The sequence below is a fragment of the Lepeophtheirus salmonis genome, chromosome 4 (genome assembly GCF_016086655.4).
Source record: "Lepeophtheirus salmonis chromosome 4, UVic_Lsal_1.4, whole genome shotgun sequence".
Classification (NCBI taxonomy): Eukaryota; Metazoa; Arthropoda; class Copepoda; order Siphonostomatoida; family Caligidae; genus Lepeophtheirus; species Lepeophtheirus salmonis.
Window position 1 is genome coordinate 31,959,401 of NC_052134.2, and position 144,179 is coordinate 32,103,579.

At 30.5% G+C, this 144,179-nt stretch overlaps 3 long non-coding RNA genes across 6 annotated transcripts; 1 reads left to right on the forward strand and 2 right to left on the reverse strand.

Moving 5' to 3' along the window:
• Positions 1-41,480: 41,480 nt before the first annotated feature.
• Positions 41,481-90,512, reverse strand: LOC121115716 (uncharacterized). The gene is made up of 5 exons (XR_011779770.1): positions 90,292-90,512; positions 89,941-90,190; positions 89,421-89,696; positions 88,907-89,336; positions 41,481-42,113 (listed from the first exon to the last, which is right to left on the reverse strand). It is a non-coding gene; the product is annotated as an uncharacterized lncRNA (long non-coding RNA).
• Positions 68,142-69,722, forward strand: LOC139905196 (uncharacterized). 2 transcript variants are annotated; one of them, XR_011779772.1, is made up of 3 exons: positions 68,142-68,756; positions 68,809-68,948; positions 69,011-69,722. It is a non-coding gene; the product is annotated as an uncharacterized lncRNA (long non-coding RNA). The 2 variants fall into 2 exon arrangements; XR_011779771.1 differs by having other exon boundaries at positions 68,809-69,722.
• Positions 90,513-90,516: 4 nt separating the features above from the next.
• LOC139905195 (uncharacterized) lies at positions 90,517-91,717 on the reverse strand. 3 transcript variants are annotated; one of them, XR_011779768.1, is made up of 4 exons: positions 91,520-91,717; positions 90,861-91,439; positions 90,688-90,803; positions 90,517-90,633 (listed from the first exon to the last, which is right to left on the reverse strand). It is a non-coding gene; the product is annotated as an uncharacterized lncRNA (long non-coding RNA). The 3 variants fall into 3 exon arrangements; XR_011779769.1 differs by having other exon boundaries at positions 90,517-90,803; positions 90,861-91,121; positions 91,180-91,439; positions 91,520-91,696; XR_011779767.1 differs by having other exon boundaries at positions 90,517-90,803; positions 91,520-91,696.
• Between the last annotated feature and the right edge of the window lie 52,462 nt (positions 91,718-144,179).

The window sequence follows — 144,179 nt, forward strand, 5'->3', positions numbered from 1 at the left end:
TAGTACGTAGGTAGTATATTTATGTAATTTGCCATTAAAATGGTCCTGTTTCGGCTCAAAAAATAATTGATTCAACTCAAATTGGGAGTCAATAACTAATTAATATTGAAAAACCATATTTCGACTGTTAATTTAATTTTACATCAGTTTGGTTTTTTCTGCAGTAATCCAAGGAATACACAGCATTCGACTTATTCAAAAAATAGACATACTTTTTATATATTTTACTTTCTTCCCCATGTTTTTAAATGTGAAAAGCTCGATAATTATAATATATATGTATCAAAAATATCTTATACCCTGCCTCATTGGCCATAAAGTTTTTCCAACATGCCATTTTTGATGATTTTGGGTTGATTTTGGACAAAAAGTATAGATAAAACACACAATAAAATGCAAAAAAAAAACAAAACATTAATAAACAATAATAGGATTTTTTTTTGAATAATACTTTAACATATATTATTATTTTATTAGAAAAAAACTAGGTACGCAGATGACATTACTAGAAATAATCTCGAGGTATTCACTGGAAGAAACCAGGAGCGATTCATCGAGCATGATGGATTAGCAGAAATATATTCTCCCACAAGATGTTTTTATTCAGTGAGGAAATGGAATAGAATGCCGATACTATAAAAGAGCTGGATAAGATGAACACATTCCTTACATTGTTTAATACGCTAATGTGAATGACATCAATATTTGCAGTGGATGCTCCTATCAATGACTTGAGATTTTACCAAAGTATTACCAAGTTTTACCAAATATTGTTCATAACAAATGACAACAAATTAGCAGAGGTCGTCATGAAGAAGCATCATACTCATTATTTGTATTTGACAAAGGAAGTGGTTCTATTTGTGCTATTCAGCATTGTTTTAGATGATGATAAAAAGAGGAATATAGCCCTGAAATTATATTCAAGTAAAGAATCTGAAAGCTTAAGAAAATGCAAATTTATATTAGAGATTATATTCGAAAAGACCATATTATTGTGTTTTTTTTTTGGCTAAAATTGCATCTTATTATTCAACCCTAATGAATATTATTTCAAATTGACTGTAGAAGCCTGTTGAATCATGATCAGGAAATTAAGACTGCATGAAATCATAAAATTATATACAAACTATTTGGGTGGTAAAAGATATTGCAGAAATATATTGACTGACTTTTGGGCAATTTTGTTACTTAGATAATAAAATATATAAAAAGTAATGGGTTTTCCAATAAGAAGTGTTATTTTGATATTAAAAGAAAAATGACAATATTTGAGATAAATAGTAGGATGTTTATTTCAATGTAAAGAGAAATAATAATTCCATTCATAATGGAAAACAATATCAGCAAAAGGGCCACCACAGCTAAATCCTATCATTATTTTATTTCTGTTCAATTGTAAAATTGAAAATCTAGACCTCAACTTTTTTTTTAGTTGGTAATATTGAACGGTTAATGTTATGTGTGTTATTTTTTCATGATATGTATAATGTAGTTCTGTCAAAATATTCATATTTTTGTCCTGGCTTCAGTACTAAAATCAATTTTGGTGTATAAATACTTTTTGACAAAAATATATCATTAAAAAAATGTCATTAAGACCAAATATTTGCATTTACAGGAGTGTTTCCCATGATTTTTGTTTGGCTGGTTAAGAAATTAACGTTGACGTTATAAAATGTAAATTTGTATTTTTGCATTGTTTTATTAAGGACAATTTTTTTAATGCTCATAAATTTTAGGGATTTACGTTTGGAAGAGACCATTTTGCAACTTTACGTAAGAACCGGTTCAAAAATCCATTTAGTGTAGTATTGTTTTAAATGTGCAAGTACCCCAATAGTACCGAACGATAGTACCAGTATACTGGGCATAAGGTAATAAGTAATAACAGGAATGCTTTGTCAATATAATATTGTCAAAACTAATATAATACTATCAAAAGATCACATGCATCATCTGTTTCGTTTTTTCTTTTTTAACTTACAGAGTCGGCCCAAAAAATGGGCATCCACAACCAAGTCTTTAATTTGTACTCAAATTTATCAAATTTGATATCATTAAAAATATCAGATTCCTCCATTTATGGAAATGGTATGTGTAGGGGAACAAAACGTACTCGAGAGATGGATATAGAAATACATTAATAATAGGCAAAAACATATATTAACAAAAATGTAGACAAGGTTTTTGCAAACCTTTTTTCTGGTTGGTTTCTCTCTCCAAATTAACCCGTATAAAAAAGTCAAGTGGGTTAAAGTCTGGTGGGGAAGGGGCTATATATCTTTGGACCAGAATCGAGCCATGTTATTTGTGCATATCTTTTGGCGCATGGCTGACGTGTGATAGGGGGGGGGCACCGCCCTGAATTCACACATAATTACCCTCCAGGTCGTTCGTATTCAGTCATGGCAAGAGGGTATACCTAAGCACCTTATAGTAGGCATCCAGGTAGATTTCCTGTCCAGCCTTGAAAAAGAACGGCCGTATCCTCTTTCCATAAGAAGTACAACGCCGAGGACCGTTGTTTGGACCGAATATTTGATGTGGTAAACCCCTTGAACCTCTCCTTTTGTTTCCAGAAGCCATGGGTCGTTTTGGCGGTTGTGGAGTTGATCAACTTTGAAAATCTCCTTGTCTAAGAAAATTTTCACAATTGACCCATTTGTTTTGGTCCATATGAGGATTTTCTTGCACTTCTCAAGCCTCCTGGGTTTCATATCCTCTATAAGAAGGTTGCGTTGAGTTTTTGTGAAAGAAAATAATCCCATATTGTACTTTTTAGCCCTCTTGATGGTCCTAGGAGCCACAGAGAAGTTGTTGGGGAGGCAGTTCCTTGACTTAGCAGTATCCTCCTTTATATTATTTTCCACACTTAGCATGAACTTTGTATCCCTCTTTAAATTACGCCCTCCAATTCTTAAAATCCTCGAGAGGTCTTCTCTATTTTTTATTTTTTTTTCATTTCGGCCAAATTAAAAACCAGGCTCCTAGAACCTTTAATAATGTCCGAAAATTTCATCAAATCAACTCCAGCATCTAGGAGATATGAGATACACTACCTTTATTATTGTTGCTGGCTCATCATGATGAAATGACCAAATGATTTGCATACTTTTTTTTGTCTTTTTTTTTTTTTTTTTTTTTTTTTGTAACAAGGACGGGAAAAACAGAATATTAACAATTAATCACTAAACCTTTTCATAGTAATGAGAAAATAAATATTAATTACCATTCCACATTTTACTCCCTTACCCTGTATATATTTTTTTTAAATGATGTTTTTTATTAATTTTTTAAATAACTTTTATATGAAGTGGTTGCCTTCTGCGACAATTATTATTTCTAATGTATGTGTAACGAGACATGGTCGGTGGTAGAGCCAGAAACTAACTCTGGAAGACACCTTAACTTCTTAAAACTCAAGAACAAGATCAAAAGTTGCTCGGTGGCCTTCTTGAGGCACTTACGTCAGAGAAGTCTGCAGAAAAATTCAGAATCGATTTGACAGAATCATCAATTCAGAAAACAACCAAGATGTCAAAGGATTGAAAAAGTAATTAAATTTTCAAGATAACAACATATAACTTATGTCATATTTAAAATGAAGTCATTCCATACTTAACATACATATATCAAAATTTAAAGAATGTTCACTTCACCAGCAATTTTCAAATAGTCTCGTTTTTTGTTTCGTCTTTAGATATTTCGTCGAGGATAATATTAGTGTTGTTTTGTAAGAGTAACCATTAACTTAATAAGAAAAATCTTAATCCTTTATCAAAGAGATTAAATTTACTCTCATTTATAAATTATTTAATGAAAAAAATATCACTTTTCATGTCCTTGTTAATGCAAAAATAAATATATATTGATTAAAACAAATTTGAGACATCTTAGATAGTGAAATAAATCCTTTCTCAATTATTTTACATTGAGAATTAAAATTAAATGAACATTGAATCTGAGATATCACATGCATAGTTGTAAATTTGAAAAAGTACAATTCGTATAAATGCGGTCAATTTTCAACAAAAAATTCCCTTTTATATTATTAAATAGATAGTAACTTGCCAAAAATGTTCTGAGAGGCCGCATATTTTACAAATATAGTATTTTAAAACATAATTTAGACATACATGCTACAATAAAATATTTTTTGACTTACATATATAAAATAATTTATAAATCCAGATTAATTAACTAATAAAGTATCATAAAAATTATATTTGGCAAACAACCAATATATTTTAAATAGTTCTCTTGAATACCTTTTTATTATGTAGTAAATTAATGGACCATATCCATAATCCGTGTCAAAAAAATATTTGTAATCCAAAAACAGAGAATCAAAGACTGAGAATATATTTACTTTATATGTAAAGTAAATATACAAGTAATAAATCGCGAGTTACAAGCTTTCAACAATACTCGTTTAGTGAGTAAAGGGTAATACAACGAAATGGGTTGACCTTGTGGACGGATTTCATAAGTAAAACTATCCACTAGTCACTCAAATTATGAATCGTAATCCAAAACACTCATAAATCAAGTCACTCCAGTCTGAATGTACAAAGATATCTTTTGGAGGTTTCCAGTTTAAATAATATGAACTTGGGAAACATTTCTTTTACAAACTCCAGAGTATAATAATACGATTATGTATCTACTTGTAGGCACACATTATCTTAAGGATAGGCAATGACAAATTAAAAAGATTTCATTTTTATTTAGTTTCTTTATGTTTAAATTATAAACTAAAACGATCTACTATGAACTAAAAAATATATAATAAGTAAATTTTTATTGTAAAACCTCCCTGTATAAAGGCTTGTACCCGTTCACCCTTTTCCCGTTCATTCGTTCAATCTTTTATTTTGTAAAAACTTTCCGTTCTAGGTTCATTCGTTCATTTTTTTCCCGTTCAACTGTTATTCATTTAATATTTATCTAATATAAGAAGTACAACTTACAAAAATACACATTAATATATATCTAGTACTTTTTGTTTCGTAATACATAAAATGAGCATCAAGGGCGTAGCAAAACAAATTGATTCGGATTGACCCTGTTCGGTTATATGGTTGATCACAATACCATAAAAATGAAGCTTAAACACAAGAAGCAATAGTAGGGAGAAGTGTAAAACGCTTTTTGTTTATTTTTCAACTGGCTTTGCCTGAGGCCCACAAATGAGTAACTTAATCGAACTAACTCGAAGATAAAGCTATAAGATCGACTAGAATTTTGTACTCAAAGACTCAAACTGCGAATTAGAGCTTAAGACAAATTATTTGAATTTAATACTCCAATAGTAAATCCTCCACGGTTTGCTAGGCCCATTCATCAAGCAGTGTATGATACTGGCCTTAAAAACATATGCCACTCTCTAAGTTTATTAAATAATTATTGTTGGGGAACTTCCCTAATATATAAGACTTTGATTTAATATAGAATTGGAGTGTCAGTAAATTAATTACCTTGGGTTGGAGTTCACGATGAAAATCTAAATGTAAGTGTCAATTATATATAATATCTTCCCCAAAAATAGAGCAAATAAAGTAGGCGTGTTACAAAATATCGATTTAAGGAGAGAAAAAACTTGCATGAGGCGTGTACGGAAGTATAAAAGTGTTTTGGGGATCCCCATATAAATGCTTGATTTTCATTACTTAAATGGGGAAATCAAATTCATGTCATTTATATTTAATGTAGATAAATTCTTAATATTTCACAGAGTCTATTTTTTTTTTCTTTCAATATTCTTTATTTGGTTTATATATTATATAGAACATACAAATATAAATTAACCGAAACAATTGCGTAAAAATTACATAAATAAATATTATAGTTTATACTTAATGCTCCGGGGTAGAATTTCACCTAATAATCTAAAAATCAATATTTAAAAAACATACAAATTAACAGTCATGATAAATATTTGTCAAAAAATTTTAATACCCTTTTTAAGATACTTCTACGATTCCGTGAAGTTGATGGAAGGTACCGGATTTCTTCTCCTGCAAAATTCCATGACTCACATCCTTATTTAGGAATTTTAATTGTGTGAGACACATAGCGGACTGAAGCTGCCAAGATGTTACCTCTCAACTCATCCTCTCCAATAGGCTGATGTTAGTCGGCTCGCGATGATAGTTTTTACAATTTAGAATTGCAAATTCCAGAGTCCTTGTTACCTGAGAAGTTCCACCCTTCTTCTTTGAAATTCCAAAAATAATAAGACCTTTGACATATTTTTCTTCCACATTCGTCAGCCCTTTCAGATTTATGGATACAAAATATTTAAGGATATAGATGGCAGGGCAGTCCACAAACACATGAAGTTTGTTATTATATAGTTTTCCATAGTCCTTGCAGGGTCTAGTATATTTAATACAGTCTGTGGAGATTTGTAAGTGTTCGGTAAACTTTTTATCATCATTTATTTCCCTCAAAGAAGACACTATTTTTCTTTTCCAACCAATAGGGAGTCCCAAACGCTTAATACACTGCTCCCAGAGTCCATTCACAGCTGAATCAAAGTTTAAGGGGACCATCTTGACGTGCCAAGAGCATGGCTTAAATACTCTTTTGCAGAATTAACAAGGGGAAATCTTATTCTGCCATCGTTGAGCAATTCTTCCATTTTTAAATTATGTACTGTTAAAATATCTCGTGTGATAGTGTGTTCTTCTAAAATTGAGGGGTCCTTTATATTTCTAAAAAAGAACTTTTTATTTATATTTTGTCGAATTATATCTATGATTGGGTCATTTCTAAATGCAGGGTTACGCATCCAAATAATTCTCTAAGCAGACCACCAAACTGGAGAGATTAAATATGTAAGTTTTTTGGAAGAATTAGTCGCCATTATAAGCCAAACGTACAGTTCTCGGTTCGTTACACTTATTCTCCATTATACTGCTGGATTTCATAAAATATCCACAAAATATTTGGAGTACATTTTCGGGACATTACGAGATAGTTGGGCTACTCCACTACTACCTGTGTGGGATTTAGGTATTTTCATGGCTTAAATAAAACAAACCATTAACCTATTTTTCTTAGTCATTGTCTTCTAAAATAGCTTTTTCAGCTAGTTTCGGACTTGGTCTAGTCTTATATGCAATTAAAGGTATTACCAAAATATTATAAAACTAAACTCTTATTTTAAGGTTGAATCTTTTCCAAAAAGAAATTCTTTTGTTGACGGAGGTCCAAATTTCTTTCCAGTTATCTTCACGAATACCACTGTTATTCCATTTTTACCCAAAATTTCCACCATTCTTCTAACTTTACAACTTCCGACTTTAAGATCCTCTTCAGTCTTCCAGGAGCCTTAAGGTTAAATAGAGGTCTTATTTTAAATTCACAGCCAATCCAATTTTGTCTTGAAACTTCCAAAAATGATTAAGTAAGACTTTTATTCCGGCAATTAGCTGAGACTCAGAATTGGCCCCTACGTTTAAAGTTACATAATCTACATACAAATTAATAATAAGCTGAGATCCCTCAAAGCTAATCCCAAAGCCTCTGTACTTCTTTGTAAAACCTAAAACGAGTTATTCGATCGAAGCTATAAAAAGAAGTGGAGCCGAGGGGCATTCCTGACGACAGCTCTTTTCTCAGATGATTGACTGGATTTCTAGTCCATCCAATGAGATCGTCGAAACGCCGTTATATAGTAAGGCATGTACAGGTTTAAAAAAATAGAAGACTTTACAGAAGTATATTGCTATTATTGCTACAAACTTCTTCCTACTTTCCACTGTGCCAATTGCAGGAGTCTAAAAAAAATTAACTCTATTAATTTTTTTAATTGCACCATTTGCAGGAAAATAGGTCATCTCAATATAGCCTCAAAATTACAAATGGGGTGTAATGGATCGAAAAGGAGATATAACGGACGAAAAAAATTTATTAATCTAGTATCTTGTAGAGTTTCCATGTAATATGTTTATGAGGCGTACATTAATTTCAACCCAAAATTAGCACCTTCAATCTGTATTACTGCACAATATGAAAGTACTTTATTTTAATTTTTAACCTTTCTTTTTTGCTCAATAATTCTCATTTATTGACTGGAGAGCGTGGGAAGATATAATATGAAATTTGAGTTGATGAATATCTTCCCTTACTCTCCAGACAATTAATGATAGATATTGGAAAAAAAGGAGAGTTTAAAAATGTATGACAAAGTACTTTCATATTGCACAGACAACAAAAAGATTGAAGGTGCTAATGTCTGATTAAAATTTATGTTTTTCGCATAAACAGCTTTGATAAAAACTTCACAAAATACTAGATAAATAAATGCATTCACGTCCATTGAACCTTATATATGATTCATTACACTTTATTTGTGATTTTGAAGGCTATCTTGAGATGACTTACTTTCCCGTGAAGGGTGCAATTAAACGAAGCAACAGATGGGAAAAAAAATCAAATAAAATAAAGTATATTCTATCCACCATCAAAGATAATAAGTATAATTTGACTAATAATCAAGAAAAAAGATGTTGTAATCTTCAGAAAAAATAGTCAAAAAGCTACCACTTTTAGACAATAAGATAATGACCGTCAAAATGAATGCCGATCACATTATTTTCCCCGTTAATCCTTTGTTTTCGTTTGTCGTTCATTTGTTTAAAAAAGGAACGGAAAGTGTGATCGCCGTTCGCTTTTCCGTTCAATCCCCAAGCCTGCCTGTGAACAACATTTTTGGTTGTTTTTCTCCATTTAATGTAAATATAATCAAATCTGAACCCCGTTATAATACTCTTGAAAATGCAACATATAATTGAACATGTAAAAATCTGATTTTGGTCAGTATAAAGCAATTTTTTCAAATATTTGACATTGTGATTAATTTGTTGTCATTACCATTGCTAACTTGCCATTTTCATTCTTCAACCATAATGAAGAAAGAAGATACATTCTAAGACTAACTCGCTAGTCCTCTTCTTCCTTTATTTATCTATTTTCCTTTTTTAATTCGTATTTAAGATACGGTCTCCCTTGTCCGTTAGTACAATAATTCGGTTCATTTATTTGTTGGTGTATTTTCGAATCTACAACCCCTACCTTAAAAAAAACTTTGAGACACGGTGAATCGATCTTGTTTTATAAATAAATCAATTATTAGCAAAAAAAAAAAAAAACCCTCCAGAGCCAAGGAATCTGGTCTGATCAGAATGAAACATTGACCTAAGTACGTAGCTAAGAATTCTGAACAACTTTTATTTGATGTCTAAAGTCTGTAACCGTCTCCGTTTTTGAAGTTTTCATCATTGTTTTTCCAAGCAAGACAAGCGGAAATCCGACACACACATAAATTATTTCAATAATATGTATGGTAAAATTAAAAACGTATGTGTAGGAACTAAAGGCTCACTCGCCTTATTCTTTTACGAAACTACTCAATTAAAAAAATATAAATCTGCTGTGGCCATAATAATATAAAAAATTATGCACAAAAATAATTTTCTATTATTTTATTAAAACATTCAAATCAATTACCTTTACTGAGGTGTTTGTGTGATTTTTTAATACATTTGAGAATATAAAAACAGTGATTTGTGTTATTTTTAGGTAAAAGTTCATCAAATGATATTACAGGAAATCAATTTGAATAAAAAGTCAACCAATCATTACTTGTGTTTTCGCAATCCTTATTTATGACTAAAGACTGCAGTCCCGTTTGGTTCAGTCTTGGTCCAATCCAGTTTAGTCCTGCATATGGTCCTTGATGACGTCACTCAACTTTATTATTTATTTTTTAATATGTTCTAGTACTGAAAGACTGAAGGAACAATAGTTTTAAAGACCAGTCCTCAGACTGGACTGAACCAAATAAGTAAGGACTTGCACATCACTAGTCATTACCTTAATGTACATTAGCGTGGGTCGTTTTGAGGAAGTTTGATGAACATTTTCAAATATTAAAAACGAGGAAAGGTTGTGTATTGGTATAATAATAATTTGTGTTGAATATGAACTCAAGGGTGTGCGTCAGGGATTCTCCAATACATTTTTAAAATGTTTATTTTCTTTTGAATGAATGACTTACCCAATTACTTTATATTAAGGAGAAGATCAGTTTACTCATTTTTGTGAGAATGAATTATTTATTAGGTATTGCAAAACTACTGTTTCGTTCTTGATACATCAGGATCAAAGTAACTCAGTATTAACAGTGAATACAAAATTATTGTGGGATTGATATTTTTTGTTTTTTTTTAAATAGCAACTAAATTCATTCCGTTTGATTATAACATGGGGAAAATAACAGTTATGTTTCTTCTGGAATCAAATTTCAGAACATACTAGTTATTAATGGAAACAATATTTATATAATCCACAAAATACCTATTAAAAAAATTAGAACTAATATAGAGAATTTCAAAAATAAGCTTTATTGCACTAAATTTTGGCATGCCTTCCTAATATTACAAGTTTACAAATAATTGTTTTCTAAAATTCTGATTTTTGACCCCTGAAATCAAAATAATTAGAGTCTAGCAGAATTGTATATTGTTATTTGAAACGAAATTTGTAATTAGTAATAAATTATCATAAAAACCATTGATAATACAAATATAAATATGATATGCATACATGTTATAACATTAAGGAAATAAAAATGAATTTGAGAAGTCTACTAATAGCATTTTATGTTATAGACCATAAAATGTTACTATAAAAAAATTAACCATTTAGTATTATGAGCAAACTCATAATACATGCATTTAATAAACCCAGAAAGCATTCTGATTTATACATCGATCTAAATTTTTTAAGGATTATCCAATAATCCTGAATCATTATCTGTTTTCCAATTAAATTAGAGTCATTTTCTATGCATAATTAATTCATCCATAAAGTGGAAAAAAAACAAAAATCAAGATAGTAACCCTGACAATTTGAAGAATGTGTGAGAGGAGAACCACTTAGCTGTCATTACGTTTTATTAGATCAGCTACACTTTTAAACAGTCGTATATGATGAAACTGATATAAATAATTATCCAATCAAATAATCTAGATCAATATTATTATAAGTATTTTTATTTATTAAAGCTATTTACTTAATACTCGTAGTGATAAAATGGCATTTACTTATTTGTCCATATGTAGGATACACCTAGTAAAAGTGTAAGTAGATCAAAACGTGTAAATTTACAATTTACTCCTCTAACAAGTTGTCCCATGCAACCACAAAAGATGACTTCAGTGAGTCCATATTTGGATGTGAGGTCCTGTTGGTTTCCTTCTCCAAAGTGCCCATATAGAAACGTGGATATGCAATGTGCACCGAGTACATTGGACATGGAATGCTTCTAATTTCGTATTTATTTCAAATATTTCCCTCGTGTTAATATGGATTAAGTAAATACAGTCAAACCTGGGGTCCAACACACACCTTATTTTAGCATGTCACATTACAAAGCAGCCATTTTCCAGCCCACGTAGGAATTTCATCTGAGTGTTTAGGATTTATAAGTGTAAATCCTTGTCTATGGCTGTCTATGGCCTCAGTTCTCACATTTCAAAGAAAAATAATCAAAGAAAAAAAAACGAAAAAAAACTGAAATAACTTTAGTGAAAAACAGTTAATTAAATTCACAAAACCTAGATTATAAATTTCTAAATAAATTTTAAACAAGGTATTATGTTGAAAATTAAAGAATTGCATATTATCTGATATAATGTTTCAATAAAAAAACATATGCTAAGGTTGAAAAAGACCAGCATTTAAAAATATTGTACCTATTTATAAAAAGTAGCTATGCAATTTCAATTTCATATATCCATCAACTATCGAACTTGTATTAAGTGGTCAGGTGATAGAAACTGAAGATGTGATCACTTGGTGCAGGCGACTTCTTAATCCATTACAGGCGATAAATATTTAGGACAGTTAGAAACAATTCGGGAATATATTTCATCTATTTATTACTCAAATATGACAATTATAATATTTAAAAAATACTTTGGAACCTACTAGGACCGGTTAAATAATTAACCTATTGTCAGTATCAGTAGCATATATATGTAAGAAGAGATAAATGACTTGGAGCTATATTTTTTAATAAAATATTGGATTAAATAATGAAGAATTATTTTAAAATGTGAAGAAATTGTTCATTTTGTAATTGAACAAAATTTTAAGAAAAATATCGTAATTAGTACTATAATTGTAAATATTTTTTATAATCATTGAAACAATGTGGATGTTGTCCAGTATGATTTTAAACACCCGAATTTCGCCGTTCCCTTACACATTTGACCTTTGCAACGTCTTAATTAACGCGTATACCTAATAAAGGGGAGTCCATTTTTGCCTCTCAAGCTTTTGGTAAAATGATGAAGATCGGTCAATATGATTGATACATTGAGTCTAGCTTTCATGGGTTGACAGGCTTAAACAGCTGAGTCACTACTGGTCTAATTATCCCTCCATAGACAGCTGTTATTCCATCCAAGAGATCAATTCCTCATATGCTTTTGTTATGTTAGAAACACAATCAGGAAATGTTAGGTTCAAATACTTGTTTTCAACTCTATTCTACCCTTAGTAAATGAAATATCTTTTAAACTATCTCTTAAATTTTCTATAGCACTAAGATATTTCCTATGAAAAAAAAGTTCTTAAAAATAACTATGTTAAGTTTATTGGCGAGAGGTTAATTATTTAGCCACTTAATTTAAAAATGAAATAAAACTGTAAAAAATTGATTCTAAACAACATCAAAGATGCCAAAAATATTTATAATTCAAATTTAATCTGTAGAACAAATACTTCCTTTTTATTTAATGTTTAAGTAAAGTACTCAAGACAACGAATAAACAAAAAAAATTAATTAATGTTATGTTTGGTTTTAAAAATTCATACTTATATATAGTGGTAAATTAATTAAACTATCGCCTATAATGGGTTAATGAAACATTATTCACTCATAGTAAAAAAATCCTCCATAGCACCACAAAACAATACAAACAAAACAAAGAATGCCTATAAATTCATCAAAAGTGAATAAATGAAACTGCAGCCTAAATAATTTCTTCTGCCCATTTATTTTCATGCATCAGCTGAAATAGTTTCTTTACAAATATATTTATTTTCACAACCTATAGATATTGTAACAATAAACTGTGCATTGAAGAAAAAAAGAATTTCTGTTTTATAAGAGTACATATATTTTTCACTATTTCCTTTTTTTATACATAACCTCCAACAAATAACATTTGTTGGAGGAAAACCAGACGCTGAAAGTAAAGTAATTTTCAGTATTTTTATTATCAGTATTTAAATTAATTTCATTCGCAAAGAATACTAATTTGTACTTCTATATAGGTACTAATGTATTCCGGTTATACTGTATTTAATTTTTTTATTCTTTTTTGCTACTTGTAATGTATATTATAGTGAGCACGATTCTGGCAATGAAATACATAGTATGGATGAGCCCATTTAAATTATGTATGAGGATGTGTAAGAATTTCTTGTATAGTTTTGGCTTCACTCTGAGTCCTTCCAAAACTACCAAGAGCCATTTCAAAGAATTTGGTTAAATTTTATATATAGTTGAGATATTTTATTATAATATATTAATTTTAGAATTAAAAATAATATTTATCTATGTCGAAATGAGAAATCAAATAATTAATTATTAATTACTAAATTACCAATCATATCTGGAAATTTAGTCATTAACCTTTCTTCAATTTCAGATGTTTTCAATGTTGAATTTTTGATAATGTTTGGATTATTCTCTATTTGTTTTGTTGACTGTTTGTATATTTGGTTATTGTTTGCAATGGGAATATGTTGTTAAAATAAATACACATTTGGCAATCTCAGGCTAAAATTTGGGAAACTATTTAAATTGGCAATGGGAATTTTTTGGAAAGACTAGTGAAGTGAACTAGTTTTATAATCATTAAACATGCCACATTTGTACTTTCAGTGGGAATCTGCATACTATTAATTTCATATCAAAAATAGTGATCAATCTAATGTAGAGGGATGTGCAGGTAAATTAGGACATTTTCACTTAACAATAACTCCTGAAATTTTGTTCATCTATTGATGGAAAAAGGATTATTCTATGTGTCCGCCGTTGGCGGCGATGACCTTGTCGAGGCGGTTACGGAAGGAGTAACAGGTCAAGACGACTTTTGCGGAATTAAACTTGGCCCAGTACTTCAAGATCAATATCCTGAGGTTGGCCAAACTGTTGTGGGGCCTCAAGTAAACGTACCTTTCTAACTCCCCCTAAAAGGAGTAGTCCATAGGGCTCAAATCGGGAGCGTTAGAGGGCCAAGAAGTTGATGTTTTTCTCTTTGAGCAAGTCGAAAGTCTTCTTGGCCTTATGAGTGGTAGATGAGTCCTGTTGGAAGGTGAACCCGTCGCCCCCATCGTTAGCTTTCATCCATGTGATGATACATTCTGCCTCGCAGTACCTCGCATTACTTGTTAGCGCCAACCCATTTTTTTTTTTTTTTGTTAGAGAAGATTGGCGATATCACTGTCCTGTAGGATCCGATGATCCCCAACGTCATGACTGAGCCCGTTCACTTAGTTGTGTAGACCATGAGGACCTTCTCCTTCTTTTCAGCTAAGAAGTGGTAGTTTAGGTACCAATATTTTTCCTTGCTCTATATTTGTCTGTTTACCAATTTGAAAGAAACTTCTTGCACTCAAACCAAACACCCAACATCACATTTCTTGAAAAAAAAATCCTTTAAAATTAAAAGTTTGTTTAGTTTTAGTGATTTAAAAATGTCCCAATTTACATACACATCCCTGTATATGAATACGGGTTGTTCATACAATATTTATATCATTGTTCGTCAATGATATGACCAAGTATAAGGAGTAGTGTCAAACTATGTACCTCTACCATCAATTGTGTTTCATTTTTTTTTCAAGTAGTAAAAATATCAGTGAATATGTCTCTGTCAAAATTCTGTAAATCAATTGTTTAACAAGATGGATGGGTTGATTAAAAAAATAGATAATGATTATCTATTTATATTCATGCTTTTAAGCAAGGACGTTTATGCATGTAAGCACACAATCAAGCCTATGGACTCTCTTAACATGAACAAATTTTAAAAGAAGTCCATATTCAAATCAACATTAATTTTATGACAAGTTTTTAAATATTTTATGAATAGGTTTTCGAGTAATTATTTTAATTTCAAAAAACAGTTCTACTAAAATTACATCATCTTGGATAAATAAATAAATATACATATCTATTAATTTTGAAATTCTAGTAGAAACCGACTTTTGTTCGATTTGGTAGTAAATGACTTTTTCCTGACCATCGTATCGGACCGATGATTCAATAAAAGCCACAGTCTCAGACTGTAGATTGAAATTTAATCATTTACAAACCGTCCAAAATTTCCCCCTATCTCTATTTTTTCATGTGGTACCACTTTAAACACTTTATATGACGTCATTGTACCTATGATCCAATTTAAAGACATACATGAAAACATCAACGGTTTGTCTATAAAATCGGTCTAGACCAAATTTTAATGAAGACCAATTCTTTTTTTTTTTAGATCGTACTTTTGTAAAGGGTCGAATTACTTTTGCCTAAGAAGGCTCTTAAAAAAGAGTCAAGAGGAATATCAATGTGGAAAAACATTATCTAGAATTCGAAAAAATTAAAACTTTGTAACTTTTTACTGTACTACATATGTTCATCTATTCATCTTTTGTCTCACATCATTGTTAAGGGTGGGATTTTGAAGAAAAAAAAATGAAAAATAGTTATAGACTTATGCCGTCTCGCTCTTTAAAAGTAATATCCCTTATGATTTATATTCTATTTTTGAATAAAGGTTGCGCGAATGTGTCAACATAGTTGATTTCCATAGTTTTTTTTTGTGTTTTTTGTCTCATCATCATATTAATTGTATTGTCTCATCTTACCTTCACTTTTTCACAAAAAAAACTAAAATGATGTCAAATGGATACAAACCCACATCCAACACTACTATACACATTTTTTTATTCCAGTACTATGAAAATTTATTTATTCAAAAAGCATATTTTAGTATGTCAAAAAAATATATATATATAATTGACATCCTTCTGTCATCAAAATATTTTCTTTTCCTTTTATTAAATGAAGAAAGAAAAATACCCTAATTGTAGTTACTTTATCCAATACTCCAATCTAATTAACCTAATATCTCATCTATCAGTAATATTCGTCTTTGTGAGAAGAAAAAAATGTTCAATAAATGTATATACTTAAGTAATAAATACCGAATACTGTGATAAATATATATTTTTTACTCTGGTCAATAATAGTAAAAATATATAGGCCTAAATTGCTTTAGTTATAAGTAATTTTAAAGTTTGACTTTGTGTATTTTGCCCTCCCCTCCTCCCCTGCTTCTTTAAATTAATCACAAACTGATATAGATTTGTCTGGTGTCAAATAGATGTATTTTAGTTTACTGTAGATAGCTCTTCAGTTTCTTTTTTCTTTTTTTCAACAATTAAATGTATCCCATACTGTGGTCTATCAAAATGTATTGATTTCATCATATTTATATAATTGATGGTAGATTTCTTGGGTTAATATATGTTTTTTTTAAATATTACCTGAAAGAATTATCCAAATTAAGGTTCTCAAAACTCAAAGAAAAAATAACTATTTATTTAAGCTCATAAAGTTTGAGAAGGTAATTGAAACTTTTTTTTCTATCTAAATTAAGAAGAATTTTTCTAACATGGGGTCAAAGGGGTGTAAAATAATTACACTTAAATTAATGTATAGACATATAAACAGTATACAGGGCGAACTGTTATTATTTACTCATATAATACAAATTTTGAAAGGTTAAAAGTAATTTTTTGCAATTTTCCTATGAGCAATGTTGTAGAACACATAATTAGCTTACGAACTTTAGAAAAACAATATTCTAGTCGCCCTATGATAACACAGTAAGAGAAGATGATTGAGATTGTAGCGCAAAATTGTCCCAGAAGACCATCGGGTAGAAGACTGGAGCCTCGAGGAATGCATTATAAATCATTTTTTGTTGAAACAAATTATTGAATTTAGTCCTTTTTTTAAATGAAATGACGACCATGTGAGAAATATTTTTCTCCAAATTTAGTTGGCAACGAAGAAACTTTTTCCTTCCCAAGATGTCACTTTTTACAATACTACAGATAACATTACTTTACCATAGACGCATACAATCATATGGTTGCCTTTCACCACTTAGTTTTAGATTTGTTCTATTGAAAACAATACAAAAGAAGCGAAGAAACAAACAATAAATAAACACCAGCCTAAAAGAAAATCCATTCAGACCCTTACTAAAGAGATATGGCGCTCATTTTCTCCTTTATCTTCAATCTCCAACATAACCATTTAAAAGTTTATGTTCTTGCATAAATTTTGAAGATCAATTTTAAGCACATATCGAAGAGGGGCCAAAAATTAAAATTATATTTAATAAACTAAGTGTATTTAGCTACATTACAGTAAAATAATTTATGGATAAATTCAACCTTAAGTTAACTTATTCTATCTAAAATAAAATTAATCACTCTAGTCATAGCAGGTTCTTATAACAGTACGATACATTTTTGATATTCCTATACTTCAACATTAGCCTTTTTTACAGCATGTAAACAATCAAAATATTTAACATGCCGCTACCTCGCTAGCACAAAAATACCCAATGGATTTTGTTGTGAGCTGTAGATTCCCTCCTCTTGCTTGATACTTCATGGCTATTTCATAATTTATTCTTTTTTGTGAATAACAAAGTAATCAGTTATTCTATATTTATGCTCCGTTTCTAATAGGACAGGACTACAATTTCTTCTGGATCCCCGTCGTTTAAATATAATATATATTGGTCATTTATTATTTATATGAATAAATTTTGGCTATCATATACAAATACAAATGTATAACTACTATTTTAGTAAAAATATTACGAAGCAATGTAATAATAAAATATCAAATGAAATATTATATAATTTTATTAATTAATATGTAGTTCATTTTAAAAATGGCAAAGAAATAATATGACAGTGATGGTCTGCGAGTATATAAGATATAAATATCAATTCGTATGATTGACTTATTTGGCTAACTACCAGATGATTTTGGCCTTTTTTCTGTTTTTGTGGAAGAAAGATTCCGTAATACAATAAAGGTAACGACGTGTTAATATTTGTCAAATTTTTAAGTCATTTCGTATATTAAACACAGAGATATTATTAGAATAATATATATTTTTGTACCTTGCATGTTTTTGTTACTAATTTATTTACTCACGCACTTCAAAATCACTTATCTACATATTATTGTAGTCAACAATAAAATTTAAATTTGCATTTTTTGTATATATGTTACATTTTAAATAAGTAATACCTCCTTGAAATAAAAAGAATCTAACAAATTAACAATTAAATGTACAAATTATATAATTTTTTTGTTTAATGAAAATGTAAATATATACATGAAAATATATTTGCAAGAATTTGTTAGCTTTATTAGTATAAAAACATAGTGTGACATATTTTGGTCAATTATGTGTCTTTTATTCAAATTTATGGTGTGAATAGAACTTTCAAAGAATTATAGCTTTAGTTTAAAGTAGAGGGATTGAACTTTTGCTGGATAACTTCAGGAATGATAAACACGTGTTGTACTACTATTCGGATTAAATTTATTCATGCATATAGGTGTTCAGTTTTTAGTATGATCACTAACGTATTTTGACAAAGGATTCATGGGTACAGCTAATACCCAGTACTTTCTAAAGTATCTTATAGACTTACTACATTTATGTGTCTATATATGCAAACATATATTACCAGAATATTTCCCTTTCCCAGTTACTCCATCTAGTGTATATTAGAATCAAGATGAAATGAGTAATGCAAGAAAAAAAAATATGCTCAACCCAAATTTTACCCAGAATTACGCCAAAAGTTAATAATCGATTTGGATCAAACTTGGTAGGAAGATTATATATAACCACAGTAAATAGCCATTAAACTTTGAGAAATAAAGGTCAAGGTCAGTGTGAAACAAAACGTACAAAATTCATAATAGACCATAACTTTGGAACAAATTGAGATACATAATTCAATTTTATTTTAGGCGGAGTTTTTGGGCTTCTTCCGAGTGTTCATTCTAGTTATTATTAAAATTTATTAAGTTTTAATAAATAAAATAAAAAACAATACAAAATAGTTTATAATTTGTTTTTATCTTATTCTCAGTTAGTGTACCTGATTTAAAGCTATGAGTGATATAATATATATTTGATGAGGACTTTTGACTCAAAGGGTTTTTGTTTTTTTTAATTTTACTCAGATATTTGCAGAAAATGAAAATTTTTAACTCTACATTTTATACAAATGCCAGAAGGTTATACCAATGTTGAAATGTTGTATCAGGGTAAGCCAATAATTAATTAGTATTTGCTTAGTTACATGAGTATATATGTATATGCTTTTTGTAGAAATATATAAATTCTTGCTAATAAAAATATTCAACTACATAATTTCAATATACATTATCTATCATTGTAATTGGGATTATATAATAAATCATTAAAACTGGGTGTTTCTAAGTCAAATCGATTTGGTTATTAAATGTTATAAAGTCAGTTAAGTGAAAAGTTAGTGAGAAGAAAATATTTAAAAGATGTCATCAATTGTTAGAACAAATTAGTAATGTTACAATACCAATATTATTCGGACAGAATCCGCTACTAAAATTTTTATTAGTATTTTTATAATTTTAGAGTAAAAATAATTTTTTTAAATGTGGTTGAAAATTGGAATAGCAGTTACAGGAACGTCAGTAGAATTTTCTTATGTATTGACCTATATATTATAATATATATTGATAATTTTCATGCTTATTTTGTTTATAATGACAACTTTGTAGTCCAGAAATTTGCGGATAACATCATTGACAGTACAATATTTATGATGTAATGGTATCATTTTCATTACCAATTTAGTGGTTTACCATTTCAAATGTTCTTATCCTTTATAGTACTGATATTATGAGCAAAACTTTTTTCCACTTGATTTGTTTTTTCAATATATTTATTTCAATTTAAAACGATTCAATCAACATTTATAAATATAAACAAAATGGAAAATTAAGATACTTTAAAGTTACAGAATGAACAAAACTAATCAGTACTTATACCCCGGTTTTTGCTCATAAAAAACAGAGAGTCACCTTGAGGATATTTTGCGTTGTTAAATTGTAAGTCCTTTTTAGACTCAGAGTAGAATTGTGGATTTACATAGCAGTAATTATTGACAATGTCCATTGCTTATTTCCTTTCACCTCCTCCCTCGTTACAACTGATTGTAGCTTATATAATGAAACACTATGAAAGCTAAGCTCCTCTCCACCAAATCAATCTTCAATTTGTCGGGGTTATCATGATGATTTTCGGTTTCTTTTTATTAACATGTTCAAATTCAAACGTTTTTTATCACTACTCATTTTCTCTAGATTTGTTTGTGAAGATTGTAGACATTGCAAGCAGATATCCTATCCAATTATCCCTGGAATTGGAGAGCAGGTTTCTCAAGACTGATTTCTTTCCCGATTTCTCAATGTCTGAGTTAACAAAATATTTTTTGCTTTTAAGTAAAATTATAATATTGTTATGGACAACTCTATTAAATGGTATTGAATTATTGAGATCAATGAAATATGAAGTACTCATCCCCCTATTTCACACCAAAGACAACAATATATACATAATTAAGTTTTCATTCAAAGTATGCACAAACAGATACTTCGTTGTCTAAAAATAACTAACAATAAAAACAGCATAAAACAAAAAAAAAAAATCAATTAAAATTTGCAATTTTCAAAGTTTTTCAATTATATGTGTATAAATGTATGTATACACGAGCTCATTCATAATAGAACACCACACAAGACATGATAAAATCAAACTTTTCTTTTAAAATTTACATATGAAAACAAGTATTTTAGCAAAAATTTGTTTTTTGTTCATTCATTTGTCCGGACGATGTGCAATACAACGCTTCCTTATATGCATAAGTGACTTCCACATGTACACTAAATATATGAAAAAAGTACTGTAGAATGCAGTTACATATTTAAATATGTACAAACATCGAACAACTAAGAAGACCTAAGAGAAATTGTTCCTTTTAACATACCATAAGTTATTAACGCATAGTTGAAATTTTATTATTTGAATTAATAAGTACTTCAATATCAATAAAAGGTAGAAATGATATTTTAAACATGTATAAAATTAAAGTTTGCATACCTTGAGAGTCACTTTTTTCCCCTTAAGGTGAATATCATATGAAATAAGTAAAGAATATTTCAAGACCAATAAGACATTTCCAAATTGAAAAACTCAAACATTTTAAGGTATAGTTTATATTTTGCCCTATATTATTTAAATTTTAATTTAAAGAAAACAAACTGATAAATATCATAAAGTAATGATAAGTTTATGTCTGCGAATAGGAACGTTACGTTTCCATAACCGGATCCAGGACATATTTCTTATTAATATTTGTTTTGCCAAGATGAGTGAATGATACAAAAAACAGTCATTGCACGTTAGAATATGAAGTTATTTAGAGGTAATCCTTGTCATCTTCAGTTCTGGGATAAAATATAAGTTCTCTTGATGTTACTATAAAGATGGTCTTACTATCTTTTCTAGATAATGAGGCCTTCTATAGAATTTAATCTACGTTTACAACCCTTGCAAGGGCTAATCTAAATCAAGTATAAATTCCGGATGAGTACATATTATTCCTGCTCCAATACTCACTATTAATATTTATGATTGCAAAAGACTCAACTTATCCTCCGCCGTATTCCTTATTCCCGTGATTGTGATAATTCAAAGACAATGATTTATTTAGGTGACACAAAAAGTCTGAAAAAAGGACAAAGTATGACGTATGGGCTAAATTGTTTAAGAGAAGAAATGGTTGTAAAGCGACGTAGCTCAATGCTCGAGAGATATTATTCTATAGATCTGAATGTGCGTAGAATAAATATCCGTTTGATCATAAAGAAGGAAATAAACATAATTTATTTGGACATCAATGACAATTCCTATGTAGTTGTAATATTATAATTTTTACATATACTTAATTAGTACAAATTCATCTGACCAATGGAAGGAACTACCGGTTTACGTCATATATTCAATAAAATTTACAGAATTAATAATTTAGTATTGCCTTCGAACTAAAGTAAAGCTTAAAAAAAGAATAACCTTGTTTAATTTTTCTTGAAATGAGAAAATAAATTAAGCTTTTGATAGTAAAATATATTCGCTTATATTTTATAATATTAAAATTAAAATTATTTAATAATATTTTAAAAACTATTTTTATTGAATATTAGAATCGGGATTCCTTATTTACAACACTTTTTAATACATCATTTTCCAATTAGTTTTTTTTATATTAAAGGAATTTATATAAAAACATTTTTCATTCAAGAAACTACACAACAAAAGTCCTTATATTTGCTTAACTACAAATACTATCGTCTGAAGAGATTCAAGTCGAATAAATTTTGTACTCTAAGAACACTTAGTTCAAATAAATAAAAAAAATTAATTATATCACGTACTTATATTTTGCAAAAATGTATGGTATTTTAACATAGATGTGCTAATGTTTGAATAACTCTTAAAATTAAGGATTATCAAGCATTCATAGGTTAATTAAACAAAATTAAATATAATTTAATTATTAAATAAAGTTGTTTTCAAAAAGATAACTTTTTTTTCCCGCATTATTTTTTCAAATACATAATAGTTATAAGGCTTGATGTCAGCATAACTTGCATTCCCCTAAGTCAAGGATCGACAACGTAAAGGGATATTTAATTAAAAATTAAAATATACACAGAAATTTTCTTCCACTTAAAACAATTTGTCAAAAAAATCTGGCTAATTTTGAAAAACTAATGAGTCAAAAAATGAATTATGTAAAAAATATATATTGCTAAAGAATTTGATGAAACCTCTTTCAGGCCAAATATTGCCTATTGGCCGGGGGTTGCCAGCTACAACTCTATGATACATTCCATGCGTCATATTTAAGTTTACACTGAAGATTGTTTTTCAAAACTTTATTAAAAAAAACTAGTTCGTGAAGAAAGTAAAAACGAAATTAAGTTTATTTCAAATAATTTAAAACCAAAATTGAATTTTTTTATTCAATATGGCCTCCCTCAGCCTCAATAACAGCCTCCATTCTCTTTCTGAAGGCCACACAAAACTTACAGATGTAGTATTCTGACAAGGTAGCCCATTTAGCCTTGATGGTGGACTCCAAAGATCTCAAAGACCCGTGAGGCTTGTTGCAGGCTTCACTCTCGAGCTTTGCTAATATGAAAAAATACAAAGGATTAAGATTTGGGGAGCTGTGATGCCACATTTTCTTGGACACATTCAAAAGAAATTTGGCTTTTATCAACTTTTTCTCCTTCTTGTAAGCGTCGTAATGAGATTTTTCTTCGTCTTTGCTCTTGATTTTGATCCCATGTCATCTTTAATTATTCTTGAGAGCGTAACCTCACTCACGTCCATCTTATTGACATCTTATCATGGTAGATTTTGATACTCATAATATTAGCCTATTCCAGATTGGGTCTTTTTACGGCTATCTGGCTGATTTGGGGTCATGGGCAATCTCGGCTGAGGTCTGCTGGAGCGCCAGCATTTCAAGCCCACGACCTCTTTTGGCATACATTTTGTCGTCTTTAAAGATAAAGCCAATTTTATTAATAAAAACAATTGATAACTGTTTTAAAATATAATGCAATCTCATTTTTGTAAAAATTCCAATCAAAACTCTAGCTGTTAGCATTTCTTTAAGTGCAAACCTAAAATGACGCATGAAATAACTTATCAACTTTTTTAAAGCTGCAATTTTTAAAGCTCCATGTGTTACTGAGAACAAACAATTGTATAGCAGATGATGTATATCCCAAATTTTTGAGCAATACAATTGTCCTTTATAAAAAATAATAAGAATGAGGATTGAATTTTATAAATAAAAAAATGCATCATTTTTTTTTTTACAAAAATTATCCATGGATTAAATGCGATTTGAATTATTCTTAATGATACTTTTTAAATACTTTTAGTTAAGAAAGTATGAAAATATAACTAGTAATTTTGCAGTGGACTAGGTATTAGTGCTATCGTAACATCACTAGTTTGTTCTAAAATTTAATTTCTTCATTCAAATAATTAATTGTCCCCCTTCACTGATTTTCATGATAAATTATACTAACCCAAATAGAATAATACATATTATGGATATTGAAATTATAAATATATATAATTAATCAAATACTAATTAAGTATTGCTTTAAAAAGATGCAACATTTTAACATTAGCATAGCCTTACGGCATTTTTTATATAATAACTAAATATCATAAATGAGATATTTTTTCTGGAAATTTTGTTCATATAAATACAAAATGAGCATATTTGAATATGATATATCTTTTTAAAAGATAGAATCCAATAATTTCATAATTTGTAAATATTGTTTTGTATGAATAAACAAGTGAAATTTTGCAAAGAAGAAAAAAATATGTACATATTATTAGTAAAAAGTAATAATCAAAATATATACAATATATTAATCATTCGTGTCTTTATAGCGTGTGCATTAACTGAAAATATAATTTTTTTGGTGTAATAAGATACAAAATATAAATCATATATAACTTATTTTTAATGAAACTTAACGAATTTGTTATATAATTAAATATAGTTATAAATAGTGAAAATAATATTTGACAGATACAAATTATCAAAGACGGATTTAAAACGATAGTTTACTAAATTGGTATTGGTATTGGACAAAAATGAGTTCAGAAAAATAATTTTACTGTGTCATTTAGAAAAATATAAGAATTTTCAGATTTTCTAATAGGCTATAAAGTAAAGTTCATTTTTATTTTATTTTATATTTTTGCTCCAAAAAGTATCTGTAGAAAAAAAACTCCATATATATTTTTAATAGTTTGGAATTATGTCATCATAATTAATTCAAACAAAATAATAATTATTTTGATCTTTTTTGAGTAAATAATCAATTTTTTCTCCTTTGGAACTTTGAACGAGAGTTGCTAACTAAGGATAACATTGTATGACAATGAAATTTTGCATAGTTTATTTTCTTACCGTATTACTATTTTTTTGAACTAACTGTAATCAAATTTGGAAAAAAGTAAAATAACAAACCTTCCAGTTCAAGCATTTAATATAAGTAATTTCCTATTTCCTAGTCATTGACCACAATCCCTCCACACAAAATGAAAAATTTAATAAGATAATCCAAATAACAACAGTTCTTAAATAAACTCAAATATTCCTTTGAGCTACATAAACAAAGCAACTTCGAATAAATTAAGATAAAATACACATTTTTCTCCTTCTTTATACTAAAAAAACAATTAATTTTATTATTCAAGTCCTACATAGTTATATATGTATATAGCTACAAGATCCTTGATAAATCTATTCTTTTTTTATGCAGATATATTTTGCAAAGGTTTTTTTGTGTATAAAAGTGTTATTTTTTTCCCCCTCATTCTCTTTTTCTAGAAAACATTCCCCGCCAATTCCTTGGAGAAAATTTTGTTTATATGTGGATTAAAATATTTTCAAGATACAACAGTAACAAAACAACTGCATTGAGTAAAGATTAAAGTCATATTTGAAAAAAATATACTATTTTATGAGTTTATTAATGTTTAAAAATATTCCTTTGCCGTAAAAAAAAAGTGTGTATTTACAAGACAAAAAAAGTCTATCCATAAATAGTTTGTAGCTATTAACCAAATGAGATTACTAATTTAGAGGTATTAGGCCCAGTGTACACATATATGTATTTATAAACAACCATTTTCATCATTTTTATCACCCCTTTTGTCATTTAAGTCACGTAGAATATTCTCTTAAGTAATATTTATATTTGTTTTAACGCTTGTATGCTTGCGGGTGTGAGAAAGACAGAGAAAAAATAAAATGGATCGATAGGTAGGCTACACTTTATTGCAAAAAAAAAAAAAAAAAGAATTTCTGCATATAATATAATTTAATTCATACATATAGAATGCCATTAAAATAGACGTTTTTTATTGATATAGACAAAATAGAATTATTGCTCTTTCATGATAAATTATTCTGTCAAAATTTTAGGTATAAATAATGTTGGACATGCCTAAAAAAACTAAAAGATTATAGGACTGAAGGACCGACATATCTGTCCTTCAGTACCGATAAAAAAGACTAATTAACAAATAAGTCCTTGGACCGATCCAATATTAATTACCTATATGTAAAGCTTGGTTGAGTAACAGATCAAAAATGGATAAAACAAGTCAATAAAATTTTAACGGAGAAGGGTCATTAAATGATCTCTATAATCTGACATTTTGAGGCTTACAGAGTGTTTTTTTGAAGAAGAAAAAATTGACAGCATTTTCATGATTTAGTATCATTTTTCACCTAGAAAGATATACAAAATACAAACGAAATTATAGGTTGTAGGTATATGTTAAAATGTTCCATTTTCTTAGAACTATTTCTGTATCTCCTTCTGAAAAAGAAAAAAATTACGAAAAATTAACATTTTCTTTGAAAGTCTAATAAATTCCTCATTTTTCATAAAACTTTAGTTTATCGTAAAATATAGAACTTTACAATAAAAAAAGAGCACTTCTAAAACAAATTAATATTTGTAAAGATATTTAAGATTTGATGCATGAATAAATATTTTTGTATATAGCTTAAGCTCTAAGGACTTATTTATTGCACATAAAATCCTACTCTCTTTAAACTGGGAAAAAACATACAGTTTGAGTTATAAAGGTTATTTTTATGTTTCAAGAGGTATTATCAATCAGGAATTAGTATCCAAAGAAAAAAATTTGTTGACTATTCTAATCCAGGATTAAGAAATGGAATTCACAAAGTATTTTATTTGGAATATCTCTACGCATGTGAATATAATTAATCTCACAGCCAACGGTTAGTGACTTGATTTGGACTCATAAGCTATTTTATATACACTAAAGGAAAGTTTTAATACAATAGACCCTTTATTAATATTATGGACTTGAAATGAGGTCAAAATAAATTTACGGATTCAATAAAAATATTTAAAAACTCAAGTAAGACCCTATGGAAATATTCAAGGATTTTTCTGTGAATGAACTAGGTAAAAACGAAACCCCAATAATAAAACGTATTGAATGACATGATAAAAATTTGAACGATTATAAAAATTATATAATTTAAATTTTGTATCATTTTTAAAAATATTCCATCCATGTTGGACCTGTATACTTCAATTAAAATGCTAAAAATACTTGCCACCCGCCCCTTCCTCTGACACATACTGACGATGTGGAAATCCCTGCTCTTGCTTATATTTTGCTAATACTTGATCGTCAATCCATGAGTTTTGTCCAATAAGAATAATCCATGATGTTTAATGATATTATAATTGATAACGGAGAACTAGGTAATTAGCACTTCTTTCACTCTATAGCTGTCGTTTTATTTTCTTTTATCTTAGTAGTACTATATTGGTGATCAGCTTAAAATAATTCGGTCATTTTTTCCACTTTGTCACTTTTTCCTTGACATCTTTCCCCTTGTCATTTTTTTCTGACAGTATTTTTATTTTTCAATAATTGTTGGTTTTTATTAGTTTTTCATTTGTTTTCATAGTCTCTCTGTGTATTTGTTATTTCTGTCGTCATAATTGTTTTGTAAAAAAATTGTCGTACTCAAATGAAAAAATAAAAAAAAATTGAATATGATATGAATGAATGTTTCAAGACCATACTGAAAAGTATAGACGATAAAATGTAGATTCAAAAGAATAAGAAGCATTTATATAAATATTGTTTTGTATAATATCCCAGTTACAAACGGAAGACCGAACAAAAAAAAATCGTTCTCGAACCGAGTCTCATCATTAGAATCCACGTCAAGATGTTGACGAATAAAAAATCATGAATATCAAATCAAAAAAATCGTTATAAATCTCATTCAAGTTGATTCTCCGTTTCTTTTTCTCCTTTCAAATCAATCACTTTTTTTAAATTACATTTTGAGACCCTTGGGACATGAATGAAATGATGATGATGTATGTGTAAGGATTGAGGTGTAAGAATGAATATCAGAGTCCTCTACATCGTATATATATATATACATATTGAAGAAACTCAATCTATGTTTATGTATATAATCCTCCTCCCTCCTTCATTCCTTCTTTTTGAAAGCATCCTTTTACATCAGTAGGATTTAAAATGCATTAAATTATATTCTTATTATTGTTGTCATAATTGCTATTTTAAATTAATCTTTGTGGATTCTCTCAAGAGAGGGAAGAAAGGAGATTCCAAAATGCATATTTAAAGAAACATAATTAATTAAAATCACTTTTTTTGGCATATGACAAAAACATATATATTCTTAAAAGATTATTGGCCTTGTGGTAAATATTTATTACTCTTTTAGAAAAGAATATAAATTGATTGTCCATTGATTTACTACATTTTGAATCATCTTAAAAAATGTCACAATTAAAACCATAAAAACCATTGGTCATAAAAAATTTGGTTTTTTTTTAAGGCAAGTTTACAATACTTCATATTGCACACCGATGGATGAATCCTATATGTAGCCGCTCAACACACAAGGAACCTAGAATGCCTTTTCTCAAAATTGAGTGGGGATTTCATTTGTATTCTTTTACAAAGTATTGTGAATTTCTATTAGCAAATATCCTGATTTACCCGCTGGGTGTGTTGCAAATTGTATTTCAATTAGCCAAAATTGATTGTCACAGTAAAATATAAAGTATTTAAAATCAAATAAAGATTCTAAACTATAGCTCGAATGATTAAATAAAAGTTTAATACAAAGCCTGTTATTGACTCAAATATGTCAAATATGAAATGTTGTGATTGTGAATTAAAGTTATAAATTCTGATTTTATACTTTCCTCGATGATTGTTACAGATTTTTTAATGTTGACGCACCATATATATTAGGGGTATACTGATGCATCGGTATCGTGATTGGCAAGAATCGGCATTTTTTTAAAGTAAGAGTTATCAGGGTTGCCTTATTTGTTATAATTAGCCAATCATTGGAATATATTTTTCATAATGATAATATCAAATGTGCATTATAAAAGTAGATCAGCTACAGATCAAATGTATCCAAGCTTTTCGTCTATGAAAGTTCCTCCCTTTCCAAAAGACAGAAATTAAAGGAAATTGTAAATCAATGTCATCAAATGTGCTAATTGGTCAAGAGTTTATTAAGTAATATAATTAACAATTTTTTAATATATGAGACATGTTGAAATTAAAGTAATATATTGTTAAAAAAAGATGTCACTGGGCTTATATTCTAATTTTGTGTACATAGGTGGTTTTTTATAGGCTCATATTGAGAATAATGTTTCTATGGAAGTCTCCAGAAGTACGGTAGAGATTGGTACATAGGGGCTTCTGGTTGTAGGGGCTTTGAATATAATTAATTGTTCTTTAACATTGTATTTTAAGATGTGACCTCTAATAATAGAGCTGTTTAACAAAATTCAGGTCATGACGTGTCCTTGGTCAGAAATAACTTTCATTATTTGTATTGTAAGTCACACAACACAAAAATTGTCTTTCAAACTTTCAACAAATCCAGGTTTGGTCTATAGAAATTTTTGAAAAAGTTCATGTTCTTAGGATATTTTTACGTTTCAGAGTCATGTTATGCTGCGAAAGAACCATATAGATGGAAATAAAAGTTAATAAAGATTGACTAATAAGATTACAATATTTCAATGATGTCTTATAACATTCATGTATAGATGAAAATCAAGTCTTACGCAAAGATAAATTAAAACTTAGAGCCCTGTAAAAACCTCTTTCAATATATATGAATTCAATGTGGTTCTCAGACTGCTTTTATAGGGGGGGGGCAGAATTATATGAAAAAAGAGTCCTAGGAATTATGAATGATCCCAGGCATCAGAAGTTTCCATCATCGGGGCTGTCAAGTGAAACGCGTTTCGGGTGAAATTCACGCAATTTTCCTCCCTGAAAAAGGATTTTCTTATATTTTTATGTGATATATTTAAATAATGTCTTCAATTCTAACGCAACCTCAAAATTTAAAACCACTCTATTATAATCTAATCTAAAAAAAGAGCCAACCATCAATTACTCCAGGACAGAAGCTCTGGTCATATCCGTACAGGTAAAAAACATATCCTTTAAATTTTTAGAAGAGTTTTTAAAAATTGTATTTAAAATCACACATGCTTGAATACAATTCCATTTCGTTAAATTGATACAAATTAGTATTCATTATTCAATAGACCTTAGCTTGATAATTTGGAACTATAAAACATCCCCACCTGCATCCGTTGAAAGTGAAAGACTATTTGTTTAAGTAGTTCCTTTATGCATAATAAGGAATCGGTATCGTAATTTCCATAAAGATGAGATCGGATTTTGAGGTTGGAACAGTTGAAATTTTGTCCATCTCAAAAATAGTTACTTATAGGATTCACTCAGTCAGATTCCTATAGACTTCAAAATGACTGGATGAATATAGTTAATTTTTCTGTATGTTTATTTTTGGGGACAGTAAACTGAATATAGAATACTTTTTTTATCCTAACTACCTTCGTTCATTTTAAAAAAGAAAACAAATCCGTCTTTTCTAAAGAATATTTTAATTATAAAGGTTCATCTTTGACTGAATTTTAAAATGCATAATTTAAAAAATGAGATCACTAGGTCGTAATTAGTTGTCACAGAAGAATTTTCATTGAACCTTGAAAGCCTGATGGATTTTCCATCAGACTTCTCTGAGGTTTAATTTTTTTCGAAGTCATTAAATTAAGCCTTTGGATCGAGGGACATCTTTCTAAGTAAATAGTTTACACTTAGGCAAGGAAATATGCTAAGTCTTATATTCACTTTGCTACTTTGTTTCAAGGCTTATATATAAATAGATCTTGAGAATCAGTAAATAGCAAAGAGGTTGAGTTATTTTCACAAATCCATAGTCTCATAATTACATATTATATGAGTATGTTTGTACCATTGTAAAGAAATTTGTGAAATTGACAAGGAAAACAATTTGTAAGTTATTTTTCTTCTTCTGAATCCTTGTATGAACTGACATGGACCCCTTGTTGCAACTATTTACAAAAAAGAAAAAAAAAGAAAAACCTCATTTATCCACCCTTCCTTCTAGCCCCATCATTCCACCGTCTCTTTTATAAATGAAAACAACAAAACTGTCTGCTTCAAACTTAAGAAAAATTGGAGTCTATTATTTTTTTATTCCCCCTTTTTTTTTTTCATGACGTTCATAAGTGTAAGTAGGAAATGAATTCTTTTTATTTTTTAGGGAAAGATTGACGATGAAAATGAACAATATATATATAATATGCATTAAGAAGGGAAACTCTTTGAAATACGTATACATATATTTATGATATATAATATAAAATTGCAGAATTTCCTTCTTATGCACATCAACTCACTCTCTCTCTCTCCTTTCCCTAAACTCTATATGCAAATGACAGGTCTAATTTCCTGCATTAAATAAATATCAGCTTCTCTACGTAATATTTTTGTACAAAGTGATACAAAATCTGTGAGTTTAAATTGATTACTATTTCTTATATATCCTAGGGTGGTCTGAAAAGTTTCTAATCTCAACGTGAAGATGTCAATACTTGTATATAAAAGAATGGAACATCTATTTAGCATCTATTGAATGTTACTCACCACAGTTTCAGCCCTTTTGGACGTGCAGTAGTTATGTAACAGTCGTTTGAGTGAGAAGTTGATGTGAGTCCTTTTGTGAAAATTGTAAAAAACAAATATCGAGCAGTTTAGGTGCAATAAATCCGAGTTTTGTTTGCAGTTAACTATAGTAGATGAAACTTGGAAACACCATCATACGGCTGAAATAAAAATATATTCCAAACAGTGGAACTGTCTACAAAAAAAAAAAAAAAAAAATGTTTTTTCGGCTGAGAAAATTGTGGTACTATTTGAACGGGTTGCTGAGATGAGAGGATCGCTGGAGGAACTGTGTAGAGTTACACGGATACTATGTTGAAATATAAAATTCAGAAGAAATGTCCTGTATCTTTGTTAGGTCGGAAACTTTTTAGACCACCGTCGTTTATAAATATAACTTGTATTTAGGGAATCATACATAGGTAGATTGTACATTTTTTTGCTTTCTTCCTGTTGTTTCCACATATTGCCCTTTTACGCTAATGGCCTTTCTCTTACCCCCCTCTCTCTCATTATCTCTTGGCTTTTCAAAGATATTCAAACTATGAATATTTGATTATAAATGTATATCTATAATGTACCCATATTTGTACTTCCAGGATTAAAGAAAGAATATTTGAATCTCTATGTATATTAATATATTTTTTCTACAAGCTCCCATCACATACATATATACATAATGGACCAAATAACGTGCAGGAAGGGAATAAAAATAAAATGGTTTTTAGCATAACCAACCAATAATCTTAGATATACATTTTGAAAGCTTAATATCAAAAGGAAAATATTTTTGTCTTGTACCTTTACATACAACTGCTAATAGTGGTTGCTATTGCTTGGCTTTTTTGTTTATTTTTTTAAATAAAACTAAATTAGATCCTTGTTTGGGGATTATATCTACATATATGTACATGTCTAAGGCTTTTCTTCTAATAATATAGTATATTTTGTATGAACAAAGGTTTTATTGCCTCAAAAGTTATATTTATTTAGGAAAATGTTGTCATTCAAATGTATTTTATAAGACGTTTTAAAAATATGCTAAACAATGTCGTTACTCTTATTGTATCTCACAACCTATCATCCAAAGAAAATAAAAGAAAAAAATAGCAAAATCGATCCACAACTATGGACTTATTATTTTATAATAATTGTTGGTAACTGTTCGAAGATTATCAAGAGACAATTTGAATTGAAACCCCCAACTTTAATTCAAGCATTGATGAGTAGCAAATAATTAGAATAAATGGCAATTGACAACTGTTCGTGTACAATGTAGAAAATAGAAAATCCATAGTTTGCCGATATATATTTCTTATGAATAAAAACCGGTTTCATGATTTTAATAGTTCATGGTTCTTCATACCATGATACATATGTTTACTTTTGGGTCGTACTATTTTTTTTTTTTTTTCTTCATTTGTAACACTATTTACTCAAATTCTCTATAGGTCGATAAAATAAAATCGACGCATGCACCAGCAATTTCGTTATGATACAACTGTCTGATGGCTTCCTTTTTTTTTTTTGACAACAAAAACGTTGTTCTTTCAACGAAATTAAATAAAGTTTTCGGCATCATGGCAACAGCTGCTCCACTTATAAAAAAGATTGAAATTACAGGTGAGGAAAGATGATTTTTGGCCACAACAACCTAATGATGTCAAATTGAGAACTCTCAAATTTGACTGGCTTCCAAATTTGTCTGGTAACAAGACTCAACATCTTGGCATGTCTCATACAAGTCACTGAAGTGGGTGAGTGAGCACTGCTAAGAGTTCATTGGGAAAGAAATATGGCCCTTAGGATTCTACAACTAAATCCAATTGATTATTTTATCTGGAGCTACATTGAGTCTAAAACAAATCAAACATACCATGGTATTAAGGAAACCATGTCCAACATGCCAAGGAACTACCTTGTCCATGTCTGCTAATCCTTCAGGGTCCGGGTTTAGGCATTAAGATACTCTCTCCGAGAATGGAACATACAAATCTTTCGATAGTTTTCATAAATAATATTAAGCAAATTTATAATGTGGTATTATTCATCTTGAAGTTTGTACAAATCAATTTTCCTCCACAGCGATTTTCTCCAGGGCAATAATCCACAATTAATTTTCCCCAGCGAAGTTTTCCTAGTACCGTTACTAAATAACTTTCATTTTTTTAATCAAAGATTACATGTACCTAAATCAAAATTTTAATAAGTACTGTAAATCCTACATTTAAAATTATTCACCTCATTACTAAGCAAAAAAAAAAAAATAATATATACACAAATTAAGTACATTTAAAATTATTCACCTCATTACAAAACGTAATAAATATAATATATACACAAATTAAGTACATTTTTGAATTCATTTACGTTAGCCCACACATAGCACAGCACAAGGACAAAATATCAAGTGTTGCATATACTTATATAGAATTATAAAATATTGAGGACGGTCAAAATATGTAAGTATAATTGTAAACATAGAATAATTATTTTATTGGCTTATATATGTCTTGACGTATCATTTATACTTCCGGAAAGATTATGAAAAACAGAGTTGTATACTTGGATCGTAAAAATACAATAACCTTTCTTTATTTTTACAGAGTACCTCGCATAATATATTACGAATTGGCATTAATTTAATGTCAGTGATGTTAGAAGCTGAATTTTCAAGGGATCTCTTTAAACTTACAAATTTATATCTTTACAGTTTATATAGTCATAGATCATTAAACATTTGCTGAATAATACATTTCTTAACATAACAAAGTATTACTGGATCAAGCTGAAAAATTCAATCAGATATACTGAGATTCAATGCTATGCAGCAAAACATCAAATTTATACATTTTAATATTATTTTAATTTAAATCTGATATAAAAGAAAACTTTTCTATTCATTCAAATGATTGGATATTATCCAAAAAAAGATTCATAGACAGAAAAAGATATTCGACATTTCACAACTGGCAACCTACAAAAAAAGTATTTTTTTTTTGTAGTGATACAAAAAATGAATGTAATACTTTATGAATAAAAGAACTAACACCCCTTTCCCCCAAAAAAAAAAAAAAATGAAATAGATTAAATAAGGAAAGTATAATATATTCTAATAAGTAATCAAATTAGAAAAAATAAATTTGGCAACTTTAAAATTAAAAAAAAACTTTAATATTTTCTTTAATTTTTTTTTTTTTTTGTGCTTTTAAAATGAAAAAAAAGTGCATTTTTTGTGAAAGTGATGCTTTTTTCGCTCTTAGTAATATACAGGGTGGCAACTAAAACAAATTTAATATTTCAAAATTCTGAGATCTTAAGTGACTGATTTAGAAAAAATCGATGCTACTTAGTATTTATTAAATATTAGCTGTGGACAAAGATTTATTATTTTATGAGGGAACTAAGAATATCATCTGAAGGTAACAAATTATACAGATATATACAAAACATACGTTACATAAGCCTAAATAGACATTTTGGCTTAAAATTAGACCTCCTAGCCATGACTTACACCTAAAAACAATCAACTATTTCAATAAGATCAGCACAAAATTGTAAAAAAAAAATCACATACTAAATGTTTAAAAAAATAGTAATCAATCCATTCGTCTCCCTTGATGAAGGGTTCATACCTCCAAACAATTATTTTCAAGCTAGTCATGCATCTAGCTGAAATTGACAATGTAAAAAGTATGATTTCAGGAATCACCACACACCCTTGGTATTTTTAAAGAAAAATTAGCAAATATAGCTGCAGAGGAAAAAACAATTGCTCATGTTTTCTCTACATTTTAATTTATTGGTAATAAGATTTTTAGCACTTAAAAGCTTCCAATATCTAACAGTGTTAGGGTTGTCTAGGTGGGTTTCATGTCATGAAAAGTAATTATATTACCATTTATTGCTTCCATTTCAAAATCCCGAGGAATTCCTATACCCGTGAAAAATATATTTTGGATCCATATTATCTCACAATATCCACTCTTGAGCTAGAATCAAAAGCAGGACACAGCTTTAATCAGTGCGGCTTAATCACCAACTGAGATTTCAAAGACAATAGGAGTGGCAAGGAAGACTGTCGATAATGTAAAAAAGAAGCAGAGGAACATTGAAATTGAGGATGGTTATTAGCAGAAAGTCTAATAGCAATACAGATTATGTCAAGTACATAATTCAGATGGACTCAATCTATACACAATTATGCTAGATATTTGGTGGTCTTTCATGTTGCAGTCAATAAAACAGTCGCAAAGCTTGGAGATTAGTCATTGGCATCGCCGTACGTCAGAATGGCGCATTGTCTGCTACAGCGTACCAAAAAACACCTAACCCAACTGTCCACCAATTCCATATGTAAATATATATGAATTAAGGCATAATTAATTATTAAAAGCTCTTATATATAAGAGCTTTTGACCAACTCTTAATAGTACTAAAATATTAGTAATACAATTATATATTTGTAGTACCTTCACCCAAAAGGAAACTAGAATAATTTTTCTCAAAATTGAACATGGAATACATTTTCCACAAAATTATCACTTATTTCAATGAACAAATGGTTCTGATTAATCCTTGCGAGGCACCACAAATTGTGCGTAAAGTAGCCAAAACTCACCACCATATTTATTGAATTCTAAAATTATATGTCTAAGACAATATTGGAGCAAAATTAAGTCAGATAGATAAAATGAAGATTTAAAACTACAGTTAATACTCTCGGATAACTCAATTCATCCCAGAAATTTGAATTAAACCCTATAATTGACCGTAATATCTCTTTGAAATATTGTCCGTCATTTTATAAATATAAATCATTGAACCTCTGAATATATGATTCGTGTATTTTTCATAAAAATAAATAGTTTCTTTTACTAAACCCCATACATGTATGCGACATTGAAAAAATACATTGAAGCCATGATCAATAGAGATACTTTTAACATTGATTGGAGCCAGTACCGTTAAACATAATATCGAATTTAAATATCAACTCAATGTGAAGTACCTTAACTCCATTCGAAAAATATTGTGTAGGTCATTGTTTTTTATTTTCGCCTGTAAAGTACTTAGAAATAATTAAGAGCGTGAGAATGTGTTTGATTGAATCCAAGATAAATTAAATTATTACTACTTAAATCAGAAATATCAGGAATGTTGAGAGATCAGAGAGTTGGTGATTTGTTCTATATATCAGAAGGAAATTCAGAAGGACAATTTTAATGACAGTGGAGTTTACTCCGCAAGAATGACCCCAGCTGCAAGTATCAAGTGAAAATTGATCATAAGCAGAAAATATGGTACTTTGCTGTTAAAAAACTTCATCTGTTACATCCTTCTGTCTAGATGACCCTGCTCCAGTTGAGGTCTCACTGCCTGAACCAAGATCTGAATAGTATGTTTCTGCTACAGAGAAAGTTGCTGCAGACACACAAAATAATGGCGACATATCAAATTACCGCAACGGTTGGATTTTTCCTGGAGTGAAACTTCCTAACCTCGATATCGGGTTCATTTTCTCTCCTGAGCAGCTTTCTGTAGTCAACAACAAAAAATTCCCTCTGCAGAGGATTCTGAGACTAGCGACAATGATCAGGGAGAGGAGAAGAGCAAGACTGATGAGATGGAATTTGTGGAAGGCAGCTAGGAGTACCCCAAAGTCTTCAAGAGCCACCTGGGGGACGTGACACTTACCGGGCGGAAGCCACAGTAGAAGGCCATCGAGACCATAACCCAATTTACAAACATAAAGTCCTGAGATAGATGACAAATACTCCAGAGACTTTCAATATGGTGACAAGTAAGATATACTGCTATGGTGTCAGTGAACCACCCCCTTATATTAACAGGCAAACTTGCATTCGTTTTTAACAGTTAATACTTGCTATCAGTTCAGCTAAAAATCTGAAAAGTTTTTTGGGTTTTTTTCATTTTTGCCTGGAGAAGTTATTTTCAACGTCAGCAAAGGATAAGCAGATGAATGATTCACTTTTTATAACGTCATCATATTGGAATATAATTTCCCCATTTTACTCACTGTATGACGTACTGTAAATTCCCGTGGCTAGAATTTGACGAGGTTGGAAAGTAAGTCAAGTGTTTTGCCTGTTCCAAATTTGTCCTTTCCAAGCTTAGGAATTTTGAGTTAATGACATTGGAAAACAGTTCCTCGTCAAAAGTTCATTCAAACAACAAAAACACAAACTATCGATGGAAAAGTCCATCATTTTCTTCACATCAAAGAGAAAGAATGTCTCGGGCTTCTGTCAGGTTCAGTGTGAACAAGCTGAAGAAGTCGTGAAGTAGAGGACTTATTCGAGGCATCTTTTCCAAACCGTTGGATTCCTTGGAAAGCAAAGATTGACTTTTATGGGTGATTTCTAGGCAAGAGAAAAGTTGACAGAATATAATGAAAATAATCAAGGAAACTTCAAGGATCCTTTCCCCCTGAGTTCACACGACAATCAGATTCTCAAAGATAAACTAGGGGCCAAGGTCAAAAAATTTGGTTCAGCTGGGGCTTGTTTTGCCAAGTGGACTTCAGCTAACATATAGTATCCAAAGTGACGGAGAATATAATTGAAGATGTCAAGACTTGTAACAGCGGTGATGACTAATGGTTCTCTGTGATTGTTGATGAGACATCATCAGTTATATCAAACAAGGGAAGGAAGTGGGGCCTCTGTATGTCTACATCCACTGCTACGCCGCCTATTCCTCAACCTTGTAGTCTATGATATTCTCTCAAATATAACCTTGTTGAGAAATACACTAGGGACGGTGCAAATTTTATACAATTTGATTGATGGGTCACCAAAGAGGTCAGCAATCTACAAGTCGGTGAAGATAATAAGCGAAGATAAGTAACTTGACAAGATGATGACAGGCTGCCACCTGCTGGAGTCTCTCCTACAATGTTGTACACGCTGTATCCTAGAAATGATCAGAATCCTGAAGACCCTCATAATAATGAGAAAAGATAAAAATACATTGTCAAGTTCTACAGCAGCTTTTCTGCTCAACAGGATCTTTAGTCACCAATTTGTTTTCGGCATTGACTGTTGAAGACACGCCTCAGACACACATATAGCTTGTCAGATTAACTTCAAGGTAGAAAGGTGGACCTAACAAAGGTCCGGAAATACGTCAACCTATTGATTAGGACTCTTGAAGATCTTAAGAATGAGAAAAGCTTTGAATCAATCTGAAAACTTGCTGAGTTGAAGTCGTCTGAGCTGAAATCGGTAGCTGACCAGGAAGACTCAATTAATTTCGAGTTCAAGGAAGTGAAGATTCCAAGGAGAGTAAAGTGGAAAGAAACAACTAAATCCTACTTCCGTGAAACACATTTCGATGTTGCAATCAATAAGCTTGAGAGTAGATTTTCCACCGATGATACAGACATTACGATAAATCATGACAATCGGTAGAGGTAGATCCCCTTGTCATGGAGCGTGTAGCCAAGCGCTACAAACTTGATCTCGAGCAGCTCCAGTCATACCATGCAATATTCCAGCAATTCAAGGTTAATATCAGAATGTTAAATTTTGCATCACATGCTTAAAATTTATGTTTCTCTAGGCAGATATTGACGCAGAAGACATAGTTTCGTCACAAATGGCTGCACAGTTAAAAAGCTCGGAAGTGTTCAGCCTGATGCCGGAGCTATACAAGGTGATCGTGATCCTGGCCTCAATGCCCATCAGCTGCTGAGAGGTGGAGCGGTCATTCTCCTGTCTCATAAGGCTAAGTACCACATGAGGCTCTCCTCCCTCAACCTCTTCAATATGCACAGGGCGATGGTGGGCATGGTGCTCCATAAAGATATGGACAGTTTTATTTACACCTTTGCGTCCAGGAAAGAGAAGATAAACTTCTTCTTCTTAGTCATGATAAAGAACACATGCATTTTTTCTTGATTTTTTTCAAACACATCACCACGTATACATGCGAGTTTAGACAACATCTACTATCTTTTCTGTCGATATAACTGTTGCATGGTCTATTATTTCGCCCAGTGCATATACTCAATTATACTCCTTCCTAGGTGAATAGATCGATATTGACTTTCAGTCCAGAAGTTTTCCTTTCGATTCTATTTTTCTCAATGTTTGCCTGAAGAAAATAATGGTCAAACAGTCCATTGGACGATGTTCTTGCAATATCTAGTCTGTGCTGTAGCATTTGTCCTGTTTAAATATCCCATATTCACCAATGAAAATCAACCGTTCACCTTTGTAAAGCGGACCGGAAAATCTTCCCGACATACGGCACTGGTCCTTGGTAATGCTAAAGAGGTGTATTCTCACAAACAGCATGAAACAATCTGATCTTTAACGTTGCTAATGACTTAAATTATCTAAAATACGCACCAGTTGGAAGTGTTTTATCTTTTCTGATGAAAAAACGTTGGATGTTGACTCCGTTTCTGGTTGCATGTTAAGATGAACATCATGAAATTATTGAGTAAATGAGGTAAGTCCTGATAAAAATGGATTTGCAATACATCTGTTAGTACTGTGTCTCTTTCATTGAGATAATTACTACTACAGTAGTAGCATGATATAATTGTTCAAAATTGTCTTCGACGTCTTACCATGTGTTACGAATAACAATGAACATCACATCATAATCTTATAAATCCTTCTTTTTTTACATATTATGAGGATTTTTATTTATGAATTTTATTTCTGACAGCCTCAATTACAACATTCTTGAGACAAAGTAAGAAGGCTGTACATACTTTAGTAATGTAAGTTATGTACATCCTCCTCTAATGGGACTCCACACAGGCTTTAAAGGTTGGTTTTGTTGCTATAGAAGACTCTATATGCTTTGGACTCAATATGCCATCCATTTGAAAAGTAAAATGGATTCAGATCAGATGACTGGGGAAACGAACACTCTATGACCATATTCATATTGTGTATGGTTTTTTATTGATCTGCCACTTCTAGGCAAATTCATGTAGCTTTTTCTATATTCCACAAGTTTTCTGATCTGGTACAATGCCTCTTAACAATGTCAGAATTACTATGGCCAGTGCAGACCAATGTGGCAGCCTCTAACAACTTTGCTTCAATTTTTATTAATAATCAACATAGATATAACAATGTTACATGACTCTTTTGTTAGTCAAAAATCCAGCTTCAACTGGTATAATTGAAAAAAAAAAATGATTGGAACTTCACAAAACCTTTTTAATCTTTTTAAACGGGCAGCATAATTAGAAATAAAAAAAACATTAAGGAAAATAAGCAGAAATGTTTAGTTTACACCCAGTATAAGTATATACTTTCTTGTCTTATATAAAATATGTTATTTTAAGGTATTAAGATATAATAATGGAATTAGCATAAACAACAACAAAAAAGGTTTTTAAACCGATTTTTCATAATATTATTATGAATTTAAATAAACTTGGGTTAAAAAACTGATAGCATTTTATTTAAAGATTTAAAAAAATTGGCAAAGAAATGAAAAAAAAACAAAAAACTTTTGTTAACTTTATTGGATGTCAAAAAGTTAAGTTTTTAACTTATTAGTATATATATATATCTACTACTACTAACATACTATATGAAGCCAGGTGAAGCAAAGCATAGCAAAAAAAAATCGATATTGAAATATCCTAATAAAAAACTTTATAAATAAAGTTTTTTGTGAATAATTATGAATTTATATTATTTTTGCAAACCTTTAGATAATAAGGTACAAGTAAATGCAATTTTCAATATTTTGTTAAAAGATTTTTTTGGATTAAATTCGTCAACCAATTTTTGCCTTTGGATTAAGATGATGTGTTCCTAATTGATTTTATCTCGTTACACATAAAATGATCTTAATATCCCACTTTTGTGGCCTAGCTCTTTAAAAGTATTCAGCATTCTTTCGTTGATTGTCCTTTAGTGGGAATAATAAAAGAGTTCTGATCATTGAATTTGGAAATGAAAAACCACAAAATGGGGAAAATTAAATTGTAAATTTTATTCGATCTTTCATCCAAAAAATTGTCACACGAAAGTCAAGCCATGCATGTTGCTTTGTTAAGTGCCAAGGCTCTCATTGCATCAAGGCTAACTAAGGTAAAAATAATTGCATATAAAGTTTTATCTCAAAATCCCAAACTTGGATGGTAGCTCCTTGAGGTGATTCTTACCGTATTTCTGATTCCCTCCGATACTATTTGACGTTGAAGAGGGCCGTCTATCAATATGAAAATTTTATGAAGAGATTAACGTTTTAATTTGAGGAATTGAGCTTATTTATGATATTTTAGTAGCGCAATTCTCCCTAAAAATTTATATTGTTTTAATTCTGTATGTACACTATGAGCAATACAAATAAAGATTAATTTTTTAAATGTGCTCTTTTTAAAGTATAAATTGTATGTCTTCAATTTACGACAAACTATAATAAAAAAAGAAAAGTTTCAATTTTTTGTCATTAAAATTTACTTCCAAAACATTTTTTCTAATCCAGAAAAACATACAAAAATAATTTAATATATTTTAAATTGTAGTTTATATTTGTTTATCTATTTCAAACTGAAAAAAACACTAAATTATGTAGATGTTTTAAAATCATATTTCTTAAAACAATTTTTGGGCCAAAAAAAACCCAGAAATATTTGGTCATAAAAATATTATTTTTATGTTTATTGGCGTAAAAGCAATCAAATGGCAAAAAAAAAGAAGGTTGAAATTTTGTTGACTATGCATTTATTACTAATAATTTTAAAATGTTTCAAGTTTTTTCTTTAAAGTGACTATGAGCCCATTGTCATCAAAATATCTTTTAAATCGTTGAAAGAAGAATAAACGGTCTGTTTACTTATCATATTATGTATAACCAATAGTTTACTTGTCATTTCCATTTTCTTAACATGAATACATAAGTAACAGTATTTATTATGATTTATTTTGTGTCATTCTTATAGAAGAAAAAGGGAAAAAAAGATATTTATAAAATTAATTTTGACAGAAAAAAATGGGGATATGTCAACATTAACAACAAAGAAAATTCTTAGAATATGTTTTTAGGAGGATATGAAAATAATACTTGAAAGAAAGAGTTATTACTTAAGCACTCTCTTAAGCCTCATGAATCTATTCTCATCATGCATACATATACATAAATATGTAAGAAAAAAAAGTGGATCTCAGAAATTCAGAATGCGGGATTGTATTTTAATTTTTATATGTATATTTAAGCTAGAAAATGTTCTTTTATAAATATAATTTATTCAACATTACAATGGGACGTAAATATATATATATGAATGAACCACAAGGTGGCATGACAGTAGGCAATTTGGAGATGCAAGAAAAATAAATTAAAAAGGGAGTCCTTTTTAATTCATTTTTCTTGTTCACCAAAACAATTTTAAATTTGAGCTTAAAGATAATAGTCATAAAATAATATTAACATATCTAGAGTTGTATTATTTTACAGCCAGCAAGACAGCAGCAGCACTCTGATTGTTTTGGAAATTAACTAATATAAGTAGACAACGCGCAGATTTTTTTTAAAAGCTATTTAAGAACTAAAATGTGAGTACACATTTGTGTGTGAGGTCCTGTTGATTTCCTTCTCCAAAGTGCCCATATAAAAAAATCAAGTGGGTTCAAATCTGGTGAGGAAGGGGGCCATATCTCTTTGAACTAGAATTGAGCCATGTTATTTGAACAAACTTATGGCACTTGGTGGAGGTACTAGAGGAGGAGCCGTCCTGAGTCCACGGGTAGTCTCCCTCTGTGTATTTGGTATACAGCCATGGCAAGATGGTGTACCTAAGCACTTTATTGTAGGCCTCCTGGCCGATTTTCTGTCCAGCCTTAAAAAAGAACAGAAGCATCTTTTTTCCATCAGAGGCCACAACACCGAGAACCATTGTTTGGTAAGTATATTTGTTATAGTTTATCCATCGGACCTCTTCTTTAGTTTCTGCCAGACAGTGTATGTTCCGGCGGTTGTGGAATTGATCAGATGTGAAAATCTTCTTGTCCCAATTTTTTTTTTACAATTGACCAATTTGCCTTGATACATTTGACGATTTTCTTGCACCTCTTGAGCCTCCTGGCTTTCATGCATTCTGTCAGAAGGTTGAGTGGGGTCCTTGTGAAAGAAACTAATCCCAAGCTGTACTTTATATCCCCCCTGATGGTCCTTGGAGCCACATAAAAGTTATTGGCGAGGCGATTCATCGACTTAGTGGGATCCTCCTTTTTTTATTGTCCAAACTTAACAAGAATTTCGCATCCCTTTTTAAATTATGCCCCCACTTCCTGACGTTCCGGAGATATCTTTTCCATTTTTTTAATTTTTTTTATATGGTGACCAACCTAAAAACCATATCCTAGAACACAAAATATGTCCTGAATCTTCATCACATTAACACCAGTATCTAAGAGATCTGAGATGCGCTGTATTTTGCTTGTTGCTCGCTCAAGATGATGAAACGACTAAATTATTAGTATAGTTTGTTTATGTAAAAAGGACGACGAAAAATAATACCAAAAAAATAAAAACTTAACCTTTTCATAGTAATGAAAAGGTTAACATTATTTAACGGTCCACGTTTTGCTGTCTTAGCCTGTAAGATATTTCATGAATTCATAATATAGTCCCGCAAACAATAATTCAAATTTATTGACAACCTCCCCTTTAAAAAAACCGGTGCCTGTACCCTGTTAGAATAAGATTTGATATAATTTACCGAGTGCTACATTAAAATCTGAGCACTTTAAATTTGAAGGTATAATTTATTAATTAACAATAGAATTTCAACAAAATTAATCCTATAAATAGATGTGTATCTGAGGTCTCTTAATCATTAATATAACCGGTCTTAGGGGTAATTGTGGCTTCCAGGCGACGCTAAAAGGCCTGGTACTTGCTGAGGGAGGATATATTCATTTGGCATGGCGTCCCAGTGATGACTGACAGTGGTTTTGAGGACCTCAGTGCTTGGATGACGAACACTGCAGGCCTTCCCCTCGACAAAAGGTGTAGTAGAGGTGGTTGGCATCAGGGCTGTAGGGGAGCCAAACGTGCCAAAAAAATAGTTCAAAAGAGCTTTGCAACGGAGGAAATGAGTTTCTTTCATTTTTTGGTATCAATAGTGGGTCTACTACCCTCACAAGGCTCTTTCCACTCACTTTTTTATAGTTCTCTGGACAGTCTGGTGTGGTAGACAAATATCTCTTGCATAAGCCACCATGGAGTTTACGGAATTGGCCTGGCCTGTTTTTTTTAACTCCTCCGGGTATAGTTTGGCCTTTTCTCTCTACAAAGTTTTCGACGTGCTGATGGAGTAGACAGTGGTCCGTCCTAGAGACGCTCAACTGCTTGGAGTTCGTGAATGGAAATTCGTTGATCACGTACATGTGTCATTTTCTTGACTTGAACGTATGCTAATATTTGTTTTGTTTTGTAACTAATTGTTTATACTTTAATATATCGAAATATGAATTAATTTAAATCCCAAAACTTTCCTTAATTATGTAATTAGTATGTATCAATGGACCACCCGGTACTTATACCGTAAGTCAATGATGTTTGTCCTAAAATATGATGATAAATAATCCAAGTGGTAAATTGGGATTTGTAACCTTATTTAACACAAATTAATTTAGTTGTTTCAAATATAGTCATAAATATAAAAGATAATACTTAAGTTACCTAACTAATAGCACACAGATGTAATGTGATTGTTTAAATAACTTTTGACAAGTATGTATGTATATGGTGAAGGAACGAAAATTTTCATATGCTGTTTTATTTTGATTCTGTTATTTGAAAAGCAAAAAACATACAATCAACCAACAAGATAATTTTTTTGGTCTGGCAAGAGTGCACACTGCACAGTAATAAAAAAGACAACCGATATCTGATTCTCTTGACGTAATGTGGACGAGCCATCATCAGACAGAATCATCGAGTACTAAAAACAAGGAAAAAAATATATATTATAGTCAATTAAGTAGTATTGAGTCATTTGAGTCTATATACTATAAATATAAATTTAATTTATAGATATATGTAGTAAATAATTGCGCTATGAATAAAGAAAATATTTGGAATATAAGATGAACTGGATGAACATGAAATGAAATTGATCAAAATCTATCTATTTCTAATACATTCATAAGTTTCAGAAAATAATTTATGTAGTCGTAACCGAGGAACGACAATACACACAACCTTTCTCTGATGACATTGACAATTCACAAAAGTTTAATTAATGAACTAGCACGGCTAGTGTTTTTTCTCTACCCAATATAATAATTTAAACTTCAGAAGTATTTGAGAATTGTGATTGCATCGACTATAGAGCACGTTTGAAATTTGTGAAGTAAACATATACGTTAGTTAACTTAATAAATTTCATAACTTAATAGTACTTAAAATTACTATTAAGTTATAACCATTTAGAAAATACCTTTGCAAATACTCAATATAAGCCTTTAGTTTTGTTTATATAAATTATTATAATTTTGGTTTGTTTGTTTAGCTCGGTATCATCCTATAATAATTTTTGTAGTCAGAGTCGGTAAAATTTTTCCGATTCCACCAAATATAATTCCGACTCCGACTCTGCAGTCAACATATAAACAAGCTAGAATTATCTTATTCATAATTAAATCTAAATTTAATTGTTATTTTTGGACAAATTATTATGAAGAAACTATTTTGATTAATCCTTTGGATGAACCAAAAATTCTGCTTTAGTAGAAAAATCCATTGCTTCAATAAAATAACTTTAGATTTATGAAATTTATTTGAAAGACTCTCAGATAAACAAATAAATTGAAAGAATTTCCTTCTCATGAGTTTTGTTCGAATTTATGTTTGTGTTAACACACCAGATATATGTTATTGGCAACTACAATAATATAATAACTACAATTTACAAAGGGGTGTCGTAAAAAAATGTTTTTTCTCTTATTTTTTAATCACCACAAGGATTTTATTAGTATTTTTTTCGACGAATTTTATTAATGATTGTATTATAGATACATCATTATTGTAGTTAACAGAGTTAACGTATATATTTTTATATAAATCCCTTTTAAATTGAAACGTATTTAATGATTTATTAAACTCATAATACGATATACCAAATATTGAAATCACGGAAGTAGTATAATAATATCTTTGAAATATTTTAGTAATAAATAATTTATAGGTGTAACGAAGCCGAATGGGTTGATATATTTACTTAAAGGTTCATTGTAAATTGTTTAAGAGTATATTTTTTGAGCATAACTAGACTATATTAAAACATAAAAGTATATTGTTTGTAAACAGGTTTAGACAAGAAATAAGACTTACAGTTCTAAAAAAAGTTACAAGAAACATGACTGAAGTTAATTGAGAAGTTCCTAGTTGTAGGCATCCAATGAGAGAACAACCAATATAAATAGTAATAAAAACTAAACATAAAATAATGGCAAAATTGTTTTTTCTCTCTTATTATTGATAAGTTCATTTTACTTAGTTTCTGGCCTCATCTAACTTTATGTTTTGCATAAATAATTTAACATTTGTATTTTATATAAAGCCTGTTAATGTGGGTTCTTTTTCATGTAAATGTCATTATTACCAGGATCGTAAAATAAGCCATTATTTTAACCCTTAAAATACCAAACAATTTACTCCACTAATAATAACATATGGGCCCATTGGACCTATAATTACTCCTTGTCATTTTTTCTGCCTTCATCACGAAATATGGGTGTTATTACAAAGTGTATCCTATGCAAAGCATAACTAATCATAAAGTCGATTACATATATATTAAGCGATTCCTTTCTGAAGGAACAAAGAAATTGCGTTATAATAGAAGGTGTCTTGTTAGTAGTTTTGATACTTATTGACAATTAAAATTATTTTTAACTCAGTTTATCGCAAAATATTGTGTACCTCCTGTACTTACAAATGTTGTAAGAATTCCATTCAATTTTTTAAGCCCCAAGAGCTTATTGGTATGTCGATACCATAAAATGTGACATTTCTGTGATGGAATCATTTTTTTCAAAAATAAATTGGCTACGAGAATATTTTTTTATGCGTTAGGGTCACGGAGGATGCTATTAATATTATTATTTAACTATTTATACATGCTCAATGAATTCACTCTTCTAATTAAATAGACTAGATAAATTTTTCAAATTGTGTTTTTCTGAATGCGGTTCTTTTCAGGCAGGATAATACATCTACAGTGTGTTTAAACAACTAAGGGAATTTATAGGTATTATATATATTATTTTTATAGACATATTATTGATGTGGTACCTGCTTTTAAACTGAAAAGTTAAACTCCCCCTGATTTATAACAGTAAATGCATTTGTGCTCTATATAACGTGAGTCAGCATTTTAAAAATTGTCAAAGGGAAATATTTAATATGCATTAAAACGTAAGACGATGAACTGATTTGTTATTTCACCTCAAAAAAGTATACAGTGTCTGGCGTGACTAAGATAATGCTTTAGAGTTTGTGTGATTATTTTATTCTTTTACCTATGTAGCTTTCTAGTACTACAAGGCACTATAATGGGGGGATACACATGGCATAAAAGACTGAATTTAACTTCCATGTTAATCCTCAATTCTACTCTTAATACGAAAAGGACTTACTCATATAACTGACTAACAAAATCATCAATGTACTTAGCCATCTTACATGTATTCATGCAATTTATTTATACTTACATTTTATACCCTCAAGAATTTAAATAAAAGTGATATCAGCTATAAAAAATAAAAACCAATTTTTCGATTGCCAACTACAAAAAAAAATATTGCAGGCTCGAAAAATCTTATAATTTACAACCCTATACAGAGGTATGTTAGTATAAATTCATAGCTGGGGACGCAAAAATCTACCACCCCTATCCCAGTTACTAATATGTCCACAATATTAGTTGAGTGTGTTTGAATTAATTATCTCAGATATTTTAATAAATACTATTTTTTGAGTAGCAGGATTTAATCAGTCGACTCACATTTTTTTAGAATAGAGAGATAACATAATTATCTATTAATTTTTTTTCGTCTAAAATTATCATATTTGAGCTTTCAATAACCAATTAAAAATGAATAATAATATTTCAAATTTACATGGGGCATTCATATACGCACAACATACAGTAAATTCTAAATTAGAAACATAAATTATACACAATTATATAAATGTGTTACCAGAGCAATTATGAATAAAAATATGTAATGAATCCTGCATTAGGTATTACAACTCACATAAATAATTAATACTTCTCTACTTAGTATTGTCGAGTCAAAAAAAGTGTGCACTTTGACTGTAAGGTGATAACCAAATCAATAAACTAGTGATGGAACGATTCCGAAAAATTTCCGATGCCGATTCCGATCCTTTAATATTTTAAAATAATAGTTATAAAATACCATATTGCTATGAGGGGCGTCCACAGGATTATATTTTAGGGAGGACTTGGTTTTTAGAAATTTTCTTCAAAAAAAAATCAAATATGAAATTTTTTTCTTCAAATATACAATTTGATATTTAATTTTTTTTTTAATTTCTTAAAAACCTATTATTTTTAAAAAAATAATTTTTTTGATTAATTAAGCCAAATTTTAAATTTTTTGAAAAAAAAGTAATTCAAAAATATATAGTTATTCACAAAAAATTGAAAAATTAAATTAAACTTTAAATATTACCTTTTTTGAAAAAAAATTCAAAAATTTAACAAAATTTCAAATATTAAATTTTCTAGCCAAAATTTCTTATAACATAAGATAGTAATAAATAAGAATCGGAATCGTAAATTAAGCATTATTTTCCCTCGTCCGATCCCAATTCCAGAAAAAAACATTCGATTCTCGGAGTCTTATTAATTTTTCCATCACTACTACAAACCAAATGGCGAAACGAAGTCTGTGTGATTAATATGGACACAAAATAATAGTGTTCTTAGGAATAGTTTTTGTCCTCTAAGGGCGTTGCGTATACTTCAATCTTATCGATAACTTACTTGGTAACCCAAATGAACTCATCCATTTATCGGAATTACTGAGAAGAGGAGAAGAGTTATTTCTGGCATAAAGGAAAATGCCACTTTTAAAAATTACCTTCTCCTCTTACGTGATAAGGATTTGTGGAACAGGGAATGAGACAATCCATACATTTTTTATTTTCTTCAATTTTTACAAGCTGGTCTTATTTTGTTTTAATACATCAGCATACAAATGATGAATTACTATTAGTTTTATCTATCAGGTGAGGCTTTTTTCAAGCAATTTATCAAAGACATATGTGTCTTGAAGTTCTACATATCCTAGTAAAAACATCTTTGTATCATTACAATTTCACTTTTTTGTACAAAAGGAAAAAAATAATAAAAATAATAATTATAAAATATTATTCTATAGACATATTTAATCAGTCTTTCGCCTTTAAAATTCACATTGCTTAGGTTTTAGTCTAATTTTGTTTTCATAATTATCATAAACCATTAGAATATGAAAATTGATTATTTCTAAAATATACATTTCAAAGGAACGTTTCAGGCCGATGAGTAAAATGGAAGTGAGTTTTTATTACTCCAGGGCTTGTGGTTGTAGACGTCGTAGACCCTGCTTTTTGGTTGTGTGATCATCTTTTTAATGTTAAATGTTTTCCTTGTTGTTCAGGTTGTAGTTAAAAGTTGTCCAGATTTGTTTTTCCATATATTTTATGTTTATTTTGGGTTTTAATGTATGAGAATATACCTTGCCAAGCAAAATTAGGATTTAAAGTAATTCCTATATAACTAATTCTTTTTTTAACAATTTTTTAATACTATATAATTAACATTATTTGAATAACTATGTCTAAATTAAAAATGGCCAAATTTTTAATATATATGCAAATAGTTTATGCACTAATATATCCATCGAACCTTCTTGATATGATTTATAATTCTGAGTAAATCATAAATATACAATCTCACTTTTGCTTCGTTTTTCAACTATATCTTCTGTATTAATAAAGCTAACTTTGTTTGTTTATTTTATTTGAGTATTGGATGGGACAGGCTACAACGGGGGTGTCTATTTTTGGGGAGGTTATATAAGGGGGGCTTATGCTATACCCAAAAACGTTATTTGCAGTTATTTATCAATAAGTGATTGACGTTTCGAAAACAGCTATATGGATTACTACGTTTTCTAAATGAATTCAAAAATGTTATGGGCTAAAAAGAAATCGGTGAAAATTGACATTTCGTTTATTTCAAGTAAAAACAAATTAACTTTCAGTGGAATATGGGATTAGTAAATTGAATAAAGTTTGTAGAAGTTTGTCAGAAGATTCGTTTGCATATAAATATGCCAAATAAAAGTTGATATTTAACTGAAATATCTGTCATTTTCTGAATAATTTTTCTATCTTTTTATTTTGTTCACTCTTTTTCCCCTCATTTTTTCATCAAACGTTCATTTTCAGTTTTTAAAAAAATGATACAAGACAACATTATTCTTCATAACTTTTTTGTTTTTTGCAAGTACAAAAAACTATTAGTATTTTAGTATTGTGTTTCTTTTACGATTCCAATAAATGCGATTAATTTTTTTTTACGAAATTAGTCCAAATAAAGTATTTTGCAATTTTCTTCACGAATTTCAATTAGATAATTTTTTGAAGTAAATAAAAAATGTATTTCTCATCTAGACAATTTTTTAGATGCATATATGTTGGTATGTTATTTCAAGTTTATAACACATTATTTTTTTATACTACTAAGGTTACAAGAGGGAATAAATATGTGTTGGTTTTTTTTGGGGTGTGAAGAATCCAAGAGGATTAGAATTATCAGGATCCTTTTCGATAATAATAAAAAAATCCTGTAATAATTATTAGTATATAAATGTATTTTCTGAACATTTTTTTTAATTTTCTCAATTAATTTGACTATAGACAATGGGATTTCCCTCTCCCTCCTTGGCTCGAGCAACACCGAGTAATCCTTTGCTAGTAATATATATCACAATGAATATGATATGATGCTTAGCGAACAAAGTACTCCCTAGCTCATCAAATTATGTAGTTATTCCTTCATTTTGGAGGAGATAACTTCTAAGTATTGGATTCCTAAGTGTGAGTTTGTACATTAAAAACAGAAAGTAACACTGAGAATTTAGTAAGGGGCTATCTTCGTTATTGTTAAGGCAAGGTTTGTCTGTTAGTAATTACTGCGAGCAATGCTGGTTATAGGGAGCAGTGAAACTTTATTCCAGGTTCAGGAACTGTTCCTTTGCATATCTAAGACTCCATGCCAAATTTCAAACCTACTAATAAAGTCTTATTCTACCAAGTTTACATATGAAATTCACTCAGCTATTAAACATATGCATACGTATTCCTTCTTTGTCTTCTGCGTGATTTGTGATGTGACTTTTTATTAAAAAAACTATTGATAGTCACTTATGTATGAATAATTTGTATCGAGAAACTATATTTAATGAAGTTATTTGGCGTAAAATAAATTTTCAAAAACATGAAAAAAATTGCGCACTTTACTCAATATTCAGGTAGAATATTTTTTTATATATATAAATTGCTTTATATTGACTATTTATAGGTAAAAATGACATTTTTTCAGACAAATTTTTAACTTTTAAAACTCCAAAGACTGGGCAGCCGCAACCCTTAAATGATGACTAATATGACTCAAACTTTATATGTCTTCATTTTTTACCGGAAACAGCACTTCACCAAAATTTCCAAAAAAAAAAAATCATTTAGAGGACCAGCCTGATTTATGTACAGTTATTGTCATAAATAAATAATATCATAAACCCATTACGATTAATAGTATTGTTACATTTAAGTATACATTTTTCAATCTACATGAAATATTTATTAATTAATTTCTGCTTTTCTGTCGTCTAGACTTCTTACTTAATATAATAATAAATTATAAACTATTAACTGGGGCACCACATTATTTAAGAATCTATCTCGAATCTAGAGTGCTGCTCAATTCAAAACTAGGGCTTCAAGAAAAAGATGAATATCTTTTGAAATATTTGCCTTACATACGAGCATTAAATTTCAATTGGAAATGTTTTTGTGATCCTTAATGTTGCTCAATATAAATTTTAAAATTATTTCCATTTTACATTTTTATTCCACTTTGAAATTCGGCGTTAAAAATTTAACCTTGTGCTAGTAGGATGAACCATGGATATTAGAGAAATTGAATATCAAGCTTTAAAAATTCACTCAACCTGTCAATTAACCCGATCCATTGCATATATTTCAAGCCTATGAAAAAATAATTTTTTTTTTGCCAAATCAGCCTTGAGCATCTCTGATGCTTAATATCTATAAAATGAGCATGAACTATTAAGATGATCATGAAGTGGAACTGAAGCTTAGCTGACTTTTGAGAGAAAAATAGATAACAATAAGTTGACATAAAAACGAGTGACTTACATATGTTGTTTGAGAGCTTATAAAATGATTAAGGCAGAACAAGAGAATGACAGAGCTTCTCCTCGATTTCTTCAGAGAGGATTGATTTAGAAATGACTTCTCACATTACTATGATTATGACATAAAGGTTTTTCTTAGTGAAAGAGTGAGGAGAAAGTGCTATATTCAAGTTCAAAATATCAGAGTATTGTCACAATTAATATGCCTATATAACTGATTCAAGTCATATTCCAGGCGATTTTGAGGGGATTTTAGTGGAAGAATGAAGTATTTTGAGTCAAGAAGAATTGCTTTCTGGTCTTCTTACGTATAATACCGATGTTGATCCTTAAAAATTAGAGAAATGTATCCAATTCGTATTCTTCCAGCGTGGGTTAACATCTCAAGTATATAACACATAATGATGACCATAATTGAAAGTAATAGGATATGCCAGTATTCTAAAAGAAAATAAACCGATAATTAACGTGTCACCCGGACAATTTGAAGAATATTTGGGAGAAGAGTAGAAGAGCTATCATCACGTTTCAATAAATTAGCTGCGAGTAGCCATAAAATGAAGGAAATGAACACAAAACAAACTGCATATCTAGCAATGATAAAGGCTGGAGATACTCGGCGGATGTCCATTCTCAATTCTATTCTAACTCCAACAATGACATACATTTATAAATTCATAAAAGATTCTCAGTCTTACTGTTCGTCTTTCATGCACAAGTGATTACTTTATACTTATTATACTCCTTCATCAAGAATAATATAAAAGGTTATCATTTTAGTTTTGATATTTGTATTATACAAATAATTCTAAAATAAGAAATTGAAAAAAGTAATTAAAGTAAGAAAAAGTATTCATTCATATTTCCCAAAATTTGATTAAATATAAGAGATCTTAATATTGACAGATGAGAGTATATATTTTTAGTACTGCCGTCAACACACCTAGACCTTTCTCTTTACCTTCATTGAACTGAACAATCTTGATCCTTAAATAATAAAATATATAAAAATTATTATTCAAAAATAATCCCATTTTTGTGTAATGTATTTTTTTTTTTAATTCAATCTTGGATTTTATTTATAATTTTTGTCCATAAACTATACAAAATCATCAAAAATAGCATTTTGGAAAAACTGTAAGGTCAAAGAGGTAGGGTATAGGACATATTTCGATCCATAAAAAAATGAGGTTCTCACATCTTAGAGCAGTGGGCATGGCAAAGTTTTGGTGGGGCATGAAAAAGACTTGTTTTTGAGATAACTATACTAAACCACATAAATAAATAAACAGACAAAAACAATAATGTGAATTTTAGTTTTGATTATCATGTTTATCAGAGAAAAGTTCCGATGGCTTCAATAAATTTAGGTGCAGTTATTGGGCTAATAGATTTATCTACGTAATATTCATATAATTGCTAAATAATCTTAATCTGCAGTGAAGACATCACTACAATAACCTACTACATACAAAGTGTAAAACATTCCGAGAAACATCCTTATCAGAGTTTTTGTATTATTATAGATATACCAATCCAACTCGGCAAAGTATAGTAATAAATCCAGGAACATATCAAAATTCAAAAAAGTATATTTTTGGGAAGGTCTAATGGAACACTAACGCAAAGACTCCATCTTGTTTTTTTCAGAGGAGTAGCTATCTAAAGCTTTCGATGCTACAATGGCCTCAAACATATCAGATCTACTTCTCAGCTAAAACGTTTCAAAGGTCCAATTTGGTTCATGTAAATAGGAATTAACCTATATAGATAGGTTGTTTTCATGTTTGGAGGAAACAATTTAATAAAAATTCGTCTCTTTATTATGGATTTCTTCTTATATCTTAATGCTACTGATACTGGCAGTATCTATATTAATTAATCGGCTCGTATTCTTAAAAATGCATTTTCCACCATTCGATTCAAAGGATATCTTATAACAAAAGCTAAATAATTATCATATCCGTGTTATCTGATATCGTGAGTCTGTTTGGGCGTAGCTTAAGCAGGGTAAGCACTATTACCCCTCATCGAAATTGAACACTAGAACTTGTAATGAAAAATACTTACAATCCAAGATATTTCTGCAAATATTCATTATGTATGTATGCATTATACAATTTTATGATTGAATATTCATTGAATATTATATATATACAAGTATAATGTGTCTATATCTACAAAAATGTTCCATGTATTACTAAATATTATTCATGTCAGCATCAATATAATTTGATTGATAAAAAATTAATCTATATTTCAAGTTTTATTACACACTTTTTCTTTCAATCTTGTGATATATTTTTATTCGAAAAAAAAAATGAATGAATTTAAAGACATTCAATAAAAACTACAATATCAATTTTTTCTAATGGATCTTAGCATTAACTCATTTTTTTTTTTCTTGGCCAATGTTTTAAGTTGATAGAAACAGTAGAAAGTTTATTTAGAGTTAAGATTACGTTTCAATGAGTTTGTCTTTTTATGTATAGTTCATGTATTTTTTCCGGAGCGCTAAGTTTAAAATATAAAGTTTATACACTAGAATTGGGGAGACAGAAATTTCGTATATCTGTTTTACGCCCTTTTTTTAACTAAGTATATTTTGTTCATTCATTATTGGTCAGACAGGATCATATGATACAATGTTGTAAAAGTGTGAGTGTATACTACAAACACCTAAAGAACAGTATTGTACTTGGCCGGTTCAGTCGTGAATTATCGACCGTCGAGTATGGAGGTCTCAAAGGAAGAAATTCGGTATATTTTACATTTTTACTAACTGAAAGAGAAAAACACGTCATTTTTGAAGAGGATTGTGACTAGTGATAAAAAATGGATCACTTACATCAATGTCAAGTGACAGAGATCGTGGTCGAAAGCCAGCAAAACGGCCCAGACCGTGGCCAAGCCAGGATTGACGGCCACGAAGGTGTTGCTGTGTGTTTGGTGGGATTGGATGGGACTAATCTACTATGAGCTACTCCCCTATGGTCAAATGCTCAATTCTGCTCTCTATTGTCAACCTTCGACCGTTTGAATCTGGCAATCGAAAAGAAGCGGCCAGTGTTGGTGAATAAGAGAGGAATCGTGTCTTCACCAAGACAACGCCAGGGCACACACATCTTGGATGACGCGCCAGAAGCTCCAGGAGCTCGGATGGAAACTTCTCATATATCCACACAAAAGTTCCAATCTAGCAATAAAAGTGACTACCACCTGTTCTTGTCCATGACATGCGTGCTTAGGGATACAAATTTAGCCTTATTAAAATTGGTTGTTCGAGTTTTTTGCCATTTGGAACATGGGCTTCTACAAAATAGCATTATGAAGTTGGATTCTCGTTGGCAACAAGTTATCAAATAGAACGGGTTTACTTGGCTTAAATCGAATGATTGTAATACTTTTTATAAAGCATTGAAATAAATTGAAAAAAACAAAATTGCTTATAACCAAACATCAATGAACGGTGAATAAAAAAGTGATTTGGAACAATGTAAAAAGGTTTAAATTGCATAGTTACATTATTCAAGAAGTTCCTGTTTCGATAATATTTAGTTCAATTATTTATTGAATAAATCTTTTCAAATATCTATTAATGAACATCACTTTTTTAGCATAATGGGTGAGCTGGAATAAAACTTTACCTCCACAATATTTTTTTTTATTTTCTTCAATATTTCATTCATTGCTAAACATAGATTAAAATTGTGTATAGATCAGAGTGATTCAACTATTATGGGAAAAAATTCAGTTATACCAGCTCCAATGTGTACCTAAATCTTGAAATTGTTTTAGATAAAATCATGAAAATAAAGTAATAAACAAGGATATAAATTTAACTAATCTCCAAACATTTTACCTCTCCCCCTAAATCAAGTACTAATTGGACCACATGTCTTCTTTTTTTTTTAATCGAAATTTGAACACCCTTGTAGTATGATAATTGTAAATTATTTTGAGTTGAGTAGACATGGCCTCTGTTGCAGAACCCCTGTTTATAGCCCGTATATTATAAATACAAACGTGTGCAGTGACAATTGTAATTATTTTGTAATTACAAGGGAATAATGAAACCTCATGTTGGTCCAAAGATTCTCCAAGAAGTTATATTATAAATTATTTTATTTCAACATGGCTATCTGTGGCTACTTTGCAGAAGAAACAGTTTTTCTGATCATCCCAGAAAAAATTTTTAGGCACCTCAAGCGTTTCAGAGAGATTTGATACTTAAATAGTTTTTGATGAATGTTGATGAAAAATCGTTTTAGAGATATATCAATTGCATTTTGTTCGATTCCCCGTCGTTGTAAATAAAGTAAGATAATAGGTCGATGTCCACAATTTCTTTAAAATGTCCTATTAATTGTTATTAGTAGTATTAAGTAATAGTCTTGTTTGGTATAACAGAAAAATAGTGGTAAATAATAAACTTATTTTGGAACCAGTACTTCGAGCTACACTGTATCAATAAAAAATGATCTACCGATGACGTAATCCTTTAAATTTAAAAATTTTATATTTTAAAAAAAGTCATCAACTCTGATCACTAACAAAAATTCTGTAAACACTTCTATAAGGACATGCCCATTGTCCTTACATACTTTTTTTTTTTTTTTTATATATATTTTGTGGAGAAAAATTGTCGAAAAGTGGTACAATATATTTGTATTGAGACAAAAAATTTATCCTATGACTTTTATCAGAAAGTGCTCAGAGTTCAACTCGAAGAAACATAAATTTGGTTGTCAATCATTTGTTTTGTTAATGAAAACACATGACATCCCCTGATCTTGTATTGATTTTATTTTTATAATCAAACACTTTGATAATTATGAAAGAAAAGAAATAATTATATGACGAATAGACAAATGATGTAAGCGTAAATATTTATAGATACATTATCATATCCATTTAATTAATTACAAATATCACACTCTTTTCAAATATATTCTTCTTTTATCGACAATATCAACCAAGAACAGCATTATGCTTCGTTATGCATGCATACATATTTGAACATTCAAGTTTACTGCATGAAGAAATATATACCACATACTAGTGATGTCATGGATTGCGGGTCCGAACGGGTTCGCAAACTGCAAAAACGAGAAAAGTACATTACCTACCCACCGTTTTTCGAAATATGTAGAAGAACCGGTTTGTGACCCCTCCATTTGTTCTAACCAACAACAACAACCAAAAAAGCATCCTCATTCATCTTATTTCCACTCTATTTCCTTGAGGCAAGTGAGATCTAGCTCAAAAATCCTTTTATTAGTGGTCGGCAATGAGTCTTTGGCCGTTTTGGCAAATATAAAATTGTATTCTATAAATTACAAATAAATAAAACATTAATTAATTGAAGAGGATTATTTTCCGCCCCTCTGAGGATGCTGCTTTAGACAACCATCTAACTTGACTGCAAAAATAGGAGTAGGTATGACTTTACCCCTTCCTACTCGTCCCAGGTTTTACATAGTTGATAAAAAAATTTATAGGAAATGGGGATATGAAAGAACCGGATCTCCATCAAAATCAATGAACCGGATAAGAATCTCTAAAATTTATATGATTATCCGTTAATAGCTGAAAATGTTTGATGAAGAACCGCATAGATCTCGGAACCGTAATATAAAAATTTGTAACATCACTAATACATAATATATTTTATATACATAATAGAAATGTGCTTCTATTTCAAAAAATTGCAATTTCTTAATAAAAAAAATGAACTCGTTTAATTATATGAGTGCTCATTCCATGTAGACTGAAATTATGTGTATGTATGTTTGTATTTTTAGATAAAATTTATGGATGAAAATGCATTAATTAATAAAATAAAATAAAAGGTCTTGTTTCAATTGTTAGTAATTTAATTATTCCATCAACATTTATTTTTGTAGGTCTAATTAGTAAAATGAATATCTCTAATTAACCAGAAGAGTAAGCGTAACATTTGGAAATTATGATTGAATAGTGTAACTACTATAACATATAATGGTAATTTCACCCTGATTTTAGAGGAAAGATTTAGGGAAGCGAGGTTAATGAATGATCGGATAATTTTATTCACTTCATGATGATTTTATCACCTTTCTACGAGGTTTTCTTTAGCATTTCCGTGGAATAGCTATATATCAGTGCTGCATTAACTATGGTTCATTTAAGGTGATAAGTGCACCCAGGTCAGTTAGAGAGTAAAATATTATTAATGGGACGTGAGCGTTGTGTACGTTCACGTTGGTTTTTTTACATACCAGAGGATATTGGTTCTTATTGTTGTTTATTAGTAGTTTGAATACTTATTTTTTTTATTACAAAAACTTGTTAGCCTCTTCTGCGTCATCTTACATAATTTGATGCTTTTTTTAGTAACCTCATCTCCCATTGGTTAAGTACTCAGTAAGATATTAGTCTCTGAATTCAAAGAGTTAATAGGTACACTATTTGGGCAAATAGAGGCATGTACAGCAAATATGGACTTAAAAAATATTTTCCCTTTTTTTCTTATTCTTTTTTGTAGTTGTAATTTTCTTCTATTATGCAAATTTATACATTTTTAGTTCGTTATATGTATTAGAGTCTGTTCGAATTAAAGTTGCCACTACAATCAAATATACTGTGATTTTTTTCTAAATTAATATTTACGTACTTTATCAATTGAAAGAATAAAATTTATATTTTTATGATTATTTTTCTGTTAGAAGAAAAATGCAAATATCCAGGTCAAAATTGTATTAATTGGCCGATGCTTAAGAATAATATAAAAAATTATGAAAGAAGTTTTAGACAGCACCAATTATATGTGAGCTTAAAGGGCATTTGATCCAGATCCCGCACTTTAACGTAAAAAATAATGACTTAGCACCTTTGAAATTTATTTTCTAACAAAGAAATAAATAAACATAAAAAGACCCCCAATTTTTATTTTCTAATAAAAAACGAGGATTACAAATTTGTATTTGCAATCAAGACTCAAAATTTCTCTTATCAAACAAATCGAAATTAATTTCAAATAAATTTATCACATATTTATCTTTGATCCATGCCCCCCGGAAAATTGGCATGGTTTCTAGATTTTATGGAACTATTATGTTCTTTAGTATCAAATAATGTTCATAATATATAACTTACAGATAATTTACTTTATAGAGTCAACTCATCGAAGGAGGATAAACATATTTATCTAAGATACTTACTGACTATAATTTGTTTTTCTTTCCCATTTACTTTTTCTTATCTTATAAGATGTTTATATGCTTTTATTTAGGGTGAGCAATGAGCAAAGATAGCAGTAGAATTATGGATACATATAATCCTATTGTTATTTCTGAATAAATAGTTCAATTATATATACCAACAAGCCTGAAAAGTTCATTTTTAGACTATGTAATTGTACAAGGTACGTATACAAAAATGTCCAATTAAATTGTTTGATATTTGCCAACAAAAATAGTAAAAAAAAAAAAAATTACAAATAATTGATCTGTTAATGTCTATTAAGAGAAAGGTAAACGTTTTCATGGACAAGAAAACCTATAAAGTTAATATCCATAGCTGATCTATTTTTATAATACACTGCACTAAACATTTGACGTTACCATTATGAAAAATATATTGCCATTATTGCCTAATTACAAAAAATAATTAAATGAAGGCCAAAAAATAGTAAGCAAACCCCTCCAAGACCTTACAAAAAGGTATTCTCACAGCTGACAATTTAAAGTCAATCAGCAAGGATATGGAAGAAGCATGTTCTTAGTCTACTTATTCCACTCTTTCCCTAGAGGCATTTAGCCTTTCCTAAACCTTTAAGCCAGGTAGCGAAATGAGGAACCCCGTGATCAACAGCTGAAACATGTAAGGGTCAAAATTTCCTTTTTTTGTCCGATGAGGCAGTATTTTTTTATAGCTTCAAGAGAATAACAAATATACTAGAAAATATTCGTGTATTAGTAAATATATAGATAGAGTTGAGTTACTGGAGTGATAAATTGTGTCAAGTGATGGGATTAATCATTAATATATCAGTGTCTTCTGAAAATGGTCTGGCATCTACAACGCTTGACTCGAGCTCCACAGTAGACGTGATTAGGAAAAATATTAAGAAGATTAATATTCTTTGGACAAATTGAAAACCTTGCAAAACTGGATTCGGAAGCTATTATTAAAGGAATTCTTACGATTCATGATATAAAACTAATTAAACAACGCGACTAATACATATGAAATTTCTATTTCCGCTACTTGGGTAAGTCAAAGTGCATTTATGCCTAATACCATGGCATTTGAAGATGACATATAACCCCATAATTTATTCTGACGCAGCAATAAAAATAGTTAGATCTACTAGATCTGCCACCAATATGGTAGAAAAGAATCGTGCAATCGAGACGAAAATTGTCAGAACATAAAATAAATTTACGACTCAGTTCCAAGAGAGTGAATTTTCTTCTGCACGTCTTGCCAGAATTGTGGGAGAATATACTATTCAGTCTCACGTGCTTTCGTGGAGTGTCATGCCGTATCAGAGCTGTTATATTTATTATGACATAATGCTAAGTTGTTGGGCTTAGTGGGTTTATCTTCAAACTAAATGAAAGCCCATATTTTGTTTGAGATTCCTCTGCAAAGCAATCCCAACCCTGTGCACTAAAAACTTACTTCTGGCAATGAACTACGATTTTGGAAATTAGGACGGTAATTATTGCATCAGCAGCAATATATGCCACTTTTTCATGGTGTATTCCTTGGATTTGGACCTAGCCTCGGATTTGGTTCGATATTTTCCTTCTTGGTCGTTTAGGTCATTAACTTATCGACTATAATCGAGGGATTTCAGAAAAGAAAATAATGTGATGAATAACGTCTTTTGGGTCTTTTGTCATTATTATTATTATGAACGTTCTTTAAATACAGTTTTTTAGTTGTGACTGAGTTTTGGATGTTATTTTTGATTTTAGAAAGTAATTTTAACTATTACATGTTTGTTTTAGCTCTCTCAATGTTTGATTATTTTCTATGAAAATTGTTTTTCGGTTTTTATTTTTGCATTCCCTCTTAATTTATTTAGTCCATGATGTTGTGTATGTTTAATATATATATTTTTGTGAAATAAAGCCCATCAAAAAAAAAAACTATAGTAATTTCCTGGGAATTGTTAACGCCCCAACCAAATCTGTCTACTTACATCCATTTTAAAAGTATTTTTCCTAACAAGATATTTATATTTATGATCAATATAGGTATGTTTACCGATGAATACTAAAGGCAGGTTAGCCTTATGTACTTATACGTGTTTAGAAAATTTATTTCTAAGAACTTTGCACATTATAATACTCAAACTTCAAAAACTTTCCTTATCCAAAAGAAGACATTTTGTGATTCAAAACATTTCTTCATTATAGGAGTAAAAATCCCATGATTTATTATATTTTGGAAGCAGGGAAATTACTAACGTGGCATTTTTATATGGCTTAAAGTCTGTGAGATACAATACGATTAAAGGCGTTATTTCTAGACTCAGAATCCATCATATTGCGGCTATTAATTTTATGTTAGTTTGTTCATGCTCGATTGGCTAATTTTGGGATGTATTTAATTTCCTTTTTGAAGGAAAGGTTGAGAGATTGACATTGAGAATAGGTATTGAAATTTGTGATACAACATGGAATGGTTCTTTTGTTGTTGTTTTTTTTGGAAAACTTTTATATTTCTAGAGAACACCACTACAATTTGAGCAATATGATATGATTTCAAAGAGAAATTGGATCAAACTGATAAATATCTTATGCATTTCATAAGTTTATCCTTATTTATTCCCTCTTTCCTCTCTTTGAACGTAAGCAATGTAGATTTTTACCCTATTACAAAGAACATTTGGATGTTTATAAACATAAACATACATACATCTATGTGTATGCTTGCTAGATATAACAACAATAAAACTTTGTTCACAGATAAAAAGTTCTTCATTCAAAAATTTATCATAACTGGGTCATAGATGTTCGTGTTTTTTTTAAATCTCAATTTTAAAAATATCTTTGGTTTTCTAAGGGAATAAGGAAAGTAACGTAAAAAGGGGATTGACAAAAAATAATACATAAACTTTATCAAAAAAAATTCCATATTCAAATATTGAAGTTACACAAATTTAAAATAAGGATAAGATATCATTTTGCTAGAGGTTATGTGATTGTTGTATTTGTTCCGAAATATTTTAAAAGTAAGTTTTACAATAAATAATTAAATTACTTAAAGTATAGGGGGCAATTTCAGCATTAAGGACGTTACATTTAAAAAAAAATTGGAACCTAACCTTAATATTGACAAAGTATTGATTTGAATAATAAAAATTGAATATACATATTTTAGGTACAGTTATTGGAATAAAGATATGCCTTCAATAAGAAATGTTTGACCCTTTGGATTTTGAGGGAAGTACAAAATACGCAACGTTATAAAAGTTACGGACGTTAATTTTGTGTGGAATCCCCAATTAATGATGAATGTGAATATACTTCATTTGAATATATAGTATGACTTCAATGCATATTGTACATACATAGAGTTAAGTCATGCTTTTGTGAAAAAAAGATTAAGTTAATTCGCTATTCAACAGTTGAAAAAGAGGATAAATTAATTTTATAAGAAACTTTAATAATACTCTTAGAACATCTACAAAATTGTTTAATTGAACGAAATAATTTAGCATGGAATTGGTATTTCAATTAGAATACAATCACATTAATGAATTATATAATGTGTATATATTCTAAGAGTTGTTGATTTGATTAGGAAATAAGCTTTCTTAAACTTTTTATTAATATAGGTAGGTAGGTAGATTGAAATACGTGAAAGAGATATGATTATATTATTTTCGTGTAATCTGGTTATACTAGATAACCTTTAATTTTCATTTTTCAATTACATTGCCTATCTACATTGAAGGAAAAATAACTCTTTATACATATATAGAGGTATTGAGATCTAGAGATAGATGTAACGTCAAGTCATACCTGATTAGATCTGGTTTTGATGTACATACATTGTACTCATATATTAGAGTGGGTCGGAAATTAGTATTTCAGAAATCGTTGACGGAGAGTATTGGGAAATTAGTAATACCATGAAAAACTAAAAGGTGTACCAAAAGTCCATACAAAACAAAAAAATATGGATGTAAAAACAAATATTGACAGAAAATTATGCATTTGATTCAAAAAAAATAATTCTCAAGAATGATTCCTTTGGCAGCAAAACAAGCCTTAATACGGGACCAAAAACTTGCCACACACGTATTTTACTTTGCCTTTTGGGGATGTTATTCTACTATCTACCCATAAAGGCCTTCAGGACTTTAGGATGGTAGGCTGCACAGGCCTTGGACTCCATGACACTCCATTTATAGTAATCCAAGGGATTCATTTTTGGTGAATCCGGTGCTCAAGGCTCAGTTTGTTGAGAATTTTCTTACATGTCTAAAGTATTTTTTCGTGTTGTTGGGCTTTTAGTCCTTGAAGTTCGGTACAAGCCTAGATTTGAGGCCTAAATCATGCCTCAACAATGTGACTAGTTGCAGTTTTGTTTATGTTTAACTCCCTTGCAATTTGACAGATGTTACTACAGAGGTGAAACTTCAATTTTGGCCTTAACTGCACTTATGTTAGCTTCTGTGCGTGCTGAACGAGTCATCCTTTTTTGAGGACAATCGGCAAAATTCTTGGAGATATTGTTATTGTACTTCAGTTTGTACACCTGGCTTGTGAACAAACAGAGAAACGTTCGGTAATTTCCTTGATCTTGTCTCCAGTGTCAATGCATGCAGGGATTTTCTTACTTAGCAACTTATTTTTCTACATAATACTGTATTGCTGCTTCAAATAATGGACGCTGACTTTTGGCACATACTCTATTCCATACCAAATTTCAGGATAATTTAAACGTATTTACGTGCTTTCCCAATTCAGTGGAAACTTTATTCATACATATAATGGTCAAAAATTCGATTTCTGGATAAATTTGACTGGTAATTTTTTTCTTAAAATAACCAAAAGCTTCAAATTTCAATCTTATTGTTAATTAGTTAAATTTAGTTGCCATTTAGTTAAATTCGCGCAATTTCCAAAAGTTTTAATATTGAAAAAATACCAATCCTACTCACCCAAATAAAATCCTACGGACATCCCTTAACCCACCTTTTTGAGTTCATATTTTATATATAAATTTTTTCCAATACTCCGATTTCAATATGCGAAAAAGTTGATTGAATCGACCCACCCTATTGTACATAGTACATATACTTATGTTTTAAGTGTAGGTTTACAAATATATTGAATCAAAAGAGATATATGTATGTATTTGGATTTGAGTACTCAAATTTGATTAGGAGTGGCCTTTAGGGATTTCAATATTTGAGAGAGGGAATCAAAAAAATTACAGAAGAAGCTTTACTTAATGTCTACCACTAATGTTTTACAACATTTATATTTTTATAACATTCATTAGAAAAACAAATGGGACTCTCAAATTCCTGAGATCTCTGGAGAATTGTGACGTGGATGTATATAGTACATAATATATATATTTGTTTATGACATTACGTTTTTTTTGGACAGTTTGTGGATAATGAATAAGATGTTTTTTTTTTTTTTTTTGTATGGATAGGACTGTATGTCTATGTTTACTCATTTACATTGGGATGTTCTATTAACGTGACAAAACTCCTCGTGGTCACATACACACATACGTATGTCTGCTTTTTGTATCCCCTTCTACGTACACAATTGTGAACTTTAGGGCCATTGAGATCCTACACTAATGAAAAACAAAGGTATTTATAAATAAAACATAATAGTTTTCAGACTAGGATCGGTCTTTATTATTTTTTATAGACTGTTTTAGAACGTGGACAAATCCTTTTCAAGTCGTAGACAGATTTTTTTTCCCGTTCCACTATATGGATCAATTTTTTGGTCTCACTCTATAGAGATATTTTATACTTATCCTTGTAGTATGACAGAGAGAGTATTAAGAGTAGTATAATATATATTACTCTTAATATTTTGGTACCTACAAAAAAGATAACACATGGACTGAAAATTCCTGGTATTAACAAAGAAAACACGTTCAAAATTGACTTTATTTATAAATATTAATCAAGAGCAACGCAATAATTCCAGCACCAATTTAACATTTTAATGCTACTAATATAAAACGCGTTATCTTTTGCCTCAAAATAGTCCTCAGTTTTTAGAGATGACCTCTTCATTGGAGCGAAATTTCTTACCGGCAATTATTTATATTATGTCTAGTATTCTGGTGAAACAGAACTTTCTTCAAATGAGATTGTTTTTCCGTGATTTCGCCCTTCAAATGATTTAATAACGATATATAATGTTTACTCTTGATTGTATCTCCCGCGTAATTTCGGATTTGCTGATTTCGTTCCCCTAATTTTGATGTTAAAGATGCAACATGCTCTAGAAGGCCATTTGTCAAAATTGTGAAAATTAATAATAAAAATTGTCGAGTACGGCCTTCATGTAATCTTACATATTTTCCTTTCGGATTTTCACATTAATTTTCAAAAAGTTGACTCATGTATGATTTAAAGAAGCTGACTCTACGTATTATGAACTCAAAAAACGTATTACCCAGAACTTGGTTTTTAATACTAATTTAAATTCATTAAGGGTATTTATTTATATTTTGTGTCATAGTAATATACCCTGCCCAATTGGTAGATTAGTGGACAATAACTAATATAATGCTTAATAAATCATCCTTGCTCTAACAAGTCGCTAATGGAAAATTTCCTAAAAGTAAGCTGAAGGATAAGAAAAAATGGATAATTTATTTTTTCAGAAATTTGTTCAACATTTATTTTTTCTCATGAAATTTCGTATTGTTTATATATTTATACATAATTATTTATTCAATTGATTTATGTTGTTAAGGAATAATGGGACTCTGTTAGTCACTGTTATGACTCGTGGTATGTCTTGTTTTAATAAGTTTATTTAATATTACAACATACTTAGTGAGACTGTCCTATATTAAAGTTAATATTTTCCTCACTTCTCAGAGACCTAATCTGATTAGTACAATCAAAAAACTTTGCCAAAGTCAGTTTTTTTTATTATTTTCACCAGAAAAAGTTTTTTGTCTATGGAAAAAGGATTCACTTAGAAATGGGATAGTCTTCTAGAGTTACACACAGTATTTAATGAAAAAGTAGAAATCTGATGAATATTCATGGATTGGCTCGTTGGATTTAAAATTATACAATGTATGTTTTAGTTACTATTGTTTCAGAAAAGGCGCTACTTTGCTACTATTTCTAATATCTACATAGGTATATGTAGTAGTATATTTAATGTCTACCTTAGGATCTTTTCAATAAAGTAAAATGAATATTACCTATTACGAGGTAGGATAGAAGTTATTTGGGTAATGGGGATACAAAGAGTTTTTATTACTGCTATTATTTGGAGCATTAAAGCAACCCAAATAAAATATGTCCTTAGTTTTAACTGTAAAGTTTTTATGGGGATATACAAGTTTTTGCCATACTGCTGTTAGTATTTTTTAAATTAGTGGCCATAAATATGTTAGAACATGCCACTTGGCCACATTGTGTTTTTTTTCCAATTTTAATTCTTTCTTGGAGTTCAATATTATGTACTGATACATTATAGATAAGGGTGATAATTTTGGTAAGAATAGAAAAGCGTGCGAGGAGAAGAGAAGAAATACTTATTATATCATTGATTAAATAATATACATCTTCTTCTATCAATCATGAACGTTATCATTCCCGCCTTTATTATTCAATATTAATATAATAATATTAGATGGGGATAGTCGATAGAGAACTGAATAAAATGCAAAAAATAACGTATCCTTCTGTCTGGATTTCTGAAAATGGAGGCTCAGGGATTTGGAAAATACTTACCGGATGAGAAACAGATGGTTTGTCGGATTTGTCGATATAAATGTGCCTTTAGTCCCCTGTCTAGAATTACACGCCACTCAATATCATCATCTCATAACAAGATTCATCTATAAAATCAAGTGAACGATGAATACATCAAGTCAGACTTTAACTTTGATCTCACAAAGATGCTTATTACATGTAATATACCCTTATCCATTGCTAATCATCTACGTTCGAAAAGTTTATGGAGAAAATACACGGGTAAACCTATCCCTTCCCAAGGAACCATCATTAAATTAATGGAGGATGTTGGTACTGATGTCATTTATAGAAATACATATAAAATATTTTGAGTCATCCACACCAAATGACGATCAAGTTATCAGTAAAAAGTACAAAGTATTTACTAATTTCGAAATGAAACTCTGAATTTTGTACTATCTAACAGTAAGTATTCAATTTTTTTTAAATCTAACCATAAAATATGGTTCTATTTTAGCTAAACATATCAAGAATTATGATACACAACTCAGTAAAGGGCAAAAACAACTGCTTAAATGGTCACAACAACGGGGGTAGTAGCTTTGGATGGTTTGCAACTAGTTTGTCTGAGACTACTTACTTCGCTTTAAGAGTTGGGTATGATAATTAGGTTTTCCAATATTACATAGTCAATAAATATTACTTTTTTATCACTTAAGGGTTAGCTATGGTTGATGGGCTCCAAGAAATGATGTTCAGAAAACTCATAAAAGGCAAAAACAACTGTTTAAATGGTCACAACAACGAGGGTAGTTACATTGGGTGTTGCATTATAATTAACAATTGTGTATATCCTTCATGATAATAGTATGTTGTTATATAAGCATACCTAAATAACGGTGGAAAATCTTTTGATGCTCTTAATAGGGAGTAATATCGCCGGACATTACTACATAATTAGCTTTTGCTCTAAATCTTTACGATGAATTTATTTCTAACATTTTTTTATTAATATATTTATTGTCTAATTTTATGATTTTGACATTTACTTTATTATTAATAATTAGTTAGATCTCATCAGTAGAGATATATCTATCCTGTGCACAATTGTATATAGCAACTTCCACATGAAGAAGAGGGATGATTATCTTTTTGATTAAACTCCACGTCTCGCTTGTGTATTGCAACCTAAAGTTATGACATATTTAACTGAATTCCGATGTTAGAACAAGAAAAAATTATCTGGATCAATCTATTATTTCAATATTCTGTATTTATAATTTATTATTATTAATAGTTATATGATTTTAATTGTTTAATTTTGTATATTTAACTTAAATGTTTAATGGTTTATTTTTTAGTATGTAGATTATATTTAATTAAAGCCTTCTTTTTTAAACTTTGAGCTTCAAATATATTTCAAATACTCTACTTTGTCGTTTCATTAGTTATTATTCTGAGAATAAGGTTCATAATGAATTACAATTTCATGGAGTGTGACTTTTTCAAATCTACTGTAACAGATAAAAAACATCGAAGTCAATTATACGTAGTATATCTTCATTAAACATTTTGCTAATAAATACATTCGTTATACCCTCAAAAATCATAATAAAGCAGGCAGATGATAATCACATCAGTATTTTAAACAATGATACCATATGTCTTTTTTCCCCCTCCTACTTGCACGCGTTTTTCTCTACAATATTATCAACTATAATTATAGATTACATCATTAACGAATAGACAATTATCTTTTCAAATCAACATTTTGTTAATTATTATTTGACAGATTAATCTACATATAGTAATCCTACAGAGTCGTTCAGGTAAATCGGGACCATTTTTAACTACATCTTGAACAATAAGGAGAGTGTTTAACTCGGTTATTTCAATTTTAAATTGAGAGGCTGAGCCTTACTTTTAAGTTAATTGGCCAAATTTTATTTAAAACGGGTGTTAAGGATGTAGGAGTCCTGGAAGAACACTATCTTCGAATTAGTTTGTGTGGGACATAGCCACGTCTACAATCACTGAAAAGAGGAGGGAGGATATATAATAGAGAAGCCCACAAGTCCCAGAGTGATAAAAACGTACTATTTTATTCCTCGTAGAGCTGAAACGTACCTTGAAGACATCTCCTGGGACTCTTATTAACGCTCTTATCAAAAAGCGCCAATAAGCCGCGCAACATTCTCCAGAGCCATAAACACAGACCCGAGGATGAATTTATACCGTCTCTACAAAAGACATATCCTTACAGACTTTTCCGCTAGAATCATGCTTCTTGGGGTCATTAGGAGAAACGGCAACGGTTTTCTTCGAGCCAGAGGAGAGGGTGGGTGCCAACATGTACTTTGAACTCCAGTCGATACACTGGATGAAAGCTGAGGTCAATGGTGTCGAGTTCTTATTTACACAAGACTCAGCCCCATCTCACAAGTACCACAAGACTTCAAACTTGCTTAAAGAAGGGCAGGTGTCATTTGGACACCCCCCTACCTGGCCTTTTAACTTGCCCTATAAGAATCTCAAGGATAACTTCCTTTAGCTGGACTTAGAAAAAAGGTATCTTCCAATTCACACAATGGTATCGACTCCTTGAAGGCCTCAATCATCAAGTACTGGAACAAAGTCTCCCCGCAGACGTGGACGATGCCAGCAAATTCTTTATGCCTCTTATTGAGCAAATGATTAACGAAAATACCAAACGCATTTTTTCCCCTTTGTACTTTTAGAACATGTAAATAAAATTTCAAACCTCTACTTACTTCCCTTATTGATCAGGATGCAAATAAAGTTAGTCCAGATATACCTGAACGACCCTGTATAAATTTAACCCATTATCTTCAAACCATGTAGAGTGATTAGGGAGATTAAAGTTTTTAATCGATCACTCAAGAGTAAATACAAATAATTTGTATTAATTAATTATAGTTCAAAATATCCTATCATCCTCTTAACAGTTCATCCAATTTTATTAATTAATAGAAATTAATGTGTAATATTTGAGTCATCTTGATCTATTAAATGTTAGATGGAGCAACGCAATTTTTTATTGACACACTTATAATAATAAAAACATCTCTATATATTAGCTTGAATTATTTAACATATGGTTAAACGATTCATTTATAAAATCCCGCAACCTCGCTAGCATAACAATTACTGTTTTGGCATTACTTTATCGTCAAATAGTTATAAATAAATATATATTTTGATTGAAACTGATTATTCTTCCTAGACGTGAAAAATAATATATCCTACTATAGTTCCTTGTTGTCCCACTTGTAAAACAGTTGGTTGAAAACCAAAGATAATAATACAAGAACTTCTTTGCATAAATTGCCAACCTCAACTTGGAAATTCTTAATAAATAGAAATCAGCTATACCAATAAATTAGATACGAGGTAAGAAATATTCAATATCAATTCTACTAATACCTGATAAGTGCATATATGTACATAATGATTATTGTTTATATACTTTATAAATTAGTAATTTATAGCTCTAAAAAAGTTATTGCACTATTAATTTCAAACATGAAGTTTTTGAAACAGAAAGTAGATGAACAAAAGACGTATATTCAGAAAAAATGATATAACAGAAGGCAAAATTAAAACAAAACAAATATAATGTCAATGTCTAAGGTGTGGCGTAAATGGAAAAATCATGAAATAAAAGTATAGACCCAAAAGCTTTAGGGAGAAGAGGACATTTCAAATTTGTCGGAGATCAAACGAAAATTAAATATCAATGTGTACCTGCAAACATACAAATAGATTGGATGGAAGATGAAGTTCAATATTTTAACATAACAAAGTAAGGTCCTGATATCTTGCACAACACACAAAATTAGTGAATTTTTATTTCATTTATCATTGTAACTATTGTTGATTCATTTCAGGTAGCCCAGTTATTGGATTTAGTGTAATAATTTGAAAGAGACCTAAGATTTCAAATGACGAATACTACCAATAAGATGTTCATCAAAGAAATCATACATTTAGTTTTGCAAAGTGGAAAATTCATGTAGCACAGTTTTAAAATAACTTGGTTTTTTTAAACATATTCAGTCAAACCATTTCTGAGCTAGCTCAAATGATTTCAGATGAAAAAATATCATTTTGTTCTTTATGGCCCATAATATCCAATACGTTCGTTCTGTAACATTAACAAAATGAAAAAGTATAAAAAGTAACATCCCAGCAAAAATACTAAAGTTAAAATTCATGAACTGATTTACCATTAGGTATCAATATTTATAATAAGTACGTAGGTATGATCGTGGATTACTCGTCAATGACGAGCAGTATTCCATGATAGAATTTTGAAATAAAAACAATAATTATAGAATTGAAAAAGAAATTTTAAGATCATTTATGTATTAACTAATATAAGACATAAAGTTCCAACCATTAATATAAGCTGGTTACTTTCTAAATTTGGTTCTTTTTGGAGTTGACTTAGTCAAGCTTGTTTTATGTCAGCGTAGTGGTTTTGTACATAAGTACTGATTTTTATGCATGTTTAGTACCGTGTTAAATGTGTCAGTATCCAAGTGCCACTATGGTACTCGTGCACCTAACAGAACAACATCATTTCTTCCTTCTAGTTTTATACTACTTATTATTGATACTTTCTTTAAAATCTGCTTTTGATGATATTACCAAGACTTCTTTGTTCGCTTGAATTACAATTTTCTTGCAAGTTCTTAGTTACATAAATTCTAAATTTTTATATCATTATAAATTACAGTCAACATTGACTTATAATCTCTTATTTCATTTGATGAAGAGAAAGAAAGCTTCTTAATGTGAAGTAATATATAGAAATAAACACGTTTAATATAGAGACGCTTTTCTTCAATACAAATGAAATATGATGAACTGCAAAGAAAATTACAATCAAATAACTAGTAACTAATATCTTCGTTCGTGAGATTTAATAAGAGATCCTTCCCCATATTTACTAATAAAGGAGATCTGCGAATACAGGTTATACCAGAAAATCCTAAATAGAAAATTAGCTGTTTCTTTGACCAAATTGAATCGTATTTGGGAATTGCTTTTGGAGCAAACTTTTAAGTTTAACATCCAAAAAATTAAATTTACCGTCAAAATATCTCAACAGCTCCTTAATTAATTACTCAAATCTTTAATGAGGATTTTTAAATGGATGTTGGGATAACTTCCTGTATCTGCGTTCATGATTATCACTTCTTAACAAATAATAAGAATTAATTATTCTTTTCTATCATTATTATTTTGTAAAATACATAAATATTTATTTGCAAGGTTCTATTAACGAGGTTGCATATATAGTATATCTATGTAGATGTTAAGTAATTTATGGTATTAGATACTTAGATCATGTATTTGACATTCATGATATCAAAAATTGAAGTGGATATTCAAGAGGAGAAAACATCAGTTCATTATATAGGGAAATTTGAGAACATTTTCACTATTGTACAACTTTTAACCATAGCTATATACAGATAAGGTTACCAAGATATATTAATCAATATTATATAAAAGTAAAATAAATGTTATTTGTGGGCAAAAATATAACAATCAGAATATTAAATAACCTTGGAATATTTTGAATCATGCTTTGTAAATAATTAAACTTGGACCCTTTTCCCCAAGCACGCTCTATAGAAAACTTTATTTTATTTTATACATTTGATACACCAATAACCTCTCACCATTTTATTACAACAGAGTAAGACTGTCACAATGTTAATCAGAACAACACAAAATAACACAATATTATGCAATAGTAATCTGCATCTTTTTGCCAGGCGTCAAATTTCAGAAAAAAATACATGAGTCAATTAAATAGCTAGTTAATGGGTATAAATTTTAAGCATATATCGAAGAAATTATAATTTTTTTAATATATATATTTTATAATATGGATTTGTTGCTATCTTAGATTCTCTGAAGTTTGACTTTTTACTTACGAATATTGACTGTATAGGTATATGCTTTGCAAGCGATAAATATACTTTTAAACATACGTTTAAAATGTTGATCTGTAATTACATCCTTATTAAAAGGATATGAAAGTAGTCATCAATTTGACCACCATCGTTGTTTCTGTTATTAGGAAATTTCCTCGGTTCTAGTGTTAATAAATATATATTAAACAAATAACAAATTATAACAATTATACTACTCAATAAGTTATGCGAGTAACATAGAAAAATACCATTTTTGATAATATTCAATTTTTCTCATCAAATTATCCTCCTTCATGGATATATCATTATAACATTTTTTAAACTTTTCTTTATTCATAAAATTGTATCAATCCTTTAACTATAGTAATTGCAATTCCGACAGGAATTTAAGTATTTAGATTGTTATAGACTTTCTAGGATAGGAAAATTGTTTATACTCCATCAATGTACTGAGTTTTATTCCTAGTTTCAGAATGACGTTTAACGGAGATTGTTTTAGACCATTTATCACTTGATATGGCATTATATGATGTTTGCAACTGTGAAATCAACATTGCAATGCAGCTAACTCTGAATTAAAATTCAGAAAATCTCAAATATCCTTAATTACAGAGCAACCCCAGTTCAACCAAAAGCCTCGCTCTCAGTGGGTATACTATCCACGCAAACATGGATCAAACCCTAGATCATGCATTCGAACTGCTGATCATTTACATGGATGGTTTGTTCCAGAATTTTCAGACAAAAATATTTGCACAGTATGCTTACAAATAGACGAGTTTATAACGTATATTTATGCAGCCTATCTCGATCAATTGTTATAAGTTGAGAACGAAACACTGTTACGTCTCATTGAACATTGTGATAACCTACAAAAACTCTTCTTGTGCCCAAGGATTTTAATGTTCATAATCATCTTAAGGGCAGTAAATACATTGGCACTAGAGAATAAATTCTTGAAAATCTAATAGATGAACATAATCCTTTAGTATTAAATGAAGGAAATGAACCTATTATTGTCACTCAAAGAGCCAGTTCAATCATTGACCTTACAATTATGAATCAACATGCTTTTAAAAAGCTTGAGATTAAAGGATGGCATCTGTGACCATCAATGTCAGATCATCGATAGATAGTTTTTAACTTTAAAAAGTACAAGCCCATTGCTAAAAAGTTAACTGGGATATATTCAGACGTATCATAGAAAATGTGTCACTACCTGAAATACTTCCCAATGCAAGTGGGATAGATCAATGTGCGGAATCAATATATAATCTTATAATCAAGCCACATGACATTGCTTGCCCATTAAGAAGAACAACAAAAGCCAAATCAGTAACATGGTGGACAAAACATCTTCACAGCATGAATACGAACTCAAAAAACTCGAGTCTAAGTGTAATTATAGAGCACATAGGGAAGAGTACCAAAAAATGAATATTGTAAAAAAACTCAGAAAAGAGAAAAAAGATTCATGCAGACCATTCTGCAGTAAAACTGAAAGTGCTAAAGATATTGCAAAACTGATCAGAGTTCGGATACCAATCGAAGACTCAATTGGTCTCCTCAAAACAGATAATGGATACGCACAATCGCCTGCTTAATCTTTGCAAAAAAGGGAAATGGAAACTCATTTCCCTGACTGCAGAATCAATACCACCTGTGATTTACCATTGCAAGAAACCAACTTTGACATTGACTTTATGGAAGTTCATAGGGTCAAAGAATCATTCAACTCCTTCGGACCATTTAAAAGTTAAGCATTAGATTGACTTAAACCAGTTGTACTTCAGCAACTTCTCTTAGCTTTACGGTGTGATTCTCAGTGCTGTCTAAAAACCAAGGACCTTGCGAGAAATGAAAGTTATATTTTGTCCAAAACTGGATAAAGAAACTACTTGCCAGCAAAATCGTTTAGACCAACCAACCTCTCAAACTACATCCTTGAAGGACTCGAAAGAATTGTACAGTTGAAAGTAGAAGAAGTTATCACTAGACTTCAATCATAACATGGTTACACAAAGGGTCTAACAACTGAAACGACCTTGTCACAAGCAACAGTTTTAGTCAAAAAATCTATCTATCAGAAACACTGCACATTTGCATTCAGTTTTGACTGCACAGGTGCGTTTGATTACACATAATTTAACTCAGCAAATAGAGCATACCAAAGCTTAAAATACCAGAAAGAATCAAATCTTGGTATAGGGACCTTCTCAACAGACCAACAGTCACGGTTGAATTAAAAGGTGAAAAAATCAATGTCAATCCAACGCGTCGTATTCCTCAAGGGGAAGTTTAATCCCCAATAGTGTGGAATATAATTATGGATACCTCTTGACCGAGTTTAAAGAAGGTGCAGTCCATGTTGCAGGTTATGCAGAAGATATCCTTCTATTAATAAGTGTTAAACATCCTAGTAGCCTTATCAATGGGATGTAGGATGCTATAAATTTGTGGAATAAAATGGTGGAAAACATCCTTTAATCCATTCAAATCGAGTACTATAGACTTTTCAAAAGCATATAAAATAAGATCTAATTACTTTCCATAATTATATATGGATGGAAAAGTTATGAAATATTCAACACAAATGAAGTACCTAGGTGTGGTGTTTGATCAAGAACTCACTTGGGCCGAACATCTGAAAGAAAAAGCTGCAAAGTGTTCCAATATATGGAACATGGCAAAAACAGTCATAGGGTAAAAGTGGAGAGTAACCTCAGATAAAGTTATATGGCTCTAGGAAGCCATGAATTCAAAATTTTACGAGATGTCATTCGAGATTTGCTGCTTTCTAATTATGATTTATCAGAGAGACTCTACAAACATTTAGCCAACTGAAATATACTGAGCTTATGAATATCTATGCTGAACAAAAACTACTAACTTTATGCTGGCATTAAAATTTTGAGCTAAAAACTACAGCACAAACATGATATCTCATAGCTCTAGCGATGTAAAAATTATCAAAATCCTTGCAAAGTCTATATTTAAAAAAAGTATAGGGTGATAATATTGAGAGACGACATACAGATCACTATCTAAACATAGTGCTCCTTCCTCACGAACATGCTTGAACTTTTAAAATAGGGAGGAACAAAGCTATAAGGACTGTTGGAAGTACAATAAGTGACACAGGGGTGCTCTCAATCAAATCAATTTGCAACAGCTTGAAGGATCCCAAAAAAATTGTACATACTAAGATGTATATATTTTTATATAATTGCAACTACCGGTGCTTTACAGTGGATTTTCTGCCATAAATTGGAGAATATGTCCACAAAAAAAGAATGTCCTCTCCCATTGCAGCTAACCATCTTTTCAATGTTTGAGAATATAAATGTACTATCCATATTAACTAAGTGACGAAATAAAGACCATATCATCAATATTTTTACTTTGTAGTGGTCATAAACAGTCTTCTCTGGTCGGCTAGGAGTTTTGAGTGAATTCATATATGAACTAAAAGTACTAACTACCAAGAATCCATGAATTCACACTTTTAACTATATTGACAAGATGAACTCATAAAAGGGAAAAGCAAGTTTAAATTGCTATGAGGACAAATGACAGGCAATGATTAAGTGACGTCATCTGTGGTCTCATAAAAAGCGACATCTTACGCGAGGGAAAATATTTGAGTACAACCAGGGGGGATCAACTCAAGCTAACAGTCGCGTTTGACTACTTATTATTAAAGCTTTAGGGAAGAATAATTATATAGAGCACTAATATTCTGCAGGTTACCAACATATGTATACTTTTTTCAAATGTACGACAATCTCCATTCCATTTATGTTGGATTCGGAAGCAATGCATATAGATATTTCACTTCAATGCGATTAAAGAAGAAAAAGTTTTTCTATTTCCAATTTTCCCTTTCCAATTAGAGAGAAATAAAAATAGATTCTCCATTTCACTGAAATGAATTCATTTTTGCATTCAACCATATATGTATTTTAAAGGTATGTTGTAGATATATGGAAGAATAAAGACAGGAGGAATAAAAAAGTACATTTATTATTTAAAATAATAAAAGCAGAGAGAAAAAAACTTTCTCTCTCTATTATTTTGATTCCTCTTAACTAATTATAACTCATTACAACCATATATAAATAAATAAAAAACACTGACTAAGTTTAATTTTTCCCTTTTTTTTATTCATTTTTGTGACTCATTAGAGTAACCCAAACAAGAAAAACAAGGTTGACTGTTTTTCTTTTATTTTTCCCTACTTCAACTCAGTTGTTATTTCGTATGTGTACTTTTCTTAATATATATAGTATGTATGTATTTTACCTTAACCAGCATAAAAGGACAATATAGAGAGAAATAAAACTTTTCTTATATTGTATCAAGAAACATATTATTTTGTTATAACATGGATGGTTTACTCCTTCATTAGTTGACTAATGTTCATATTCGTAAATAAGTGAAAGGAAACAGAGGGTTATTCATGTGATGTCAGCATGGTTGATGTCGGGCCTTTTGGAGGCCTAAACAACCAAGTTTTATAACAACCATTATTCATTCAGTAAGGTAAATAGTGATCTATTGGATGTCAAAATAAGATCACCAAAAAAAAAGGAATAATAACTTACTCTCTACTAAAAATATATTATACATATTTAGTTATTGCCTAGTTTTATTATGTAAAGGGTAGTTCTTTTAAACATTCACACTTTTCTCAGGCATCATCCCATCTCTCTACTAACTGGTTTTAATGCATACACAGACTAATTGCATTTCTCGATTCGTCCTAAAATTCAAAAAAAGTGTCAAGTAGGCTAGTAAAAACCCACTCACGATAATTTCCTATTAGCATTGTGATCCGGAAGTGGTCAAACTCCTCTGAAGTCCTGTTTTATTGAAGAAAATATAAAACAACAAAATAAAAATACCGGGCGATCTATGAATGTCATCGCTATCAGTATCAACATAGCGTCCTGTCCATCGTGTAGTCAATGAAAATACACGTTGCAAGGAACAGCTTCCAACTCCATCAAAAGAAGAAAAGGGTCACCCGAACCAAGGCTTTGATCAAGCTAAAACTGATATTGATATTGTAAAGATTTTGTCTGGTTCTTCTCAGATGAGAAAAATATATGTCAAATCCAGAAGCATAACTCAAAGAACAATAGATGGGTAGCAAAAGTCCTTATAAAATATCTAGGATTATGAAGGCAAAGTACCCAGAGCAACTTATGGTACTTGGTGTTGTAAGCAGTGAGATCACGTATGTCAACCTTCATGTTCAAGCAGAGCCTGGAGGTATACATCCATTTTCTGAGCACCAAAGTCTTCCCCTGTATCTACAGCATCATTAAAGATACACCTTGGATCCGGCAGCACAACGGCGAACCATGTCACACCAGCAAAAGAACATTCGATTTTCACGATTCTGAGAATGTGAGTGCTTACCAAGTTCTTGCCCTTGCCGGATTTGAACCCTTTTTTGGGGACAATATTGAACAGGTGTCCAATGAAGGTACCCACGGCACCACAATGTCTCTGAGAGCTGGGATAAAGAGTGAATTACAGACTTTACCCAGTGGGACGGTCAAGAAGGCAGAGGGACGTTTCTGAAAACCTTGTGAACATGTAGTCCAAGATAACGGCGATGATATTGATTGAGTGTCAAATTGATCTTATAATGTTAATTTTTGTGAAAATTTTAATAAAATTGGTTAAGAAATAAAGTTTTACTTTTTTTTCTCTCGACTTACGAACGTTTAAATGAACCTTCCTTTATCACACCTTCAAATGTATAAACAAAATTATGATGGTCTTATGTCTATATTGTTGGATAAAATTAACTATTACATTGAAAAGAATATGATAAATTTCTCTATCCTGCTTTTCTCATCCCTAACCGACTTAAAAAATCATTGTACAAAATTAGACATTTCATGATAATTTTTTTGTACATATTACTTTGATTGTATTCGAATATCCCATTTTTTTATTGGCATAAAGAAGTATTCTATGCAGGTGTTGTTTTTAAGTCTTTTTTTATTCTGAATGTCATATGATGGAGTTTAATCAAGACTTATTGCAAATTTGTATATTTTATGGGGTAAAAATATCAACGTCCCTAAAAAGGCATCTCCTTCAATTATGATGCAATCTATGACGTCAGCGAAAACGCTCTATAGAGAAAAATACCTTTTTGAGACATGGAAGAAAAATTCTATAACATTTTGATAAATGTATTCAGGTGAAGTTTCTAACATTTAAATAGTTTCTAACATAAATAAATAAAAGTAAAGCTTCAAAGTTATTGGTAGTTAGCCAATACAACCTTATAATGCAAATATTTTTTAAATTTAACAATAAATCTATAAAGTAAAGAAATAACACTATTGAGGTTGCCAATTCCAAAACAAAACAAAAACAGGAGATCTTAAAAGTCCTTTCGATTCGCATCAATGGTCATACTCCATCATGAGTATTTTTTAGGCCACCCATTTTTTGGAATTGGCAAACTCTCTTTTTTTCTTAGCTGTTGTCATTGTTATTTAACTCTTGAGGGATGAACTTCCTTTTCTACTACATTCAACTAAATTTAAAACCTGATTGAACATTCATTTGTGCTCATAAATGGAGGAGTGTAACCCCGAGGATTTGTTGCAGAGTTTCATTTGTAAGTCCTTGTTGGACACAGAGTAGAATTGAGGATCAATATAAGAGTAATTCTTGATTATGTCCTTCTTTATTTCCCTTTCCCCCTTGTTACAGCTGCTTGTACTGATCTAATGAAATGTCATGCCGGCTTAGCCGCTCTCATCCAAACATTATTCAAATTGTCTGGGTTACCATCTTGATTTATGGTTTCTTTCTTAGCATACCCAGAAAGCTCCCAATTAGATCACTAGCCATTAGTGTAATTCATCAGTCGACATTCATTTCATTGACCATTGCACGTGATATGCATCTTTTTTTTTCTATTTAAGTTTTATAAATACTTAAACGGTTTTGAACAGGCTACAAATCCCAATCTGGATAAGGACAAGGATAATAACTAAGGTAGGTTTTAGGTCTTTTTTATTTGTTTAGATAACTTGTGGTATTTTATTTCGAATCTAATTTTTCAAGAAAATAAAATGCTATCCTTTCTATAATTTTTTTTCAAATAACCTTTTATAGAAAATAATTTTATTTTAATAAGGCCCGGACCCTCTGGAAGTGTAGGCCTACAGCGGCAGCATAGCTTTTGAAAACTAATTAACTTGAGCTCAAAGTAAGTTTATTATAAAAAAATTGAACGTATGCAGGATTATTTTTAGGTTTTGGCCTAACATAGCAATGATATGGCTTCTTTTTTTTTCTCAAAACAAGAGAGAAAAAGGATAATAACTGAGGCCGAAGTCTTTTTTGTATGAATATATATTTTTTTTTTTAGTTTAGGAATCTACCCAAGTTTAAATTCAAACTTAATTTTTCTAAAAAATACAACTAAGGGTATTTTATGTATTTTGATTCAATCAAGCGCCATGCTTAATGACAAGGCGACCGTAAACGTTTTGAACATATCTGCTTGAGCCTCAATATCACTTCTAGGTATAAGATTAGTAGCATGCCAAAAATAAACTTAGATCCAACTTGCCCCACTCTTCTCTACATATAATATATCAATGACAATTTCATATCTCTAAATATCCTAATATCCTTCAGTAGAATTGACTAATTATAATCAGTAAGTTAATAATGAAGAAAAAAATCAAATAAATCTAGTGGATGTCCAATATATTTATTTATCTTTTGATGTCATCAGTTATTGATAAATCAATGGTTCATTTGAAACTTAAAAACTTTTATTTATAATTTGATGAATGATCTGAGATTCTTGGCAACTCTATTAATAGAAAAACTTCTATAGGCCCTTCCTTGAATCAGACATCAAATATAACCTACAAAAAACTATACGTTCACTCTTTTTCTGTTCTTTTGTACATCTTCAGAAATGTTTCTTTTCATCGTTCATTCCATCACTTTTTTCCGTTCATTCGTTCATTTTTGAACTCTGGGGAAAAAAACTGGAAGGAAGAAAATTTTGTGTAAACAGTAAACATGAATTTTCCGCCGGCTACATGGCAACAAATCCAGTAAATTCGGAGCCTTTCAATATATGTAAATTTAATTGAGTATAGTATTATTTTATTTCATAATCACAAAAAATTATCGGTCAACTACCTCTTTGAAGAGTGTCACTAGACTAAGCTGATATATTAATTAGTGGATTAATAATGGTATTTTGAAATACTCAAAAGTGATGGAAATCTTTGCTATGAATAAGGATTTTGCATTACAATTTTAAAAGACACACGATTTTCCCTTGATTAAATTTATCTCAAGAATTTTGTAAATATAGCTTTAAAAACAGCCAACGGGGAACAAATTAATATTTACTTCCCATCATTTGAATAAACTAAGTAATCTGCATAAATGCCCGAGTACGAGTATTTATAACTATTTTTTATTTATTTTTTTCGCTGAAACATAAAATAAGTCAACAAAATTTTATTTTCAAAAAATATCTTTAGTTTCAAATGGACAAACAGATCACGAATCTGTAATTTGTTTGTCTGTATCGAAACAGCTTTTCAAGAATTTATTTTGATTCAATTTGAATCAATCACTATTATAGAAATGTTGTACCAAATACTCTGGGGTCAATTTTTTTTAGATAACAGGTTTTTTCAAAATTATAACATAAAAATACCTTAAATACTTAATAACATATAATCAAACATGCTGAATCAATGCAAAACTTTTGAATTAGGAGATTTCATTAGGTTTTTAATCTAACAAGAAACAAAAATATTTGTATAGACAATGAGTTCTTAAATATTATCTAAAAATTCATTGGTATACAATATTTTAAATAACGGAACATATATTTTTAGTCGATGACAAAACCTCTTTTTATAGTAAACAGAAAAAAAATAGGTAAATTATTTCAATGCATTAATTAATGGTCTATTGACAATTTAAGTTTTAAATAATTATGGCAAAAAAATAATCAAGAAAAAATGGTCATAATACCAATTAATATATTGTACATCTTAACTATAATATTACTGAACGTATTTCAAGAAAATTTGAGAAGAAACGAACAATGAACTTGTATATTTAAGTATCCAGACAACGAAAAGAAAAAATATCCACAAATTTAATAACTTTTTGGATACAATCTCTTAAAATGTTGATTTTTTTATTTTATTTTTTCTTCCGATAGGAACAATTTAACTCATTTAGCCAAGTTATGACATAATTTTTAACGAAAAAGCGTGTTAGAAAGATGAATGAATAAACTCCAATCATCAATGTAAAATAATAAATAATGCCTAGACGTAGACTTTATAAACCACAAGTTATCTATAGATGCAAAATCTTTAGTAGTATAGATCCAATTGATTGGAATACCAAATATATACAAAGCTGTACACATACAAATTGACAAATAAAATATGAATAAAAAACAATTCGAATTATCAATCAAAATATCAAAAAAAATTAAAAAAATTATTAATGATGTTAAGGTAAAAAATAAGGTAATTAAATAACAAAATATGGATTAAAGGCTATATCTAGCAATTAATATTGCATTTAAAATTACGATGACTTCTAATTATAATTGTAAAAGATAGTAACTGTTTCCTAACGTCTTCCAATAGATTTCTACGAATGATAATGTTTTATTGATAATGAATATGCTCAAGTGTTGATGATAGAATCACACTTATACTAAATGTGTTATTTTCATGAATAAATCAGAAAGAAATAGGTCCATGCACGACCATATGATTAAATTAATTGTCTAGTGATATACTAAAAAAGTCTATGTTGCCTTATCTAATATATCCATTGTCCTCTGAGAGCTTAAAACCACGGTGGGTCATTATTTTAATCCATTTAAAGATAAGATGATTAGTAAAGTGACTAAATTATACCTTGATTTAGCTGCAAAATATTAAGAATGGAATGTCAAAGGGATTCTAATTGTTATAGCTCCAAATCATGTCTTATCTCCATTATTCAAAAATTTCAAGGCAAAAATGATAAAAAAACAATAAATGAAATTATAAGTATAATTTTAATTTTATTATAACTGGAGATGTCACCAAAAATCACATATGGTATTACTAATTTAAGATAATTCTCAATATTAGTGCCTGATATATGATTTTTGGTGGATACAATAAATTAGGGAAGAGTGAGGATACTTGTAACGGAGGATAATGTTACACTGCGAATAACTTTAAAGTGCAAAGTTATCTAACTCCCTTGTTCTTATACAATGGAATATCTACCTTTGTTTAACAACTCAACATAAAACCTGGGTTTCCTACTGCTTACAGTTATAGAGAATTTCGATATTGAATTTTTTTACAGAAAAAGTAAATATTTTAGGTAAATGTTTGTTGAGATATATTTCTATTATACTTTTTTATTTTATTAAATGTCATAGTCTAGCACGATTTTCAATTAATTAACATGTTTGTAATATATTATTAGTTTCAATATTCAGTTCACATCATTTATTCTGATTCTACACAATAGATGAGACTTATTACACGCCATTTTTATTATATATACTCGTACTATATAAATATATTATATTTAATTAGGTTTTATTTTTTGTGTAATTTCATGTTATAATCTAATTATCAATAGTAAAAAAAATATTTCTTAAATTGTAGTATTAACCATATTCTATTTCTGTAAATGTTTTATTTGTTTATCTTATATATGTAATTATAAGTATTTAGTTTATGCTTACAAACGGAAATAAAAAATAAAATAAATGCTTGAATATAACAAATGGTAGTTTTTACATGTTTCCTCCTGCTGTAATATGCCTAATCCTACTCTGTACCATGTATCATCCTGGAGTATAAAGTCTCTGTTAGAGTATGTTTGTCTTTTGTGTGCTTTTATCTAATGACATAGGGATTTGTTTTAAATAGATAGTACCATTTTATTAAGTAGATTTTACATGCAGCATGTTTATACATTTTAGTGGTTTTGGCTATGTACGTCCTTTTTAGTTTTAACCCCTTAAAGAAGAAATATATTAGTGTATGATTGTACCCCCAATCTAAAGGTCTTCTTATTGGCTTTGGCTCCGGTCCGTGACTTCCTTCTGTTGGGTAGTGTTCGCAATACACTACAGAATCTTATGCATATCTGGCCACATTATATTCAATTTATATGATTTGATATACCATTTCGATATATTTTCGGGCGATTGATTGAAAAACGTGGAACTTGAGGCTTGAAAGGATCATTATAAAACCATACCGGTGGTATTAGAAGCATTGTAACCCCATGCACATTCAATCGGGTTTCCTTGAATGTATTGAAAGAATAAAAATCAATGCAACTAACTCATTTGATCAGACTTCTTTGAGTGTATTAGAAGAAGGGGCTGTAGTGTGGTATTTGAAGCTTAAGGGCTCATTATTCAACCAGGCACGTGGGCTTTGAAGTATAAAGAGCTCATTGTAATCCATTTTTTTAAAGACACCAAGAGTTGTGTTTAACACAAAGGGCTCACTGTAACAATAAACCTAATCGATCAGACTTATTTAAACATATTAGAAGAAGGGACTGTTAGTGTGGTATTTGAAGTTAAAAGGGAGCATTATAAAACCATACGTGTGGGCATTGAAGCATTATAGACTCATTGTAACAAGAAATTATTCCAAGAATCTACTCCCATTAATTCAATCCCGGAAGAAGAAGCAGCTCTCAATAAAGAGATCAAAATTTAATTTAAACAGACATTAATATAATAAGTTGTGTGATTTGTAGAACGCATAATCTCCACACTAGTATGAAATATCCCAAAGCCCTCAAAATAACTACAAAACAATTTAATTATGTTCGTTGAAGAAAAGGGATTTATTTTAAATGTCTCATTATATATGGAATAGGGCATTACTGTAAAAGGAATTGTGATCTTTTTCATTGCCATCATGGGACGAGAGACCATTCTATTTTTAATGGGTTCTAGAAAAAAAGAAGGCTGTAATTAAATATAATCTACATACTAAAAAATAAACCATTAAACATTTAAGTTAAATATACAAAATTAAACAATTAATATCATATAACTATTAATAATAATAAATTATAAATACAGAATATTGAAATAATAGATTGATCCAGATCATACTACTAAAAACGTTGAAGACTAATATGATTTAGATAAAAAGAATTATATTTATAGTCAGTATAACGAAAATAAATATTTAATGTTAAAAAATAACTCCACAAAGAATGTAAAAACAGATCATTGTAATTCACAATTTAATTGATGTTAAAAAGAATTACTTTTCTTTATAATCCAAAGTAACTATACAGGGTGTCCACGATAAATTGGAACTATCTTAAAATTCAACCTGCTTGATAAAAATGGAATTTGGAGTGTATTTGTTAATATGAAAAAGTTAGACATGATATTAAACAATAAGTTTATTCAACATGTCCTCCCTCAGCAGCCACCATCTTCTCCATCATGCTCCTAAAGGATTTGCATGCCCTGATGACTTCCATTTTCATAATCGACAGCCTTCCACTCCCTCGTAATGGAGCCCTTCAGGGCCGCGATGCGCTTGTGGCTGACCTTGCACGCCTCCCTCTCCAACTTCCCCTACCAGTAGTAATCACATGGATTGAGGCCAGGTGAGTTGAAGGGCCAGGTGTTGCGATCCCAGAAAGTGATGTCGTGAGAGTTGAAGAGGTTAGTGGTCCTCATGGTGATGTGTGCGGGCGCTGAGTCTTGTTGGAATATGAACTCCCTCCCAGCCACCTTGTTCTAATCACACCAATATTATTGAATACATAAGTATTTCTAACACTATTATGTGGTATTTAGTGAACCCATTTAACAAAAAAGTCGTCAAGGTAAGAACACTACTCGACTGTTTCTAATACCTCTCTGCTAAAACAAGAGACTACTAAAAGGTTGGGTCTTAATGATCCTCCCAACGTTTTGCGAATGAACGTTGCAGATAAATGATCTAACTATTACAACTAGAGAAATATAAGTTACGCTTCATTTAATGGGTTTAGACAATAAATATGTAACTGAACTTATGGTGGCTACTACAATTAATGAAGTTAAATCTAAAAAATATCAATATTATAAAACATGGTAAAACTATCGTGGGGGTCGGAAAACCTTACAACTTGTCTGTCTATTCCAGCCCCGAGTTACGAATACAGGAGAAACATAGGGAATTTTTTTTTTTAATCAATTTTTTTTTACTAAAGAACCGAATAATGTTGTGAAAACAAATTAATTTAAACACCCCACAAATTATAAAGTAATCTGGGACATAGTTTGGCAATACAAGGTAGATGTTACAGATATTAACTTATTGTTTATCTGAAGTTACACTTCGCTTAAGTAGTGATACTTCCTGGAAAGATCTACAGCCTTACTACCTGGGGGTCTATCAATTTCAGTCGAAATTGAGTAGGATATGCAATGACACAGAGACAGAAAAAGTCGTATTCTCATAGTGTTTCATTATAGAGTAAGTAATACAGTCCATTTATTTCATTATCCTTGGTTAATGAGAGAGGCCTAAATCCTCACAGTATCCTACTTTTGGTTGATTTCGAAAGCGCCAATAAATGGCTATTAATTATTTAATGCACTATATTAAAAATAATTTGGCATTATTTGTTGCATCCTGCATTTGAAATTTGGAGACAGCGTAAGTGGAGAGTTAAAATCCTCTCAACCTTTTAATAATAATGAAATAAAATGAATATTATTAGTGTAGGAGTGGGATTGCAACTTTTTCTAGTTATTCGGACATTATCATTTTGAAGGATCTTGAAAGTAGAAAAAATGTCTCATTATTTTTGTACTTTATGCGTCGACTGATGGATTTTGCCGGAGGACAACAATTCTCATTATTTAAGACACTTGTATCTATTATGATAATATAACTATTTTCAGACTTCACGGATATCTTTCTTCAACTTATAAGGTCCTCCGAATTGGTAATTGACCGAATAACTCGAAAGAGTTGAAGTCTCTCTCCTCTCACTCCAATAATACATAATTAGCGTTCTTATCTTATAACAAAAAGGTTTAAATGATTGAATTTAAACTATCTCCTTAGGTTTTCTCCAATTTCGAGTACAAAGAGAAAATATGACGTGCAAGTGTAAAATTGTAAACTATACACTCAATATGATAGTGTTCAAAGAACTTTTGACTAAAAATATACAGTTTTTATTAATAATTTGTGAATTATGCACAAAAAAAAATATGATAAATTATTAACAGTTTATTTTCTAATTAGTCCTTCATTATTTATTTGCACATATTGTACAGAGCTCATTTACAAAATATCCAATTATTTTTATAAACAATGAAGCATTAATTGACCGTTGTGATTATCAAATAAGCATTGTATATAGTTATATCTTTAAATTTAGAAATAATCTAAGGCGAATATAATTTTATGTCTTATTTGCCTTTGAAGACCACTCCTAATTAAATATAATTAATATATACATCAAATTGTTATATATATGTATCTATGTAATCTGTTATTTTTATTGTGAGTGACTTCTTACCGAGTTTAAAATATTAATAGATGTGTAATACGTGCGTACCTTGGTAGAAGTATCTCGTATTTATTCCGTGATTATTCTAAGAATATATCCGAGATAGGATCGGATAACACATGGCGCAGTTGGCAGTCCTAATCGATAACGAAGATTTTAATAGTAGATGAAATCCTAGCCAACGTGACACCAGAGGTACGGAAGAACTCCTAGGTAAAGATGGACTCGTCTCCTTATTCCAAAGATGATCAAAATAGATCCAACATCTCCATTAATCGATCTTCGAAGATCTAGAGGTGTGCAAATAAGATCTTTTGACGCACAAATAAACAACATCGAAAAGCTCATGGAGGATAATGTCCCGAATACTTTTAAAATTAAGAGGACGTTGGAAATAATAAGGAAAGCTTCCGAAAAATTTAAGGAGAAAACAGAGGAACTGTGTATGCTTCTTGAGGAATCTTCTCCGGAATACGAACTTGAAGTTAAAAATTCAATTGACATAGAAGAGAGATTAATTAATATTAAGCTCAAATAGTTGAATATTTAGAGAGCAACTCACCTGGAAAAACGAGCGATTCCACCAGACACGATTCTCCTAAAATTCACGTACAACCACCAAATGAAATTGGAGATGGAATCAGATATTCTGAATACCTTAAGTGGTTAGAGACTTGGAATAATTACGTTTGTTTGACCCACATGTTTAAAAAAACAAGGGACGAACAAATTTCTATATTTTGGACTTGTTCACCAGAATTCATTACAATAATCCGACATATTGTAGATATTCCAGCAAATCCCTCGAAGAAGTCCTGGAAGACATATGTATACATACCTAAAAGAAAAGAAACAAATTGCAGCAACACGTTATAAATTATTCAGAAGGAAACAAGGCCCCTTAGAAACATTAGACGAATTTTATTGTGGGTTAAAAAAGTTCTAGCAGAAGATGCTGAAATTTACGAAATGAAACCAGAGGATTGACTAGTATCGTTACTAGTATGTGGAACAAACGATGATTAAATAAGACAGAAGCTTTTAGAGAACACTCTTCAATTAGATTTAAAAGACACCCTTACCCTATGTAGAACGATTGAGACAGCGAAGACAAATCAGAACAGTTTGAACGACATAGTCTTGAGTGGAGTAAAAGGAGAAATTGGAAAATAGGAATAGGAAATCCGTTGACAGGAAGGGATTCCGAAGAAGGAGTATCAGCCGAGGATGATCATTGGAGAGAAGTGGGAGTAAACTTTGTGAGAAATGTAGATTTGATTATCCTCATAGAAATGAGATGTCTTGTCCAACGAGGAATAGTGAATGCTTGAGCTGTAAAAGAAAGGGGCATTTAGCAAGAATGTGTAAATCAGCGAAGCAGAACTCCGTCAGGGTAATAAATTCTATTAATAAATCAAAAACTAATAAAATACCAATTGAGATCATAGATACTTATGGAAATCATGAAGAGGAAGTTGTAGTCACGTGTGATAGTGGGCGATGGTTTCTATTGCTGGATCTAAAGTATTTTTAAAAAATCCAATTTGATCACAAAGTGTGTACTTTTGATCCAAAGATTGTTGGAGTGAATGGATTTCATTGCATATTCTTGGTGTTGTACAAATTATCATGAAACTTGGAAGTCGTGGCTAAAGACAAATACCTTTTTGTTATCGTGGACATGTGAAACATGCTGGATGATATGGTCAAAAAGGATGTTATCGTGAAAGTAGAAGATGAAATAACAGAGTGGTGCCACCCCATAGTTATTGTACCTAAACAGAATGGTAAAGTGAGATTAACAGTTGACTTAACCAAGTTAAACTCACAGGTTAAGAGATTAGTTCATCCTATGAAAACTCCAAAGGAAGCCGATTCTGAAATCAATCCGAGGTCCCAGTTTTTCACAAAATTTGACGCAGTGCATGGTTATTGGCAGATGTCCCTAGAAGAGAAAAGCCAGAAATTAACAACTTTTATTACTCCATACGGAAGATATTACTTTAAGAGAGCTCTTATAGGATTTATTTCTACGGGAGATGCGAATAATAGTCGGTGTGGCATAGCATATCCTCGTTGATGACGAAGATCTTGATAATCATATTAAGAGAGTAAGAAGAGTTCTAAACAGAATTTGGAATCACATTAAGTCTAGAGAATTTTCAATTCGCGAAAGAAGAAGTTACAGTTGTCAGTTACAAAATCAATAAGAATGGAATTGCCGTCAACGAAGATAAATTGAATGCTATTTGCAAATTTCCCACTCCAACAAACAGAACAGAATTAAGATCATTTATGGCTAATCAATTAACATCTTTTACCTCAAAATTGAGCAAAGTGGCCGAACAATTGAGAGACTTGTTGAAGACAAAGTATGAATTCAAATGGGAGTTAGTTCACTCACATGCGATGGACAATATTAAAGATATTTTACTTAAGCCACCAATTCTAGCACTTTTTGATCCGTTGAGAGAAACACGTTTAGAGACAGACGCATCAATAACCAAAGGTCTTGGATTCAATTTAAAACGACAGCATGGAGGAAGATGGAAAGTAATTGAATGCGGTTCGAGATTTATCACTGAAACAGAATCAAGATATGCGATGATCGAGTTAGAAGCCCTTGCCATCAAGTGGGCCATTAAAAAATGTCATATTTACCTTAGTGGACTACTGCACTTGGAAGTAATAACCGATCATCCTTCTCTCTCCACTATATTCAATAACTATTCCTTAAACCAAATCGAAAACGCCAAAGGACAGAAGATTAGAATGTGCCTTCAACATAACGAGTTCAAAGTATCATGGAAGAAAGAAAAGACATATTAGGGCAGATGCTTTGTCACGAGCTCCAGTAGAGGATCTTAAATGAGAAGAAGAATTAGAAAGTGGAATGAAAGACACAATTAGATTAGCCATAATTAGAATAGCTGTAATACAGAATAAAATCCGAAATATTGGTTTCTAGATCCAATCATTGAAGAGATACGAAATATAGGAAAAGCGGATGAAGAGTATCGAGCACTCGTACAATTAGAATTAGTCTGAATAAAAAGGAAGATTAGAAAAGTTACGTAAGATTATTTAAGAATAAAACTTAGCTGTTAAATACGACTTGGTTTGGAAGAAACCAGTCATCCCTAAAGATGCCAAAAGAAATATTTGTGACAAAAATGACGAAAACCAAAAGATGAAGAGAGTCAGCATATTCTGGCCTGTGAACAATGAATTGACATGATTATTGAAAATGTGAAACTTGTCAAAGAAAAGCACCTCCACAATGCCAAGAGAGTTTAAAACCTGATGTAAGGAATAGGAAGTTCCTAAAAATCACAAATAAAGATGAAACATCGTCAAATCATGTCGACTCCCACAAGAAAAGAAGACTCCGAGAAAACCCGGAAAAAGAGTAATGTTCTAACTTAGTTAATTTATTATAACTAATAATTATGTTTATTGTTTGCATAATGAATTAACCGAAGACGCGCGAAACGGTTTTCCATAAGAACTAATTATAATGTGTATTATTGATGACAATACTTAAAATTAACAAAATAATAATACGATTTGGTTGGACAAATAAATTAAAACATAAAAGATATTCCTCAAAATTTAATTCCCTATTTATGAGTTATCTGTTATTTTATTTTTGTATCTGATTGATTCTTTCAACTTTATTTCGATAGAAAAATCCTATTTAATTATTGTAATTGTAGATATGCAAGTAATCAAAATTATTACAGTTATCAGTTGTATAATTATTATATTGTTCGGTGTTACAAACTGTTCAAGAAATATGAATTTAGGTATGCTTTAGAAAATTTTATATCCTGATTATCATTTAAATATTTGCAAAAATGTTTACCTCTAAAGTAATAATAGTCAAAATCACAAGGCTTACTTAAAACATCATATTCAGTTATGTTAGCAAGATCATTATATTAAGCTCTATATTTATTATGTTCAGCATAAATGACAAATTAAGATCCTATTATTAGTTTGTTTTTGACATGATCATTTCATGTTTATTACATAATATCCGATTATTCTTAATAGATTACTTATTTCTCCACTATTTTGACGACAAAAATATTCCTAGTATTAAAAAAATAATGTTTATTCCTAACTAAAGAAAATATATTGAAAATATTCATAAATGACTTGGATGCGGTCGATCAAAGTTACAATGTAACTAAAAGTCGACTAAAATATTAATAAAAGTTTTTGTAGAATGATCACGTTATACACAATTTGGTACGTCCAAGGTATTTACTAGATGAGGTCTATCCCTTTTGAATCAATATAAAGAATATTAATGTATACGTAGATTTAAAGATAGTGTTGTTCCATCAAAAATAGAAATCAAGAAATTGTAAACTTCCATAAAAAATTTTGCTAAATCATCTTCCGAGTCTACAAGAGCAATTATTGCTAAAAATGTCCAAAATTTAAGCAAAGAAGCATCTGCTTCTTTAGTAAATAATAGAAATTTGGCCCAAACAATTAGGAGGATACGGCACAATAACATGGCTCCACCATCACAGGGAGTAAGAAATGGATTTGAAATTCCTCTGGAAAACGAACGCTGGGGAACAATTTCTCCTGTACGATTCAGGTGTCGATGATGAACATCGAATTATAATATTTGGCACAACAAAAATGTTGGACTAAATCATCAAATATAATCATTGGTTCGTAGATGGTACATTTAAAGTCTGTCCGACTATATTTTACCGACTTTTCACTGTCCATCTACTTGTTATGGGGACAGTAATTCAATTTCTCTATGGATTACTTCCCAACAAGTTATAGAAGATTTTGTAATGGACTTTTCCTTAGTTGCCATGACCGAGTCCTCTATCCTCAATGCATCCTGTCAGATTTTGAACAGGCAACTATAACAGCAACACAGGATGCGTTTCCACAAACAAAATTAGTTGGTTGCTTCTGTCATTTGGAGCAATCCCTTTGGAGACATATCCAAACTTCTGGACTAAGGCAGAAGTTGGTAAAACCCTCTATTAGAATCGTTGTAACAAAAATCATGACATCCACCCTATAAATAAATTAAATGGAGAAAAAAAAAATTCAAGAAGAGTAGGGGTCAATCAGTCAACAATTGATATTCAATGCACCATTTGAATGAATCAACCGTTTGGATCTTATGTCACTGTGTAGGAACTCTTATGTATCTGTTAAAGTCCTCATCACCACTTCTCTATCCTGAGGTCGTCTCTGGCTCTATAATTATCCAGATGTACTTGTCATTGTTATATTCTAGTAGATAATTACATTGTATTGGAACATGAATCATCATCAAAGATGTTTATTATTTTTTTCGGTCATATGTCCTTTCGGCGAATTGGGCATTCGACAAATTGTCTTTTCGGCTAAACTGCATTCGGCAAGTGACTTTCTGTAAAAAAAGTTTTCTAGGACAAAGTTTCCGAGAACCTAATATAACAAAATTGTTCATTTGGCTTAATCATGCATGCTAAATTCATTTTCTCTGTTGTAGACGTATTTTACACTTTTTATCTACTCACTGCCTCAACTGGCAAAAGGAAACTTCTGTATTATTCTTTTTGTTCATTGTTAATTATTCATGTAATTATATTCACACCACGAAGCTAGTATATAATAAACTCATGAAAAGCCTTACCACTGAGGACCATATACTATTGTTATGAACTTGAAATGAGCTTGAATGAAATCTAAGGTCTCGATAAAAATATTCAAGGCCGTGAAATTGCAGTATTCGTATAAGGTCTTTATCCTAAATCTAATCATTGTGGTGTCGTATGCTGCAGAAGTGGAACCGACCCACCAAAGATTACACCTCTTGGCCATGAAATGAACTGTAAAATATTATTTCCTTCCTTGGTTTGAGAAGATAATCTTTGGAGGCTATTACTTTTGCATATGCTTAAAATTGATTACTATAAACTGGCAATCTAAATGGAATTATATAAAATTTTCTTAAGTTTTTAACTTTTGGAATATCGTGCAGTAATATTGTGATATATAGTTTTTTCCCTGATTTATGTTGTGACAAAATTACTCTGAGCTAATAAAACGGTCAGAGAGACTGTTTCGTTGTTTAAGGTAAAATAATTTCTAAAATACAAAATTAATTCATTCATGTGGTAATATATAAATGTTATTGGCTGTTTGAAAGGATTGATGAGATATAAAGCCAATTTTATCTTAATTGAAGATGACAGAGCGATTTTCAAAAAAACAAAAAAACAGTCATCCATAGTTCATTATTAGTTCTAGTGCTAATGGCAGAATTTTAAAAGTCATGAGTTATCTTTAAAAGTCAGAAAAATGATCATTGCTAAAAAGGAAGGCATTTGGTATGCATATTTATTTGGCTAAAATAAATAAATTGTTACTGTTTACTAATTGTATGATGTATATTAAAGTTTTCTATAGAACATACTAAATGAATAATAGACTAGAAGTTTAGATATAACACAAAATTTGAAATTTTCAAAGATTATTTAATATTTTGATTGTTACATTTTTGGCCACAAAGAACATTAAGTTAATTTACCAAGTGGTCCATTAAAATCTGAACATTTTGTATTTTAATCTTCAACAATATATAATTTATTAATTAACAATAGCACTTCAAGAAAATTAATACTATAAATAGATGTGTGACTAACTCTCTTAATCATTAATGTAGCCTCCGTTAGTGGCAATGATGGATTGTAGGGGGCGGCGGAAGGCCTGATACCTGCTGTAGATGTAGTCCTTTGTCATGGCGTTCTAGTGCAGACTGACAGTCTTTTTTAGACCATTAGTGTAGGTTGATGAACACTGCAGGCCTTCCCCCTCGATATGCACCCAAAAGATGCAGTTGAAAGGGGTAAGCATCAGGGAGGAAGAGGAAGGGGTCTAAAGTGTCAAAAAAGAGTTCAAAGGAACTCAATAGACTGATCCATTCTTTCATTGCTGGTGTCAAAAGTGGCTCTCCAATATCACAAGGCTCTTTCCACCCCCTTTGTTTGTAGCTCTCTAGACAGTCTGGTGTGAAACCCTGGGATATCTTGAATGGTCATTCACAGACTTGGGTTGATTGGTATGGGATGTTTTCTTTAACTCAACCGGGTTGAGCTTGTTTTTTTTTAGAGAGCCCTTCTTCTTCTCAGAAATGCAAATTATTGAAAGCCATTGTGTCATTTTCCCAACAAATCTGTTCTCAAAATATATCCATCGTTGCATTCTACATCTCCTCGCAAATATGAAAAATGGTGAAACACTATTTCCTTCTCCATTCGAGTCTGACAACGGTGATTTCCATGGACAGTTTCTCTGGCTTCAATATCTACATTTATACAAGATTTGGATTTCCATAGTTTCTACGGCTTTATTATTGACTGTCGATGTGAAAAGAATTTTGATCCTACGACGAGAATCAGAGCTATAGGGGAACTTACCGAACGCGAAGGAATCCATTCATTAAAATGTAAAAGATTGCAGTACCCTGCATTGACCTTTTTAGAGCAGTTCCCTTCTTTAACTTCTATAGAACAAGTTGATAATCCTATCAACATTTTTGAAGATGTTTATAATTCTATTGACAATGGAGATCCTCCTTCATTTTTTTCTAAGGTTAAACTGTCTCCATAAAAGCTGGGCATTTAAAAAAAAAAAGGCAAAAACTTTAGATTCTTTACTTGGGGAACGCTTGTTCATTTTGGAAAATGGTGGGCGATTTTAGAACCATAAATTCTAAAATAGTCTTTCATAAATCCTTTCATTCAAGACCTAATCTACAGGCTCCATAATAAGAAAATAGTAAAAAAATTATCTTTTTCGAGCTTACTATAATATTCCCTTGCGAATTGAATTTAGGCATTGGATTGTTTTGATTTTGTTAGGTGCCTTATGGACTTATAAATGTGGGTTCGACATTTCAAAAATTTAGGAATAAATTTTTTTCATAGTTTCCTAAATTGTGTCGTTTATTTAGACGATATCCTCATTTATATTTTATCGGAATCAGAGCATTTTCAAACACATATATCATGTTTTGAAAATTTGAGATAAGTATAACATCAGGCTTGCTACGGAAAAATATGAATCTAATTCATTAGAAAAATAATTTCTTGGAATGAAAATTTCAAGTAAAGTAATCGAATTTCCTACTACTAAAATATCTACAATTGAAAAAATCCCTGAAACAGAAGACTCCAAAGCTCTTCATAGATTTCTGGGAATGGTTGATTATTATCAAAATCTTATCTCGTATTTTGCCTTATCATTTTCCCTCTTACTGAGATAATTATGCCTACTTGACATGAAGACAAAATTTAAATGGTTAAAAGAGCATGAAAATGTTTTTTTTTTTTAATTCAACAAGTACATCCCCCGTTATCTTCCAGAATTATTCGTCATTTGAGTTCCATTTAATTTCAAACACTTCGCAGGACGGTATCAGATAGTTATTTACCAAATGGCTCACTCCGGTTACTTTTAAAAAAAATAATGACGTTAGTCTAAATTTTATCATAAGTTAATGGCTACTTATTGGTCTGTCCTTCATTTAAAGCACTTACTTGATGGTCAATCCATCACTATCTTTACTGATCACAAGTCCTTATCATCAGCATTTCACAGTGATAAAATATCGAAATCCTATCGTAAACACGCCAAATTTCACTTATTTCTAAAGTCGTACAAGATGTACAATTCATACGTGGACAAGATAACACTGTGGCAGACAGTGTATCTTGCCCTGTCTCAAACATATCATCAGTGTCGCTAGACCTGCCAACTATTGCAGAGAAGCAAAACAGTTGGAAAAGGACATTACTTTTTAAACTTACTTGGCTAATAATTCGAGTAGTTTTAAGTAAGCAACGTTATACAATGATTATGGACAAGATGACTATATATAAGGTGTGTCGATAAGAGATTTCTATGGTTTTATTTACTGGTTATTTTGATGACGTCACAGAGGAGCCAATATAGGATGAAATTCCATAAAACAAATTGTATTAATACATTAGATAGTATTTTATTTCTAATCAAATAATACTATTATTGTTAATTTTTACCTTCGAACGATTACATTAATTTTAAAAAAAGTTGTTTTTTAATGAAAAATAAGTCAAAACATAAATTTTCAAATAAAAATACAGAAATAGTGGACATTTGATGGATTTGTACAATTTGCAACGGTACAAATACGCCTAGTGACTCTACATAATTCTTGGAATAATATAAGTTAACACTTAATACTAGTTAGTAACACTGAACTTGGCTCAAAAAATGAGGATAACTCATGTAATGATTGAAAAACATACATTTAATTATCACAATACTCAGTTGGAGTATGTAAGCGCCATAGCAGAGTAATTTAAAAATATTGATTTTCTTACGCTCTGGGGGTCATGACAACTCACCAAGAACATCATTCATTCCTACATCTTTATAAAATTTGGATTACCTATGTTAAGGTTCGAACTGATAGGATATGACGCCCTCTCGAAAGCGTTTTTCGATTCACTAAAATCTTCACTGATCTTTAATAATGTACGTAACAACTTACACTTCAAATTCTTTTTTATGGAATTCCTTCTGAAGAACATAAAGCTAATCCTAGTATTCCTAATGTAACCAAGAGAACAAAATCTGTTGGCTAATCAATTTTTTTTTAATATCAGGACTATATTTATTTGCGAACCTATATTATTTTATGCTATTTTTTTTTTTTTTTCATATACTAATAATATTCTTTATTGTGAAGTTAATGTTAGACTCCGTTAACTTGAGGAGCCTGATGTGGTGTGAATATAATTGCATGGATGTACCTAGAATATTTATCTAGTAGACCTTCTTAATGAAGATCAGGAGTGAAAATAAAGGAACAAAAGAACTACCACGTTACCACGTGTATTGGCATATAAAATCTTTTAAACATTATATCTAGTCATCATTGACACAACCATTCTTCAATCCTTTGGCTATGGTGTCCAAGATAAGTTGTAAAACTAAGCTATCTAGTCCTTGTCTAGTCTTGAGTCTTTGATTGTGAGATCAAGTCGAGTTGCAAGCTCACCACAAGGTTAGGAATTATACTCTAGTAATATTTGCCTACTGTATTGGGCAAATAAACATTTATTATTATGCTTTTAATTATTATAACAACAATTGACAAATTATGAAATCAAATTGTAAAATTGAAAACGCCTGTTATTAATTTCTTATTTATTCACAACAATTTCACAGTGTGATGATTATGTCATCCATTTTGATGATATATCACATTAAGCATTCCCTTGCTAAAAAAATTAAAAATAATAAATTTTTTCTTCTTTTACTTTTTTCTGATTGGATGATATAAAATATCAGAGCAAATATGGAAATTTCTAATAATTTTTTCCGATACCTATACGATTCAGACATGGGATGTTTGGCCCAATATATCACTTTTCAGATTTCGATCTGATATGAGCCCACGTCTAGTGTGAAGTAAAAGAAAAACAAAACATTTTTTAAATGCCAAAACCTTATTTATAACCTCTTCCTTAGTCCTAACATCCCTAACCTGGTGATGTGATACAAAATTTGAGACTAATCACTTTCAGACCCCAAAAAATCTTGTATTGAATACAAATCCAGACTGTAATGATTCATTTAGCAATAAAAATAAGAAATATTAGGTTGTACCATACAAATTGAGCCTGACCAATTATAACTCAGGATTTTCATCAAACTCATAAAAACACATCTAAATTAGAAAATATAATCCCCTCCGGCTGCGATGCAGTCGAACAGCTCGTCTTCGCTCACCCTCTTCATTGCCCGCTGCATGGCAGTAGTGGCTTCTTCATGCCCCTCAACTCCGTCATTCCGGAGCAGATGCTTCAACTTCCAGGTCAGGAACCAGTCACAAAGGTTCAGAGCTGCTCTGTAGGGGCTCTGTTTGACTGGTTCCACGTCCTTCGATTCATAAACTCCTTTGTTTCAGCGGCAGCGTGAGGACGGACGATGTCCATATAAGGAGACAATCCTTCAGGTGATTCCTGTGCTGTTTGAGGTTGTTGAAGCGTTTCCCGGTCGTTTTCAGGTACTCTATCATGGTCTTCCGGTCGTTCTCCTCTGTCCTTGTCGCCCGGAGACGTCCAGGGCGTGTTCTCTTCTCCAGGGGAAAACTCAAACTATCAAAGTCCTTCCTCCATCTCTTGATAGTGGAGAGGCCAGGGCAGGTGTCAGGGATGGTACAGACAAGGTCTGTGTGGATCTAATTGACTGTCTTGCTGAGCTCGTACAGGATCAAGAAGTAGGAGCAAAAATCAGGTGTCTCCATTTGCAGCGGCGAGAGTGGTGATAGATAGAAATGGTGCGATTGTCAACTATTTATACCCCTTGTGTAACATCACCCAACCTCTCTCAGTAAAAAATATGAGATGAAAACGATACCATTGGAAATTTTGAGCTATCTTGTTTAATTTTCGATATAACGAACCTAGCTCTTCATTTATGGTACACCCTAATAAATTAAAAATTGCTGTCTTACCTAACCTATAATACCTATTTCATATATGAACATTCCATAGTCTAGTGATTTGCAAATGATGTGTTGTGAGACATTTCATAAAAATTAATCAATGTACACAGTAGTTGATAATTGTGCAGACAACATCAGATCCATAATTATGCAATAAATATTAACTTTATTTTAAGCACCCTCAAAGATAATCAAAATTATACCCATAATCACGAAAAAAAAGTTGTTGTATGCTTTGAAAAAATTGTCATAAAAACACTCCTTGTAGACAATAAGAAAATGAACACGGTTCATTTATCTTTTCCGTTTATTCGTCCAACAAATAAACGGGGAAAATGAAAACTGTTTATTTTTTCCGTTCAATCTCAAACCCAGGAAATTTCTAAATCTTTATTTCAAATAAAAGCCGTATTTATCAGATAAAAAAAGAAATATGATAGATTCTAAGAATTTATTTCAATAGTAAATATAAAATTACAATAGGAAGTATTGTGATTTTTCATCAATTTTTGGCTTAAAAAATCTTAAAAAGCCGTAAAAAACTTGGCTATTAATGTATAGCAAGATTTCTGTGATATCGTTTACAAAGTGGTAGATACATCATTTTCTGTCACTTACCCTGTGTGGTAGGTACTTTTTATACACACCCCTTGCCTAACGGATCAAAATCTCCCGCTCTTAAATATTTACTATAGATCATTGTATTTATTTTAAATTCAAGATAAATTATATTTTATAAAATGAATTAACAATATAAAACTAATTTTTTATTTAAATATCATTTAATTCCATATGAAGCAATATTATAAAATGCCGGATATAATTCTAGGTCGTATAAAATGTTTTCTATATTCCCTTAATTTATTAATGAACAATATGAAAAAAAATGAAAATATACTACAAAGCTATAAAGAGCTTGAAAATATTTCACAATATATGGGTCAATATATCCACGTCAAGTGTACACACCCTCACGGCATGACCATCACCGCTTTTGATGATTTTTGGTGAGCTGGTTTTTCTATATGAAATAAAGAGAGTGTGTGAAATATTTCGGGTTCTGTGACTCACCTGGGCCTGATGCGTTAGACCTGTGTTGTTTAGAAGGTCATAATTCCGCTCATAGTGGCTCGATTTTAACACAAATTACGTCAAAAGATGCAGAAGAACAAAAAAATTAATTTATATATTCAATCATAATCAAATTTTAATCAAAAATAAAAGTTTGGGGCCCTGATGCAGCCTTCAAAATGGCGCCCCTGCCAAGCAGCAACCCCGATTTTGTTTTAACTTTCGTAGAAGATGTATCAGTATATGTTTTCAAAGATATCTCAAATTCAGAGTGGGATCTTAATGGGATCCCTTCCAACAAGAGCATAATTTAGAGTATATAGAGCTGCTTTTAGAGCATATTGGTATTATTGTTCTATATTTAAACTGTTATTATATATAAATTACACATTTTCTGTTGATTAATAAAATAAAATAATTGTAATACGAGAGCCTACTGGCAAGAAATACATACAAAAAGCGATGAATTCTAAACAATTTAAGAGAACTTTATCAGAGATTTAAAGATACACGCCCAAATTTGAGCATTGGATTTTCAAAATTTGCTTCCCTTCGACCAGCAAAATGTGTTCTTGCTGGTACTAGTGGTACACACTCTGTATGTGTCTGTTCTTTTCATCAAAACATTAAACTTATCATGATAGGATCGAGAATGGCCGAAATAACAACTTACCAAAGGTAGCGTCATGTTATTGCATCTATTGTATGCAACCTTGCATTACCTTCGTGCTACTTTTGTACTTGTGATTCCTGCAAAAGTACTGAGGATCATGAAAATATATTACTCAACAAATTTGAAAACAACAACATCGACGAGGTACAATTTAAACAGTGGGTATCCACTGATAGATGTTAATTAACTTCTACAATACTTCCAATACAAGATTTTGTTGAGCGTTTCTTTGAAAAAACAGTCAAGCTAGCAAAACACGACTTTGTTGCAAAGGCACAAAGCAATTTCTTAAGAAAGAAGAAATTACGGTGGAAGAAGTTGTGGTAATTGGTGACTTTTCATAAAATTACAGTTTTATTGTCCAGGATACGGCTCAAGCATTTCATTGGAATAAAGCACAGGCAACAATACACCCTTGGGTTGACTATTATAAGATTGATATATATATCAATCTTTGTTTTGGCTTAAAAGAGATTTTTTTTTTTTTCATTTTGTATAAGAAGAACCTGTTTTATTGGCGTTTCAGGAGATGCAAAATTGAAATAATTCAGTATTTCATGGAGTCTTTCAACGGTATTATAGCCCTAAAAATAGCTACTACTCTCTGCTTCCCAAAAGACTAGGAGTAGCCTCACCACAAAATCAATCAACCGCTGGCAATTTCAATAATCCAATGTAAGCCTCAAGGTTAGTCTTATCATTGGGTCCATTCTTGCCATATCTTCCAAATTACTTTTTTTTTTAAATAAAATTGTTTCAATATTTGGAGTAATCAATAGGCAAAATGTTGAAAGGATGTCATTCGAATAGGCTATCTTGTGGGCACAGGAGCTATTGTTATGATGTTATAAGTATAATTCCTAACCTTTTTTCTATTTTTTGCCCATGAGAACAATTCAATCTTACATTTTTTTTGATAATGTTGAGTATATCTTTCAAATTTTAACAAGCATAAATCATTATATGGTGGTTTGATAGCTAAAAATACATTGAAGCCGTATATTTTTATAATCAATAAACAAACATATAAAAACACTATTTTATCGTCTTTATTTTTTTTAAGCTGGTAACTTAATAAGGATATTTTTAGAGAGTATAATTGCTTTGGCCCTCCAAGGAGCTTGGGTGCATGGCACCGGGAGGTATATTTTTTTATCATTTTCTCTAGCCAAAAATATTTTAGATACTTAAATGAGCTCCATGTAATCATCTCCCACAATTTCTTTTGATAGTTTACTGCGATAATATTCTAATAAATCTTCAATTTCCAAAAGTGATAAGTCATTTTGTACCAATACATAATTGTAAGGAGTCTATTTTGAAGGAATCTATATTTTTCCAATAATCTTTTAAATTTGGACTTGTTGTTATATTTTTGATTTTTACTTCGAAAACACTTTTTCAAATCAGTTTATGAAGATGATGACGACAAGTAAATAAAATCATTTATCTTTCAAATGTTTGCTCCAGCAGTATAACGGCACCATTAAGACGACCAGTATTTGAAGCTGTGGTATCACAGCAGAGAACTTGCACATTTTCTTTGAGTTACCAGTCTAGGATTGCTTTCCAAGACAATCGACAAACTTTCTTCTTTCATCTTCCTGTTATTTAAAACAGGCACTAATTTTCCATCCCAAAGTAAAGCTACAAAATCTGGTTCTTTGTCTTTCAGATAAGTTTTTATGGTGTCCCCCCCCCCATCTTTTCTTCGATCACTCCATGTAAGTGAAATTCATGAATATTCAACCCAAATGTGTAATGTATTTCATATTTCCTTTCCCCTTGTTCTTATCTTCTTGTATTTACTTTTTATGTATTAAAGTACTGTATTTTACATAGTATAAATAGTCGTGTATTTTGTAAATAAATTAGAGTATGGTTAGAATACACATGATCTTATAAATAAGTGTTATATTATTCCTCCACGTGATTTCTTCTCCTCATGTCTCTCGGTCATCCTGGATCTCTCCAACTATAAATAAGTTTGTGTCTCTCCCTCGTCAAAACACAACAGAATGAATCAATAGTTTCTTCAAGAACAAAGACTATATCTCCCATATTTAATTGACACCTATCAAATTACCCGTCATAAATATTTGTAAACAAGTCATTTTTATCAAAAATGAAACGAAACAAGTGTTAATTTATTTTCAAGAAGTTTGGAAATATAACTTTCAAAACAACCACCTTAGAACAAATCAATATCCCCCCCCCTATCCATAATCCGATTAATTTGAGTAATCTCCATAATTTGACTCCACAAATTTGTAACTAGTTTGTTTTTTTGTGTTTAAAAGTACACAAGTCAATAAAATTTTACTTTAAAAAAAAAGAAGTTCTGTATTGAATATTAATCTAGTTTTTGATCATTTTTGACTTGCATTTTTGAAGTATTTCTATACTTTTTATAGGGTTGAGAGAAAAAAGAAATCAGTAACTAAGATCAAATTTAGTTTACTCTAAGCAAAGTTAAATATTAATTTTTAATATTTTATATGCAATCATCCAATTTTGAGAAACTCCTATTTAAATTTTAATAAACCACCATATTTTATAAGTTTTGTTAAAAAATGAGTAACTCCTCCTTTTTAAATTGTGTTTACTCAAAAAGAATTGATTTGAAACACAAATAATGGAATTTTTTAATTAAATAAGAAAATCGAGGTGATATTTCTTTTTAAACAAAACTATTAAAATAAGATAGTGATTAATCTTTAAATTAGATTATATTATTTAAACAATATTATTCTATTTTTTTATTCAAATGCATTGACCCCGCACCAGCAAAACAGAAACTAACTACAACAAGCATTCATTTAATGAATGAACTATACATTATTTATACTTAGAATATAGTAAAAAATACCCCAAAAAATTATACGTCCAATTGTAACCTGAATTGATCTCATTTATCAAGGAACAAAATAAATAAACTGAATTGTACATCAAATTTTCATCAATTTCAAGTAAATAGATACAAATTAGATGTACTAGTAATTTTGTAAAGAAACACGAAAGGGTAATCAATTATACCTATCAATAACAATAGCAGACATTCTATCAGAAGGGTGGTTTGAAATACTTCTTAGTGATGTTTTTTTTAGATTACATAATTTTTTTCAAAATTATTAGAGGAAAATACTTTATATATTTATTATAAATATTGTCAAACATGCAGAATCAATAGATAACTTTGGAATTGGAAGATGACATTAGATTTTAAATCCAACATAAAACAATAATAGTTGTATAACTAGTATGAGTCTGCCCGTTCCGTGGAGGCATAAAAAAAAAAAAAAAAAAAAAAAAAAAAAAAAATTGTTAGCCTCCGAGGTTTGATAAAAAAAAGGTTATGTTTCTCAAAAATTACTCCTAAACAGGTATTATCACTCCCACAGTTACGATGGAAGACAATCCAACAAATTGCAACGATACCAAATAATCAGTAACAATAAACAATCAACAGATTTCTACGTAACAATCCTCTCAATATGTAGCTAAACCATGTTTATGATTAATAATTTTTTTGTTGATGTTTTTTTTTAATATCACAAATAAGAAGTTTATTATAATAACCTTTGTAAATTAAACCCTATTCAACCCCATGTCGATAAACGAATCTACTCCTAACTTCCCTAAAGTAAAGATCGCTGAATACATGCACCAACTATAACACAACTTTAAAATTATTTTACCTCCAAATAAATATAGTATCCTGCGTAATATTCAATGATTATGGGCCATAGGTACTTCAAAATACTAATAAAGTAATATGTTAAATTATACAGTTATACAATGTCCCTATTTGGCTTTAATACGAATTAACTGGTTAAATGCAATCTCCCCTTCATGTTACTACCTGAAAAATTATTGAACAGATGGAATTTTCATAGGTGTTCATCCAAGACGAATTAACTGGCTAAACAATCTTCCCTTCCCTTCTTATTTTTAATAGTAGATGGAGCTAGAAGAAAACAAAAACTGTTGCTATACACCGAAAACACAGGAGGAAGATTCAAATGTTTCTTTTTATACATATAAGATTTTAATTCGCGGAACTTTTGTTTTTAGTTGTTGACAAAACCTCGTTTTTTAAAAATAAACAAATGGAAAAAACTTTCAAATATAATTTTTTTTTATGAAATCTACTGTAATCATCCAATCTTGAGAGAATTCAGTTTAAAGCTTAAAAAACTATTGAATTTTAAGGTTTTGTCTGAAAACGAATAACGCCTCGTTTTTTCATTTGTTTTTAAATTGCATTAAAAATTTCAATTTTTATGTAGGTAACTGATTTTTTTTTACTAAAAAGTATAAAACCTATAAAAAGAGAAAAAAACGTCCAAAGTTATGAAATATCAGTTTTGATTCGGAAAAGCCAATTACATATTCGTGATCAGTGAGTCAAGTACTATTAAAATTAATTATGGAATGAAAAAAAAATTAAAAGAGTAATCCTTTTTTACATGGGTATTTTCACACAAAAAAACTATTTACAAATTTGTAGCCTACACGCCAAATTAGGGGGATTACAAACAAATATATTCAGTTGCTTTAAGTTTGTTGTTTGTAAAGTTGTATTTAAAAGTCATTTAATAGGGGAAAGTGTGCTCAAGTTTTTCCAATGATTAAACTGATGTTTTTTTCCGTTTGGATATTCAATTCAATTTTGATATCTATTAAACAACAACGTATCCCATCGTCCATTAAAAACCCTGTGTAGTGTTTGGTTAACAATTATGTCGGAAGATATCCTTTTTGGAGGCGAAACTTAAAGAGTGCTTCAAAAGTGATTCTCAAGTATGATTAAATTCGGAAGAAAGAGTTTATTTTCTATAAAGGATTTCCTTCAACAGAAATGGATTTGTTTATCTTTTAGATCTAACTTCTAATCTCAGATTTCCTTTATTTGTGAGAATGTAGGAAGGACTTCTGTTTAAATCTCATCTGAGTAAATACTCATGATATAGTTATTACTTATTTGATTATCTTGTAGTTCATGATATTTCGCTTAGGTATATCTCAAAAGAGCATCTCTTGAATGACTTGTTTATTTCTACGGATACATTGGTTTACTTTTAGAAGCTTTCTCTCTCTTCACCAAAGAAAATTAGAGAAAATAACGCAATCTTCAGTATAATTACTTTGAATATTGAAATGTATTACTTAGATAAATAAAACTTTCAAGAAAGTTGTAATTAAAGCAAACAAAGAAATCTTGACAACTCATTGTCATAAAAATAACATCAAATGGAGATTTTAAAATCTCAATAACAATAATAATTTATATAAAAGGAGAAAATAGTGTTGTTCTCTTGGGTACACAAGTATTATAGTATTACTAGGATATTGACACATTTAAAACAGTACTCAGGGGCGTCCGTAGGTATGGGTTGGAGGGAAGAGGGAGGTTGTAGCCCTCTCCCAACTAAGAATATTTGCTTTTACTTGAAAATTAAATATCGGAAAAAATTTAAAACAATTAATCAAACTTTTTTTCCATATAAAAATTAATTTTCAAATTTTTGTGAATAGCTATGAGTTTTGTAGAAAATTCTCCAAAAAATTTAATATTTGTACTTGTGGTCTCAAGAAAAATCTGTTCATATATAAAAGAGAATGTGTGTGTGTATGTCCTTTATGCGTGCCCACACTGTTGGACCTAAGAGGCTGAAATATTGCATTGGTCCCTCTTTTAAACCTGGTACGGCTAAGACGGGAGTATCCAATTGGAGGGGGGAGTCATATAAGGAGGGCTTACATATGTTATATATAAAACACAAAAACTGTTTTTTGCAGCTAAAGGAAACTAGATAGGGGGTTGAGCTAAATTCAAAAAGTGATAAGTTTTTTTAAATAAAAGCTATAATAATAACTACTTTTTATAAATTAATTCATATTTGAAAAGTTATGGGCAAAAAAAGAATTCGGTGACAATTGCAATTTCGTTTCTTTCAGGTGTAAAAAAAATGAAATTCGTATGAAATATTGAATTAGTAAATTAATTAAAGTTTGCAAAAATTTGTCTGAAAATTCGTTTGTTTATAAGTTTGACTAATAAAAATTTACATTTTGAACTTTAAATTTTAGACTCTAAATTTACCAGAAAGTATTTCAATTTCGGGAATATTTCATTACATAATTTTTGCAATATTTGCAAAAATGAAGTAGTTGTCTAGGGTTATTGTTTCGAAAACAGCAGATTTTGACAAAACACACAACCACTCATAGTTTATGACGTCACTACTGCTAGAATTTTCGATTTAATTTATCGTACAGATTTTCACAAAATACGCAACCACTCATACAGTATGACGTCAATATTAGTTGGTGGAAGTAAAGCATCTGTGGTACATGTGTTATGGTATAACCAAGGTATATATAATCAGGTATGTTCTTCTGAAATCTTTTTGATTTTTTATTTGAAAAGAGCACGTGACATCTGACGTCATTGTATTTAAAATAATTGATAACAGATGAACAATTTCAAAATATAACTAATATTTATATTATCAGCATTTACTTTAAAAGTCTAGCCTCTATGATTTTCCTAATAATTTCAAAATGAACACTCCGAAACGAAATATTTTACCTTGTACTGTGTCAACCTGCTACTCCCATCATGTGAACTCCGGTGAAGGTTATTCTTAGCATAGATTTTCCAAAGCCAAGGACATTCGTGCAAAATGGATCCAAGCTTGTCATAGAGAAGACCCATTCAATCCCGAAACTGCCAGAATTTGTTCTAGACATTCTGAAGAAGACTGCTTTCAGAGAAATCTAAATGTCGAACCCATGTCTAACTACTGAAGGACTTCTAGTAGCAAGGTTCGGAAAACTTTGAAATAAAATGTTTTTCCTACTTTATATTTGGTTCCTGAAAGCTCTATTCGAGCTGCGGAGACAGAGAAATCAAATATTAAAAGGACAAAAAGGTAATTGATAGAATAAATATCTATATGCATAAGAAATTAAGCAGATCTATTTTATACATATTCATGACCATCCTTATATTTATCCTGGGCTCTCCTCCAGGAACACAAATAAATAATTGTCAATGAACTTCTCACCACACCCAAACAAGGAAGTTTGAAAGTTGATAAGGCACCTGAAGAATGCTCTGATGCTATTGAAGTATCATTTGAATTTTTATGGACTTCTTTGAATGTCTCCTTGGGGACTATTGAAGAGCATGTAATACCACAACAAAATATAAATGTGTCAGTACAGACAGATATGCATAATGAACAACTTCTTCATTGGGGGAAGGAAAAGAAAATACTTCTCATGAAAATAAATAGACTTGAAAAAAAAATTATTTCCCTTCTAAGAGTCAGTTTGACCAAAAATGCATCTAAAAGAAGTGATTGTAAAGCTTATAAATGTAAATTAAGTAAAATATTTTCACCAAGTCAAGTCAATTTTCTAATGAATGAGAATGTTAACGCCAGACCTAAAAAATGGACTGATGAAGATATTCAGAGGTCTCTCATTCTGAGATCAATGACTGGAGGCAAAACCTATAAATATTTTAAGAAGAAATTCCCCCTTCCCTTACCAGCTTTATCCACATTAAGGAAATAGATTTCCAAATTTAAATGTGGTCCTGGAATTCAATACAAACTTTTGGGCATTTCAAATTAACAAATGCATGGTAAATATAGGAATACATTATTGTTATGGTTAATTATAATTAATAATTTCGGATTGTTCTCCCTTTTAGAGCTCCCACAAATGGATACCCATTTAAGCCGTCTTGGAGTGTTGTCTTTCGATGAAATATATAATTAAATAGTTAATATAAAATATAATTATTCCTCCTCAGCCTATGACTGTAGACTTCAAGGATTGGGTTATATCACTGGATACCTGGCCAATAAGTTTTTTTCGAAATATCTTGAAATCGGTTTCAAGACTAAAGATGATCCTTTTTGCGATTCAGATATGACACCGTGGATATATGCATTATCCAAAGGAGGACTGACAAAACCTACAAATTCCTTCCTCACTAAGATAAAAAAAAATTGATACAATCTTAGAAGCATATCATAGACAGGAAATATCGAGCCAACCTAATGTTATTGAGACTTTAATATCAATTCTTCAAAGTTCAGCTCCAGATTTCCACCAAGATATTATTAGAAAGTACGCTCGTCTAAGAACATTTATAAGAATTAAGGCCCAGAATATTAGTATAAATTATCAAAAAAATAATGAAATTTGTAGAAAATTAAAGAAATTATCCCATAATATTTAATTTTTTTGGTTATAATACAAACCCTTTAATTCGTAAAACTCTGTATGCCCCTCTTTTTTAGGAAATGATATTAATAAAACTACTTTAACTTAACTTGATCTTTTTTTTTATTTCCAAAAACTAGAATAACTAACATCCACGAACAACTAAGTACATATAAATTTATGAAGGAGATACAAACGCATAAATTGGCCAATTACCTATATAAACTTTGATAATCTAGGCTTGGAGATCCTCAGAAATTTCTATTATCTTCCGATGAAAAAATTTCTCCTTCTGCTAAGCAACAGTCTGTCTCTTTAAAGGTACATAAGCCCTTGTCGCCACTATCGTAAATTATGATAATTATTACATCTACAGATGGATATATAAACCCTTACATCCCATAATTCTTCCAATACATCAACCTACTAGTAGTATACTATAATTGATATTTTAAATTCTATGACGTGACAATCTGGCACGGCCGAATTTCTGGTGGGCACGCTTGAAAAGCTCAGAAGAACATACCTGACTATATATACCTTGGGTATAACCTTGTGTTTCTAGGTTTCACTGAAGGGTTTACGCACTTATTAAGCAAGCATTTTTTCCCTTTTTATTATTATTATCCTTGAGTCAATCCTTACTATAGCTAAGGGCGATAATTTTGGTTAAGGTTAATCGCCCTTCTAAAGCTGTGATGGCCCCAGAAATTTGATTGAGATTATTATGAATAGTTTAATACTAGACTGGGGACTAAAGGCACATTTATATCGTCAAATCCGACGAGCCATCTGTTTCTCATACAGTAAATATTTTCCAAATTCCTGGGCCTCCATTTCCAGAAGTCCAGACAGAAGGATACGTTATTTTAGGCATTTTATTCAGTTCTCTATCGACTATCATCATCTAATATTATATTAATATTGAATAACAAAGGCGGGCATGATAACGTTCTTCATAGAAGAAGATGTATGTTATTTAATCAATGATGCCATAAGTATTTCTTCCCTTCTCCTCGCACGCTTTTCTATTCTTACCAAAATTATCAACCTTAAGTCTATACCTCCTTCTTTTTATTAACATATTTACAAAAAATAATTTAAAGTATTTTTTTAAAGATTTCTTCTCTTCCAAGAAATAAAAAAAGTAAGGAAGCTACAGAAAGGGGAGGTGCAGATGAAATTGAAACAGTTGTTCCTGTTTCTGCGGAAAGAGTTGAACCTTGATGAGTTTCTACGGGCTCTCCTCATCTTCACGTAGATGTTAATGTAAAAGAAATCCAACCCTCAGAATATGTTTCCTTAGTGACCTAGGAATGACTCATGAAGAAAGTGAAAAGGTCTTTTAGTTTTGAATGAGAATTGGATTGGACGAAAGTCAGATAATTTCTATAGAGGAATAATTACTTTCTGGTTTCTAAATAAAGGCAAAACCTATAAAAAAAATCAATTTTTTTATAAAAATATAAATAGGAAGTTAATCGGTGCAATAATTGCAAAAATGAACCAGTTATCGAGTGTTATTTTTTCAACAACATATTTCTTCATAACTTTTTTGTTTTTGCATGTACGAACAAAATATTCTTGGGTTTTTGTTTCTTTAACAATTCCAATAAATGCTATTAACTATTTTCTTTACAAAATTAGTAAAAAAGTTTTTACCAATTTTCTTCGCGAATTTCGTTTAGGGAATTTTTGAAATCAATAAAAGATGGGCTTCTTATCTAGACAATTTTGTAGGTGCATATATCTTGGTATGTTATTTCAAGTTTATAACTTATTATTAGTCATATATTCATAATAATACTACTAAGATTACAAGAGAAAATAAAAAGAGTATTTTTTTTTTTGGGAGGGGGGAGTTGAGATTGTGACTTTGTAGATTACCTTACTTAACCGGATTGATATAGTGTGAAGAATCCAGGAGAATTAGAATTATCAGGATCTTTTTCGGAAGCAATGAAACATTCATATTATAATTATTAATATATGTAGTATATATAAGTATTTTCTGAATAATTTTTTACTTTTCTGAATTAATTTGACCATTTTCAATGTGATTTCCCTCTCCCTTCTTGGCACAAGCAAGGCCTTTTACTAGTATATACATAAAATATCAATATTAAGTCATTTAAAAAAAATGACTATTCCTCAAATCGTTCTAGAAACCAAAATTAATATTTTTAGGGTCATTCCATGTCAAATAAACCAGGGCATGTCCCTCAATCCCCTCAGATTTGAATGTTTTTAGCACACAAGAACAAATTTATGAATAGATAAAGTGTGCTAAATTTCAGCACATAATTCTGTGTCGTTTCTGAAATATAGATACTCGTCTCAGACCAAACCTTTCAACGTCTTTTTATCGGACGCTACTTTTTCTTGTATATTTTTTTATCCGAAAGAGCTACTACTAACCTCTTGAAATTTGGTAATTAACTATTTTGAAGTATGAGAATTGTAAAAGTGAAGTTAAGTTTAGAATATTTAAAATTTCTTTTAAATCATAAAATAATTTGAAGATATAAAAACGTGAGTAAAATTGATCAAATTTTTGGCGGAGAAAAGTAACCTAACTTTGAGATCCTAGCCTGGAAGCTTATAAAAAAGCCATGACGATTTTTGGCACTGCAATACCCATATTTATGTAGAATGTGTTGCCAAAATTTCATATTCATAAGACATGGGGAATTATTTTATTGTTGATCAAGTACTTGCTAGTGTATTTCAGATTTTTTTTTAATTGAAAAAAATTGAGGTCATAAGAAAATGAAATATTCTTATTTTGACTTCCTTTTTAAAATCTCCCACTTCAACATAGTGAAGTACCAAATCTCTTTTGGATAAAAAAATATACAAGAAAAAGTAGCGTCCGATAAAAAGACATTAAAGCGACGTGGAAAATTTTGGTCTGAGACGAGTATCAATTGTTTTTGAACATTCCCAAAATACACTTAATTTTCATCATTATCGATAAAAACATAAATGTTCAAAAGTTGTTCTGAAGAGACAAAAACTTAGAATATGTTTTTAAAGTGAAAACCATTATTTTGTTATTAATACTAATTCAAAAATTAATAACTGCATTTATAAACTTATTAAATTGTTTTTTTCAGATATATTTATAGCATTATATGGAGGCTATTTATAAGAATATCAACCATACATATAAGTACCTCCCAAAATATTTTCCTAATGCCTATAAAAAGATCATAAATTGTACTAATTAATTGCAGATTTTTTAAATAATGTTCAAATGATCTAGTTCTTCATTTTAATACATAATGACAATAGTATGAAGTCATTTAACTTTTAGAGTGTTTGACAATAAGGAAATAACTTTGCAAAGTGAGAAAGATCTCGAATTTTTGAAGATATTCGTACAATTAACACTTTGAAGGATCATGGAAGTAGTAAATGTCTCATTATGTTGGGGAGGGTGAGTTTGTCTCTTATGAAGTATTCATAGGTGGAGGGGGGGTTAGTGGGACTTGATACGAAATTATGTAAAGCACTAAAACTTTTTTTTTGGATCTACCATGAACGTAATGAGTAGGTTTCGTTAATCCAATGCATTAACTCCTGAAACAGAAAATTACTATAAAAAACATAAAAAGAAATATAAAGTAAGAACTCAAAATTAAATTTTAGAAATATTAAATTTTTCCGATAAAAATTTCAAAAATCCATAGCTTTTCAAAAAAATAATAATAATAATTAAAAACCTTTCCAACTTAATAATGTTGTTTCTGTTGATGATTTTTTAACGTTTTTATACATTGATTTTATTTAAAATTTAATTACATTAAGATAGAATACTTATAAAACCATTTGAATGAACTGACAAAAGTACAATTTGATATTTTTTGTTTTTGTACAATCGAAAATGTCTGGATAACAAGATAAACGTCTTTTTGTGTGCGATCTCCTCCATGCACAAGTCGATCCCAAGGAGCACTATCAGTGAAGTCCTGGGCTTAAAGAGCTTCGTTCGGACCCCGAAGCATCTGCTCAGCGAGTCCATTAAGTCGTGGAGGCTTGAGAGAGCAAAGAATGGGCTGTTGTTCTTTAACCACCACAGTTACACGGTCAAGATTTACTCCGACAAAAATATCTTCACAGTGGACGCTGTACTGAACAGGAAATCTGATTGTTTCTTGGCTGAATCAAGAGTTCAGGTAGAGGAAACCTTCAAGACCAAATATCCAGCTCAAGTCGATGGTCTTCAGCGTCGCGGTGTCCTACGAACGCAAGATGCCTCCCTACTTCTACGAGGCCAATGAAAACGTCCATTAGAAGATACTTAGGTACCATGTCCTGCATTGGTTGAAGAGCATGTTCTCCAGAGATGTTTCTCCATGTGTTTTGCCAAGACGGCACCCGGTACACAGCTTCAAGAAGGTGCAGCTTTTCTGCAGGGAGAACATGGCTGTTTTCTGGGCGGCAGACTTCTGGATTTCGTCATCACCCGATGTCAACCCCCTTGACTTTGCTGTTTGGAGTGTCTTGGAAGGTAAGACGAACAAGACTTCTCCCCCGAATGTCGATGCGATGAAGGCTGTGATTGTCCCCGTATTGAAGCCATCATTCAGAATGGAGGGGGACATATTGAATAAAAAGTGTACAAAATTGTTTAATTATAAACTTTGCTTCAAAAGTTTGTCATATAAATGCCACAAAATAAAAATATGGAAAAGTGAAAACGGCTCTTAAAATTTCCACAACTTTTGAGTCCTCTCCTTTTAATATGTTAAATTAAGGATATTCCAATATTTTAGGAAATACATTTACATATTATTTAAACTCTCCATATTAACTTTGTGATACAAAGTAATAATTTGCTAAATAAAAAAAATACTTCTTTTATTAAATTAAGTTTTTCTTATCATATATTGTTGACATAATTTAAATATATATTAACCAATTATCGTGAGTCTTTGCTATTGTTGCCTCCTGTTTAAAATCCTTTTCTCATTGCAACAGCAATGAATCAATTTAACACCTTATAGCTTCTTTACAGAAAAAACATTCACGATCCGTTTTATTGGACTTGCTGGTATATATCGAGTATGTCGCCAAAATGTACTGAAACCACTTCTTTGATCACGTAGTAAAGGGGTTTGAGTGAAATATTCTTGAGTTGATTGCTCCTTCTTCCATATTAAGGTTTTTCCAACGCATTGTTACTAACAAACCTGGTTTTTTTTTTTTTTTGGTCATGTTTTTTTAAGTCACGAATTTAATACGAAATTATTTCTAAAAATACATATTCGAAAGTAAAAAGTAACCGGTTTATTTATTTTTATTCTTAACATGCAAATGAGTAATAAAAATTACAATCTTAGCACGTTGAGTTTTTTCTTCATTTAAAAAAAAAAGTTACTTCATCATGATTGATCTAGTAATTATTTAAAGTTTCTACAATGACTCATTTAAATTGTTAAATACTTATCATACTATTAGTTATGACATGTTTTTGAGTCCGAATTTATAACTCATTAATATAAAAATTATTAATGTATTTTGTTTTGAAATGTAATTTTTTTTTGCATCTTTCCCTCTTATCAATATTTTGATCGTTGATTGGTTGTGTTATAACGAGATCTTGTCAAGCTTTGAGCTCATGAGACCATAGATTGCGTTGAAGGTGTGAGTAAAGGGCACCAAATTACTGGAATACATCAACAAGCAACCTTGTTGATCTAAAGAAGGATTTTATGGCGAATTACATAAATATAGACAGCTGAGGGGAGACTGAATCCGACTGGTAACCGAATCAGAGGGAGGAATTTATTCGAGGATTCGATTAAGCTAAGCAAATTTATGGATGCTGGATGTTTATTGTGGGTTGAAAAATAATCTGGTAGATTTTCAAAACTAACATTTTGACAATTATATTCAGGTCGAAAGGAGAATTTATTCGTTTTTGAGCAGAAAATGATGCCATTTCATTTCATTTTAAAGAATTCTGGAGCTTTTTGGACTTATTAAGCGTTTTTTAGGCTGTTTTTGTGACTATACTCATCAAGTTAGTCTTCAGGATTATATATATATATATATTATTAATATTTTGTTATTATTTTAAATAAAAAATTTGAAAAATTAACTTTTTCTGAAAAATAATTTGAAAAAGTAATTTTTTTAGATAAAAATTTCAAATATATATTTAAACAGGAAATTGTTTGGAAAAAAATTTCAAAAATAAAATATTTGGAAAACAAATTCACTGTTATGGATAAAAAATTTAAATTTTTTGAAATTATTATTTTTAAACATTCCATTTTTTGGAAAAAAAAAACCAAAAAAAGTTGTTTGGAATTTTTTTTGAAAAATTAACATAAATTTCATAAATTAATTTTTTTGAAAAAAAACATTCAAATATTTCTAGTAATAAGCACAATTTCCTTATTTTTTTTTACGGACAGGGGGCTATATCCCTTCCAACCTACCCCTGCTCATTTTATTCACCTATTAGCCGAACTTATAGACACTCAAATCCTTGGCAACAGCAATCATAGACTTGTTCAGAATCCTATTTAAGTAAATTTTGTTGGTGGTTAGGTTAACTTTTTTTAAACGGCCACTCATATGCCTTCTTTTGGGAGGTCTCTAAATTCATTTTGTGAATTTCCATCATGTACACGAGGCTAAAAATACATTTCTGGCGTGGGTATACCGTCTTGTGCAAATTCTCTTAAAAATTTATTGATACCGAAATTTTCTTGACTTCCATTATAATTCCACGTTAATTTATTCCAAAATAAAGGCCTAAGTTAACTAGGATAAAAAGAATAGTCGACATGATAGTTGATACTTCTGGTCTCTCTAGCATGGAGGTCAAAAATGAGGTTGAACGTCTTCTAGATGAGGAACACATAAAGGATTTACGTGAAAGTTTGATTAAAGATGCACTAATGAGGAATGCTTCAAAGGAACCCCAGGGATATTTGAGAGCACAATCAACAATAAAGACTAAGAATTTAGCAGATATGTGTACGGCTGCGAAGGAAGTCACTAATCATTCCATTTGTACTGTCGAGGATCCATCTTCTTCTTCCGCTATCGCAACTTTTTTGTTAAGAAGAGACCATGTGGAGCTGTCTCGAAGTCCACAACCTCTGCAAAATTTAAAAGTCTGTTATTAGCATTCAAAATTTGGATTGAATGCAACTGTGTGCTCTGGTCCTGATTGTCATTTTAATTCATTGATTTAAAATAAACTAAATTGTCCTCGGTTGCATGGGACCGAAGCATTAAAGAAACCTTCAAATTTCTTATTAATGAAAGACAATATAAATTCTATTAATTTTCTTGTTGATACGGATCCCTAGGTATCTGTTATATCCCAGACGAATTGTAAAGATTTCATTCGTGTGAAAATGCTTTGGATATAGTGGGAATCCAGTAGAAATTATCGGTACTAAAACTCTAAGGGTACAAATTGAAAATCTAGGAACTTTCCGATGGAAATTTATCGTCGTATCCAGAGGCTGCCCTATTTTAGGGGCAGATTATTTTCATTTCTACAAGATTAATATTGACCTATTCAACAAGAAAATGTATTTTAATTATCCATGCGTCATTTCAGAATAATCATAAGGCCAATGAGTTCAATCTCAATACCCTGAAGTTTTCGATGATAATAAGTTCGCTGAATCTTACCCAGGTCATGAAGTTGAACATCACATCAAAATCAGGGCCCTCCCTGATTTCCAAAATCCTACCAGCTAGATGCTGTGAAACTCAATTTTGTTAAAAATGAAGAAGGGAATAATTCTTCCATCTTCTTAACTTTTCTTCCGCGATTCATGTAGTACCTAAAGCCAGAGGGGATTTTGAATGATCCAAATCCCCATAAGTGAAGACACCATCAGTAAAATGGCTATCATTACGCTATTTGGGTTATATGAGTACTTGAGAATACCGTTTGGTAAAAACGCTGCCCAGACATTCCAACAACTCATCCATTATGTTTTGAGGGGAATTAAAAATGTCTTTGTGTATCTTAATGATTGCTTTTGGGACAAGCGATCAACATAAATGCAGTTTTTTTATTGCAGCTTAAAACTTCCGGCTAGGTAATTTCTCTTAATAAATTCAAGTTTGTCAGGGACTCTGTTGAGTTAATTGGACATTCTATTTCACCGGAGGGGTTTAAACCTCTTAAATCGAAAGTTGCAAAGTATTGCAAGAATTTCATCCCCAAAATCGAAAGATGATTTACAGATATTTTTAAGCATGGCTCAATTCTATTCACAATTCATGAAAAATTTGTCAAATGGACAGTAATGTTATATCCAGTTTTAAAGAAAAAAATGAAATGCATATGGGATGATGAATGTGAAAGAGCTTTTCAAGGTATAACATACAGTTTATCCTCAAGTACTCAACTTTCATTCCGGGACAACTCGTTACCTGTAGCCCTTACAACAGATACTGGAATGGGAGCCGTTCTGGAACAGAAAGTGAAGGGGCGCTGGCAACCACAAGTATTTTTGTCTAAAGCCTTATCTGAAACGCAAAAGAAATATTCAACATTTGAAAGGGAATAACTCAGTATTAAGGAAAGTATTAAACATTTTCTGCGGGGATTGGATGGACAAAGTTAAAGTAACAACACATTATAAGCCTTTAACGTCGGCGATAGACATCCGCAATCCCCAAAGAGACTTAAAGAAGGTTGTCACTTTTCTACGCTTGGTCTAAATTACGTTCTGATATTAAAAAGTTTACTGAAGAATGCATCGCATGTCAACATGTCAGCCAACTTCCTCTTTCTATCCACCGTCAGCGATACTTGCCTTCTACACGTTGATATAATTGGCCCGTTCAAACTCGTCAATGGACAGCGCTATGCTCTAACTATAATGAATTGATATCCAAGGTGGTCGGAAGTGATCCCAATTCCAAATATCACCTCTAGTACAGTGGCTGGGGACCAGATTCCTGGGCTCTGGAAGAAAAGTTTTTTTTTACAAAAATAAATAGATTTTTTTCATGATTCAAAATCGATTCCCCGTGTCTCAAAGATTTTTTAAGGTATGGGTTGTTGCTTCGAAAATGCGTAATTTTTGCGTATTAAAAAAACAAAAAACCTTACAACTTTGTAATTGATCATAAAACATTTATCTTTCAATAATTCCGTTTTTGCAAACAATTTTTTTTATCAAAAATATATTAAGTCTTAGAATTTTCATAAAATTCAGTTTTTGAGTTGTTGTTTTTTTGTGTTTTTCTATAAAACAGATAATAACAAATATTTTATATAATTGAAACAGAAATGTTTCATAACTGATTCTCTGATTTCAAAAAGGCTGTACCATCAAAAACATTTGAGTTATGGATGATTTTTGGTTTGATCTTTAAACGATCAAACCTCAATTTCTTAAACAACATGATTATAATTTTTTAATAGATTTATGTCTTATAATATTATATACTTCATATATTTTTGTAACTAAGTATGCATCCTTGCAATAAAAGCTGTAATGATGCGTTAATAATATGCATTCAAAGATATATTTAAAATGAAAGGAAGAAATTAGATACCTAAATGACGACATAAACAAACAAAAAAAAAAAAAAAGAAGATATTGAGATAGAATCATTGCAATTTGTATTAATCTAATTAAGAATAATTGAATTTTATTATGTAATATTGGTTACCTTAAACTTGTCGAAGATAAAAAACAATGTTGGGGTTCGGTCTAGAAATACAAGACTGGTCTGAAACCGTTATTATTTTTGTTGGACCAAACTAATTTGTTCCTTCAAAAAAGTTTTGTCTAGACGGAGCTTAACAAAAAATCGGCCTAATGTAAAAAAAAATTAAAATAGATTGGATAAGGACGCCACCAACATACTTATCTTGTGGGGCCTGGCTAGTCGTATTAAATAATCAAAAATACGTTTAAAAAAAAATTAAAAAATGTCTTTACACTACGTTAAAAAATGTCAGGTACTCCATTTTTTAAATTTGCTTTTATTAATCTATCCACAAATATTTATTTTGAAAGTACTTTATTTTTGGGAAATTTAATAATAAGGTATTATCTAGATCAGTGGTTCTTAACATTTTTTTCCCAATTCTCCACTTTTTTGTGAGCCGACTCTCCATTTCCCACCACAGCATTGGTCTTTGGAAATGAAAATATTTGTTGTGCTTTTTTTAACAATTTATTTGCCTCTAATGTAACACTAGACTCATACAGGTGAATCAGACTTTTTTTTATTACATGGCGAGTGCCTCAATCTTGGGTTCCACTTTTGAAATGGGCTAGCGAAAATGAGATTCAAGGTCAATCAGGTGGTTTTGCGATTTGATTTTGATATCAACCATCCTCGAAAACGCTGACTCTCACAGCTACGTGGAGGGAATTACAACCAGTAGTGTGAGAAAAACGTCCAGCTCGTCCAGCCGCCTGCTGAAGTTGATGATGGCTTCGTTTTTCAGAACATTACTGACACCACCAGCAGTCTAGCTGATTTAAACCAACGTCGAAAACGACGTTATACTAAAGCTAGAATAGTAACTTGCTTTACATTCAAGAATCTTAACCCTTAACATACAATAGCATGACAGCACACAAACTTTATAAAATTAACATAAGAATATATACATTACACATATGAATTATATGGAAGCTCTATTACCAACCTGATATACGAAAAAGAGACACGACAGGAATGAGTTTGCAACGAACCGCTGTGGATATTTCTAACCCAAGAATGTTGTCACTTTTACCTAAACATGACTTGCAATATCTCATATATTGTTTTTTTTTTGTTTTGTTATTAAAACAGTCCGTAAATGATTGTCATTTGAACATTGGTTAAAATTGAAATTTGTGAAACTTTGAGGTAGTGTGGAACCATTTGCAATAAAATATTCCCGGATATATTTAAACTGGTTGTAATAGCGAAGAAGAAAATCTACACTTTGGTCTTAATGGGTATAGGACTTAAATTCCCACGTTTCTTCCAATCCCGTCCCGTTCCAGTTATCGATCTTTGAAAATGTCCCAAATTTTTTAGGCATTATTTTACTAATATTATAGTAAAGTACCACAGTAAACATATCTAGTTATATTGAGTTAAATTTTGGCGTGTCTGCATCTACGAGTAATCTAACCAAAAAAAAAAAAAAAAATACAGTACATTTATAATTTAGATCTATTAAATAAAATCAACTATAATCAGAAAATTATATGGCTCCAAATAAATAACTATGTATACATATATTACACATTATGTATGAATCAAGGAATTCGAATGAAACAAGGATTGCCTAATATTTGTATCCATAATATACATAGATGTACATATTTAAGATCTATTAAATAGATATAACTATCATTTACATAATAGCATTTGTACAAATGAACCACCCTTTCATAATTTCAATTAATAAGAGAGATAATTTTAGTACCATAACAACACAAAAAATGGGCTTGCTTCAAATATATAGCCTTGTATACATTACTTGTATTTTACATTATGATGAATTATATAATATTTGCATACTTAAATAAGAGAGAAAGGAAGCGTGTTACGTCATATCTGATGTTTCAGAAGTGCCTTTAGATTTAAGAGTTGACTGAACACGTTGTTACCTTTATTGCATCACGCAACCTTTCCGCCCAAAAGTAAGAGAGGGAAAACGCCGAAATCATATGGTAGTTAGCCAATAAGACACCCATACAAACTGCTTTTTATCTTGTTGGTGTATTATTAATTCAAAGTTTTTGATACGAATTGCATTTATATATTTCATACTATTAAAATCCTACATAGTATTTTATTCGATACTGTATTAAAATATTGCCTAGTTATATTTTATTAATAGCGTAACTATAAGCTCGTAATTCTAAATCATAGCCAAAACTTCTTCATAGAAATAATTAAGCAGCCACTATATATACGACGAAGCATCATCAAGAAATTGTAATCTTGTTCTTTTGGAAACGAAGCATAAGTATATACTTATTAATTCGTATGTTTGTAAAAAATATATAAATTATGAAATAGCCATGACGTATTAAGTGAGAGGAGGTGATAGACAGGTGACAACAAAATACTTAGGGCAATATTATGTAAGCGAGGTAATGTCGTGTGGAATTATGTTAATAAATAAAGCTTTAAACCAAGTAGCAAAACGAGGACCCACGTGATTAACAGCTGAAAATATATATTGGTCAAAATTCACTTTTTTTGTACGCTAGTATGTTATTATTATACGTATCTTCCTTTAAAGAAAATAACAACTGTATTTCCTTGCTAGAAACTAAAAAGCTAGAAGCTAAAAAGGGCCACGGAAGATAATGTGAAATATATGATTTTGTACATTAACGATCTTTTTCAGTTATTATGCACATAATCTTGTTTTTTTGCACATTAATAGTCTAGTTCATTTATTATGCCCATTAACTAGTTATTTGGCACATTAACGGCTTTCTTACTTTAACTCTAACATATGTATACATATATTTATATTCTATAATAAATTAAAAGAAATAACTTTTTTGCAACTTGTTCGGATTAAAGCTTTTATTTGCTCTTTAGTTTTAGATTCATTCATAGGGAGATACTCACATCACACATCTATCCTCATCGGAGACAATCTCTTCATAAAGAATTCACCTACAATGCTCAATATGTAAAACTCAGTCTCCAATGATAATAAAAAAATAATTGAATTAATTTATTTGCAATAGCCAATTTTAATTTTATTTCTAAGTGATTTCCTATTAATGCTGTGATTCTCTAGTTTTTATTAAATGGGATATCTCGTTCATCTCTTCCTACTGTATCTATTTGGAATCCATATTAAAAAAAACAGAATACGGTCACATTATGTATCGCAAAATCCTGGTAGAAGAGCGCATTTAAGCTCAATTTTTCCTTGAAAAATTATTTACATGTAGCCTGTAACTTCGTGTACACCACTAATTAAATTCCATTCGAAATTTTTTTTACAGAAAACAATGATCCAGAAGATACATTGGCAGACAATGGAAACACGGATGTCAAAAGTCACTTATCTAAGGAGTTACGAAGGAATTGGGGCCTTAAAAAATATATGAATATATGAAGTTATTCATCCTGCAGCATTAGCACTGCTGAAACTTTCCCTTCATGTCTCCTGATGCCATCTCCATACATATACTATTGTATTCTTCAAAGATGGAAAAGTATAGGAAAATTTGCGAATAATTTTAGCAAAAGTTATATTATATAAAGTATATAAATGTGTAATATTATCTCCTCGCTCCAACCTCCTGCCCCAGGTTTAGATGATAACTTAGACGTTGAATCATCAGTATGAATGTCTATATATGTTTGGAATTCCCAGAGTATAGGAAAGCGCTAGTCTCTTAAATTTGAATACCATTTTAAGTCACTCAGATTCTGAGGTGATAACATGCTTAGTGGCTTATAAGTGGCATAATAGGGGCTTCTTGGCCCCTGGAAGGGGTTTGCTTCCATTTTTTAATTATGTTTCTTCGGTTCGGATTATTCTTTAGGAAGTCATTTATACTCTTAGATGTTTATAAGGCATCAAGTAACTTGCCACTTGTGTTCAAAGAAGCTCTGTTGGAGGTGGGGTTACCTAGCCGTCCTTGTTTAGGTGTTCTGTTAGGGCTCATCTCCTGCTCCCTGTTATTATTTTTTAACCATGGGGGAAAAAAAACAATCGTTTGGGACGAAAACCAGATTGAGAAGCATCCTCAAATATTGTGGTGCGGTTGAACCAAAAGATTCCAAGAAATGTTAGATATAAATTGTACTTTGACCATTATTTTACTTCACTGAATTTAATAGTGTAGTGTGCCAAAGAAGGTATAGTTTCACTTAGAATGGGCAGGCTTAATAGGTTGGTAAACTGTAAATTACAAATTGAAAAGGATATGAAATGATATAAAAAAGGTTTATTTTTTTGGTTTTTTTTACCGAGATGGTTACGAGCTTTGATGGTGTCGATTATAATCTTGTATTGTTGCTCTCATCTCTGACTGGTGAAACTCCTGTTTCTATAGTCCAAAGGTTTGATCAGTCAATGATGCGAGATGCCGGGATGTCATTTAATAACTCATATACAAGGCAGTAAATGTGGCGTAGCACTTTTGCTTTAATAAAGATCACAATTGTTTTCTTATATTTCATACAAAATATGGAAAAATATATTCTGATATTAAATTAACAATAAGGTTTTCATGCATGTTTGTATATTATGGTCTAAGTCAATCAATATCTTTTTTTTATTAATATATAAACAAATATTTAGTACCAAATATTCCATTTGTTGCACATTTGCAGCATCATCTTTTTTTGTTCAGTTATTATATAATTTTTCGCAAAAAATCATTCTTTTCTACTTTATAATACTCCTATGACACGTTTTTCACATAATAAAATTTTTTTCAGATTAAAAAAAAAAAAAAGAAAAAGCATTTAAGGGTTAATCTTACATTTATTTACATTTGGAAATATTTTGTTTTTGGAAAAAGTGTATGGACAAATTCTTTCTCGAAAGAATCTGTGATTTTTTTTTTTCGAATAAAAGTTATATTGGAATTTTTTTTAAAGATTTTAATCTTTGCACATTTTTTCAAAAAAAAAAATATCAAAAACCAATTCACCATCTGTATTAGGTTGTTAGTTAGTAATGACTCAAGATTGAACACTATGCTCTATATCAAGGGACACTCCACTCAATTAAAAAAAGTAACTTATGGTCAAAAGGACTTTTGTCAAAGGAAATTCAACTTTAAACCTGAATCCCCTTGACTACTATGTGTCGAGTGCCATTGAAAAAAAGGCATGTGCCCTGAAAATATCACCAGTCTGAAATAGTTGTAGAAAATATTAACTAGAACAAGTCTGATACATTTTTTAGTTGCACCCCGAAAGGTGTTGAATATGTTCTGAAACTGCTATCAATATACTTTATTTCTTGGGGAGAAAACATCCAAGTCAGGGGCGTCCGCAGGGTCTGTAGCCCTCGCCAATTTTTTTTTGCTTTTTACAATAAAATTTAATATTTAAAATCAATTGTTCAAATATTTTTTACGAGAAAATTTAAAATTTGAAAGTCAATTGTTCAAATATTTTTTGTAAAAATTTAATATTTGAAATTCAATTTTTGAAATATTTTTCGAAAAAATTTTATATTTTAAAGTTATTTTCTGATTTTTTTTTCCAAAAATTTAATTTCTCAAAAAAATATTTTTCTTCCAAATTTTTTCCAAAACATTCTAATTTTTGGAATATTTAAAAAAATAATCCACAATTTTCGGACTTCAAAGCTGTTGGTCTTCCAAGCCATAGTATTAAAAATATTTTCCACTAGAAATACCGGGCCGTGCAGAATTATTTACCGATTTTTGTTCAGAACATATGGAGGACAATAATGACATTTCGAATGACTTGAGAAACAATTATTCATACATTTTTAGAGTAATAAAATAGTTTGTGATCAAATTTAATCAATGTAGCCACCATTTGACTCAATGACACTGGTCAGGCGACGTCTGAAGCTGCCACAGACTTGCTGGATGTAATCGGCGTCCATGGAGGCCCAGGCCTTGTTGAAAGCAGCCTTTAAGGCATTTATGTTCTTGTGTCGTTTTTTGCAGGCCTTGGTCTCCACGAGCGCCTAGATAGAGAAGTCTAGTGGGTTCAGATCTGGGCTCTGAGGGGGCCAGTATTCCTTGGGCCAAAAGTTCATGTTGTCCTTGAGCCACTGCTGAGCTTTCTTGGAAGCGTAGGCGGGAGCTCCATCTTGTTGAAAAACCCAAGGAGAGTTGCCAACTATGGATTTGATCCACGGAAGGACCTTGGCTTCATGGCCTTCTCGTTGGAGGCCACGAGACCCAACATCATCACCGAAGCAGGGTGCTTTGTTGTTGCCACATAGCAGTGCTTATCTTGCACATCTCCAAAGCTCAGAACACGGTCATTTTGCCTGTTGAAAACAGGATCGACCGTAAAAGTTTTCTCATCTGAAAAAATGATGATGCGTCCAGATGAGCTCTTGATATCATTCAAGATTTTCTTGGCACGCTCAAGTCTGACTTCTCGCTGACGTTCAGTTAGCAGAGGGCATTCAGTACGCCTCAGGGACTTTCCTCCAACCCTTTTCAATGCCCTTGAAACAGTTGATGTCGACGTTCCCATCTTTCTGGCCATGTCGGCAATGGACTTGTTGGGAGTCCTCTTGAACACTGCCTTTACTTGCCTTGTTGAGACAGTGGGCTTCCTGCCAGCCCCAGGGGAATGCTTGAGATCACCCCCCAGCCTCCAAGGGCTTGGAAACGTTGTAAATTGTCTTCAACGAGGCCCAACCTGTTCCTTAATGTTGTTATGAGGCACTCCCACTCGGAGGAGGGCTGCAATTTCGATCCTCTTTGTTTCCTGATTGGACATGGTCTCACGTGTGGAAGTTGTTACGCTCTCACAGGAAGGATTTTGTTTATTTTAACAGTTACAATACAAAACAATCAGATTGGTTGCCACCAAACCTCTTAAAAAGTATATTCACATCATCGGTAAATAATTTTGCACAGCCTGGTATGTTCAATCATGCTAGGATTTTGGTTATGAAAGATATTGTTGTCAAATAAGTAGTGGAAGAAAACATGTCCGCAAATAGGAACTATGGAAAGTGGAGTGACGTTTGCCATATATGTTAGGGTTATTCGGAAACTTAAGCCTCCTTGTTTATCCATCATACATCATACTTGTTTAGCCCAACAAACATAAAATCATTTAGACGATTGTATATTAAAAATTTATAGTTCCATATAAAATCATTTTGATTTTGTTCAAATGGAAAGAAATGACTACAATACACCAGTTAGTTATTCTAAATATAATAGGGATGAAGTTCAATTGTTGAAAATTTCATCATGACGTGACACTTCGTTGGAATGATTTCCAAATCTTTTAAGAATCAGCAAAGTATAGATTGCATTTATTACTTAATTGAAGTTGTAAATAAACCATCTCCAAAATTGTCTGCAAAACAAGATGGAGTTAAATTGTTCAATTGAAAAAATATATATATCTGAATACTTTAGCAAGATTAAGGAATAAAAGAAATCAAATATTTATGTTCTCTTCTGATCATTCTAGAATTGTAAGAATGGATTAATGGAAAATAAATCGTTAATGATATTAAAGAATATCATTTTATCTAAGGAATTAACCATTTCGATTCCTGAAAATTATTGATATGAAAAAGTTCTTTTAACAAAAGAAAGAAATATAGCTCCTTGGGTCAATTGTGAGAAAAAGAGGAAAAAATCCATATAAAGACTTATGGATCACTCTTCCAGCCTTCTAATTACATCAATCTCGTCTACCTCAAATCCTCTTTCTACTCCATATTCTTCTTCAACTTCAAGCCCTCTATCAACCTTAAATCCATTTCTTAACTAAGGTCCCTCTCTTATTTTGAATCTGTTTCCTACCTCAAGCCCTCCTAATCAGCTTCCTTCCAAGTCATCTTCCTACCTCATCATTCATCATCATCAAGAGTTAAAGAAAGGTGCATCCATTGTATTGGGTGTTCCTTATATAAACGATATTTAAATAAAAAAAACCGAAAATGAAGACGGTGTAAATATTACACTAACAAACATATAAAACAGTCGTATAAAAAATTCATATGTAAAAACATTAATAAATATATAAATGAATTACTGTTATCTCGATCTTGATGTTTTTTATTGCAAATTTTTTATATGTTCAAAAATTAAAACCTTTTTAATGAGTATAACACATTGAGATTAAAGTTATGGACCCAAAATTTCCAAATAATTTATCCTATTGCACAGGTTTATTGAATCACTGAACACTTTAAACACAAAGGGAAATCTAAATACTCAATAATCATAAATTATACTCCATATTAATTTTTTTCTTTGATTAAGCAAGATGGATGACTCACAAGTAATATACATTTAATTGAGTTTATTGTAAAGGACATATAACATCAAAGGGAGGATTAAGAGCAATTTATGGCAGATATCCTAACTCATATTTGATATTTATATAAATAATAATAAAATTATATTCGTCAAACACTCGAGAAGAAGTTGAAGTTAAGGGATTCTATCAGAGGATTAATTAGGAAGAAAGGGACGGAAACAGTCAAGACTTTCGTTTTATTATTTGTATTTCAAGTTGTGAATGGAAGTAGACAATAGTCAAGAGCTTTTCACTCTTAAATATCTACTACGAACTTCATATTATATTAAGAGGATGAGTTCTTTATGTGTTCCCACACCATTGATCATATGAGGTTGAAATTTTGCATGGGTCTCTCTTTTGAGTTTGGACAGGCTAAAAAGGGGTGTCAATTTTTGGGTAGGTCATAAAAGGAAGGCTTATTGTAATATTTCCAAAAATATGGAGTGTTATTTTTTTGACAACATTATTGTTCATAACTTTTTGTTTTTGCAAGTACGTAAAAAATATTGGTAGGTTACAATTCCAATAAGTGATATTAACTATTTTATTGCATAATTAGTGTTAAAAAGTGTTTTTTCGCGAATTTCGATTTGGGAATTTTTTGAACTAAATAAAAAATATACTTCTCATCGAATCAATTTTTTTAAATGGATATATGTTGATTTGTTATTTCAAGTTTATAACAATCCATTCATTTAATAATTATTAGTATATATATAATTATTTTCTGAATATTTTTTTAATTTGACCCTTTTCAATGTGATTTCCCTCTCTTTTCTTAACCTGAGCAACGCCGGATAACCCTTAGCTAATTATAATATTTTTAATAATTGAAGTTATTAAATATAATTTTATGTAAAGCTTATGTTTTGAATCAACAATAATAATAATTCTTCAGAATTTAAAATAAATAAATATTTTAATTTAACATTTTAACAAGTATATCTACAATAAACATTAAAATTCAGACCCAACGAAGTTTATATTTTGTTGTGTACTGTAATTTTTGAATTGAGGAAACAAACAAAGTGTCCCTTTTAGTTCTATTGGTTTTTGGGGGATATAGGTAGGATTGTCCGCAGGGGGTGGGCTGGAGGAGCTGTAATTAAGGATTTTTTTTTATTAGAAAAATTAATAATTGATTTTTTTTTATTTTCAAAAAATTAAATATTCCAAATTTAATTTAATTTTGTAAATTTTTGATAAAAATAAATTTAATTTTCTGACAATATCTATAGATTTTTTTAATTTTTCTCCTACAAATTTAATCTTTTGTGAGAAAATGTGGATTTTTCAAATTTTTTGAAAATAGTTATGAATTTTTGAATTTCTTTTTTCCTAGAAATTTAATTTTCTGTGAATAGCTATAGATTTATAGATTGCATGATAAAAAATTATGACGAGAGACTCCGTTTTGTTCTGAGCCAACAGGTTGTGCAGGTGAACATATCGCAACTCACTATATTGAGTATTCATGACCCCTTCTAGTATCATATGATAAACCCCAGCCCACAGGTTGTTTAAATAAACCACTTGTCGAAAAGTTGGGCCATTAGCCACAGCTTCGTTGAGCATTAAGGACCCCTTTTAATAGTATATAATAGACCCGGACCTACGGGTTGTGCAATTGAAATTGTCCATGGAAAGGCTCCTCCCTCACAATCTCAGGAATCATATGAGAGAGCCAATTGAGACATTCAGTAGATTTTTATGATGTGGCAACTTGACAACAAGACAAGAAAGTCAGCTTATGGATAGTGGTTTGTTCAGTGTGACAAGAATCGCCACTGTCACTCTAGTACCGGGCGAACTCCAGACAAAGTAACTTATGACAATACGATAAAAGTCGAAATTGAGGGCTTACATTTATTCATAGAGTGTGATACAACTACGGGTCTATTAGAGATGTGGGCCCGAAGTGGAGGAGTTAGAGATAACACTGGTTGATATCAAGAAATGTGTATTATGTCAAAAATCTGAATCTGGACAGCAAAATTGTTCCAACTGGCACGCATCAGAACCTTCCAGCATTATCATGGGAGGAATGAAGATGATTGGATATATCTAAATTTATCACATTGCCAAACTGCTTATGATGATGAGGAGGTCAAAGTCCGGTTCCAAGTATCGACCGTTGTAAAATAGACCCCCAATACAACTTGGGCGTTGTGATCCATGTAGCAGAGAACGGATATTATAGATTTGGGACAAAAATAGTGTTTAAAACAGCTCATGTAAGAAACTGGTTTGAGTCTTACAAACCAGTCATTACAACTGTGTTGATGAAGTTCCCGACGTGAAGGAAGTTACATTGAGACTAACTGCATCAATTCTGATGGATGCAATTGGGCAAACTTAAAACAAATTCAAAAAAAGTTCATATATAAAAAGAAGCATACCTCTGTAATAGCACAACATGCTGCGAAAGTAGTTTATTTGGTTAATGTTTAGGATGTATTCTATGAAAATATTTAGGTAAAAAAATAGGTATGTACAAAAATATGTTTTTTTGAAATTATTACATTTCATTTAATATTTTGAAATTAGTTTTTTGTTTTTGTCTATTATGAAGAATCTAATAAAATATATATGAAATATAAAACCTCGTAGTTCAAATATCATTTAAGGAGATCCACGATTCTAACTTAAATCTTTATTAGATGTTGCTGTAGTCATCCTGATACATTTACGCACATTTTATCACGTTCATTCAAATTACTCACCTTTTTGCCTTACATTTTAGTATTAAAAAATCCTGAACATCTGGTGACAGAGGAACCGCATGATGGTCATTAACAGCCCCCAAAGTTTCACAAACCTTTACAGAGACCTCTAAATATTGTACCCAAAAAAGTTCAAGCCCTTTAGTTGTGTTAATATTGAGGATCCTTGATGGTCAGGAAAGCGGTGGCGCTGTGTAATACTCCACCTTTGGACCAGAGGTTCACTTGCACAAACCATGGGCTGGGGTGTATTATAGGATATTGGGGGCAAGTGGTTTATTCTCGTAACCCATGGGTTGGAGTGTATTATAATATATTAGAAGGGGTCCTTGATATGCAAGATAGGGGTGGTGATAGGTTTTGATCCACCTTAGGGACCAGCTGTCCACTAGTACCTCATCTTGGCCGAGGTATATTTTGCAAAATAAAATAGAGTCTCTCCTAACAATTTCTTAAAAAACAATAGTTTGATTGTCTGAATACAATATAAATAAATTTCAAAGAAAATGCACAAGATTATCAAATTTCTAACAATATTGTATCATAATCAAATCACTTTCAATGAAATTGTAACATAATTAAATCCTTAATGATCAAATTACTTGCGATGAATTGTTTAATAATCAAATTACCCACAATCATTTTACCTGACAATGTAATATACGACACAAATTATAAATACTTATAATTCTATAACTCTTGTCACGTCATGACGCGGGAATTTTTCTTATTTATTTAATTAAACGTAAGGAAGTATGTAGGTCACCACCACCAAATTTTTATACTTACTTTTAGAGGTTTTTCTTGTTTAAAAAAAAAAAATATATATTATATGCATTTCTTCTATCGTAAATTACTCTGCCAAATTTAATTATTTTTAGATAACTTTTTTTCATGAACCAAGCTAAAACTCTGTGTAAAATATTTTCTTGTTTCAATAGCTTTAACAAAGACAAAATCGACTTTTAAGATTCTTTTTTTTTTTTTTTTAATTAATTTGGATATTTCTGTTAAGCTACGAGTACAATCTGGAATACATTTTTCTATATCAACCAACAAAACTTTACAAAATTATTTCAGCTGTCATAGATATTATTGCACTTGCAAAACGTTGTTACTTTATTAAAAATCTATTCGGTAACAAGACCTAGAAATCAGATTTTTTATACAGCTACAAATACATTTTTATGTCAGTTACAACTTTGTGAGAAAAAAAAAAAAATTCCAAATTCCCTTTTTTTAAATTTGTGTTTTAAAAAAGGTTAATTTTCGTCATCTTTCAGACATCTCCAGTTCGAGGTTAAAAGAAAAACAAGGTTGTGCCATCATGTAATCTGTCTTGTCACAATTTTCAATTTGATGTATTGTACCGATTGCTCGGCAAGACATACAGATTTTGACGTCATAAAGTATAACAGTGGACCTCTAACCGTGACAGTAAAGAAAGGCGATATGGGTACGAATAAATTCTTTTGTCATCTACAACTTTTTCTCAAAAAAAATTCCCTTTAAATAGCTCTAATACATTCAAAATTCCCTTTTTGAAATCTGTGTTTTCCAAATAATTAACTATCGTTAACTTTCAGACATCTCCGGTCAACTAAGGGCAGAATTCGGTAAACTTTGGAATTTTATCTATCAAGTGGCATCACTTCATGAAATTATATCTGCTGATATATCCATTATTGGACTAGTCAAATATTGCTTTTGATTAAAAAAAACCGATTCTTTTATGTGTACAACTAAAGGAAAAGTAGATTTGAAGATGAATAAGGGAATAGTTCATTTTGGGGACAGAAATACTTGTCTAAAAATGGAGCTTAATAGATACTTTGAAGACAACCAATTCTAAATCTTACACACATCAATTTTTTAATTGATTATAAAAAGATGTGCAAATTAAGCCAAAGCTGGGGTCTGGCGAAACTTTGAATTATTTTGAAAAAGAAAGTGTATAAAAAAACTTAAACAAATCACCATGTATGCTAGAAAAACCGTATTTATAATTTTTATTCCGACCTTAGTAAATGAAATTAATTGTTAAAAGTAGTAGAACTTCTTATTTTATTCTAAGTTTTTAACCCAAATTTATCACATTTCATTTCAAGAAATAGAACACGACTTATACGCAGCAATTTATGATATAAGAGAAATGCCACACAATTTGAGCCTTTCTTCATATAAAATAAGGTTACAAAGACGGAATGATAAGAATATCAAAATATACGTATATATTGGATGTTCCTTTTCCTTCATTCTTAATAGCAAAAAGGTTAATTTTATAAAGAGACATGAAATGTGTCTTTCCTATTTGAATTGATTTCGCTTCAAAAAAGTCCATATTTAATAACATTACTGATTATTTTTAGCGTATTCAACCCTCCTATTGTATTCTTTGCGTTCACTTTGGACATGATACATGTACTCCTTAATACTGTAGATTAATACTTAATATAAAATTAAGTAAATAATTTTTTCATAAATTCTCTGAATAATTAGACCAATTTTTAAAATATTAATAACAATAATAACCAATTTTGGATGCAGATTTTTTATATAATTTCAAATTTGGGCTTGATATTTTCAATAAAAAGTTATTCCGAGATTAATCGTGCTTCATTTCAGAACTATCGATGTCTTTGATAATAAAAGTTTCATTCAAACTTGTCCAGCTTAGGGAGTTGAAAACCATATGGAGACGAAAGGTCCTCCTTGCTTTGCAAAATCACGCAAGTTAGATGCAGTGAAGTTAAATTTTGTACTAGAGAAAATCAACGATGTGTTGAAGAAAGGAATCCTACGATTGTTCTTCTTCTAATTTTTCTTCCACTATTCACGTCGTTCCAAAACCCAAAGGAAGCTGGCAAATGTGCGGCGACTATCGTCAATTCAATTAAATCGTCAAATCTAAGAGATTTGGTGGCTAATCTAAAAAATATGACGGTTTTTAGTAAAATGGATTTACACAGAGCATATAACCAAATATCTATGAATAACACTTCTATAAATAAAACTGCAATCATTACGCCATTTGATTTAAATGAATATTTGAGGATGTCTTTTGGTCTTAAAAATGCTGCTCATACGTTTCAAAGACTCATCGATTCAATTCTACGAGGAATTCCCTATGTGTGTGTGTATGTACCTTGATGATAACCTTGTCGCTTCGGAGTAAGCATTGGAAAACGTTGAACGTTGTTTTATCAAGACTTAAAACAGCTGATATGATCCTCTCCCCTCAAAAATATGAGCTTTCAGGAAATCGGTAGACTTCCTTGGACATTCTCTTTCATCGAAAGGTGTTAGGCCTCTAGAATGTAAGGTAAAGGCAATCCAAAAAGTACCAACTCCAAAATCAAAAGATGAACTGCATAGATTTTTGGGCATGGCACAATATTACTCTCACTTCATCGAAAGATTGGCTCAATGGAAAGTTCATTTGTACCCTCTGTTAAAGAAGAACGTAAAGTTTAATGGGAATACAGAACATGAACATGCCTTTCAAAGTATTAAAATAGTTTGTCTAAAAGTACTCAACTTGCATTCAGAAATGGTTCTTTGCCTTTAGCCCTGACGACTGATGCATCTGATACAGGGATAGGAGCTGTTCTCGAGCAAAAGGTAAAATGACACTGGCAACCTCTAGTTTTTTAGTCTCGGGCTTTTTCAACCACACAACAGAAATATTCTATGTTTGATAGGGAATTATTAAGTGCTAAGGAAAGCATCACACATTTTCTATGGGTTTTGGATGGAGAAGTTTTAAAGTTTTCACGGACCACAATCCTTTACTCACTGTGATTTAGATGCACAATCCCTCTTGCACACTAAGACAGTTCCGCACTTTTGCATTCATAGCAGAATTCAATTGTGATATCGATCATGTTTCTCGAAAATTAATCATACTGCAGACATTCTTTCTAGAAGTATAAATAAACTCACAACTTTCATTAAAGACATAATTAAGGATCAAAAGAAACAAGATCTTAATTTACTTAAGTTTAAAATTAAACCTTCTTTTAGATATATTGCAGGAACCCTACTTGCTGGTTTTGGCAATGTTGACGCATTCTGTGTGGCTGTGTCATCTTGACACATTCTGTACAGAAGGACAATCATCCGGTATTCAAAGAAACGTTAAGGAGGGGTTCACTTTTTTATGTTTGGCCTAATTTGCGAGCAGAGCTCAGAAACTTCACTAGAGAGTGTTTAGTGTGTCAGAAAACCAAACCTTTTCAGGACATCAAAACCAACGTCGTCTTTCGATCCTCCATTTGAAAGACTTTCCTTTATTCATAAAGATATAATCGGTCCATTCCCACTTCTTCAGGGACATCACTATGCCCTAACTATTATGGATAGTTTCACAAGGTGGCCAGAAGTGAAACCTATTCCAGATATAACCTCCAAGACAATAGTCAATAATTTTTTAAGTGGTTGGGTTTCGAGGTTTGAAGTTACAGAAACCATTGTGTCTGAGGAACATAGTTCACAAGTTCATTATGGATGGGTTTTTGCAGTTTGCACTTGTTTAGATGATATTAATTATTCACCAGAGTACCTTGTATTCTTTTTCTTGCCTTTTCGTTTTTATTTTCGTATAAAGGAAGGATCATTTTTACTCAGTTAAAATAAAGATATTTAAATCTTAACATATACAACTTCCAGGTTCCAATTACTTGGGAAACGAAATGCTTAAAAATCATAAATATTAAGATGCATCTCTGCCGGTACAAAAAAAAACGATGATCCTTCATAAGGTTCTCCTGAAAATACCTTCTCTTTTTACAATAATATTTCGATTGTAGGCAGATTGAGACAAACTCAACTCTCTATCAACTAATTTTGAATTTGATATTCCCTTTCCAGAGCACCAAAATGTCCAAACACATAGAGTTCCATGAATCCATGGAGAAATTGAAGACATTTCTAGGCATTGATCTCGCCGAATAAAAATCCAAGCATTACACCATGCAAAATCATTTTGGGCCACGGGCTGAAACCCACATTTATTATTGTTATTTAAGCCGTAGAAAACGAATATGACCATTAAAACTTTCAATTTATAAGGATTTTGCCATTAAAGCCTTTTTAAAAAATCAAGTTTTCAGTGTATAACTAAGATTCAGTGCCATACTTCGACATGAAAAAACGATATAGATTAAAATAAAAGTAAATAACAAATTGATAATAGCACTTCAGCATTTGAAAAATGAATTATTTCTTATGTTATCTTGATTACAGTTAATAAAAAATGGGTATAACCGCCAAAAAATCGAGTAAAATGAAGGACCTTACTTAGATGCTAATATCTTTTTCATTTTCTCTTCAAAGACTTTATATCATAGTTGAACTAATAGAATAGACCTTATATTTCAACTTTTAGAAAAATTATTTAAAAAAGGTCGTTTTGCGTTGATTTTTGGTAAATTCATTCTATAAAATTCATTAAGAAATTTAAATACAATATATTAGTAGGTTGCGTGTATATAGATTACAATAACATTTCGAGGGAAAAAATTAATTATGAGTCTACATAATAACATTATTTATATGAAAGAGGATTAAAACAAGTTAATAGATGCTTAACATTCAAATTAATTGAAATATATTTACCCCCCTGAAAATAATTATATATTATAGGTATGTTAAAATGAGGGAGTGCTCTAATCGTTTTTCTCCCACATGTATAAAGTTTTTCCTACAGCTGATCGTTAAGAAGTTTCGTAACGCATGAAGCACCATAAATATGTACATCTTTTAAATCATAAATTTGATGACTTTTTCTTAAAGACATTACAAAAAATTTACCCTAATAATGTTCTGGTGGATTTGAACTATCTTAGGCATTAATAAAAATTCAAGAAAAAGTCGCAATATACGGTATCATATAACTACTTAGAATGACCTCCGAATTGGTTTTGACGTTTTGGGCCAAAAATAACCCTTCTAATTAGTAGAATTTTTTTTTTTAAACGTAAGGAAGCTTGAACATTTTCCGATTCATTAGTAAAAAAATATTTATATTGATTGAGAGCATCATTTTTTATGATAATTTGATTTTTGTAGCGCTTATAAATTATGAAAGGAGTGTCATGCTTTTTCCTTTCCGGTCACTGAACCTCGCACAATTCACATCTAGGATAGTGTAAGGTTTCGTGATTCAAGCTACGACAGTCCTAAATGTAGAAGGATATAATTTGAGTAAGATAATAATATCGAACTCCGTGTGGCTTATTTAATACGCCAGTCTCAAGAAAGCAGTTCTTATACGTGCAATTCAAGGAGAAGACGGATTAAATTTTCGACCAAGAATCTCAAGATTACTCATTGAATAGCCAATAGATTTTAATAATAGAATATTTATGGGAAGATAAACTCCATACAAAAAATAAGAGCCCCTTTTCAAATTCATATTTTGACTTTTTTTATACTTTGTAACATAAGGTTTTAAGGGCCAAACATTTATGGATTGTAATTTTTAATAGCCATCATTCGGCTTAAATAACAGTAATAAATGTGGGTTTCATCCTGTAGGTGTTACAAAACCTTCAACTTGTTGTATAGTGTTATTAAACCAATAAATTATATTGGGTCCAATAGTCCTACATAGCAGGAACAATCATTTACGAGATACTTTTCAATTCTACGTTTTTCTCCAACATCCACATCAAGAAGTAACGTCTCCATGGTCAAAAGTTCGGATATCAGAGGTATTGTCAATAGATGAAGAACAAATTGGGAAATTAATTACAAAAATGTATTCTATTTTTATAACAATGGCATCGAAAGATTGAAAATATAAGAAGAAAAATAATTTTGGATCAGGCGGTGAAGAACGTAATCTTAATAACATAAATTTTTATAAGTCCTTATAGTCTAATTTTATATTGTGCCATCTTTACTAGGCCATTGCGGCTTTTTGAAGCATTATACTTTTAAAAAATGCATTCAAATTAAATTAAAGATTCTAAGCTATACGGGTTTCTGTCCAGTTTTTAAAACTTTTGTCCAAACTATTCGTGAAATTTCGTGTTACAAGAATAGTCTTGTCTTTTTTTATGAAAAAAAAATAATAGCTAGAAATAGAAAACCCCGTTTTTTTCCTCTCTACATATTTTTTTTAGTCTTTATTTCTTGTGATGGCCTCACATATTAATTAAAGCAACTGAAATAAAATTTTTATCAAAAATTGATGCTCTAATGAAGTTTTCTTTTAACACATGGGTGAAAAGTTCCGGGCTTAACGAAGAAAACACGTTTATTTTGTTCAAAATTGGCTTTATTTATCAATATAATCTCCATCAAGAGCAACACATTCCAGCGACCTCTCTAACATTTAAATGCCACTTCTATAAAACTTTTTATACTTTGCCTCAAAATAGTCCTCCATTTCAGTGTTTTTGAGTGTTGATGGTTTTTCCCCTTCCCAATGTGGTCTATGAATATTGTACGATGTACAAGTACTCTAAATACTGAGGCCATAACAATTTCCAGCTGATTTTTGTATTTTGGGTTGCTTTAGACAAGGTTCACCACCTATTGTCCAATCAGATGATTATTGTTTTGATTCCGTAGTGAAGTCATGGATCCATGTTTCATCCATTTTCATATACCGATTAATAATTATAGTTGGTTACGTTTAAAGATAGGGCAACACTGCTCAAAATCATCATCACGTTATTTTTTTTTATTATTTTTTTTGGTCTACAGTGAGCAAACGTTGCATCCACTTTGATCAGAACTTGCCTAGGGACAAATTTTATGCAATATTAAGGTGACAGGTTCTTTTTATATCTTTACATTGTCAGATAACTCACACAACTAACTACTACCTTATTTAGACCTCCACTGCATTTTGCATCAATGGTGTATCTACGACAACGTTTGAAGTCAACAAACCAACATTTAATTGTTATTTCTGATGGATTGACATCCCCATAACACTTTCAATCCATTGCTTAGCTTGAACGGTAAAGAGGCAATGTAAAATTAAAACTCAATTTTTTTTTAATCAATTGTTTTGGAAATAACAAAAGTAGAGACCTGTCTTTTGAATGTTGGTACAACTTATCATTTATGTGTAATAACTCACAAACTTGCTTTCTTTAATACACAAAGATGAAGTATATTTTCTATTCAGCTGATTTAATTAGTTTTCATAAGTTGACTCGTGTATGATTTAAAGGCTGGGCAAGCTTTTTTCCTTAAAAAAAAAAGCTAGTCGTAGTTTTTATTTTCAAAGAAATAATTTTTTATCAATTTTTAAATATCATTGTTTAAATAGAAAATATATCAGATCTGAATAATTATTCTTTCATGCATATTAATATTATTTTTATATCACACTCGTTCTGTTTGATTTCTATAACATAACTTTTTAAGTATTCTTCTTTTGTATTTATCTTGCTGTGTCTTCAGTACATGTTTTGAAAGATTGGAATGATTTCAGGGGAGTTAAAAGGCTGCTCAGCAATTATCAACTAATTTTATATTGCTGATATAATGAATGCAATAAGTTCATAGTTTCACTCACCCTCAGTGTTGTTCCAAAGAAGGTACATTGGCTTGACAGAAAACTTTCAGCTATCCAGGCAATTCATATTACTGGAATCTACTTACCTGTTTTGTTCAGGGCCGCAACTTGTACTTTTTTTCTTGAAAAACCGTTCAAACATTTTGCCACTTTTCGATTCAATTCAAAAAAGTTTTGATAAATCTTTTTTTATAATAGTATAATACGGGAACATTAATTTATGATTATGTCAAACAAATAATTCGAGAACAAGGCATTATTTATAATAATGAGCAAAGTCGAAACTTTAAGAACAGGATCTTTTTTACTGGCAACAACCTCTCTCTTTTACAATAAACATTTTGAATTTGACTATTACATCCCTTGTTTCCTATAATAATGCCAAATTTGATCTCATTTTTGTTGAACCATTTGTCAAGAAATATTTATAAGCCACAAAAAGTCAAATCAAACGGATCAATAAAATAACTGGAATGCACAGTCAAAAATACACTGTAGGTAAATTGAGTCCACTTGGTAGACTAAGAGTTAACAATTAATGTATAAATTGGTAGGGCAAAGAGTCAAAAACATATATTTAATCAAGTTATATTTGTTGTCAAATAATATGTCAAAAGTATGTTTTTTAGGGTTGTAAGTAGGGTTAGATCTAGTAATGTTAATCGTGTGTATTTTTATCTGGTCGGTTATTTTGAATTGGTAATCTGAAGAATGGATTTCTTTGCTCAGCTCTTGTCATTGATATTTAACCTACAAGTGGGGAACTTCCTTTCCTAGTACATTCATTATATTCAAAACCTGATTGAACATTCGTCCAAGCTCATAAAAGACGGGAGTAACTTTGAGGATGTGTTGCAAAATTACAGGGTTGATCTTATCTTGTAGTATACAACTTACATTTTTCAATTTTTAAAGAGTAAAATGTAAACTGAGGACATGTATTTAAAAAAATAACTGGAAATAGTGTTCAACACAACTTTTATTCATTATAAACCCTAGTAATTGCCTCAATTCTAGGCTTAAAACCCTTGCAGACCTTGACTATGTTGGGACTTTGGTTTGGTTTCTTTGCAGATAGTCTAAAGAACAGTGAATAAGAAGATGTAAATAATAAAATTATTCTAACTTTATTTTACTCACCCCGAAATGTAGTTTTTATTCACGTTTCTGTTGATGGGTTTAGACGGTGGTCCGTATATAAACAAATAAATCTATTTGAAAATTTCACCCATTATTTTAATTAAATTACTTAAAATAGACTGTTAAATTATATCGTGGATAAGATTGATCGAAATTGAGTTACAAAACACTATGTAAATTCATTTGCATAAAATTCATTAGCTAAGTGAATTGAAAGCTTTACACACAAATTTAATTTAATTTATACTTACAAATTTAAACACTTGTATTTTACATGAGTTAAAATGAACTGATTCTAGATTTTAAATGATGATATATATTATAATTACAATGGTATGTGTCGTCTAATATCATCTGTATCAGTTTTAAGGGGCAAGAGGTATTAGGGACAACTGTTCTAGGTCCTACACTTCAACTTAAAAAATAGGGCAGTAAAAACGAAATGATCTAGTCAAAATGTTCAATATTTAACAACAGATTTCCAGTTGTTGTTTATTTTTTTTGTCAAAATTCGAAGTAATAAATGCCCAAAAGTGAAAATATCAATTTTTTGGGGAGGGAAATTAAAAAAATTATATATGAAAAAAAAATCTTTCAAAAATGTTAAAATTTTGTCCAAGAATTATCAAATTTTGTATTTACAAAAAAACAAATACAAATTTCTACTATTCAAAATCAATAAGTAAAAGTGTCATCTTTTTAAGAAATAAGCAGTTTGCTGCTCACCAAAATCAAGGGCGTCCGCAGAGGAATGGGCTAGAGGGGCTGTAAATTTCAGCCAATTCAGGCTTTGATACCATCTTTATTAATGTTTCTGATCAAAATTCCTTATAAAAATTATATATTAAAAACTTACATAAACAAATTAAAAAATGGTTTACTTCGTTTAATGTTTAACTTTTTATTAATTAGGAGGCTTCACAAAAAAAAGGAAATGATAAAATTAGAATTATTTGTTGTTTAATTATGAATATAAATAAGTGAACATAGGTATCGATAGAATCAAAATTATTTAGCCCATCCTTACCGATTCCGAAGAACCGTTAAACCCTTAATATACATTTATATAAATCAGTACTGTTGGATCGGTTCAAAAAACTAAAAGGACTGCAGGCTAACAAGTCATCTCACAATAATATTTGTCAGTTCTAAGAACAGTCCTTATTAGTCTTTAATGGTAACTACAACAGCTGAAATGACGTAGTTACTAATTATTGAAGATAATTTATTTCAATGACACAAGGTACCTAAATTTTTAATGGAGGAATTTTGTGGCTATAACTTATTTTTATAGGTTCTAGCTATCATTCGTTATTTTCTTCGTTTCTATATTATTCAATCCTATATTAGAATTAAACAATAAAAGATAGCAACGACTGAAGGACCGATGTATGAGTCCTTAGGACTGTTGAATGATAAAAAAGATCGGACAGATAAAAAAAAAATGCTGAGAGAAAGGATATTCAGCTCTAATGATAAAATAGAAGTTAATCAATCAACTTCTTTACTTTAGATGACACCAGAGACAAAATAAAATATTATAATACATCTTTTAGACATAAATGCCGATGATATAACTATTCATATATTCAGAAAAACAATTTGAAGAAGAGGATTGAAATTTTTCTTTTTTTCTTTGTAAGGTACAAGAAAATCTCTGGTTTGAAATTAAATGAAAAGAAAAGGGATGTCCTCTCATTGGGAAAGTTGACTCCTGAGAAGGATTCTGAAATTCAAGGAGGCTCGGTTAAGGATATAATTAAGGTTCTTGGTATGACATGGAGAGATTTTTTCAAATAAAAACTATTAAAAAAGTTTAATAAACCTTAGGATAGCTGAATGTAGGAGATTGAACTTGCAGACGCGTGTCGACATGTACAACGTAAAGATGATTCCTTCAGTTCTTTATTTAGTTACTGCGTTGCCAAGATTGGCCAATTGGATGATCGAAGCAAAAGAAGGTTGGCTACAGGAGTTACTTTACCAAAGTTATACTCAGGGTCTAAAAAGGTCTAGGAGACAACTTGAGGGAGGGCTAGTTCAGTTAGATCATGTTCTATCTCAAGGTTAATAGAAATACAAGGTTAGACCATGATGTAAGAACTATATAAAGAATTTTAACCCAGTCCTCCATGCATTTGCAAGATGCCGAGCATTATCTGGTCTTTGATATTTTTTGGATTTGAATATTAACCTTTTTAATTTGAGTGACTACCTTCCCCAGTACTCGTTTGCCTACATTCTTTTTGGAATGCCCAAAGGAACGGAAAAGGCTACCCCAGAAACTATGGTTGTCTGCTTTTTTTTTCTTTATTAAAAGAAAACGGGGGTATGTTGGCCTAAGGATTCATAATGAACTACTGACGTGATAGAGTAACATTCTTACCGGCTTTACTCTCCATTAGTGTTTGTTTGTATCAAAACCGGTTTGTAGGGGGATGGGATGAGGCCGTAGAAAATTGCTGAATTTTAAAAGAAACACATTTCTAAGTATGTACTTCTCTCTTTAAATTCTACTAAAACTAAAACAAAGGGGCCATATACTTTCAAAAATCTTTTAACCCTTTCTCTCATACTCTTCCCCAGGAGCAACATTCCTATAAATAGTCTCTATCATCAAAAAAAAAAAAAAAAAAAAGGATGACCTGCAAGAATTATTGGGTTAATATGTATTTAGGGATAAATATTCTTACGTTGAAATATCGGAGTTTACATATTTCAGAATTGTTTCACTCCTTTCAGTTTCTATAACCTTTATATAATTATTTCTACAAAATTGTAAGTAAATTATTTATTATTACAATAATGTAGAATAATGATAGAAATTGTGTTTTATGAAATGAAATTCTTAGTAGCATTCTTAATTAGTAATAAATGCATTTCGAACATAAATTCATTTGTCTTATATATACATTCTAATATAGTGTTAATTTAAAAAAAAAAAAAAATTTTTACTTCTGGTACTCAAAATATTGCAAAAAAAAAAGTATAAGAAAAATTTATTTTCACCTATTTTTAATCAATGAGAGAAAGGGATAATATAGAATGATAATAGTAACTTAAAGTAATTAAATTACTCTTCCTTCCAACATTTTATTTTTGACGTTTTGGAAAATAAAAGTTAAAACCCACTTACTTTTAAATATATATTGTTAAACTCAAGGTTAATAGAAATACAAAGTTATGCCATCATGTAATCAGGCTTCCTCGAATTTTCAATTTGATGTACCGTACCGACTGCTGAACAACACAGACATATATGACGTCAATGGACGGAAAAAAGGATTTTGTGTCTTGATTAAACATTACTTTATGAAAGGCAAAACGCCTCAAGAGACTAAAAATAATCTTGATAAACATTATGAGGACTCTGCACCTTCTATTAGAACAGTTTATAAGTGGCTTCATAGTGGCCATATGGGATGAACGTTCTG